This window comes from Pelophylax lessonae (assembly GCF_965119305.1).
Source record: "Pelophylax lessonae genome assembly, chromosome: 2".
NCBI lineage: Eukaryota > Metazoa > Chordata > Amphibia > Anura > Ranidae > Pelophylax > Pelophylax lessonae.
Window position 1 is genome coordinate 440,311,483 of NC_138769.1, and position 144,179 is coordinate 440,455,661.

The 144,179-nt window shown below is 43.0% G+C and overlaps 1 protein-coding gene across 1 annotated transcript; it reads right to left on the reverse strand.

The window, feature by feature from the left end:
- Window positions 1–30,378: 30,378 nt before the first annotated feature.
- SLC5A7 (solute carrier family 5 member 7) lies at window positions 30,379–97,601 on the reverse strand. Its single transcript, XM_082244732.1, has 8 exons — window positions 97,361–97,601; window positions 96,035–96,148; window positions 75,025–75,180; window positions 54,223–54,371; window positions 40,061–40,204; window positions 38,339–38,492; window positions 36,561–36,778; window positions 30,379–31,677 (listed from the first exon to the last, which is right to left on the reverse strand). The coding sequence occupies exons 1-8, from the start codon at window positions 97,536–97,538 to the stop codon at window positions 31,048–31,050; spliced, it is 1,743 nt and encodes a 580-aa protein (XP_082100858.1). The 5' UTR covers window positions 97,539–97,601; the 3' UTR covers window positions 30,379–31,047.
- Window positions 97,602–144,179: the final 46,578 nt, after the last annotated feature.

Below are 144,179 nucleotides of genomic sequence, written 5' to 3' on the forward strand. Positions count from 1 at the left end.
TCTCATTGTTTGTAGACGTTATACCTTTTGCGCAAATCAATCAATATACACATATTGGGATTTTCTTTTACCAAAAATATGTAGCAGAATGCATATTAGCCTAAATTTATGAAGAAATTAGATTTTTTAAATGTTTTTATTGGATATCTTTTATAGCATAAAGTAAAAAATATTGATTTTTTTTTAAAAAAATGTCGGTATTTTTTTGTTTATAAAAAAATAAATAAAAAATAAAAAAACGCAGAGATGCCACCAACAGAAAGCTTTAGAGCCCATTCAGACTAGCGCGACTTGTCAGGCGACTTGTCAGCCTGACAAGTCGCGCTTGGTCGCGGTCCATTGAATAGTACAGGACCCGTTCTAATAGGAGCGACACAAGTCGCTCCGACTTAGAAAAAGGGTCCTGTACTACTTTGGGGCAACCTCAGAGCGACTTGCAAAGACTTCCATTATGTGAAGTCCCTTCAAGTCGCTCCGAAGTCGTGGTGCAAGGGACTGACAAGTCACCTCCCCAAGTCGTGCAGAGTCGGATCGCCTCAGTGTGAACCGGCTCTTAGTTGTAGGAAAAAAAAATAAAAAATTTTTATTCGGGTACAGCGTTACATAAACACGCAATTGTCTGTTAAAGTAACGCAGTGCTGTATCACAAAAAATGGCCTAGTCATGAACGGGAGTAAATCTTCCAGAGGTCAAGTGGTTAAGAATCCATTCACACTGATCTGACTTGGACCGCGACTTGTCAGCCTGACAAGTCTCAATCCGTCACGCTCCCATTGAGCGGTACAGGAACGGTTCTAATAGGAGCGACTTAGAAAAAAGTTCCCGTACTACTTCTGGGGGGCCTGGAGTGACTTGCATAGACATTCATTTTATGAAGTCCGTGCAAGTCGCGCAGAAGTCGCGCTGCACTCGACTTCACAGGTCGCCCCGAAGTCGGATCCGCCGTAGTGTGAACGGGGGGTAAAGGTTTCATATATAGGGTTATCAGACCCAGAAGTAGATAAACACAGTGCAGCTTCAGATACTTTCAGGGAAATGTATTTGCTTTTTAGGCCCCATGCACACAGGGCGTTTTTGCAGCTGCTGTTAGGAGCGTCAGACGTTTTTTTTGCAGCTTAAAAACGCCCCTCCATGTTATCTTATGGCCTCATGCACACATGGGGCTTTTAGGAGCTCCAAGTGGCATAGGCGTTTTTAAGCTGCAAAAAAAAACTCAGGACCAGTGCGTTCTGCAGCTGCAGCATCAAGCTGTAAACCGTTTGACGCTGCTAAAGGCTGAATAACGTTGCTTAATGTTGCTTACACAGCGTTAAGCCACGTTATACAAACGGCGTGGGGTCCCTCCCAGAATCCATACCAGACCCTTATCCGAGCATGCAGCCCGGCAGGCCAGGAAAGGGGAGGGGACGAGCGAGCGGCCCCACCCCCCGGACCATACCAGGCCACATGCCCTCAACATAGGGGGTGTGGGTGCTTTGGGGCAGGGGGGGGCTCTGCACCCTCCCCACCCCAAAGCACCTTGTCCCCATGTTGATGAGGACAAGGGCCTCTTCCCGACAACCCTGGCCGGTGGTTGTGGGGGTCTGCGGGCAGGGGGCTTATCGGAATCTGGAAGCCCTCCTTAACAAGGGGGGCCCCCCATATCCCGGACCCCCTCTCTATGTGAATGGGTAGGGGGTACATTGTACCCCTACCCATTCACCCCATAAAAGGCAGTGTATGTAAATAACGATAGGAGACGTTTTGGAAAGTTTATTAAAAATCTTCATCCAGTCTTCTCCGCTCTGGTCTTCTCCCCTCCGCTCTTCTGGTCTTCTCCCCTCCATTCTTCTGGTCTTCTCCCGTCCGCTCTTCTGCTCTTTTGCCCTCCGCTCTTCTGCCCTCCTGGTCTTCTTCTTCCTCCGGTCCTCCCCTGACGATGTCTCCGGTGATTATGGCGGCTCCGGGTCTGCGCAGCTTGTTATATAGCCATTAGGGGCATGGCCTCCCGGTGACGTCGTCAGGAGACCCTGCCCCTTTATGTCACAGATGACGTCAGATCTACTGCATATAATATTGTTTAGAAACCTCTGTGCAGCCCTAAATAGCACGGAATTACATGTTGCATTTATTTGAATTTATGTACTAATAGACATATTTATACCTAGATCTTGTGGTCAACTGGTGTCACCTCTGAAGAAGGTCATAGATTTTACTAGTCTACTAGTCTGAAACATGTCAGGTGTTGTCCTCCATTATTGACTACAGTGTTCATTGGCCTCACAAGCCTATTGTTTTATTTGTACACTCTTTGCCTATTGATGCTAATGTGGTTGTGCTATCATGCTGTCCCCATCCAGTTCAACAGTGGGATTCAATATTGTTTTAATATCTTTTTGATACAATAAAATATACATTTGTCACTACATTGGTTTTGTCATTAGTCCAGGGAGGGTTCTACACACAAACACATTGTGTGTATATAGTGTAACTTAGGTGCGAGTGTGGCCCCAGGTGGGGTCAATGTGATGGCAAATGAGGTCAGTGATAGACCAAAGAAAGAGAAGAAAAGAGGGAAGAAAAGGACGTAATTTTTCCGTATGTTTCCACAAAGGTCCCTCAAAGCCAAACAGAGCCTTCCTTTTGAACTACAGAAGTGCTGAGAGAAGGTGTTTTTCAGGTAGAGTCAGCAAGGTACCATGTAATATTTAGTACTTAGAAACTGAAAGTAGCTTATATTGAAATAGAAAAGCATAAGCTGCACAGCATGCAGGGAATCCACACAACATGAAGAGTTTTTTCAAGTAAACTTAAACTGGATTGACAAATATAACTATTGTATTGTTAATACAATGCTGATTTAAAAAAAAAAAAGAAAATGTATGCTGTGGCCATAAAACTTAATTTTCTCCGATAGACCTTCAAAGGATTCAGTTATGTAAACCTTCGATAGCTCCTTTCTCTTACTAAGGATTCAGTTTAAACAAGTTGTTATTTAAATGTCATGTATGTGTATTCTATTAAATAAAATGGACTGAATAAATGCTGAGAATTTTTGAATAATCACTAAAGCTAGTGGGGTTAGCATGAGTGGCATCTATGCATATTTTTAATTTTATTCAAATGCCATATACTGTCTTCTTTTTCCGTAAGGGACTGATGCAAATAGTCTTTCAAAAAGTAAAAAAGTATGAATAAGCGGTAGGCAAATTTTATATTTTATATATATATATTGATACCATAACAAGTACTTAACCACTTAAGCCCTGGAAGATTTTACCCCCTTCCTGACCAGGGGGTATTTTGCGATTCGGCACTGCGAGACTTTAACAGACAATTGCGCGGTCATGCGACGCTGTACCTAAACGAATTTGACGTTCTTTTTTTCCCACAAATAGAGCTTTCTTTTAGTGGTATTTGATCATCTGTGCGATTTTTTGATCATGCGCTATAATCAAAAAAAGAGCGACAATTTTGCAAAGATAACAATATTTTTCACATTTTTTTATATGAAATTCCCCCCCAAAATTTTTTTTTTCAATTTTTGGCCAATTTGTTTTCTGCTACCTATGTTTGGTTTTTTTTAACGAGTAATGGCGGCTATCTGCGATTTTTTTTGCGAGACTGCGACATTGCGGCGGATAGATCGGACCCTTGACTGACATTTTTGACACTTTTGGGGGTACCAGTGACATTACTACAGTAATCAGTGCTATACATATGCACTGTTACTGTAAAAATGACACTGGCAGGGAAGGGGTTAACTTTATTGGAGAGGGAGGGGTTAAGTGTTTCCCTAGGGGTGTGCTTCTAACTGTACATAGCAGGACCGTTAGATCAGTGCTTTTATACAGGGAAGAATGACAGGCGGCTTGTTTACATTAGCCGCCTGCCTTTCTCCTTTCACAGCGGACGATCGTGAGTGACCGGAGGACATCGTGTCCGCTGGTCACACGTACGGAGGTGTCCGTGAACGAGCCGAGACGGGAGCGCGCCTCCGGCCGCGCGCGCTCGCCCCCGGCCGCGCGCGCTCGCCCGCTATTGGCTCCCAGGCTAGTGACGTACTGGTACGTCACTTTGCCTGGCCGGGGCTGACCGCCGCAGTATATGTACTTGCGGCGGTCGGCAACCGGTTAAAATGTATTCTTGATATTACCCACTTAGCCATCACATTACATTCTTTAAAAGATTGTTTAGTAGCGCCCAGTAGGAGAAAGCATGCCTCATTGCCCCTTGGAAAGTCCTAAATCACTCAGTCTTTGCCACATGTGCTGTCAAATCGGGAATAGAATCATGCTGTATATGGGCACACTGACTCCAAGCCTCATGGTTTGTTTACAGTCCAGTATCCAGGAGCATGTACTGTAAAATTTTGTTCAGAAAAAACAAATCTCTATTTACTACTCAAAAAACATCATCCAAAGACAGAGTTAAATAGTATTATAACTGTAGCAAGTTTTCCAGGCCTATGGCCTGATGCGGGTCTGCCATCAGAACCAGTACTCCCTCCAGCCCACGTGAGCGGTGACCCTGGGTGTGAGAACTGAAGCAGCGACAACTCCGGCATCTTTGTTTGTGGTTTTTATTGAATTTAAGGGGATGGGAGAAGGGAATGAGTGGGATACTCCTTTAGGCTCCAACTAATTACACTTGGGACTTTGCTTCTGAAAAATGCCCGTTGGTGCTTCCTTGACGCCAGCCGGCACCAGCCAATGCTCACTAACTCTGAGAACACTCTGCAGAACAATAAAAGTGCTGAATCCTTGACAGAGGCGGCTCTAGACTTTTTGAGGCCTTAGGCAAAATTAAAATATGAGGCCCCCCTTGCGCGATAAAAAAAATAAATAAGTAGGCTATATTATTAACTGTATAAATTGCATATTTTAAGGCAAACATTAATACATCTCATAACCTCGGTATTCAACGCAACCTCTATAGGGTCCAGGTATCTCCTCATGCTACCAGTAGTGACACTGACCCTAGACAAATGCAAAACTAGTGAAAAACAGTCAGAAAAGATGAGTAGGGGGAAAAATTCAGTGTCTTCCACCTGGAAAACCATTCCTGTTTTGGAGGTCAACTGTTGCCCATCTAGTGCCCCTGTTAATTTCATGAACACCAAAGCATCTGAAACTGATAAACAACCCCCTCTGCCATTTTACTGACCAGATCAATATCCCAGAAGTTTAATTGACTTGATTAATATACTCTGATTAAAAAAGTGTTCCTTTATTTTTTTTGAACAGTGTATATATCATAGTTTGCAGACGTGATAACTTTCACACAAACCAATCAATCTACACTTATTGGGATTTTTTTTTTTCAAAAACATGTAGCAGAATACATTTTGGCCCAATTTAATGAAGACATTCTATTTTTTTTCATTGGATAGGTTTTACAGCACAAAGTAACACATATTTTTAACACCAAAAGAAAAGCTCTATTAGTGTGATAAACTGTATTTGAGTATAGTGCTGCAACTGCAAGAGCTGCAATAGCCAGTTAAAGTAATGCAGTGCCGAAATAGCAAAAAATGGCCTGGTCATAAAGGGGGTAACATGTTCTGGAGCTGAAGTGGTTAAAAGAGTTAGTGAATTGTTAATTGTTTATATTAAAAACCAATAAAAAAAGGCTGCAGAGACGTTATTAATCCAGTTTGGTGTGTCCAGTATTCTTTGTATATTTGGAGTATATTCCACCTACCGTCCCCTGTTACAACACTTCTGCTTTGAACGCAAAACATGTCGTCACTTTGACACCTGCGATTCATGAAGTGTACCATATTTTTGACCAAACTGTGTGTGACCCAAGGACTCGAGAGCCATGTTTATGCAACGGTCTTATCTTCAGGATAACTTCTTCAGAAGATAAGACCGTGGCATAAACATGGCTCTCAGTCAAGTCCTTGGGTCACGGTGCCTCTTACATAGCTCCCCCATGGGTATAAAAAGAGATCTCCATAGTGAGGTACCTTCCAGTTATTTTATTCAAAGATCAGCTTCCCGTCTGCCCTAGCAAATGGGTGCGTGCGCTCCTGCAAAGCGACATATGGGCACATCATTTTGCGGGAATCTGCCAACCTGCAGTATATGTTTTGGTGGCTGGTCAGCAAGTGGTAAAAGATAGGGGGGAAAAGAGAAACCCTGTCTGATATACTTTATTTTTATATATATATTTACACACACACAGAGTTTGGTCAAAAATATGGTACACTTCATGAATCGCAGGTGTCAAAGTGACGACATGTTTTGCGTTCAAAGCAGAAGTGATGTAACAGGGGAACGTAGGTGGCATTACATATACTCCAAATATACAAAGAATACTGGACGCACCAAACTGGATTAATAACGTCTCTGCAGCCTTTTTTTATTGGTTTTTATAAAAATTAACAATTCACTAACTCTTTTAACCACTTCAGCTCCAGAACATGTTACCCCCTTTATGCAGAAGTGCAGGTAGTCTACACCATTCATCTGGGATCTGGCACCTTATTAAAGCTGTGACACTGTGACCGGCGTTTTTCCCTTGAATTGTCCGGTGAGTTGGGGGGGATTGAGAGGGGAGCACTGAGTGGATGCACTGGTCTGGATATAAAATAAATTGTGAGGAATCTGAGCACAGAGCACTTATATAAAGAAAATAACATCCCATTTGGTTGTCATAAGATAAGAAGCAATAGCATGATTCATGATGGAGCAGAAGCACTGAGCACTTTATTATTTTTTTTTAATCTAATTTTTTCAAATGCATAGGAAAGGACATTTCCCATATTAATTAATATATTTTTCATTTCAAGCCAGCCTGGAATGGTACTTATAACTTAAATATTCAAATTTCAGGAGGATGACAGGTGTCAGGACAGTACTCTGCAGCTGCAGGCGGCGGCTGGCTGCCTTTTGGATAGGACAGGCCTTCTTTTTGCAGTCAGTCACCCACTCTGAGTCCTCCAGTCCAGCTACAGTCCTTACTCCTTACCTTTTCGTCTTCTTCTTCTGGTCTGCTCTTATCTTCAAGTTCTCCTCATGGTACTACCGAAGCCGGGAGAATGCAGGGGAGGGGTTACGTGACATCACGTCGTGACGTCATCGTTATCCCGGACCATGATTCGTGGAATGCAGGAGAAAGAGGCGGAGACTCAGTGCAGCAGCAGCCAGCAGCCCAACCATAAGCACAACCAGAAGAAGCCGATGTGAGTGCGTGCACTGCGGGGCCTGGCTGGCTGGAGTGGAGAATTGCTATACAGAGAGAGAAACAGACAGTCTACTAGTGTAGCGCCGCTGCGCCGGCGCCCGGCATTTGGCAATGTTGTGGATGTCACTGTGGCATGTCGTGGAGCTTGCGGATGCGGCCGCCGCGGCCCCCGGTGACCTGGCGTGTCGCAAGGTGAAGGGGGACAACTGTTACTGTAAAAAAAGATGATGATGATCTATTCCAGGGGTACTCAAATGTAAACTTGAAAGGTCCACTTACAAATTTTCCATTCAGTCCGAGGTCCGGAAAAGTGACCGTCAAATTCCAAATACAGAACACCAATAACAAAAAAAGGCATTCCCCCAAAACGTGCCCCCATCCAATGCAGAGCGACCATTGTGCGTGCCCCCGTTAATGCAGAGTGACCATGTGTGTGCCCCTATTAATGCAGAGTGTGTCCCCATTAATGCAGAGCGACCATGTATGTGCCCCCATTAATGCAGAGCAACCAGTGTGCGTGCCCCCATTAATGCAGAGCAACCAGTGTGCGTGCCCCCATTAATGCAGAGCAACCAGTGTGCGTGCCCCCATTAATGCAGAGCAACCAGTGTGCGTGCCCCCATTAATGCAGAGCAACCAGTGTGCGTGCCCCCATTAATGCAGAGCAACCAGTGTGCGTGCCCCCATTAATGCAGAGCGACCATGTGTGTGCCCCTATTAATGCAGAGCGACCATGTGTGTGCCCCTATTAATGCAGAGCGACCAGTGTGCGTGCCCCCATTAATGCAGAGCGACCATGTGTGTGCCCCTATTAATGCAGAGCATGTCCCCATTAATGCAGAGCGACCATGTGCGTGCCCCCATTAATGCAGAGCGACCATGTGTGTGCCCCCAATAATGCAGATTGACCAGTGTGTGCCCTCAATAATGCAGAGTGACCAGTGTGTGTGCCCCAATAATGCAGTGACCAGTGTGTGCCCCAATAATGCAGTGACCAGTGTGTGCCCTCAATAATGCAGAGTGACCAGTGTGCGTGCCCCCAATAATGCAGTGACCAGTGTGTGCCCTCAATAATGCAGAGTGACCAGTGTGCGTGCCCCCAATAATGCAGTGACCAGTGTGTGCCCCCAATAATGCAGTGACCAGTGTGTGCCCCCAATAATGCAGAGTGACCAGTGTGCGTGCCCCTAATAATGCAGTGACCAGTGTGTGCCCCCAATAATGCAGAGTGACCAGTGTGTGCCCCAATAATGCAGTGACCAGTGTGTGCCCCCAATAATGCAGTGACCAGTGTGTGCCCCCAATAATGCAGAGTGACCAGTGTGTGTGCCCCCAATAATGCAGAGTGACTAGTGTGTGCCCCCAATAATGCAGTGACCAGTGTGTGCCCCCAATAATGCAGAGTGACCAGTGTGTGCCCCCAATAATGCAGTGACCAGTGTGTGCCCCCAATAATGCAGTGACCAGTGTGTGCCCTCAATAATGCAGAGTGACCAGTGTGTGCCCCAATAAAGCAGTGACCAGTGTGTGCCCCCAATAATGCAGAGTGACCAGTGTGTGCCCCCAATAATGCAGAGTGACCAGTGTGTGCCCCCAATAATGCAGTGACCAGTGTGTGCCCCCAATAATGCAGTGACCAGTGTGTGCCCCCAATATTGCAGATTGACCAGTGTGTGCCCCCAATATTGCAGATTGACCAGTGTGTGCCCCCAATAATCTGGACCGCCGAAGCGGTCTGCTTCCTTCTGTCATCAGCGGGGGGGTTAGAATGGAGAGGATCGGAGTGGCTGTGTTTAGCGCTGCATGATTACAAAAGCCGAGTACAAGTTCTTCTTACCCGACGGAGAGGATGTCCTACAAAGTCCCGCCTCCTGGACACCGGCTCCTATGATAGACGTCACCAGTGTTCTGTCTATCATAGGTAAGAGCCGGCCCAGGAGGCGGGACTTTGTAGGACATCCTCTCCGTCGCAGAGAAGAACTTGTACTCTGCTTTTTGTAATCATGCAGCGCTAAACACAGCCACTCCGATCCTCCCGATCCTCTCCATTCTGCCCCCCGCTGAGACAGAAGGAAGCAGACCGCTTCGGCGGTCCAGATTTTAATCCATGTGGGTCCGGAGTCCGTCTATTGAGGACCCTGGATCTATTCATTAAAAAAAAAAAAAATGTTTGGGAAAGATCATGCGAGGCCCCTTTAAGTGCGAGGCCTTCGGCGGCCGCCTTACCGGCCTAATTAGAGAGCCGCCTCTGATCCTTGACTTGTAGTCCAGAAGATCCAGGACTGACAACTGTAGAACCTCTGGCACTGTTGTACTGTAAAAGTTACTGAATACTTTCCTCCGCCCTGCCCGGCTTGAGGTAGTATGATATCAAATCCTGTATGGCTGTAGCTTTAACTGAAACACTCTGTACACTTCAGGGCCCAACTACAGGTGCCCCCTTTAACCTTGAACTCTTCAGGGTCCACTGACTATGTACCCCCTTTTTCAGCTAGCTGACACTGAATCCCAGAACCTCTTCCGGAGTGGTCCCCTCTAACTTCAGGCAGACCCCCCAGGGGCAATCCTCAGTACTCACGACCTGTGTAGGCTTTCCTGGGACTGAATCCCTCTCGCTCTCCGCAGGCTCTCGGCACACCGGATTCCCGCAGCTCAACTCAGCTCTCTCTCTGGACACTCCGGCGACACCCCGAGACATCCGTCTTCCTCAGACAGGAGGAGAGACAGCCGCACTCTCCTTCCTGGGACTCTGCTCCCGCCAAAGACACCGTGCCATGCACTTCCCTCCATACTTATACCCACTCCCAGAATCCTTTGCAGCCTAATCTGCCTTCTGGGGTAGTTACAAGCTGGGATGTGTTTTCTGATTGGGCTTTCCACACTGCCCTATGAGAAGCCTCTCACAGGAGCCAGTGGGGATACTTCACCCCTCAGCAGGCACATCTGGAAGCCATGACACCCTAGCTAGATAATCACAACCCTGCTGTTAGGCAGACAAGGCCCACTATACATTTACCTAGCACCTACCTGTAGGGTGCTACATAACTAAAATACCTTGTTACCTTTAGTCCCGGTTCACATATATGTGATGCGGGAACCCTGCGAATCCACTGTGGGTTCTCGCATCGCATTCAACTCGCAGGCAGTTCACACTGCCATATGCAAATCTCTGGGGGTGTCAATACAAAGTTAATGACATCCCCAGATCAGTTCGCATATCGCATTGCAAACTGTCAGTTCGGACATGAATTGGATCGCATAGGTGTAAACACACATGCGATCCGATTCTGGTGCGGACCTAAAAAAGGGTCCCGATGCGTGTTGTGTCCGAATGCAATGCAAATTCAGCCATACAATCTGTATGGCTGAATTTGCATCGCACAGACATCTCATGTGATTTGCAGAGCACTGACGCAATGACTGTCATCGCACATATGTGAACCGAGACTTACTGTAGAAACTTTTAAATACCCTAGTGTACATAACTGTATTTGATACACTTCTGAAAACATTTGTGGTTAAAGTAAAGTTGTTTGGAACTAAATTATTTAATATAATAATTTTTAATTATTTTGTCTTAATAGATTATTTGTATAATATAAAGAGAAAAGGGAATTTTGTTATCCTATCAGTAGTACTCGAAAGTGTATCTAAAGTGGCTCTGTCACCATGTTAGAAAACATAGACCGAATGCGATGCAAATTCAGCCATACAGTCTGTATGGCTGAATTTGCATCGCACAGACATCGTATGTGATTTGCAGAGCAGTGCGCTGAGAATCATATGCGATGTCTGTCATCGCAGATATGTGAACCGGCACTTTCAAAAGAAATCCCTGGGCTTTAAAACATATGTTAAAAACTTAGTGATCTGGTTTTGTCTCACCAGCATTAAACTTCCAAATCATTCAAGAGACAATATCAATGTTTGAATGAAAAGGCAAATATAAGAGCTGATTTACTAGACCAGTAGAAAATGTTCATGCAAAAATGTTGTGAATACTTAACTCACTTAAAGCGGAACTGCTCCCTACCTTCACTCCAATATTTATAATGTTTTTTTTTTTTTTTTGAGGGGGGGCGGGCAAAGAGGTACCTGATTTTGACAGGTACCTGCTCCCACTTCCAGTCAGATCACTGTGGCAATCTGAGCAGGAGTTCTGCCCCCATCCTTCCCCCAACAGGCTCTTGGGACACATCACAGGTCCCAGGAGACTGCAGGACAGTTCACGGGGTGCAGCGTGGCTCGCGTATGCACAGTGGGCAGCAGGCTGTGAAGCCACAGTCAGCTGGCCACAAATAGGATGCTGGCGCCTGCACCCGAAGGTTGGCAAAAAGCCAAGTTGGTTGAGGACATTGCTGGATCCTGGGATAGGTAAGTGTGTTTTTTATAAGTCAGCAGCTACAGTTTATAGTAATATAAGTTTTAGAGGAAGATGGGGGGCTGCTGCACACAAAGGTTTTTTTACCTTCATTCATGGAATCCATGATGGTAAAAAATCTTGAGCCTTTACAAACACTTTGAGGTCACATAAGAGCTTGTAATGCATGTCATTAAAAAAATCAACTTTAAACATAAAGGTGAATGCACTTAATAAAATACATATATGGGAACTGTTTTATCTGCCAAAGATTTGTGTTTTTGTCTGTCCAATCCTAATATTTACACAGCCCTGCCATACAGCACATCACTGTCTGGCAGAGAAGGAGACTTGATTTTCCACTGCTGAAATTAAAGCGGAGTTCCGGCCACAGAATCGTTTTTTTTTAAATACTTCCCAAAACAGTTAAAAGGTGACAATAAGGAAGCGGATGCCGGAACTCCGCTTTAAGTAACACTTACAGGTCTTCCCTTCTCTAGAATATGACTGGGTAGTAAGGCAGCTTTCACACCTGTGCTTCGCATTTTAGAGCATTTTTTCTAGCATTTTTCAAGCTTCTTTTGAGCACTTTCATTAGCATTTTTAAATTGTCTTTTTTTCCCATGCTAGGCCTTTTTATGTGGACAACAAAAAAGCAGTATGATATGTGACATCACAAGAGTGATCCTTCTCTTTCTGGTTTTGTCAAATGTTTTCCTGCATTCTCTTCAAGCTTTTCACCGTGTGGATGTTCCCTGCATTGAAAGAGGAAAAAAGCAAAGATACTGAGTCCATCCCATTATTGCAAACAGGGAACAGTGAGGCCAGTTATGTGCCATATATAATTATCTATCTGCACATGAGGAGAAATTCTTTGAATGTACATGGTTATCAGTGAAAAGTTAATTTCCTCATCTATGCAAAGCTTATAATGTTTACACTGTCACCGAGCTAATCGGTGACAGTGTCATAACCTGAAGCCCAGCATCTTCCTAGCAACCTCCACCCCATTCACCTGTTGGCAGGGATATGCTGACATTGTCTGGACATATTGGAAGACATAAATGGATGTCAGGCGACACCCTTGTCCCATTATTTACTCCCAGCTGTTGGCTCATGGAATCTCCAAGCCAGCAGCTGAATGGGACCAGGGATAACCAACGTGTTGCTATGACATGTTCAGCTGCTCAGCTGACATTGTTCTAGCTAGCAATTGGCTGAACATGCACAGAGGATAAAATGTGCACAGTATTGACACTCAAGCGTCATTGTCACTTCTGTTCATATGAGAGATTAATGTATCTGTTTCCAATGGGTACATTAATATTTTACCCCCCAGCAACAACTCTGAGTAGGAAAAAGGGAATTAATTGGAAGTGTCTATGACACTGTCAATACATCCCTCACATTTCGTATGCTATTACTTACCAGCTTACGCCCAATTTCCTTTCCTTTACAATTTCGATGAGTGTCTTAGAATACTCTGCATTTGAAGTGACAGGACATCTCCTTCTGAAACTGTATTTTAGCGGTGGAAAGGCTCATAATCATTCTGTGCTAATTTTTTTTTTTTTTAACAGATGTTGCACGTAATGTACTTGCAGTATAGGGGTATATTTTCTAAAAAATGCGTTTTTTTTTAATTTTTTTGGAGAAAATTTACAAAAGTAAAAAAATGGTCAGTGACTGACATAGCCTTACACAGACTCAGCAATGTTGAAGGGGGAATTTTTAACCCTTTGTTAGGACAGATCGTGTTCAAATCTTGTTAAGAACTGTCAACACAGTACATACAGGGTTAATTAGAGTACAGTACATACAGGGTTAATTGGGGTAAATATAAACAAACAGCACCCTCCTAAGACACTGGATAGAAAGAATGATTAACTTTAAAATTTGGTATTCAGGTGTCGATGAGTCGGGTTCATGAACATACATTTCCTCATTTATTCCTAGGGAAGATGAAGCAGAAAAATGCTTTAAAACATCTACACTCTTGAAAACATTATTCTTACTTTCAGATTATGACTTATTGCGACATTTCTAGAACGGGACGTAAAAAATCCAGGTCCTTAGCATGGGCATATCTCGCTGGAGTGCTTGCTGTCTGGCTGCTTTTGAATTCCCTCAGTTTCCTCCAATAGCATCTACTGTATATGCATCTTTGTGGTTCTTCCATTTTTGTTTAATTCGTTTGTGCCATATACCTGGTCAGAGGCTGAAGTGCTGAGAGAGCTTCCCTTGCATCGAAGTGCAGAGTGCCCCTGAAGGTAGTAACAGGGAGTGCTATGCCCAAGAAACAGGGGTTGCCAGCTGTGACAGGCTGAGGTAATGAGGAGATGTCCACTGACTGGCAGCTAATGAGCAGGGTGCACTGCTGGGCAGGAGTCCCTCAGGAGTACCAGATGAGACTTGGCAGAAGAGAGAGTCAGGAGCAGGGTTAGGAGCCAGGCCAGTAGTCATACAGGGAATATCAGCCAGAAGTAAGGCAGCAAGCAGAGACAGGAGTCAGCCGGTGCCATACACTGGTAATACGGCAGCAGCGGAGTCACAAGAGCAAGCCAGAGGTCATACACGGATCAGCAGTCAGAAGCGGAGTCACTGGAACAAGCTGAGGGTCAAAGCCAGGAATGGAGACAAGACAGGTCAAAGGCAAGCTGGGTTGGTAAGAGGAAATCCAATGATAGCAGGAACAGGAACTCAGGAATACACGGGGAGCTGAAGATCATCCAGCAACTAGTGGCTCATGTTGTTGGCTTTAAATAGGCCATTGGGCACCAGAATCTGTCACGCATTATGTGTGCCACTGACACATGAATCATGCACGTTCGTGCCCGTGTGCACATGCTCGTTGGCATTGGGGAATTTCTATATGCCAATCTGTGATTCTTCTGGGCATTAGCAGATGTGCCAGTTCTTCTGCGAGCTGTTCTCTGACAGTTTGGCTGGAAAAAAAAATTAAAATAATTAATAATCTTTTTTTTACCCTTAGGTACCTAGCAACTGGTGAATCCTTGCCTAGTCTGCACTTTGTATTCATGGTGGGAAAATATACAGCAAGCTATATTATATGAGACACTTGATCTATCATATTGGATGTGATGCACAATAAGGTTATGGCAAAGCTGACAAGGAAGGAGTGGTCATCAATAGCCAATCTTTTCTGGGAGTGCAGCAATTTTCCCAATTGTGTTGGAGCAATTGACGGGAAACACATAAGGATAGTCAAGCCAAAATCAAGTGGCAGCAAGTACTTATAAAAAATATTTTTCTTTTGTACTTTTGGCAGTTAAAATAATTGATTTTTCTATATTGGCAAAGGATCATATAGGAGCAGCTCTGGCTCCTGTATTTTTGGTCATTCTGCCTTTGAACAGATGCTTTGCAAAAATGAACTTGGCCTGCTTGAGGACTCTTCACTGCTGGGAATAAGAATTCCTGCTCTACCTCTTTTTTTTTTGTTGGGGACGAGGCCTTTGCCCTGTATGAGCACTTGCTATGGCTCTATTTTAGTCGAGGCCTTAATGTGGAGAAGGTTTTTAATTTTTGGCTCACCAGCACATGAAGAGTTGTAGAGTGTGCTTTTGAGCTCCTTTGTAATGTAAGTGGTGTTTTCTGTACACTGCAATCAACTGGAATGCAGTCATTGCAGTTAAGGCAGCATGTGTCCTGCACAATTTTGTATGCCAGCGTGATGGTTTCCTTTTTTATGACACTTTCGTGCTCACAATGGAAAGGGCTTATTGGACTGGAAGCCATGGCAGCACAAGTGGTGCACATGTCAGGGAAATTTTGGCTCCTTCTTTATGTCTCCCACAAAGTGCTCCCATGGCAGCTTGACGCCATTAAATAAATGTGAGATAAAAACTTCAGCTCTGCAGACTTGTAGTTATGCATTTTCAGCTCTATGGATATGGATAATAAAATGATGATAATAAAAGTATTTTGAACTTAAAGTGTATTTTCTTTTTGGTGCTATTACTTTTTTTTTAGATAAATTTTGTTTCTGATATCAGTACCTGACAGCTAAAAAGAGTTTACTAAGGTTACCATATGCTGAATGACAATTCTTTCTACTGGGCTCAAGTGTCTGAAAACACATATGCATGCCTATGCAAAGTTGCACAAATTATCTAGCCTGATTACTAGTGGTGGGAGAATACATGACATGGCTGGCACATGTCTGCAATATCTACAGCTGCATTGTTGCACAAAGGTTACAGGCAGGCTTACAACTAGCAAAGCATGAGGATACACATTGTTGGAGAATACCCATGGCTGGAACATGTCTGCAAAATCTACAGCTGCATTGTTGCACAAAGGTTATAGGCAGGCTTACAACTAGCAAAGCATGAGGATACACATTGTTGGAGAATACCCATGGCTGGAACATGTCTGCAAAATCTACAGCTGCATTGTTGCACAAAAGTTACATTCAGGCTTACAACTACAAAACTCCACAAGCCTGAGGATACACATTGTTAGAGAATACCCATGGCTGTCTCAGATGTCTGCAATAAATGCAGCTGCACAAGCAATACCAACTAAACATGGCTGGTGTACAGAGAGATAATTTACCTTTTTCTTGTATCTGGGAAGAACTGTTCGTGGCCCAGTCAGTAAATACTTAGGATACAATGTCTTTCTATGCCTTCTTCTCCTCCTTCTATTTATATTGGGGGTACTTTGGGTCATGAAGGCATGTGTGGCCATGCATCAGGGCAATGAAGCTCCCTTGGTCAAAGAGATGATGTGCGCTGTCCTCCATCTTACTCAGAAAAAAATGTGTTCATTGGTGGAGTTTTGCTGCTTATAGGTGGAGAGGTGCTGTTTCCCGACAAAACTATCATAATTAATGTATATCGCATGTTTGCAGGCATTTCCAATTAAGTCTATGGGGACAAAAATACTCTAATCTGGCCAGAAAGAAGCTCATGTACTTTTTGAGTGGCAGTCATTTTGCTTCAGGTGAGAAAACGTTCAGATATGAACAGAGGCCATTGAAATAAATAAAAATTTGCTTGTTCAGTGTCCTTAAGATTCAAGTTACAAAACGCTTAGGTGTGAATGAGGCCTAAAGGAAAAGCAGCACACTGATGAGTGCATCTCTCTTCTCCTATCAGCATGTTTCTTCCCCCTCTAATGGTCTTAGTGCAGTACAAGGAATTTATAGTGCTGTTCAAGAGGCTAATATCAAGTCAAAATCAGGACTTTGCACCGCTTGCATTTATAAAATACGTATAAGAAAAGGCTGCATTGATGTGTGCCTTTTATATGTGCCTGGAGTTCGGGTTTGAAAGTTGAAAACACTTTGATACTGTTATAAAGCCCAAAGACTGATAGATCCTGCCACATTCAGGAATTGTTGCTAAGTGTTGTGCATTGACTTCCACACCAAGGTAATGCAGCAGTCATCAGATGAGTGAGGAACTTGCCATTTTCAGTAAAAAAAATTGAATGCATGAACAGTCTTTGTACAACCTTAACACATAAATAATTAAACAATTTCTGAGACACAATTGAATGTAAAAAAAGTTTATTAATATCTATATTATTATACTAACACAATATTTTGTTTAATCATAAAATAAATATGTATATCTGTTGGTGACATACATAAATATAAACTTTATATTACATAGTTATATTTTAACCCATTGGCACTATTTGATACAGTACTAAAAGAATTTATATATGTATTTTATCTCTTATTTCTTATATTTCATTTCTTGAACAAACAAAAAAATATATATTTTGTAACAACAAAATGAACTGTCTGTTGACTGACAGATATGTAGTAAATTCACCTCTGCATGTACAGAAGATTTAAATCACCAAGAGGACAACATGAAAAGGTCTTTTTCTGCTTTAGAGCATACAGTACAAAAAAACAACACACTTTAATTATACATGGAACAAGTATAGTAACCACATAGAGTTCTAACAGCACGTCATTGCTCAGAAAGAGACAAAAGTACACTGAAATGTAGAATATTATATTGTTATGTGTAAAGCTTATTAATATTGCTTCCATTTAATTTGTTATTGATTTTCATAGTCAGTCGTGGTCAGTGCACCCAAAATTGATATTTTTGAAAATGTAGAATTAAACACCAAATAAACTCCAAGGGATTGCAATAGTAGGTACGGACGTATTTTCCATACCTGACCTTGGGGTGGTGCCATAAGTGGCCATTTGAGTGGGCAACACTTACGTCTTGAAAACTTTTCTAATTTTTTTTTCTTTTTAATCCCTCTTTTCCTGCAGCTACTGGACATCTTTATAGAAATAGAGAAGAACCAGCGCTGGTTCTTTTCTATTTCTATTTGTTTTCTACGTGGTGACACCTAGGAACTAGCAGCAGAGTCCGGGTGCTCCATTTCTTACACCAGCTTCCTTTACCATTTCCTCTATTTCCTAGTGGTAGCGCATAGATTCACCCCTTTCTACTGGGCATCTTTGTCTGTATGCCCATTTGCTGTCAAACACCTCTATATCTTGAAGGAAGGCGTCCAAATGGATATTTTAATTGAGGAGGGTGTGCCCAAGCATAGAAGAGGAGATTAAGGGGAGATATGATCAACTTGTATAAATATATAGGTGGTCCATATAAGGAACTTGGTGTTGAGGTATTCACTTTAAGGTCATCACAGAGGACAAGGGGGCACTCTTTACATCTGGAGAAAAAGAGATACAGAAAGGTTTCTTCACAGTAAAAGCTGTGAAAATGTGGAATAGGCTCCCTCAAGAGGGGGTTCTGGCTAGCTTGGTAGTTTGCTTTAAAAAAAGGACTGGATTCTTTCTTAAATGTACATAACATAACTGGATACTAACAGTTATAGATAAAGTTGATCCAGGGAATATCTGATTGCTTCTCAGGGGATCAGGAAGGCATTTTGCTCCCTGCTGGAGTAAATTGAATCATGCTTTACTGGGTTTTTTGCCTTTTTCTCGATCAACTGTGGGTATAGGATTGTGTATATGGGATTGTATGATTTTTTTCCCCCCTTTTATTGGTTGAACTACATGGACTTGTGTCTTTTTTGAGCCTAACTATGTACCTATGTAAGTATATGGGCCCAGTAGATGTTGCTCATTGAGTGACCTAGTGTAGCTGCAGAAGAAACTAGAAGGAACAGCTAAGAACAAGAAGAAGCCCATGGACATCTTTCATACTGTTGCTTTTGATGACTTATTTCCTTGCACTTAAACTACAAACCTGCTATTTGCTATTTTGCTAGTGAAGAAAAGAAGATGTGCCCCATCTTAGTGCTTTAGCATTCCAAGTAAATCGATTTGATTTGAATGTATGAAGTGGTGTTATCACTCTAAATAGAGCCCTGGTGTTGAAGTCTTTATCCTTGAGTTTTCAGGCTTGTATACACTTGTCCTGAACATTATAAGGGAAACCGTCTTGTCCTGTTTGGGTTTTAGTTATTTTTTTTAAATCCAATGGAATGCCACAAGTAATGAGCAATGAGAACACCCAAAACACTAAGCTGAACAGTAACAGGATCAGGAATGCATGCAGAGCGTCCCACTAAAGTTCCCAACAGATATAAGAAGGTATTGGGTAATTCAACCCACTATATTACACCTACAACTGAAATATCTCTTTTGGGTGGACATAACATGTTCTGATAATGTGGGAATGTGTATGGACAGTTATATATCTCTCTAGTTAGGTTTTCATCTATTCATCTATTTTGTATGTGATTAGCAGGATACCAATAATAATCTGAAGCACAAAAGGAGAATTCATACTGTTCACTTGAAAATACTTTTTGTGCACTGGTTTGTGCATAGCAAATATTATTTACATGCGAATGTAATTTCTATTTCGAGGAACATAAGTCCGAGTTCTCTCATATAAACCAGTCTGATTTATTTATTTTTAGCAAAAGTGTTGATATGCTTGGCTGAGAACCTGGTGCTGGTAGTTTTTATCATAGGCTTATGGCACAAAAAATTCTAGTTTTAACCTCTTCCCTTAACCATCAACTGACCTCAATCAGTTCAATTAGAAGAACACAGAACTTAGATAATGGCACAGTATATGCCTAACATTCCACAATACAATGTGGACACCTCAGGAACCTGCAATTAAAAGGCTATCCTGATACATTATTAGGTGTTGGGTCGGGTCTCTAAACACAGATTTGCAGCAAAATCAGTTTTTGCATACTTAATGTGTCTCGAGTTGACACCTAGGGCATGCTGGAGCAGAGTTCTGGCAGGAGATAGATATTTAAAGGTACCTTAAGATGCTTACTAATCTCTGGTAATGTTAGTTTTTAAAACATTTTCTCATGACAAGTTCACTCTAAAGCTGGATACACACTATCCAACATTTGTGGCTAGATTTCCTTCAGATTAAAGCCCCGTACACAGGTACCGATTGTCGGCCGTAAATATTCGGCTGCCGACCGATCGGCCGATTGTAGGCTTGTTAGTATGATGCTTCCGACAGCCGAACAGCGCATTTTTGGCCGAACAGAATCCGTCACCAGAACGGCCGATTGTTCGCCAGTCAGTACAGAATTCGGCCGACAGACAGCAGATTTGCAAGACTGGGCATGCTCAGAAAAGAAAAAACACACGGAAAGTTAACCATCACATGACATCACTTCTGCATTCGGCTGTTGGTGGCCGACAAAATTCGTGTGCAGTCTTTAACACTTTTCAGTGGACAGGACAGCACCGGACAAAAGATGGCCGATCGTTCGGCCGACATTCGGTACGTGTGTACGGGGCTTTACTTTTCTATGTAGTGCAAGGGCCTGCCAGATTGCATACAAATTGAAAGTGTTTAGGTTTGACCTCATATTATATGGTTTTGGTAAATCTAAAGGAAAAAGTCTTCAGAAAATCTTTTAGTGTGTATGGCCCATTAGTTTGTAGGGTTCAATATTGAGTTGGCCCACCCTTTGCAGCTGTATCAGCTTAAACTCTTCTGGGAAGGCTTTCCACAAGGTTTAGGAGTGTCTATGGGAATGTTTGACCATTTTTCCAGAAGCACATTTGTGAGGTCAGGCACTGATGTTGGACGACAAGGCCTGGCTCAAAGTCTCCGCTCTAATTCATCCCAAAGGTGTTCTGTCGGGTTGAGGTCAGGACTCTGTGCAGGCCAGTCAAGTTCCCCCACCCCAAACTCGCTCATCCATTTCTTGATGGACCTTGCTTTGTGCACAGGTCTAAATAATTTGGTGGAGGGGGATTATGGTGAGGGGTTGCTTTTCAAGGGTTGAGCTTGGCCCCTTAGTTCCAGTGAAGGGAACTCTTAAGACGTCAGCATACCAAGACATTTTGGACAATTTCATGCACACAACTCTGTGGGAACAGTATGGGGATGGCCCCTTCCTGTTCCAACATGACTGCACACCAGTGCACAATGCAAGGTCCATAAAGAGAAGGATTAACGAGTTTGGGGTGGAGGAACTTTACTGGCCTGCACAGATAGACAATAGAACACCTTTGGGATGAATTCAAGTGGAGACTGCAAGCCAGGCCTTCTCGTCCAACATCAGTTCCTGACCTCACAAATAGGCTTCTGGTCCACCCCAACTTGCACATTCATGTCTTTAAGGGCCATCCCCAAACTGTTCCCACAAGGTTGAGAGCATGAAGTTGTCCAAAATGTTGTGGTATGCTGGAGCCCTAAGAGTTCCCTTCACTGGAAGTAAGGGGCCAAGCCCAAGCCCTAAAAAACAGTGCCAGACCATAATCCCCCTCCAACCAAATGATTTGGACCAGTGCACTAAGCAAGGTCCATCAACTGCTGTCAATTGAAAAGCAAGGGGGATAAATGAAGGTGTGTGGAAAACAGCCAGTCCCTAGAGTCTCAGCTGATCACATTTAGTTTGCACCCTATGGCTATTATACAGCCATTTGTTTTTCAATGCCAGTCATGGATTGGAGCAGATGGGGAGGATTGGGCAATCTCCAATCCCATCTGTTTCCCATCCATCCATTAGCAGCATGTCTTTCCTTTTGTGAAGACACTAATGCCCCATACACACGTGTAGATTATCTGCAGACTTTTGTCTGCAGACTTACCAAAACCATATAATATGAGGTCAAACCTAAACACTTTCAATTTGTATGCAATCCGGCAGGCCCTTGCACTACATAGAAAAGGTAAGTCTGCAGACAAAAGTCTGCAGATAATCTGCATGTGTGTATGGGGCATAAGACACTCAGGTTGAGCAGTGTTATTTAGTGTTAGGTTCTGCAAGATACACAGGATGCCTTGTTGTTGGCCTTGCAGCTTCCGCATGCATTTGCAAATGTGTGTTAACTAAACTCCTGTTTTTAACCCATATTGTTAGACAGGTTTATTTGGTTTGTTAGCAGACTGGTGGGTAAGTACTTCAAACTAGGGACTGACTGTTTTCCACACACCTTCATTTATCCCCCTTGCTTTTCAATTGACTACATACAGGGATGGAGACACTGAGCAGTGCTCGCCAGTGTCTCACTTAAAGTCCCAAAATTGCCCATTTCTTGCATCAACTGCTTGACTGGCCTGCACAGAGTCCTGACCTCAACCCAATAAAACACATTTGGGATGAATTAGAGCGGAGACTGTGAGTCAGGCCTTCTTGTCCAACATTAGTGCCTGACCTAACAAATGCGCTTCTGGAAGAATGGTCAAACATTCCCATAGACACACTTCCAATCCTTGTGGACAGCCTTCCCAGAAGAGTTGAACCTGTTATAGCTGCAAAGGGTGGGCCAACTCAATATTGATCCCTATAGACTGAGACTGGGATACCATTAAAGATCATGTGCGCATAAAGGCATGCGTCCCAATACTTCTGGTAATCTGTGAATGTTGTTTGAGTTTCAGAATTGATCTTGATTGTGTCCCTGAGAAAATTACAAAATAAGCTGGAAACAGATTGCAAGGGATAAGTGGACGCAGGTGGGGATTTGCTCCCTGAGCCACAACTAGTAAGATATGTTGGGCTTGTGGAAGTCATTGGCGATATTTCAGCATTCAGAAATCAATAAGAGCAGTCATTGGAGTATTTGATAGTTATTTGCTTCCTGATCAAACCTGCAATCACAAAGTCTGCTAGAGGGAATTCTTCTAGCACCAACTTCCTACGTGGCTCTGAGATATCATGTTACTAGTTGTTAAGAACTGCAAAGGAAGCTGATACTTATGTTGTCCACAGAAATCTGTCCCTAACATGAAAGGGCTAGCTGGTTTTATTTGCTCCCAGGGCAAAGGTTCCTTGTTCCCCCAACCAGGTTGCTAGGTTCATATACATGTTTAAAAAAAGTTTAGCAGTCAGATAATTTCTTCATGTCCAACGGCTGACCGATATGTTTGCCTAAATGAATGCCCTAGCATTTTAAGTATGGATCTGTCACATAAGTCCACACCTTACTCCACTCTAGTGACCCAATGTGCCACTTAGCTGATGCTCAGACTGTTTCCAACTTATTGTTCCTGTTTATTCAGTGCCTCATTCAATTATCATAAGGCTCCAACTAATAGTTCACTAAATGTTGCTGCCAATACTAAAACAGTGCACGTAAACATTAATTTATTGGTGCAAATGTATTAAGGAAAGCCTACCTTTTGGTAGGTTACCAATCTAAATTAGGAAAGAGTAAACAAAGTATGAAAATAAGTTACTGTCAGTACCTCACAATATCTCCTGTCATGATCTTTGGCCAAGTCCATTGACATTATTTTCTGTAAGCATCAACAAAGGCTGACATATTCTTTCAGGTTCTAGATTTAATCCTCCTTATAAAGTGGTCTACAGCAGCCAATTCCTTCAGCTAGGACTGTAGTGTTGGGATAGGTAATGTCAGAAGCTTCCTTCTATCAGCATTATCTTGCTGTCTCCTATATTTTTATGTGGCAAACGGTACATATCCCATGTAATGCAATGTGTTACTGGGAGTCAACATGTTAGCTAAAGTTTCTATTGCTAGGACCCACACCAATAATTACCAATCAGTGCAAGCTGATTTTATACTATTATTTGCTTTTCAGCAATGTGTTGCTTTTGAATATGAAGTGTACAAAGTATGTTTTAAAATTGTTTTGTACCCAAGCAAATGGAATCTGTCATCATTCTACATACTGGACTGAGTGCATTCTTTGACCCACCTGTGCTGCATATTCATATTGTGCAGGTGACAATAGGAGCAATAATACAACATTTGTATACTCAAACTATTGAGACCTATCTTCCATTCTGGTGGCTTGATGCCCCAACAAACATATGCTGTATGAAAACTTCAAGGGCAACCCATATGTAAGATCAGGAGTCTCCAAATGTTGTAAACAAGGGGCCAGTATACTGTTCTTCTGGCTTTAGGAAGGACAGACTATGGCCAGTGGGATTAGAAAATGTCCTGGCATCAGTGGCAGCAAACTATGCTGCACAATTGGTTTTAGTGAAAGGATTAGTGCCCCATTGTTGGTATGAGTGGGAGGAATAGTGTCCCAGCATCGGTGTCAGTGAAAGGAATAGTGCCCTAAGGCCAGATAAAGGCAAGCAAAAGGCCACATCCAGCCCCCCAGACCGCAGTTTGGATACCAATATTTAACATCCAAGTGTTAGAAAAGGTCTGAAAACAAAATTGTAGATAATTGTCTTGTTTGTGGACATGTTTAGTACTATCTACAAAAATATAGCTTAGTACCCAGTCTGACATGTAAGGTATTAACAAGTTATACGGTAGCTTATGTTCTAAGAACAAAGCCCAGTCCATGATCTAGAATGACTGGTTACACTTTTTGTACTTATAAAACTGTTTTTAACAAATACCTTTTTCTAAAACACCAAGAAGGTATTCTGCTAACATCAATTAGCTCAATATGTGTTTTGTAGTGTATAACCTTGGAGGAAGCAGACCATATAGCTTGTATGTAGGCCCATATATCGTAATCTAGGCACCATTCCTACCTGATTCAAATACAAACTATGAGCTGGATTAACTAAAGACAAATAGACTGTGCACTTTGCAAGTGCAGTTGCTCCAGAGCTTAGTAAATTAAGCAAAGCTTGTACAAATAATACCCAATCACATGCCTGTTAAAAAAAAAAAAAAAAAAATGTTTTGCTTCCACATGATTGGCTGATGGAAGTCAACAGAGCTACATCTCATTTACTAAGCTCTGGAGCAAATTAACTTGGACAGTGCACAGTCTCTTTGTCTTTAGTAAATTCACCCCTATGTGTTCACCTTATACTCTGCCAATAGAAGAATAAAACACTGCTCGTTCATTCATTGGTCTGCTTTTGGTAATTTAGATATGTGGATTAATAAAAAAGAACATATAATAAGATGATTTGTTCATATGTTGTGGTGGAGTCATGTAACTGTATATTTCCTAGTCTTTTTTTGAAACACAGCTAGGCTAACATGAGTATTATATAGGCAAACATAAATGTGCAAACATCTCCATAATCTCATAAAGCAAAATTCCCTTTTTAGGAGTTTTCAAAAGTAAAATGTGCACTGGTTTTCCTCATTTGATACATGCGCTGCCTTTACCTAAACACTTGCAGCCTTTTAGCACTATCCATGCACCATTGCCCATCTGGTGCGCCATTAAGGAGTGAACATCTGTGACATCAAATGTACAGACCCAAGGTGCGAAATAGGGAGTCCAAAAGCCTCAAATCAGTACCACAGGCACATGTCCTGTGTCATGGAGACATATGCAACAGATCACAGGCAAAGGGAAAGTACTGTACTATGGAGGCTGTCCAGCACTCACAGTGCTGAAACTGCTGGTTAGCATCGAGGTTAGTCATGGGAAGGAATCTGTTGTGGAGTAGCCAAAGTGCATTTTACTTTTGAAATTCTGCAAAATGTGGAACTTTGCTTGAAATAAAGTGCAAGTTTAACTAGTAAATTAATTTTACTAAACATTGTCATTGTATAGAAGTGTATTAAACTGTATCTCTAAACAATTATTATTTTTTTTTTTTTTTTGGATGGAGTGGGAAAGGGTTAGGCCCCCCTGTAAAGTTTATATTGCTGTCTGTGTCCCCGTTGGGGAGATTGAACCCTCTATTTGTCCTAGTGACCCTTCTCACCAAGACAGAAAGTGTGGGAAAGTTCAAAAATTGTGCGTTGTGCCCAGAAGAATTAGTGATGGGAAATCTTCCAATGGATTCCAGGGACAACTGTCTAAGAGGGAAATTTCTCCCAATTTGGTCATTTCCTATAATTTTTGGTTGTGTCTCGGGAAAAGGAAGTGAAGGGAAATTTCCCCAATGATATACAGGGCAAAAAAAAGAAAAAAAAAAAAACTATAAGAGTTTCAACCCTTCTCTACTCTATCCAAAGCTAAAAAAGAAAGTTTGGGCTATGCATACACTTTACCCACTTGCTGACTTGCCACAGAACATATACTTCAGCACGGTGGCATGTGCAGGCACAATACCATACATGTACATCATATGCCTACTTCGGGTTTAGGAGCGTGCTGCATGCCCCCCAGGGGCGGTATTCGCTATGTGATCATATGATAACAATGTCAACAAAGCTGCTATGAATGAGTTCATTTATAACAGCTGTGTCTCCTAGGCTGTGATTGACCAACAGCTATCACATGGTACCTGGGCCAATCACAGCACCCTGTACTATGTAATTAGCTGTAGCCAATCACAGATCCCCAATCTTCATTGTAACAGCAAAGTGTAAAAAAAAAAAGAAAAATCCCTGATCACCCCCTCAGAGTAGTGCAGTGTTACTTATCTATCCTGACAAAAGTATGTAAAAAAAATTGTAAAATAAAAAAGTTAAAACAAAGAAAAAAAAACTTTATTTCTTTAAACATACTGTCACCAATTAGTGTCCCTGATCACTGCTACATCAGCCATATGATGATGCTGTATTACACTGGTGATGACAGCATGTAAGAAAAAAAAATCATAAAATTTTTGACAAAATTCGATTTTATTGGATATGTTTTATAACAGAAAGTAGAAAATATATTTTTCTTGCAAAATTTTTTGTTTTCATTGCACAAAATCCAGCGGTGATCAAACACCACCAAAAGAAAGCTCTATTTGTGTGAAAAAAAAAAGTGATAACAATTTTATTTGCACACAGTCATGCATTTGCCAGTTAAAGTAGAGCAGTGCTGAATAGCAAAAAATGCCCTGATCATGAAGTGTTTAAACTTTCTGGAGCTGATGTGGTTAAAGGAAACTTTAATTGCATCATAAAGGTTTTTCATTTTTTTTAGTACTTCACTAGCCTTATTGGTTTCCTTCTGTCTATTCACATTTTACTGAAACCTATCAAGTTTTATTGAATTTTATTTGGCACTTAAAGCTGACCTCCAGGTGTCCAGTCACTTCAAATAGTGGATCAAGCTGGTCCAAACAAACTATTTTCTTCACTAAATGTTACATTGGCTCTAAGTGCTGTATGAACTGTATGTAGCTTCAGCAATATACACTACACAGTGCTGGCTTCTGGCTATGAAACATAGACTTCCCATCTCACACCTGGAACAAAAGAGTCAGTCTGAGCAGTGCTCAGACATTCTGAGGCAGCTTTATATTCTGTGAATGAATACAAAGCTTCCTCTGATTGACTGAGGTGGAGAGGCAGGTTGATAAAGTTCCAATCTCTAAATTGGCCAATCAGAAAAAGCTTTGTATTGATGTTGGGTGTGACTCCCTGTAGCTTCATAGCACTTTCTGAATGATCCTGCAGCCTCTTGGGACCTGTGACCCAACCAGGAGGTTGCGAGGAGTGAGGGGGCAACTTCTGCTTGGATCTCCTAGGCCAGTGATGGCGAACCTTGGCACCCCAGATATTTTGGAACTACATTTCCCATGATGCTCATGCACTCTTCAGTGTAGTTGAGCATCATGGAAAATGTAGTTCCAAAATATCTGGGGTGCCAAGGTTAGCCATCACTGTCGAAGGCCATATACAATACAGGCGAAGTTGCACTTTAAAGATTTCACTAAACAATGATTAACAAAAAACTCCAATTTACAAAAAAAAAAAAAAAAAAAAACACACCAGGATGTGAATCCCCCTTTTCTTTTTTCCAAAAAGAGAGAAAAATATTCTTAGCTGAGTTCAAAGTATTTTGAAAAAAAAAAAAAAAATCCTTATCCTTGTGTTAAAGCTTTGTAAATTGAGACTAATGTCTGCACATAGGGTTGTAAGGCTGGAGGTGTATATTATTACTCTTCTACAAAAAAGAAAAATACAAGCACAAAATTTTGCTGATCTAGTGTAAAGATTGAACTATGTCTCAGCTGGTGGTTTTGTAAAAAAAAAAAAGTTTAAATACCGCTGGTGGATCATTTAAACTATGCTGGTCATAAGGCGGCACTGATAACCATCAAGAAAAGTAATACTGGAAAATATAATGACACATAAAATGATGAGGAAGGAAAGTGATAGATTCCCTAGTGGCAATAAAGTAAGTGCTAGGTTGCAAGACCTGGCCTTTCAAACCACAGAGCCTTCGTGATGAACCTACACAGGGGAACTATTGCACAAAGAATGTCACACTGTGATAGGTAAGTGGGGCATACCTAGTACAAGGTGCTTTAACCAAGAAAATTCACTATATATCAACGTAGATTCTTGTTGTATTTGTCAATCTTGCAAGCAATCTTCAGACTATCGGTACCAAAAGGTACTTGCTATTGTCAGGGATTTATGGCTTTCTACACTTCTAAAGGGTCAATTTCTTCTCATAATAAGTGTAAAATAATTTGAAATAATAAAAGTATAATAACTTTTGTAGGACACTAGAATAATACAGGAATGTGTGAAAATAAAAACCTAATGTAATGTCAACAAAATCAGTAAAACATATAAAATGTGATAGTAATGAAACCATTATATTTAAAAATGCTAAAATATATAGTAAATAACATCATGTAAGTACATACAAATTGGAGCACATATTTCAACAATGTACCATATTTGCATAGTTTACAGGCTTTTATGAATCAACCCTGTGATTGTCACTAATTATTACCGAGATTTGCAGGTCATTTTCATTGGTGATTTATTTCAGATAACACTTAAATGATACACAGTGAAATTCAGGAATGCAGCTGCATAGTTCGTATATGTATGTGTGATTGAGGAACCTCCACTATACAACACATTTCAGGTCCTAGAACTCAACTGCTGCAGTAGCAGAGTTTAGTCCAGAACACAGCCGCAGCATGGTAACTTGACAGCTAAGGAATGGCGGCATATTGGGTTGTCCTTGAATGACTTGTCTTGTATGTTGGCTCCTCCTGTTAGCAAGCTCCCAGGGTTAGTGTGACAGCACTGCGCAATGCTGTAGAGCTTGTTTGGCTCCCTGGGCTGCCCCCCACGGGAATTTAAAGGAAGCTTCTACAACATAAAAGAGAAATATAGGTATTTGGCACTGGCTGCATTTAAGAATATGTTTAATTAAACATTTTTTAACTGAATAACTGTTGTACATCTACCTGTTGATTGTTTTTATTAATACCTTATTCTATGAACTTCATTACAATAACAATCTTTCTTGAATTTTTTTTTGCTTTTTTTTTGTTTTCCCATACCTTTAAATTCAAAAACTTTACTCAAAGAGTGAGATAGTAGACAAGGACTATTTGTTGCCAACATCCTTATATAAATCTACCATGTATTAAAAAACTCCAATGGGACTTTTCCATTATGGACAATATATACAAATATAATATATTTATTTTTACATCATAAAATCCTGGCTGTTAGGAGTTAGGACATATATTGGAACATCGATATGACAATTTTAATTTGGTCCCTCTCTGGGTTTATCTTGGGTAATGCTGTACTGTAAGATTGTATATTACCACAATATAATATTTTAACAGCCATGATGTGATTTTAAGTGTATTTATATTTTATGATGTAACAATAACGAGATTATATTTTTAAATATTGTCAACACATAGGAGTTTATTTACTAAAACTGGTGCAGTTGTGCATTGTAGCCAATCAGCTTCTAACTCCAGCTTGTTCAATTAGGTGTAAACCCCAGTCATGGAATTTTGAACTAAGCACATATACGGTATCTGTAGTGTTTACTTGTCTCTCTCCAAAGTTCTAAGTGTCGTTTCTCTCTGGTGCTTTGTTCCTCTGTTATGAGCATGAGTCACTTCTGACAAGTTTTCCCGACACATGAGATAACATGAGTTAAAAGTTGTGTCGGGGAGGGGGAATAAGCATGGAGCTTGTCTATTCAGAATACAGCTCTGCATGATCCTATGTTTTACTGGCTATGTGGATGGGGGTGTGTCCCTTTCCTCCAATCAGCTCTCACCCAGTGCAACTGCAGTTCTCCACCCCCTCCTCTGTACTCCTCACAAATGCAGAAGGATTTTCATCACAAATCAGTACTTTGAAGGGTTGTAGACAAGAGAAGACAACAGATAAACAAGTAAAACTTGTAGGAGGATTTTTTTCATCTCTGTGCATCGATTGCTTGGTTTCCATGCAGAGCTGCACCAGATTTTGAACTCTCCAGTTTTAGTAAATCAACACCAGTTACCTGAAAAGTCCCATTGAAGTTTTTGAATACTTGATTAATTCAGCAACTTTACGTAACTCTATGCTCTGCCCAGAGGAGGCAGGCAAACACATGGGGGTTGTTTTCCTAAAGGCAAATAGACTGTGCACTTTGCAAAGTGCAGTTGTACTCTGCAAGTGCAGTTGCTCCCGAGCTTAGTAAATGAGGTAAAGTTTCACTTTGCGAAGAATACCCAATCATGTACAAGGAAGATAAAAAATAAACATAATTTTTGCTTGCACATGATTGGATGAAAGTCAGCACAGCTTTACCTTATTTATTAAGCTGTGGAGCAACTGCACTTTGCAAAGCACACAGTCTGTTTGCCTTTAGTAAATCAAATCCATGATCTCCACAGCAGGCACCGTAAGAATTTTTGGGCTTCAGGGTGACAGAGTACAAGGATGCTTTAACAGAGCTTCTTGCAGCCACGTGGTTCATCACCCCTAACTTTCACCATACATCAAGTAACCCTAATTTTTGTGAATCATGACATGTTGAGTAGCAATTTAAATCATACATTTTGTGGACAAATGTAAATATAAAAACCTAAAAAAAAAGCTATATTAAAATATGTTAAAAAATAAGTGTGCACTTAGTATTCTTAGATAAAGCGTGTATGGGTTTGGGTATCTTTGAAAATCCCACTTGTTTGTGTTTCTTTATCCCTTTGAACATATCACTTATTGCTAGAATCTTCACAAAATAAGATCAAAGCCTACAAATACTAGGACATCACAAACACTTGGATAATGAAGGATTCACATAATATCCATCAATTTTGGAAGGACAGAGAAGACATAATACAAGTTTCTTCATTATGAGAAGATGTTATGATGCTTGTGGTGAATTGTGCAATGACAGCTTTATAAAACCATAACTCCTTAATAAATACTGCTTACCCTTTGTGTTTCAGTGTACAGTGTTCATTGCTTACTATGCAAGTGCAGCAGTATTTCTATGGCTATATCACAGGTCCTTGTTTACCATGTCGGGGGACTCTGGGCTTGAGTCCAAGTCACTGATGGCCTCCTTATTTACAAATGTTGTACCCAATGTCAGACTTTGTCTTGGCTTTACTGGAGCTAACTCAGACAAATTAATATTGTCACTCTTCACTAACGTTGTCTTGTCCATGTTCTCTTCACTGTGCTTAGCCACCACGGCATTAAGGAAATCAAATTTTGGTGACAGTGTTCCCGTTTCAAAGAGATACTTTGCAAAGTAAGAGATAGCTATGTTTGCTAGAAATGAAACCAGCATGGAGAGAGTTTTGAAAGGGAATCTTTGCATAATTAGGTTATTCTTGTCCAGGTAGCAGTTTCCATAACAGATAAGTGCCTGCAGGTGGAGATATGGCTCTCCACCACTTATTCTGAGGAATAGCCCAAACACATATCCTACAATAGACCCATAAGTGTTGGTTCCTTTGATAAAGAGAACACAAAGAAGCTGTGGGAAGATGACAATATAGACCAGGTCAGAGCTCAGGTACCAAAGTCCGTAAACTGACTTTGCCAGTAATGCCATAGCTGTAGCAGCAGCTCCAAATATAAACACAGTAATCCGCATCACCCAGACAATTTCTCTCTCTGATGCCTTTTAAAATAAAAAAAAATAAAAAATACTGTAATGCGTTATAGTTTTAAGATATTACATTTTAAAAACACTTAATATTCTTGGACATGTCTAAATGGCAGTGAAATGTAAATCACAGAACTAATAAACAATTACAATGTACAAATATTCCAAAGTAGAGATTTAGATGATAGAGTATATCAAAATGATGAGAATGCTGATGGGATCTGATCAATAACATCAATTGAAAACTTAGAACTATAAATATTTAAATCAGAGCTGTACTAAAATGCGTTTCTTTAACCAAAGGGGATCTTTAATAGTTCCTTCCTTAAATAAACATCCTGCTTCTCTTACTGCTGATAAAGTTATGCTTTTGTTGATTGACAACTAAAATTGGCCTGTTGTCTCTATTTTTACGTCACTTCACAGAAAAAAACATAGAATTGGGAAATGGGAAATATAAAACATACAATTCAGTGCATATTTTGGGGTGGTTTAGAACATAAAATGTACAGAAAGAGGCAGTATGAAATGGGCAATGTTTAGCATGGGATACAGAGTGAGCCAGTGCAGAAAAGGAATCTACAGCTAAGTGTACTGAATGAGATGGCATGGAATATAGCACGTACAACAAGGTGTATAGAAAAAGGTGATATGGAATAGGGAACATACAGCACGACATATGAATTGAGGCAGTGCGGAATAGCAGAATGCTTAGCGTGGTGTATGGAGTGAGACACTGCGGAACAGGGAAAGTATGAGGCAGTGTGGTACAGGGGACATACAGCATGGCATGCATAATGAACTTGTTGAATAGTTAATGTACAGTATGACATTTAAATAGATCTTGTGTAAAATAGAGATAATACTGCATGGCATATGAGGTAGACATGTGCAATTAGTTTAGTTACAAATTAAAATTTGGCTGAAATTTTCGTTATTCAGAGATTCGTATGTACCTGAATCTCCGCATCACAATAATATTGAATTTCAATGAATCCAAAAATATAACGAAAACAACAAATTCATTTGTATTCATTAGTTTAACCACTTCTGGACCGGAAGGATTTGCCCCCTTAATGACCAGGCCATTTTTTGTGATTCAGCACTGTGTTATTTTTATCGGACAATTGCGCAGTCATGCAAAGCTGTACCTAAATAAAATTCATGTCCTTTTTTTCTCCATAAATAGAGCTTTCTTTTGGTGGTATTTGATCACCTGTGCGATTTTTATTTTTTGTGCTATAAACCAAAAAAGAGCAACAATTCTAAAAAAAAACAATATTTTTCACTTTCTGCTATATAACATTCCCCAAAAAAAATTTAAAAATCAAATTTTCTCTATTGTTCATCGCCAGACGCAGCTGCTTATCTTCATGACTCATAGGGTTATGCTCCTCCTTCTAGGAATAGGCACTAGGTGGGAAAAGAAACAGGCCTATGGGGGCTGTCCCTGCAGGCATAACCCCTCAGACTCTGCTATCATCAAACAGTTTGTTCTGCCTAGTGTTAGGAATAGGACCTAGCTCCCTGCTGGGACTTCGGTCTTAGCTGTAACAGGGAAAGTTTGTGATTTTTTTAAACTAACTAGTTCCTGAGGAGACCAAGATCCAGAGGAACTACAAGCAACAGCTGGCTGTGGTTTCGCATTGGATAATCTAAATCCTTAAGGTCTCCCAGCATGGCCAACGAGCATGAGCAGGTTATAGTCCAGAACTAGGCCTCACTACGAAAGTGCCCCGATGGATGGGGATGAGCCTGCGAGTGGACAGTCTTGCTGGGATGCATCGACAGCACCCCCATCCCGAGTGGGAGGTGATCCGTTTCAGAGTGGCGCCCACCTGGTATAGAACATCATATTCAAGAAAATCTGCTCTGACTCCAATTCTGAGACTGGATTATCTGGGCTTGACTCTAGATTCAGCCTTGGCGAGGGTTTTTCTTCCCCCGAACAAGCTACAAAAAAGCAGGGGGTGATTCAGTTGTTGTTGGACAACAATATTTCCTCTCTACGAGTTTGCATGTAAGCCTCGGGTCTGATGGTATCGACCTTCGAGGCGGTTCCGTTTGCTCAGTTCCATACAAGGGCTTTGCAAAGGGAGATTCTTATCAAATGGAACAAGGATCCAAAGTCCTTGAATTCTGTGATTCGGTTGGGCCCCAACACAAAATCTGCTCTGTTGTGGTGGATTCAGTCTCCAGCACTGTGCCAGGGCAAGTCCTTCCTTCTGTTGTTTTGGACGGTGGTAACCACGGATGCCAGCTTGTCGGGCTGGGGTGGGGTGCTAGGGAAGCTCTGTGCCAAGGGTACCTGGACAATGGAAGAGTCAAATATTTGCTCAGAGCGATAAAGCTTTGTCATTGGATGACTTGTCTGCAAGGTTGTCCGGTTCGGATTCAATCTGACAACGTTACAGCTGTGGCTTACATCAATCACCAGGGGCGCACCAAGAGTGTCTTGGCAACCAAGGAGGTGGCCGATATTCTGGCATGGGCGGAAAGCTTTGTTCCAGCCCTCTCTGCTGTACACATTCCAGGTGTGGAAAACTGACATGCGGATTACCTACACCCGGAGGTGTTCCGCCTCCTGTGTGTTCGGTGGGGGACTCCTGAGGTCGTTCTGTTTGCCTCTTGCCTCAACAAGGTGCAGAGATTCATAGCCAGGTCTCAAGATCTTCTGGCCGACTCCACAGACGCACTGGTGGCTCCTTGGGGTCGGTATCAGCTGATTTTTGCATTTCCACCATTGAAACTCCTGCCGAGGCTTGTGTGCAGGATAGAGGTGGGAAACATTCTAGCCATTCTGGTGGCTTCAGACTGGCCTCACCGCTCTTGGTACGCACACCTGATAAGGCTGGTCGCCGATACCCCTTGGAGACTTCCTCTCAGGGAAGATCTGCTGTCTCAAGGTCCAATCTTCCATCCTGCTTTACAGTTGCTGGCTTTAATGGCATGGCTGTTGAAAGTCAGTTGTTGAGAGATAGGGGTCTTTCTGAATCTGTGATTCCTACACTATTGAAGGCTAGGAAGTCTACCATTGTATGTGGAAATTGTGCATTTCATGGTGTTAATCACTGAAGGTGCACCCTCACTTGTTTTCGATTGCTAGGGTTTTGGCCTTTTTGCAGAAAGGGGTTGAACAATTGTTGGCTTTGGGTACTATCAAAGGCCAAGTTACGGCTTTGGCTATATATTTTCAATGCCACGCATGTCCTAATCCGGACTTTTATCCAGGGAGTGCACCATGTGGCTCCCCCGAGGTGATCCCTGTTACCTCCATGGGATCTAAATCTGGTGTTATCTGTTCTTTAAAAGCCTCCTTTTGAAAACATTTGGGAGGTTTTGCTGCTTTCTTTGTTTAGAAGGTTGCCTTCTTAGTGGCGATCACTTCTGCCCACAGGGTATCTGAATTAGCGGCGTTGTCTTGCCGCTCACCTTATTTGGTGGTACACAGGGATAAGGTGGTACTTTGACCTAATCAGTCATTCCTTCCTCAGGTGGTTTCGGATTTTTATCTGAATGAAGACATTGTGTTGCCTTCACTTTGCCCTAAACCTCAACATCCTAAAGAGTATGCCTTGCATTCTTTGGATGTGGTTCGGGCGATCAGGGTTTATTTAGAGACTACTGAGTCCTTTGGAAAAACACTCTTTTTGTCCTTACTGATGGGCCTCGTAAGGGATTGGCTGCGTCTGCTGCGACCATTTCCAGATGGATTAGGCAGACTGTGGTACAGGCCTATTCACTGAGGGGTCAGGTTCCTCCTTTCCCAGTGAAGGCTCATTCTACGAGAGCGCTGAGTGCCTCTTGGGCTTTTCGCAATCAGGTGTCGGTGCTACAAGTTTGCAAGGCGGTAACTTGATAGTCTGTGCATACGTTCACAAAATTCTACAAGGTAGATGTGTTGGCATCTGCGGATGCTTCTTTTGGCCACAAGGTTTTGCAGGCTGCAGTTTAAAAGAGAACTTTGTTTAGTTTCTCTTTGAGGGTTTCATTTTTTCCGGGTGAGCTCCAGTTGTTCCTGGTTGAGCTCCATGTTACCTGGTTGGCTAAATTTAGCCTTTGGGGACTTAAGTTTTGTTTCTGCGTTGTTTCCCACCCCTCATGATTATACTGCTTTGGGACATCCCTATGAGTCATGAAGATAAGAAGCTGTGTCTGTCGATGAACGACAGAGAAAACTGGATTCTTGTAAGGACTTCCTGTAAAATCCATTTCACTGAAGTTCATCGACAGACGCAGCACCTGCCTCTCTACTTCTGAGGTATGGGTTTTTTTGTCTTCTAAACACTGCTTGCAACTAAACTGTTTGATGATAGCAGAGTCTGGGGGGTTAAGCCTGCAGGGACAGCCCTCATAGGCGTGGTTACGTTTTTTTCCTGCCTAGTGCCTATTCCTAGAAGGAGGAGCATAACCCTTTGAGTCATGAAGATAAGGAGCTGTGTCTGTTGATGATCTTCAAAGAAAAGTATTTTACGGTAAGTTCTTACAAAAATCTATTTTTTTCATCCTTTTAGGCCAATTTGTATTCTGCTACATATTTTTGGTAAAAAAAATCCCAATAAGCGTATTTCGACTGGTTTGCACAAAAGTTATTGCATCTACAAAGCATTTATATAATTTTTATTATTTATTTTTTTTTTTTACTAGTAATGGCGGCAATCTGTGATTTTTAGCAAGATTGAGCCATATGCAGGACATGCATGAGATTTGAAGGGCGCAGCTCCCCATGCAGCTCAGTGGCTAAATAACATGAAAAGCATAAGAACGGTGATGACACTCACACACCCAAAGAAGATAACTAAGAAGCCTGATAACATAACACCCTCGCTCTCACCCTCACCTTTTCCTTCCTATAAAGCTACTTGTTTAACAGGTGAGAATAAATCAAAAACACTTACATTTTGCCTAAATGAAAGTTGGTAAATATTCCTGGCAAACATTGAACTGGCTGATAGGATGGAAGAGTCAGCTGATGACATTACTGCAGCAGATATGGCACCAAGTCCAAAGAAGGAGATGTAAGGTGGACACAAATATTGAAGTACAATGGGTAGAATCATGTCTGTTTCTTCCCTGGACTCTGGATCAGGTAAGCCATATAAGGTTTGATTCCAATCTGAAAAATAGGTAGGCAAAAGTGCTGTCATCTTATTTCTGTTTTAATTGCTGGAAGTAAGTAGTGTATTGGGACCCCAGGATTACTAAATCTTAGATTAAAAACAAAATACACAAACCATATACATTTGTATGTACTACACCAATCTTCTGTCTTTATTAGCTATGCTATTTTAAACATTTTCAGCATCCAGCACACTTCTGGGTGTGTTGGATGCCTGGCCACCGCTGCGTGTAGTGTTTCCTTCCTCTGACCGCTAGATCACTACAGGATGCGGCATTGACATAGGGGTCAGAGAACAGAACCACAGAGTGCAGCAGATAACCAGGCATCTGACACCTGGAGTGTGCTGAATGCTGAAAATGGTTAAGCTAGTGTAATTTGTGAAGACAGCACAAGTAGCTGGAGTGATAAGTATTAAAGGGGAACTTCACCCAAAAGTGGAATGTCCACTTTAAGTCCTCCTCCCCCCTCCTCTACCACATTTGGCATATAATGTTTTTGGGTACGTTTACCTAGTTTTGAGAAGTACCTGCTTCCATTTCTGCTCAGATCACCTAGGTGATCCTAGTGGAAGATTTGACTCCCCTCTCTTCAACCGCAGCTCTCTGGGACATGTCTTGCTCTAGCCAATTCCTGGAAGGATGCATCCTGAAGGTGGCTGGGGAGGTGAAAATGTTTGGCAAGCCTGAGCAGAGTGTTCTTTCCTCTACAGGAAGAGTTCCACTTCTCCTGGGGCCTGGAGAAGATTACTAATGGACTTTTAGCTAGAGAGTGCTTTCCTAAGGTCCTAGTCTAAAGAAGGATCATTTATCTTACTCACAGAGAATCTACCTGTTGATGCTGGGTGGTAGACAGCTCCTGGGACATTGTAAGTAAGACCTGATTTGGGACTGTAGTGTGTGATACTCCTGGAAGGATTTTCTGCTAGGAAGTCTGTTCTCCTATTGATTGATTTTACAGTTTTTGAGTATCCTGTTACCCTAAACTCCTCTCCTTTTAAAGTTATTCAGCAATAAATACTAAAAAGACATCCTCTAGATTGAGCCTGAATTGTTGATGTTCATAGAACTGTGCTTGTGACTGGTGGATTCTTTTCTATAGTGGAAGAACTGGGTATATTCTGAGAGGCCTCTTTGGGGGTAAGCGCTACGTAAATATAGCCCAATTTCCAAAAATCAACCATTTTTATGATGTCCAACATTTTGACTACCACGACCATTTGGACCTATCTTTAAACTAAAAAGGGCTGCACCAGAAATTCTAAAGGCTGTTACTAACTCCTGATAAAGACAGCAGGCAACACAACTATGTGAACATATCAGATTCTGAAAATCTTATTGGCTGCTCGGCCACTGCTACAAAAAAAATATAGGTGTTAGTTACATTTAGTTATTTCAGTGGCTGAGTAGAGTTCTTCTTTAACTAGACTAGGTCAATGGGAAACTCAATCCTAATTCAAAACAGTCTGAGAGAGAAGAAAGTGTTGTTCTGCTTGTGCCATTGTGCAGAGTAATTCTACTATAAGCCCTGGCCCAGACATCGTTGTAATCCAGTTACCTGTGGAGGCTCCAATTGCTCCAATTAGAACTGAAGGAATTGCCATTATCAAAGCACCAAAAGCAGCTAAGAAAGAGAGTACTTGAGCATATGTTGCAGAAGAAGCAGATAAGACCCTCTGAAAATAGGCCTGCCAGGGAATTCCCCCTAGCATCTGTAAATAGAAAAAAAATGAGGGTTTATTACTATATTCAGGCAAGTTTAATAAATGTTAGAAACAGACACTGTCATTTAAACTTTTGTAGAGTTAATTTACTAGGGTGAAGATAATTTCATTGACTGGGAACTTGTGGCCTCAAACCTCAAGCTAGTGGCCTCAAGTTAGCTCATAAGTATCCTCAGTTTGTGTCGCATAATCCTTTTTTGTAGGAAGACCTTTACAATTGAACACATTCAGTACTATAATTAGGTGATAATAAACCTTTGATTTTTTTTTGTATTAAAAATAATAATAAACATGTTAAACTTACCCTGCTCTGTGATGGTCAATGGTATACTATTACACAAAGCAGCCCTGATCCTCCTTTTGTCGGATCCCCCACCAGTGCTCCTGGCTCTACCTCTTCGGCAAGTGCCCCCATAGAAAGCCACTCCCTGCCTCGAATTTCCCAGTGAGGAGTGAGAGAGCAGGAAGAGCCGCCGCTCTCTTGCATGTCGCTGGATCGAGATCAGGTAAGTATAAGGGTGGAGGGGGCTTGGGGATTCTCTGGCACAGAACCTTTTTTTTACCTTAATGCATTAAGATAAAAACCTTCCGCCTTTACAACCACTTTAAAATTTTATTTAAAAAAAGAAAAGGAAAAACTGGCTATACAGTATAGTGCTAGTCATAGCACAAAGACAATACCACGCTGCAAGAGATGTGTAAGTTTCCTAAAATTAGCATAAATTTGTAATGCAAAAAGATCAATAGGCATGCATGTGACTCGTTGCTTGTCCCTCTGGTGAATACTGACAAGCTTGTAGGTGGAGTGCAGTGTGATGCGGCAGAATAACCCACTCAGTCCCAGTGCAACAGAAGAACTTGTATTGAAATAATGCAGAAACATGTCACAAATAAACCGGTGGGAAGGCAGCCCAACCAGGAACACTCACAGTTCCAACAGAGTGTAGAGAGCAGAGTGCAGCCAAACTGTCAGCGTCTGTAGAGAGGGGAAGAATGCGGTCTGGCCATCTTTTGCCCAACAGGCAGATATCCAGAGAACTTACAAGCCCCATGCTTTCCCTTCTTATCAGGAACCTTTCCCTGCCACTAGTACTGTCCCTACCAGGAGGCCTGTCCCTACTCTACCAACTCGCAAATGTGCATCAAAACTGGGAGCCGGGGCCTTAAATAGGCTCTGCCTGACCCAAGATGGCAGCAAGAGTCACATGGGGTGGTGGCACCCAATTGGATTCTTCCCCAGTGACCCAGGAAACTCCTGACTTCCTCTCCAACTGCAGTGTCGCTTTGAAAGAGCAGTGGAGAAAGTAGACTGCACCTGCCTACAAGCTATGTGGATTAATGCATGGAGATAGGGGAATCAGCCATGACACAACAAACTGCAGCCACAACATGGGAGGTCATCATTAAAAGTAAAAAAAAAAAAAACACAGGGATTAGAACTATACTAACACTTAATTAAAACATTTGAAAGTGCACAATGCCTTTAACAGTGTCACCCAGTCTCACAGTTACAGAAGTGAGTGGAGAAAGGTTAAAAGATAAGATGTTTTGTTTACCAGAAGCATGAAACTGTCAATCCAAGACCAGACTTCTCCTCTATTAATGTTGCCCAGCCAAGGCTCCTTGTAGACTTCTTCCACAGCTGTCACTGCGATGTCTGTAACTGCGGGATGAGTCATTGCAAAAGGTACACTGATCCACTGCAATATAAAGCCATATTATTTGATATTGCACAGATCTTAAAACATTTTTAGCCATATTAAAAGTATATTACTGTTATGTTCTATGGTAAAATTGGGCTGTATTTTTTTTATGACCTTTGGACAGCTACTATATATTGTTTTAAATAAAATATTGAGCCCAACTGTACAGTAATCAAATGTCCTATAGAAAGCCAAGCATATGCAGCATGTATTCTCTCTCCCCCTATCCTAGCAATGGCTGAGCTCAGCATTGCTAGGATAGGGGGAGAGAGAGCAATCTGCACATGCATGGTTTTTGAATCAGGAAGCCCATTCATTCCTGCAATGGTGAGGGAATGTGCCCAACATCTGCCATGTCCTGAATATAAGTCAGAATATTTAAACATTGAGAGTATTTCAGCCAGGCTTTATGGGTGACAGAAAAGGCCTACAGGTGCATTAAACAATATTTTTACAATTGGCACTGTGCATTTTAAACCGCTAGGGCACCTTGTCTGCATGGGCCAGTTTATATAAAGGATGACCTTAGTCTTTAACTGCAGTGAGCATGCCTCCCAACTTTCAGAGATGGGAATGAGGGACACCTATGTAGGCATTTGACCCCCCCCCCCCCGCCACATCCCTTAACCTCTTTAAGACCGGAAGGATTTGCCCCCTTAATGACCAGGCCATTTTTTGCGATTTGGCAATGCGTTACTTTAACGGAAAATTGCGCGGTTCTCGCTGCGCTTTACCCAAATAAAATTGATGTCCTTTTTTTCCCACAAATAGAGCTTTCTTTTGGTGGTATTTGATCACCTGTGCGATTTTTACTTTTTGCGCTATAACCAAAAAAAGAGCGAAAATTCTGAAAAAAACACAATATTTTTTACTTTCTGCTATAAAACATTCCAAATAAAAAAATATTAAAAATTAAATTTGTTTATCAATTTAGGCCAATTTGTATTCTGCTACATATTTTTGTTAAAAAAAAATCCCAAAAAGCGTATTTTAACCACTTGCTGACCGCCGCAAGTACATTTACTGCGGCGGTCAGCCCCCCTTGGGCAAAGTGCCGTAGTACTACGTCGCTCGCCCAGGAGCCTGTAGGGGTGAGCTCCCTGCGTGAGTGACCGGCGGCTCTGATGTCCGCTGGCCACTCGCGATCTCCCGCTGGAGAGGAAGAAAGGCAGGCGGCTGATGTAAACAAAGCCTGTCATTCTCCCTGGTGTAACAGCAGAGATCATACGATCCTGCTATGTAGGATCGTATGTCTCTGTGGTTACATCTAAAGCCACGCCCCTCTACAGTTAGAAGCACGCCCCTAGGGACACACTTAACCCCTTGATCTCTAATAAAGTTAACCCCTTCCCTGCCAGTGTCATTTTTACAGTAACAGTGCATATGTATAGCACTGATTACTGTAGTAATGTCACTGGTACTCCCAAAAGTGTCAAAAATGTTAGTCCGATCTGTCCGCCGCAATGTCGCAGTCTCGCAAAAAAAATCGCAGATCGCCGCTATTACTAGTTAAAAAAAACAAACAAAAAAAATGACATCAATCTTTCCCTTACTTACTAAACGCAATAACTTTTGCGCAAACCAATCAAAATACGCCCATTGCGATTTTTTTTACCAAAAATAATTAGCAGAAAACATAATTGGCCTAAAATGTTAAAAAATTTTGATTTTTACATTTTTTTGGGGGGGAATTTCATATAAAAAAATGTGAAAAATATTGTTATTTTTTTCAAAATTTACACTCTTTTTTTGTTTATAGCGCAAAAAGTAAAAATCGCACAGGTGATCAAATACCACCAAAAGAAAGCTCTGTTTGTAAGAAAAAAAAGGACGTCAATTTCATTTGGGTACAGTGTCGCACGACTGTGCAATTGTCCGTTAAAATCACGCAGTGCCGAATCGCAAAATAGGGCCTGGTCTTTGAGCAGCCAAATCCTCCGGGACTTAAGTGGTTAATTGGTTTGCGCAAACCTTATAGCGTTTAAAAACTACGGGATAGATTTTTTGACTTTTTAATTATTTATTTTTTTATTAGTAATGGCGGCGATCTGCAATTTATAGCGGGACTGCGACATTGCGGTGGAAAGATCGCTAAATAATATGCAATGTTACTGTATAAATAATCCTGGCAGGGAAGGGGTTAATACTGGGGGTGATCAAAGGGGTTAAATGTATGCCTTTGTGCTTACTGACTGTGTTCAGCTTAGCTGAAATTGCTGATCTGTCCCTGCCTGTCTGAGAGAAGATCCGCCTGCTTTGTTTACAAAAGCAGGCGGGTTTTCTCCCTGTTTCCTGGACGATTGTGGGAGGAAGGCGGAGATCGCCGCCTCTCCTCCCATGGCCCGCCTCCCGCTGTGTCTAATCAGCGACATTCCGGCGTCACGCGTGCACCGCCGAAAATCACATGCACTCCAGTCACGTAGTACTATGTAACTGGACGCAACCGAGCTGCCCTGCCGCAGTAAAAAGCCGTCGGCAAGTGGTTAAAGGAGAATTGTACGAAAAAAAAAATTGGTTAAGCCCACAAGTACTTTTTTTTACCACTACTATTCCTTTTACCTTGGCTTTTAAAATTTACAAATGCAGCTATTTCGAAATTGGATGAAAGATTTAGCACTGACAACACCTTTTTGATAGATAAGTAGTGCATTTCATTTGATATACAGAACAAAATGAGGTACAAATGAGAAGGAAAGAGGGACAGAGGGACTTTGTTCCGAATGAGGGACAGTCCCTTGAAATCAGGGACAGTTGGGAGCTATGTATTGAGGTGTGTTTGACCACACTATTGTTGCTTGGAAAGAAGAAATATCACTGTTTTAGGTGCTACAGTACCATATAGATAGAAACAACATACAATATAAAACATACATTACAAACAAACAAACATACATTTGTAGTGAAGATACATCTACTATGCTTAGCAAAAGAGGAAAAGGTAAAAGCACTGCAGCATTAAAATCACTAAATGACACAGGAAAAATGAATATTGCATTTTGCTAGGAAAAGCCCATGCCTGTCATTCAGAACTTGATAAGGTCAAGAACTCAGACTGGGTTTTTGAAGCAGTCTAATAGAGGCAGAAACAAATATAAGTGACAGTGACATAAATATTTAAAAATAAAAAGTACTAGAAGAAAGCCTGATGCAAATGTCAAGGATGGCACTAAATGAAGCGTATGAAAGCAATTAAAAGCCATTTGTTCATGTAATGCTGTATACCAAATATAATAAAAAAAAAATTAAGAAAAAATCCAAGTACAAGAAATGTTAATTTGAGGTACATGAAATGTGTAACGCTAATGATATTAATCTTGTGTTTGTTGAGTTATCAGCTAGTCAGTGCAAATATCCAGATGTGAATTTTTAAATATGCCTGTGCAAAGGTATAACCAACAGCTGGTGCACTGTAATGACTTCAGCTGTAAGATCAGGGTTTTTCTCTAATTATTCCTAGGTGGAACCCGTTAAATAGGTCTACATCATTAGAAAAAAAAAAAAAAAACCAAGAACGTATACCAGCTGACCACCTTCCTCGGCTTTTGGCTTCTCTTACACATACCTGTGCTGTTTTCTCTTCTCTGTATCTTTCCTAAGCATCTGGTTACCTTCTCAAAGTTCTGGAATTCTCCTTATTAAAGGGAGACTCCACTTTAATTTAAAAATGTAATACAACTTGCATAACACAAGTGTGTAAGTGTAGCACTTACAGGTATGAATTACTTCTTATGGAGATTACAATAGTCATCCCTACTTTCATCTACTCGTCCCTCCAGAAGGACACTGCTGTCTTTGCTCAGGCACTATTTAGGGTAAGCGTGTACCTTCTGCACCGAGGTACCGTTTCGTGATGTAACACAGTTGTGTAAATTCTGATACCTATGCAGTTCCCCTACTGTAGCCTCTCGTCTTGTGACCCGATCCAATGAAAGTCTAAGGAAAGTCACTTGACTGAAGCTCAAGGAGTGCATTTTAATCATAAAAGGTAGAACTTTTTTTGCATTCCAGCCTATAGCCAGTTACATTTCAAATTTCTCTTCCTCGCCAGCATGGTAAAAACACTGTACACTGTACTACTCAAATATTTGATTCTCCTGGTCATATAATTGGCTCACTGCTATTCTTTGTCCCCAGGTTTACTCTATAAAGCCTTTTATCTTTGGTCAGATGATTTTGAAGGATTCAGGTCATTTCACTTCAATTATATTGGAAGCAAATTTTCTGGCTTCACATCCTTTCAGTTTTTTCAAATCATTTTATTGTTTTTTTTTTCAAATGATTGTTGACCTTTTGGTTATCATAACCAGCCTAATATTCCCTGGTTCATATATAAACTGTACAATATAAACACATAGTACAAAACAAACACATAAAAGCAGCTCAATAAACAGAGTGATGCTCTTTTTTTGTATTTCTGACAGCATAATAATTGTCATAGCAGCATAAATAACTGCCCTGGGGACCGGTTTCAGACAAGGCCAGATAGTGAGCAGGGCAGGGGGCAGTTAGTGACATCTGGCTTTGGGTGAAGCTGTGTTGCTCTGTGTGTAGAGGTTGGTGGAGAGCTGGCCAAGGGGCTATGGTGGACAGACTGGAAGGCTGCATCTTTGATTACCTGAACACATACATGGGAAATCTATACTGTGTGCACAATTATTAGCAAGTTGTATTTTTGAGGATTTGTTTCATTATTGAACAACTACAGTGCTCTCGGTCAATCCAAAATGTTAAAGTTATTGTAAAGGCAGAAGTTTTTTTTTTTTTTATCTTAATGCATTCTATGCATTAAGATAAAAAAACCTTCTGTGTGCCTAAGCCCCCCTAATACTTACCTGAGCCCATCTTTATCCAGCGATGTTGCAGGAGTTTCTCAGCTGCCCGGGACTCCCCTCCTCATTGGCTGAGACAGCAGCGTGATGCGATTGGCTCCGGCTGCTGTCAATTAAAGTCAGTCAGCCAATGAGGAGAGAGAGAGGGGCGGGGGTGTGTCATGGCTCTAAGTCTGAATGGAGGATCTGGGCCACTCTGTGCAAAACCACTACACAGAGCAGGTTGTAATGGATGTAATCAATGGTTATAGTGAAATGCCTTTTTCACTTATGATGCATACCATATGCCTTATGTATATATGCTACTGCTGCATTTTATGTCCTTACTCAAACATTTATTGATTACTTTTTACTAGTGTGCAGTATTTTATTTAGTCGCGCTGATGTATACACCTTATTGATTATAAAAGCTGGTTTTGGATAAGTCCTTTATTAAAGAATAAGAATATTAAAGAATAAAAATAAAAAAATAGTGTCCCCTGATGATCAGTCGCACGCACGCCCGCCTTCCCGCCCACCCGCCCGAAAAATAGAAAAAAAAAAAAAAAAAAAAGCTCTTGCTTCTAGGAACGCTTCCCGCGCTATGAGCTGTTTTGAGTTTGACAGTTCTTTTGTAGGGATCTGGCGTCACAAGCCGCCCCACAATGCACTGCTCATGTGCAGTGAACAAATTACATGACGTCAGTAATTTATTCACTGCACCTGAGCAGTGCATTGTGGGGTGGCTTGTGACGTCAGAGCCTTATAAAAGAGCTGTCAAACTCAAAACAGCTCATAGCGCAGGAAGCGTCTGTAGAAGGAGGAGCTTCTTTTTGTTTCTATTTTTCGGGCGGGCGACACTATTTTTTTATTTTTAAATAAAGGATTTATCCAAAACTGGCTTTTGTCTTTATTTTTATTGTACACTTTTTTGGTGAATGGGTAGGGGTACAATGTACCTGATATCCATTCACATGGGGGTGGGATCTGGGGGCCCCCTTGTTAAAGGAGGCTTCCAGATTTTGATAAGCCTCCCCCCCGGAGACCCCCACAACCACAGTCCAGGGTTGTGGGGAAGAGACCCCTGCCCCCATCAACATGGAGGCAAGGTGCTTTGGGGTGGGGGGGCAGGGCCCCCCCTGCCCCAAAGCACCCACCCCCCATGTTGAGGGCATGTGGCCTGGTATGGTTCAGGAGGGGGGGCGCTCACTCACCCCCACCCCCATCCTGGCCAGCCAGGCTGTGTGCTCGGATAAGGGTCTGGTATAGATTTTAGGGGGAACCCCATGCCCATTTTTTTTTTTTAATTTTGGCGTGGCATTACCCTTAAAATCCATACCAGACCCAAGGGGCCTGGTATAGATTTGGGGGAGGGGACCCCACGCCGTTTTTTTCTTTCATTTTTTTATCTGTATTGCCAGGAGCCGACAATACATTACAGCCGCGAGCAAGTTTAAATGACATTTTTTCCTTTAGAGATGTCAGTATTGCTACAGCACACTACATATATCACACAAATGCACCACTTTACAGGCACATTAAGGGGGCCCCCAGGCACGATATTTAAAGGAGTTTTTCATTTTTATTGTTTCACTTTAAGCATTATTAAAATCACTGCTTCTGTAAAACGATCGTTTAAAAAAATTATAATAATATAAAATGAATAATAATTTTGCATTGATTCATGTCCCCTAGTGCAGTACCCAGGTCCACATACACTTTTTTGGGCCAATAACTTGCATTTAAACCTTTAAATTTAGGACTTTTGATTTTTCATTTCCCCTGTTCGAGATGTTCTGGTGCGAACCGAACAGGGGGGTGTTCGGTTCATCACTATTCTGGAATATGACATCATTGGAGGTTATTGGGTTCCTGGAAGCTTCACGTTTGATTCTTATCAAATCTTTGCCAGTTAATTTGCATTTTTTTTCTCAACACTTTTTTTGCGACCATGTTACTATTTGCAACAAAATGTTTGATGTTTCTGTGATCAACCCAATATCCCTCTGAAGGACTTTTTACAATTTTTTATTATTCAGAGTCAGTTAAAATTCAGATTTTTCCTACAGCTTATCTGTAAAATCCATTTCTTGGAGTACATCACGGGACACAGAGCAGCCATATTCATTACTATCTGGGTTATACGCCACCTACAGATGAATGGACACTGGCAACCAATTAAGACAGGAAGTCCCCCTCTATATAACCCCCCCCCCTTTACAGGAAGTACCTCAGTTTTGAAGCATGCAATAAACATCCCAGACAAGAGGGGAGGGACCTGTGTGTCCTGTGATGCACTCCAAGAAATGGATTTTACAGGTAAGCTGTAGAAAAAGTCCATATTCCTTTATCGTACATCACGGGAGCAGCCATATTTATTACTATTTGGGATGTCCCAAAGCAATGCGCTTGAGGAGAGGGGGACACTATAAAAAACACCGCCATCAGGCTGCAAAAGATCTACATAGCTGCCTGCAGAACACTACGGCCAAATGCAGACTCCTCCTGGGTCCTAACATCCACTTGATAGAATCTAGTGAACGTATGTACCGAAGGCCAAGTAGCGCCTTGCAATTCTGAGCCAAAGAAGCTTGATGGTGAACTGCCCAAGAGGCACCTACTCTTCTGGTAGAGTGTGCCTTTACCAGAAAAAGTGGAACCTTCCCTTTCAAACCATATGCCTGGATAATAACCTGGTGAATCCATTGAGAACGTGTAGATTTAGTTGCTGCCTGCCCTTTTCTGGGACCTTCTGGCAGCACAAACAAAAGGTCGGTCTTACGAATCGGAGCTGACCTTTTCAAATAAATCTTGAATGCATGTACTACATCAGGAGAACGTAATAACCTTTCCTCTGCTTTTTGAGGATTTGGAAAGAAGGAAGGCAGTATAATGTCCTGATTCAAATAAAAAGCGGACACCACCTTGGGCAAAAAAACCTGTGTGTGGAATCACGCTATCTTGATGTAAAATCAAGAATGGCTCTTTACAAGAAAGAGCCGCTAATTTTGATACTCTTCTGGCTGAAGTTAGTGCAACCAAAAAGACCAACTTTCTGGTAAAAAGAACCAGAGAAATTTGCTGCATGGGCTCAAAAGGCTTTTTCTGTAAAACTGCCAACACCTCACTGGCAAAAGCATATGTAGCACCCCTTGAACGAAGGTTTGAACTAAAGAATGTGAAGAGAGGTCTCTGGAAATAAAACAATAAAGCTGATATTTGACTGAATTTTACGGAGATGCCCTTTTCTGGCCTCACACCAGGAACTCTGTATTAACCAGACTCTGTATTAATTGCCTGTAGAGACTCGTTTTCTAGTGTTTATCAGGGTAGAGACTGCAGGGCAATATATACTCTGCTCCTTCAAGATCCAGGCTTCAATAGCCCAGCCATCAAATTTAGAGACTATAAAGCAGGGTGGAATATCAGACCCTGTGAGAGCAGGTCCGGACGCAGTGGAAGAACCCAAGGCCTTGCTACTGCCAAATTTAGAATTTGTGCGTACCAAAACCTCCTGGGCCATGCTGGAGCCACCAGATTACTGATTTCCCCTCTATCTGGATCCTGCGTAGAAGACGTGGCAGCAGCTGAACAGGAGGAAAGGCATAGATCAGGGAAAACTCCTCCCAAGGAGTCACCAAGGCATCAACTCTGACTGTGAGTGGATCCCTTGTCCTGGACACAAATTTTCTCAACTTGTTGTTGAACCTGGATGCCAACAGATCTACATCCAGGACCCTCCAGTGTTGGCAGATCAATGCAAAGATCTCAGGGTGTAAGGACCATTCCCCCGGAAACATCTGCTAACGACTCAGAAAGTCTGCCTGCCAGTTTTCTGTTTCCAGAATGAAAACTGCTGACAGGCATGGAACAAATTTTCCCTCCCAGGATAGGATGAGATCCACCTCCTTCTGGGCTGACTGACTCTTGGTGTCTCCCTGATGGTTGATATAAGTCACAGCCGTAGCATTGTTGGATTGTATCCTAACAGGGTAACCCCAAAGTCTGGGCATCCAGTACTTTAATGCCTGCAAAACTGCTCAGATTTCCAGGATATTGATGAGAAGACTCCTTTCTACACAAGACCACTTTCCTTGGACAGTGGCTTCCTCCAGAGCTACTTCCCAGCTGGAGAGACTGGCATCTGTAGTCACTACCTTCCAGACTAGTGGAAGAAAGCATTTCCCTCTTTCCAAATTCCTGGCCATAAACTACCAACTTAGACTCTGACGTACCCTCAGTACCAGAGACATGCACCAATCTAAGGCCTGGATCTTTCTGCTCCAGGCTGACAGAATGTTGTTCTGTAAAGGTCTGCCATGGAATTGAGCATAGGGAACTGCTTCGAATGAGGATCCCATCTTCCCTAATAACCTCATGCAAAGAAGTACAGAAGGATACTTTTTCCTTCTTACGGACTGAACCAGATTCTTCAGGTCTACGACCTTTTTTGACGGCAAGAATACCTTTGCCTGTTCTGTGTCCACAAGGAAACCCAGATATTGCAGATGCTGGACCGGCTGTAATGCTGACTTTGCCAAGTTCAGAATCCAACTCAGACATTCTAAGAACTGAACTGTCTGGAAGACATTCTGGCTTAGAGCCGAAGCCGATTGGTCAATTAGTAATAGATTGTCTAGACATCCTACCACTGCTATTCCTTGAGACCTTAGAGCCGCCAATACTGGGGCTAGGATCTTTGTGAACACTAGTGGAGCCGTGGCCAGCCCGGAGGGCACATCCACAAACTAAAAATTATGTTTTTCTACTGCAAAGCGTAAAAACCTTTGATGGGCCTGAAAGATAGGTACAAGAAGGTATGCATCCTTGATGGCTATGGATGCTAGAAATTCTCCTCCCTGCAGAAAGGCAATGACTGAGTGAATTGACCCCATTCGGAATGTGTGAATGTTTAGAAACTGGTTCAGAGCTTTGAGATTCAGAATAGGTCTCATGTCTTCGTTTGGCTTGGGGACTATGAAAAGGTTTGAGCAAAAAAAAACCTGAATCTTTCATCCTCCGGAACTTCTGTAATCACTCTTGGAGATCTTAAATGGTCCAGAGCCAGAAATAGAGATCTTCTTTTTAGAGGATCTGCAGGTATGTTTGACTTTACAAACCGAGGATGGGGAAACACCCAAACCTCTAGTTTTTACCTCTGCGAGATAGTGGAAATAACCCAGTTGTCCTGAATTATTTCTACCCAGACCTCTGAGAACCATAGCAGCTTTCTCCCACCCGACTGAGCGGGGACGCCCCTTCACAAGGCAGATTTAGAGCAAGACTTGGTAGGTCTCTGGGCCCAGGGTTTCTTCTGCCCTTGACCTGAAGGCTTAGTTCTAGATCCAGATGGCTGGGGCTGTCGCAACTACCTGGGATTAGAAGAAATGGGAGTCTGAGTGTTGGAAACCTTAAAAGAAGGACGTTTGCTTTTCCTTTTAACTGGTAGCAACCCACTCTTTCCCCCCAAAATCTTTTTGATATATTTATCCAGATCATCACCAAATAGGCGTTCCCTCATGAAAAGGAAAGCCAGCCAGCAACTTTTTACATGGTAATTCCGCAGACCAACTTTTTAGCCATAGGATTCTGCGCATATGAACTGACAAAAGAGCAAACTGTGACATTTGCTATATGGCATCTTTAAGAGCATCTACTGCAAAACACAAAGTTCGAGGTAGATCTGCCAAGTCTTTTACAGACTCTCCTTGTGAAGGAACCATTCTGGAAACAATGTGGTCTTTTAAAAACTGACACACTCCTATAGCTGCCACTGCCAGTTGTATTGCAGACCCTACAATAGCAAAGGAAGCTTTTAGCAAAGATTACAACTTCTTATCAGCTGGATCTTTAAAAACCTGGGCATTATCCACAGGACAAATGAAGCTTTAGTTAACAGAAGATATGGCAGCATCCACAGTAGGTATACTCCATTTTCCTATGAACTTTTCCTCCATAGGATACAACAAAGAAAACCTTTTAGGAGGAACAAAAATCCTATCAGGATGATCCCAATCAGCATACATTATCTTCTCCAAGAGCGGATGTAAAGGAAAAGCCTGAGGACTTTGAGAATGGTGCAATGAGCCTAAAGAGGAAAAAGAGACATCTCTAAGGGAGGTAATTTAAATCCAGACCGGACCATTTCAGTGAGAGACTGAATTAACAATCTCTGGGATTGAGAGGCCAAGAATGACTCCTCAGATCCTGACTCCCCAGATGTGGAAACCTCAGTCATTTATAGCTACTTCCTCCACATCCTCTGCCCAATCCTGAACTAACGGGGGGGGGATCAGGTGAGGCTCAGGTGAGGGGGATCTATCCCGTTTCCTCCCTCCTTGTGATGCTTGTGATGCTCCTCCTTGTGATGCTGCAATCATGCCAGCAATTTTACCCTCAAGGCCGGCTGACGCTGAAGCCAAATCATCCTTAGTGATGTAGGCTGGGACAGAAGCACTGGATGCAGCTACTATGCCTGACAACCGTAACAAATTGGCTAGATGCCTCTGGCCATTCAGGGGAGGTAAATACAGAGGAAGCACGGCTAGAATCTTCTAATCCTGACGGTGGCACCATAGTGCCCCTTCTAGCTGTGCCCCCCCCCCACTTCTCTTTCAGGAGGACATTGCTCTAGGCAAGAAAACTTGAGGTACTAACTTTAGTGTACCCAAGGCTTCTGCCAAGCTATACAGCTTATCACACACAGCTCTGATTATCCCTAAGTAACAGAACCTGTCTGTGCCTGTAAACACACTCACCAGCTGCTGGTGCTCTGCATCCCCTCCAGCATCTGACAGAAGCTTGCGCGCTGGGAACATTTCATTAAAAGTCACGCAGTTTGCGCTTGTTACTGCACATGTGCGGCTTGCTACATGCATGATTGCATTCACGTGAACGCCAATGGTGTCATGACACTCCCCCTCCCGGCTCCGCGTGCGCGCTTGTGCCTGTAAATGGCAAATATTCACAATCTACTATCCTTCACCACAGGGACGCCACCGAGGGTGCTCTCTGACCTGGAGCCACAGAGGAGACGAATGCGCAGGTGCTTGTGTGCCTAGGCGAAAACCTGCACGCCAAACAACATGGGGTGAGAGCAGAATGTTTAAGCAAACAAGGTGTGCTTTGTCCTAGCTGATACACCTACTGCCTCCAGTGGAGACCTAAACATGGCACTCGGTATCTGCTATTTTAAAGGGGACAGTGCATAAAAATATTTTTTACAAATGTTTTTAAAGTGGACTTACCATTCCCGCCGCAGGATTCTGCTTAAAACAAGAACCCAATCTTCACCCATCACGGCGGGTTTCTGTCACTTGCTCACCATCAAGGACTGGGTCCCCCTTTTTTTGAGGGGCCACTACCTTGGACCTATAGAGCACCCTGCAGGAGCGCCTTTGGGGTTGTTTTTTTTACCAAGGGTCCGGATCCCAGAATCCAGTGCCTAAAAAAGTCACATTACAAGCAAAACCTTGTTTCTCCTTTACCGAGGCTCAGGTACCATCCTTTTGGTCTTCCACTTTTGGATGGATCTGATTGTTAATCCCCTTAGATCTTGATCAGGGTTTGTAGCATAATCTTCTTTCTTCTTCTTTGAAAAAAACATAAAAACATAAAAACATGGAGAGCTTCTCCAATCTGTGACCATCACCTTTAAGACACTTGCAAAAAAACAGAGGTACTTCCTGTATAGGAGGGGTTATATAGAGGGGGACTTCCTGTCTTAATTGGTTGCCAGTGTCCATTCACCTGTAGGTGGCGTATAACCCAGATAATAATGAATATGGCTGCTCTGTGTCTGTTGATGTATGATAAGAAATCTCTTTTTTGGCCCATTTTGCCTGAGGAAAAGAAGCTGCCTGAAAATTATGCACACCTTGATATACGGTGTTGATCTCCTTAAAAAACAAATACACATCATCTGATAGGCATTCAAATTTATACAATTTGGACAATATGCATAAAAATTATGATTTGGTCAATAAACTTGCCTAATAATTGTGCACACAGTGTAATTGATATACAATATACTGACTGGTTTGTACCTTCAGACAGAGCTTGTTTGCTCTCCCGATAACCAGCTGCAAAATTGTATGTATCCACAAAGCAAGGTTTGTGATGAGATTAATACTTGAGCCAGCATGAGTGTGTTGTGGTCTCAAAACCGTTGGTAAACAACATGATGTTTTCCAGATTTTGTTTAACTGAATGTGTTAGTATACTGTAATAGCTGGGAATTTAGATATGATTTATTGTTTCGTTCACCAATTCTCATAATAATAATAAATTGCTGCACTGCAGAGACCCAATATAATTTCGTTTTGTATTAGGCCAAAGGGATAATGCAAAGAGCAAGCATAGATTTTTTGCTAATTTCTCCATGAAAAAGAAAATGATCATCATTCAATTGCACATAGTTTTTTTACATGTTGGAAAATCTTTGCAGAGGTAATTAGCACTTCTGATGCTGTATACGAAAATGTACAAAGAAATACTATTGCAAATGATGTTCAGAATTGTCGCATCACTTGTAATGAGCCCTATTGCCATGATATTCTTTTCCCCATTCAGTTACTAGTTCAACAAACCTATACCCTGTAATTTCTCTCAGTAGCACCCATACTTTCTATAAAGATCATTGACATGTATTGTTTTTAATGGAACATTGAGTTAAACTATAGGGTGGTAGGTGGGTGGTGAGATGAGTGGCATACCATCAACCTTTTGCAATGTGGTCAAGGCACAGTCTACATACAATGTTTGTATTGGATTCTTTTTACAATGCAGATGCACACAGGTATATGAATTTCTTCAACACAGAATATTTTGTCTGGTTGCAGTAAAGAATTCAGTTGTGAGCTACAGTTTGTTGAATACAATAGAGTTGCTGGGCAGTCATAGTGTTTTTGAACCAATTTAAATGCAACATTTTTTCAAATGTTTTGTAGAGATTGCTTGTCTGTGTAAGATATAAAATGTTAAAAAAAACATGCATCACTCATTTGCTTGTATTACAGTCCAACAGTGCAACAAAACAAATTATAACACAAACAGGCCTAGATACTCTGACATTTTAAACCACTCTCTGACATCTATTTGCTGATAGGCAGTACTCAAGCTATTATTTAAAAGCATATCATAGCATAGGCATTATGAAAATACATTTGTGAAAATATTATTAAGTAATAATAAAACTATTTTACTTACCAATCCCACAAAGATGCAGAATAGTTGAACAACATCAGTATAAGCAACAGAGTATAGTCCACCAACAAGAGTATAGAAGGTGGCAATCAAGGCAGACACTACTACAGAAATGTTGATGTCAATGTCTATTATAACACTTATGGTGGCACCTAATTTGAAAGCATAGTAAAAATTAATGAATGTGTGATTTGTTAAACACAGGAAAACAAAAATTATGTTTAAAAATCTATGCTGAGAAGGAATAGGTATCATATTTATACATCCTGAAGTTAACTATAATTTAAACATGATATACTCCAGAAACAGACAAAATTGTGTGAATAAAAAAACCATGGCTTACACCCAAATACCATCAAATATTTAAGCTCTGTTATCTCAAAAACACTGCTTCTAATTTTTTGTGACTCTACAATGACTTGGTTCCAATGAAGGGTGCAAGGCCAATGTGGTGTCTGTATTTAAATTGGGACAAAAGTTATCATTTGGTAACTGCAGGCCTTTAATTTTAACATTTATAGGAGGTGAGATATTTGGGGTTTAATTGAGGACTGCATGGAAGAACTTCGGCTATAAAACAATGTTAAAAGTGATAGCCTGCAAGAATTAGTGAAAGACTGACGTGGTCAAACAGATTTACTTTTTCTTTTTCCACTAAGAAGTAAATTTGCCCATATAGCCAGTGGGCTAAACAAAACAAATAAATAAATAAAAAAACGGATTCAGCAGCTGCTAATCCAGAAAAATTCTCCAAAATGTCCCTTCGACAGAAGTTGATCAAACGATCAACTTTTAATGAGTGATTGGTTCCTGCTAAACAAGATGAATTTTGATCAGTGTATGGCCAGCTTTAGCAAAACATAGACAAGTGGGAGGCTGTAGATATATTATACTTTATTTTACTAAGGTGTTTGACAAACCTCCACAGATGGATAATGTCTATGTTAAATTCTATAGGCTGTGAAAATCTAGTCAGTAAATGGATAGAAAACTTAGAGTTGAAGTTTGATTTAACGTGAATGATTCATGTTAGAACCATTACATTTTACTGATTTACTGTATAAATGAAATGGAGTTTGGTATTGAAAATACCCTTTTGTGTTGTTCGATAACACCCAGCTATGTAGTGAATAGTGTTGAGCGAACACGGACTGTATTATTCGTGTTCGTACCGAATAATTGGATTTTTTTTACCCGAACACGGACACGGACACTTTACTGTATGTTCGGGTAAAAATCCGTGTTCGGTCGTTTTATTTCCGGGTTTTGCATGCTTTGGCGCTCTTTTCATGGCGGGCTTTCAACAGCCAATCAACAATCGTTTAACTGGTGTGCCTTAAGCCATCCCAGCCATGCCTGCAAATGTCTTAGTAGCTGTGATTGGCCGTCTGAAGCATGTGACCAAGTCTTTATAAGTTCGAGGCAGCCGCCGCAGCAGCGTCATTCTGCTGCTTAGCTAAGGGACAGAGCACACATCAATGTGCTGGCTGCTGATTAGGGAAAGATAGGCAGGAAAAAACCATTTGTGTCCGGATAGAATTGAGGGACAGGTCGGAGTGTTTAGGCAGGACGAGTTGTAGGCATTTTAGGGATAGAGTCTGCTGAATTATAGGGTCAGTGTCTTCTACAAACTACAATCGATATTGCTGTGTGGGGGGTGGGGTGAATCTGCACTCAATCCTGATCTACGATCTCTTCTCAATCCTGTTAGGGACAGAGTCTGCTGAATTTTAGGGAAACTGTGTTCTACAAACTACAATCGATATTGCTGTGTGGTGTGGGATTGGAGATAGGCAGGTGTCAGTGATCCACATCCATTTTTCTGTGTGTGAGCTGCAGTGAACACAATCTTTTTGGGCTGCAGTGAACACAATCTTTTTGGGCTGCAGTGAACACAATCTTTTTGGGGTGCAGTGAACAAAATCTTTTTGGGGTGCAGTGAACACAATCCTTTTTGGTGTGCAGTGAACACAATCTTTGTGGGGTGCAGTGAACAAAATCCTTTGTGGGGTGCAGTGAACACAATCTTTTTGGGGTGCAGTGAACAAAATCCTTTTTGGGGTGCAGTGAACAACATCCTTTTTGGGGTGCAGTGAACACAATCTTTTTGGGGTGCAGTGAACAAAATCCTTTGTGGGGTGCAGTGAACACAATCTTTTTGGGGTGCAGTGAACACAATCTTTTTGGGGTGGAGTGAACAACATCCTTTTTGGGGTGCAGTGAACAAAATCCTTTTTGGGGTGCAGTGAACAAAATCATTTTTGGGGTGCAGTGAACACAATCTTTTTGGGGTGCAGTGAACACAATCTTTGTGGGGTGCAGTGAACACAATCTTTTTGGGGTGGAGTGAACAACATCCTTTTTGGGGTGCAGTGAACAACATCCTTTTTGGGGTGCAGTGAACACAATCTTTTTGGGGTGCAGTGAACACAATCTTTGTGGGGTACAGTGAACAGAATCTTTGTGGGGTGCAGTGAACACAATCTTTGGGGGGTACAGTGAACACAATCTTTTTGGGGTGCAGTGAACACAATCTTTGTGGGGTGCAGTGAACACAATCTTTTTGGGGTGGAGTGAACAAAATCATTTTTGGGGTGCAGTGAACAACATCCTTTTTGGGGTGCAGTGATCAAAATCCTTTTTGGGGTGCAGTGAACACAATCTTTTAGGGGTGCAGTGAACAAAATCCTTTGTGGGGTGCAGTGAACAGAATCTTTGTGGGGTGCAGTGAACACAATCTTTGGGGGGGTACAGTGAACACAATCTTTTTGGGGTGCAGTGAACACAATCTTTGTGGGGTACAGTGAACAGAATCTTTGTGGGGTGCAGTGAACACAATCTTTGGGGGGTACAGTGAACACAATCTTTTTGGGGTGCAGTGAACACAATCTTTGGGGGGTACAGTGAACACAATCTTTTTGGGGTGCAGTGAACACAATCTTTGTGGGGTGCAGTGAACACAATCTTTGGGGGGGTACAGTGAACACAATCTTTTTGGGGTGCAGTGAACAACATCCTTTTAGGGTGCAGTGAACACAATCTTTGTGGGGTGCAGTGAACAACATCCTTTTAGGGTGCAGTGAACACAATCTTTGTGGGGTACAGTGAACAGAATCTTTGTGGGGTGCAGTGAACACAATCTTTGGGGGGTACAGTGAACACAATCTTTGTGAGGTGCAGTGAACACAATCTTTGTGGGGTGCAGTGAACACAATCATTGTGGGGTGCAGTGAACTCAATCTTTGTGGGGTACAGTGAACACAATCTCATACTTCTGAAGATTTGAGGGTGCTGCCTGTTCCATACTCCCCCTACTCCTCATCTAGCCTTTTAGGGGTACAAACAATAGTAATTGGGGCCTAGTGTGGTTGTGTACGTGTGATATACATACACTTTTTTTGGATCATATTTTCTATTCCGCTATTTAATCAAAAACCTTTGGGGATCAGTTAAATTGGGGGATAGTCTGTGTTGGTACGTGTGAGAGAGATCCACCTTTCCAAGTTGTTGGGGTTCATCTCATACTTCTGAAGGTTTGAGGGTGCTGCCTGTTCCATACTCCCCCTACTCCTAGCCTTTTAGGGGTACAAACAATAGTAATTGGGGCCTAGTGTGGTTGTGTACGTGTGATATACATACACTTTTTTTGGATCATATTTTCTATTCCGCTATTTAATCAAAAACCTTTGGGGATCAGTTAAATTGGGGGATAGTCTGTGTTGGTACGTGTGAGAGAGATCCACCTTTCCAAGTTGTTGGGGTTCATCTCATACTTCTGAAGGTTTGAGGGTGCTGCCTGTTCCATACCCCCCCTACTCCTCATCTAGCCTTTTAGGGGTACAAACAATAGTAATTGGGGCCTAGTGTGGTTGTGTACGTGTGATATACATACACTTTTTTTGGATCATATTTTCTATTCCGCTATTTAATCAAAAACCTTTGGGGATCAGTTAAATTGGGGGATAGTCTGTGTTGGTACGTGTGAGAGAGATCCACCTTTCCAAGTTGTTGGGGTTCATCTCATACTTCTGAAGGTTTGAGGGTGCTGCCTGTTCCATACTCCCCCTACTCCTCATCTAGCCTTTTAGGGGTACAAACAATAGTAATTGGGGCCCAGTGTGGTTGTGTACGTGTGATATACATACACTTTTTTTGGATCATATTTTCTATTCCGCTATTTAATCAAAAACCTTTGGGGATCAGTTAAATTGGGGGATAGTCTGTGTTGGTACGTGTGAGAGAGATCCACCTTTCCAAGTTGTTGGGGTTCATCTCATACTTCTGAAGGTTTGAGGGTGCTGCCTGTTCCATACTCCCCCTACTCCTCATCTAGCCTTTTAGGGGTACAAACAATAGTAATTGGGGCCCAGTGTGGTTGTGTACGTGTGATATACATACACTTTTTTTGGATCATATTTTCTATTCCGCTATTTAATCAAAAACCTTTGGGGATCAGTTAAATTGGGGGATAGTCTGTGTTGGTACGTGTGAGAGAGATCCACCTTTCCAAGTTGTTGGGGTTCATCTCATACTTCTGAAGGTTTGAGGGTGCTGCCTGTTCCATACCCCCCCTACTCCTCATCTAGCCTTTTAGGGGTACAAACAATAGTAATTGGGGCCTAGTGTGGTTGTGTACGTGTGATATACATACACTTTTTTTGGATCATATTTTCTATTCCGCTATTTAATCAAAAACCTTTGGGGATCAGTTAAATTGGGGGATAGTCTGTGTTGGTACGTGTGAGAGAGATCCACCTTTCCAAGTTGTTGGGGTTCATCTCATACTTCTGAAGGTTTGAGGGTGCTGCCTGTTCCATACCCCCCCTACTCCTCATCTAGCCTTTTAGGGGTACAAACAATAGTAATTGGGGCCTAGTGTGGTTGTGTACGTGTGATATACATACACTTTTTTTGGATCATATTTTCTATTCCGCTATTTAATCAAAAACCTTTGGGGATCAGTTAAATTGGGGGATAGTCTGTGTTGGTACGTGTGAGAGAGATCCACCTTTCCAAGTTGTTGGGGTTCATCTCATACTTCTGAAGGTTTGAGGGTGCTGCCTGTTCCATACTCCCCCTACTCCTAGCCTTTTAGGGGTACAAACAATAGTAATTGGGGCCCAGTGTGGTTGTGTACGTGTGATATACATACACTTTTTTTGGATCATATTTTCTATTCCGCTATTTAATCAAAAACCTTTGGGGATCAGTTAAATTGGGGGATAGTCTGTGTTGGTACGTGTGAGAGAGATCCACCTTTCCAAGTTGTTGGGGTTCATCTCATACTTCTGAAGGTTTGAGGGTGCTGCCTGTTCCATACCCCCCCTACTCCTCATCTAGCCTTTTAGGGGTACAAACAATAGTAATTGGGGCCTAGTGTGGTTGTGTACGTGTGATATACATACACTTTTTTTGGATCATATTTTCTATTCCGCTATTTAATCAAAAACCTTTGGGGATCAGTTAAATTGGGGGATAGTCTGTGTTGGTACGTGTGAGAGAGATCCACCTTTCCAAGTTGTTGGGGTTCATCTCATACTTCTGAAGGTTTGAGGGTGCTGCCTGTTCCATACTCCCCCTACTCCTCATCTAGCCTTTTAGGGGTACAAACAATAGTAATTGGGGCCCAGTGTGGTTGTGTACGTGTGATATACATACACTTTTTTTGGATCATATTTTCTATTCCGCTATTTAATCAAAAACCTTTGGGGATCAGTTAAATTGGGGGATAGTCTGTGTTGGTACGTGTGAGAGAGATCCACCTTTCCAAGTTGTTGGGGTTCATCTCATACTTCTGAAGGTTTGAGGGTGCTGCCTGTTCCATACTCCCCCTACTCCTAGCCTTTTAGGGGTACAAACAATAGTAATTGGGGCCTAGTGTGGTTGTGTACGTGTGATATACATACACTTTTTTTGGATCATATTTTCTATTCCGCTATTTAATCAAAAACCTTTGGGGATCAGTTAAATTGGGGGATAGTCTGTGTTGGTACGTGTGAGAGAGATCCACCTTTCCAAGTTGTTGGGGTTCATCTCATACTTCTGAAGGTTTGAGGGTGCTGCCTGTTCCATACCCCCCCTACTCCTCATCTAGCCTTTTAGGGGTACAAACAATAGTAATTGGGGCCTAGTGTGGTTGTGTACGTGTGATATACATACACTTTTTTTGGATCATATTTTCTATTCCGCTATTTAATCAAAAACCTTTGGGGATCAGTTAAATTGGGGGATAGTCTGTGTTGGTACGTGTGAGAGAGATCCACCTTTCCAAGTTGTTGGGGTTCATCTCATACTTCTGAAGGTTTGAGGGTGCTGCCTGTTCCATACTCCCCCTACTCCTCATCTAGCCTTTTAGGGGTACAAACAATAGTAATTGGGGCCCAGTGTGGTTGTGTACGTGTGATATACATACACTTTTTTTGGATCATATTTTCTATTCCGCTATTTAATCAAAAACCTTTGGGGATCAGTTAAATTGGGGGATAGTCTGTGTTGGTACGTGTGAGAGAGATCCACCTTTCCAAGTTGTTGGGGTTCATCTCATACTTCTGAAGGTTTGAGGGTGCTGCCTGTTCCATACCCCCCCTACTCCTCATCTAGCCTTTTAGGGGTACAAACAATAGTAATTGGGGCCTAGTGTGGTTGTGTACGTGTGATATACATACACTTTTTTTGGATCATATTTTCTATTCCGCTATTTAATCAAAAACCTTTGGGGATCAGTTAAATTGGGGGATAGTCTGTGTTGGTACGTGTGAGAGAGATCCACCTTTCCAAGTTTTTGGGGTTCATCTCATACTTCTGAAGATTTGAGGGTGCTGCCTGTTCCATACCCCCCCTACTCCTCATCTAGCCTTTTAGGGGTACAAACAATAGTAATTGGGGCCTAGTGTGGTTGTGTACGTGTGATATACATACACTTTTTTTGGATCATATTTTCTATTCCGCTATTTAATCAAAAACCTTTGGGGATCAGTTAAATTGGGGGATAGTCTGTGTTGGTACGTGTGAGAGAGATCCACCTTTCCAAGTTGTTGGGGTTCATCTCATACTTCTGAAGGTTTGAGGGTGCTGCCTGTTCCATACCCCCCCTACTCCTCATCTAGCCTTTTAGGGGTACAAACAATAGTAATTGGGGCCTAGTGTGGTTGTGTACGTGTGATATACATACACTTTTTTTGGATCATATTTTCTATTCCGCTATTTAATCAAAAACCTTTGGGGATCAGTTAAATTGGGGGATAGTCTGTGTTGGTACGTGTGAGAGAGATCCACCTTTCCAAGTTGTTGGGGTTCATCTCATACTTCTGAAGGTTTGAGGGTGCTGCCTGTTCCATACTCCCCCTACTCCTCATCTAGCCTTTTAGGGGTACAAACAATAGTAATTGGGGCCTAGTGTGGTTGTGTACGTGTGATATACATACACTTTTTTTGGATCATATTTTCTATTCCGCTATTTAATCAAAAACCTTTGGGGATCAGTTAAATTGGGGGATAGTCTGTGTTGGTACGTGTGAGAGAGATCCACCTTTCCAAGTTGTTGGGGTTCATCTCATACTTCTGAAGGTTTGAGGGTGCTGCCTGTTCCATACTCCCCCTACTCCTCATCTAGCCTTTTAGGGGTACAAACAATAGTAATTGGGGCCTAGTGTGGTTGTGTACGTGTGATATACATACACTTTTTTTGGATCATATTTTCTATTCCGCTATTTAATCAAAAACCTTTGGGGATCAGTTAAATTGGGGGATAGTCTGTGTTGGTACGTGTGAGAGAGATCCACCTTTCCAAGTTGTTGGGGTTCATCTCATACTTCTGAAGGTTTGAGGGTGCTGCCTGTTCCATACTCCCCCTACTCCTCATCTAGCCTTTTAGGGGTACAAACAATAGTAATTGGGGCCTAGTGTGGTTGTGTACGTGTGATATACATACACTTTTTTTGGATCATATTTTCTATTCCGCTATTTAATCAAAAACCTTTGGGGATCAGTTAAATTGGGGGATAGTCTGTGTTGGTACGTGTGAGAGAGATCCACCTTTCCAAGTTGTTGGGGTTCATCTCATACTTCTGAAGGTTTGAGGGTGCTGCCTGTTCCATACTCCCCCTACTCCTCATCTAGCCTTTTAGGGGTACAAACAATAGTAATTGGGGCCTAGTGTGGTTGTGTACGTGTGATATACATACACTTTTTTTGGATCATATTTTCTATTCCGCTATTTAATCAAAAACCTTTGGGGATCAGTTAAATTGGGGGATAGTCTGTGTTGGTACGTGTGAGAGAGATCCACCTTTCCAAGTTGTTGGGGTTCATCTCATACTTCTGAAGGTTTGAGGGTGCTGCCTGTTCCATACTCCCCCTACTCCTAGCCTTTTAGGGGTACAAACAATAGTAATTGGGGCCCAGTGTGGTTGTGTACGTGTGATATACATACACTTTTTTTGGATCATATTTTCTATTCCGCTATTTAATCAAAAACCTTTGGGGATCAGTTAAATTGGGGGATAGTCTGTGTTGGTACGTGTGAGAGAGATCCACCTTTCCAAGTTGTTGGGGTTCATCTCATACTTATGAAGGTTTGAGGGTGCTGCCTGTTCCATACCCCCCCTACTCCTCATCTAGCCTTTTAGGGGTACAAACAATAGTAATTGGGGCCTAGTGTGGTTGTGTACGTGTGATATACATACACTTTTTTTGGATCATATTTTCTATTCCGCTATTTAATCAAAAACCTTTGGGGATCAGTTAAATTGGGGGATAGTCTGTGTTGGTACGTGTGAGAGAGATCCACCTTTCCAAGTTGTTGGGGTTCATCTCATACTTCTGAAGGTTTGAGGGTGCTGCCTGTTCCATACTCCCCCTACTCCTCATCTAGCCTTTTAGGGGTACAAACAATAGTAATTGGGGCCCAGTGTGGTTGTGTACGTGTGATATACATACACTTTTTTTGGATCATATTTTCTATTCCGCTATTTAATCAAAAACCTTTGGGGATCAGTCAAATTGGGGGATAGTCTGTGTTGGTACGTGTGAGAGAGATCCACCTTTCCAAGTTGTTGGGGTTCATCTCATACTTCTGAAGGTTTGAGGGTGCTGCCTGTTCCATACTCCCCCTACTCCTAGCCTTTTAGGGGTACAAACAATAGTAATTGGGGCCTAGTGTGGTTGTGTACGTGTGATATACATACACTTTTTTTGGATCATATTTTCTATTCCGCTATTTAATCAAAAACCTTTGGGGATCAGTTAAATTGGGGGATAGTCTGTGTTGGTACGTGTGAGAGAGATCCACCTTTCCAAGTTGTTGGGGTTCATCTCATACTTCTGAAGGTTTGAGGGTGCTGCCTGTTCCATACCCCCCCTACTCCTCATCTAGCCTTTTAGGGGTACAAACAATAGTAATTGGGGCCTAGTGTGGTTGTGTACGTGTGATATACATACACTTTTTTTGGATCATATTTTCTATTCCGCTATTTAATCAAAAACCTTTGGGGATCAGTTAAATTGGGGGATAGTCTGTGTTGGTACGTGTGAGAGAGATCCACCTTTCCAAGTTTTTGGGGTTCATCTCATACTTCTGAAGATTTGAGGGTGCTGCCTGTTCCATACCCCCCCTACTCCTCATCTAGCCTTTTAGGGGTACAAACAATAGTAATTGGGGCCTAGTGTGGTTGTGTACGTGTGATATACATACACTTTTTTTGGATCATATTTTCTATTCCGCTATTTAATCAAAAACCTTTGGGGATCAGTTAAATTGGGGGATAGTCTGTGTTGGTACGTGTGAGAGAGATCCACCTTTCCAAGTTTTTGGGGTTCATCTCATACTTCTGAAGATTTGAGGGTGCTGCCTGTTCCATACTCCTCCTCCTACTGCTCAACCATCCTTTTAGGGGTACAAACAATAGTAGTTGGGGCCTAGTGTGGTGGTGTACGTGCGAGATACATACACTTTCTTTTTGATCATATTTTCTATTCCGCTATTCAATTAAAACCTTTGGGGATCAATTCAATTGCGAGATAGTCTGTGTCGGTACGTGTGAGATCCACCTTTCCAAGTTGTTGGGGTTCATCTCATACTTCTGAAGATTTGAGGGTGCTGCCTGTTCCATACTCCTGCTCCTACTGCTCAACCATCCTTTTAGGGGTACAAACAATAGTAATTGGGGCCTAGTGTGGTTGTGTACGTGCGAGATACATACACTTTTTTTGATCATATTTCCTATTCCGCTATTCAATAAAAACCTTTGAGGATCAATTGAATTGCGGGATAGTCTGTGTCGGTACGTGTGAGATCCACCTTTCCAAGTTTTTGGGGTTCATCTCATACTTCTGAAGATTTGAGGGTGCTGCCTGTTCCATACTCCTCCTCCTACTCCTCATCCATCCTTTTAGGGGTACAAACAATAGTAATTGGGGCCTAGTGTGGTTGTGTACGTGCGAGATACATACACTTTTTTTGATCATATTTCCTATTCCGCTATTCAATAAAAACCTTTGAGGATCAATTGAATTGCGGGATAGTCTGTGTCGGTACGTGTGAGATCCACCTTTCCAAGTTTTTGGGGTTCATCTCATACTTCTGAAGATTTGAGGGTGCTGTCTGTTCCATACTCCTCCTACTCCTCATCCATCCTTTTAGGGGTAGAAACAATAGTAATTGGGGCCTAGTGTGGTTTTGTACGTGCGAGATACATACACTTTTTTGGATCATATTTCCTATTCCGCTATTCAATAAAAACCTTTCTAGGGCAAGATCTTAAATTACAGAAATATGAGGAGACCGTCAAATAAGGGCCGTGGCCTGGGTCATGGTGCTGCTGGTAGAGCTCCTGTTGCAAGGAGAGGACGTGGTCGATCTGTGCCAGCTACACGCACAAGTGAAACACCTTCCTCAAGTGTGAGTAGGCGACAGAACCTGCATCAGTATTTGGTAGGGCATCAAACGCCCCTAGAAGTGATGAGGCCAGAACAAGTTGAGGCGATAGTAGATTGGTTTGCTGCTGACAGTGCCTCCAGTTCCTTCACATTGTCTCCCACCCAGTCTACTGCAGAAAGGTCAGAGTTGGCACCTGCAGCCAATGTCCAACCGTCTTTCACCTCACCCCCTTGCAAATCAGGCCAGCAGTCTGAGCCCCAAGCCATACAGCAGTCTCTTATTCTTTTTGAGGACTCTGTCAGCAGGGTTTCCCAGGGCCATCCACCTAGCCCTGCCCCAGAAGTGGAAGAGATTGAGTGCAGCGATGCCCAACCACTTATTTCTCAAGATGAGTACATGCAAGGATCATCGCAGCACGTCTCCGATGATGACGAAACGCAGGTGCCAACTGCTGCGGCGTTCAGCATTGTGGAGACCGACAAGGAGGGCAGGGGTGAAGACTGGGTGGAAGATGATGTGGAGGACGATGAGGTCCTCGACCCCACATGGAATGAACGTCATGCAGGTGACCTGAGTAGTTTGGAGGAAGAGGCGGTGGTCGCACAGAGCCACCAGCACAGCAGAAGAGGGAGCAGGGTGCAGAAGCGGAGCGGCCGTGCCCTAGACACTACGCCCGCTACTGCCCAACGCAGCAAGGGAACGAGCGCACCAAAGTCAGCTCAAAGGAGTTCTCTAGCGTGGAAGTTCTTTAGAAAATGTGCTGATGACAGGACACGAGTGGTTTGCACCCTGTGCAATCAGAGCTTGAAGCGAGGCATAAACCTTCTCAACCTGAGCACAACCTGCATGATCAGGCATCTAAGTGCAAAGCACGAGCTGCAGTGGAGTACACACCTTCAAAACCAAGAAACGTCTCTGGCTCATCCTGCTTCCTCTTCTGCTGCAGTCTCGGCCGCTCCAGCCACATCTGTAGTGATACCGGCACCTGCCACCCCGCAAACAGACGATCTGTCAGCAACACCACCACCTGGGTCACCAACAACCATCTCCACAATGTCCCGTGGAAGCGTTCAGCTTTCCATCTCCCAAACACTTGAGAGGAAGAGGAAGTACCCCCCTACCCACCCGCGATCCCTGGCCCTGAATGCCAGCATTTCAAAATTATTGGCCTTTGAAATGCTGTCATTCCGTCTGGTGGAGACGCACAGTTTTAAAAACCTTATGTCGGTGGCTGTCCCACAGTACGTCGTGCCCAGCCGCCACTACTTTTCCAGGCAAGCCATCCCTTCCCTGCACAACCAAGTGGGGGAAAATATCAGGTGTGCACTGCGCAACGCCATCTGTGCCAAGGTCCACCTAACTACGGATACGTGGACCAGTAAGCACGGTCAGGGGCGTTATATCTCCCTAACGGCACACTGGGTAAATGCAGTGGCGGATGGGCCTGAGGCGGATAGCAATTTGGCGCATGTCCTTCCACCACCGAGGATTGCAGGGCGCTTCAGTTTGCCTCCTGTTCCTAACTCCTCCTACTCCGCTTCCTCATCCTCTACCGCCTCCTCATCCGGACAGCGTAACACCTTCACCACCAACTTCAGCACGGCCAGGGGTAAACGACAGAAGGCAGTTTTACAACTTGCCTGTTTGGGGGACAAACCACACACCGCGCAGGAGTTGTGGAGGAGCATGGAACAGCAGACAAATGAGTGGTTGCTGCCAGCGAGCCTCAAGCCCGGCCTGGTGGTGTGCGATAACGGGCGAAATCTCATAGCAGCTCTGGGCCTAGCCGGTTTGACGCACATCCCTTGCCTGGCGCATGTGCTGAATTTGGTGGTGCAGAGGTTCCTTAAAAACTACCCCGATATGTCAGAGCTGCTGCAGAAAGTGCGGGCCGTTTGTGCGCACTTTCGGCGTTCTCACCCTGCTGCTGCTCGCCTGGCAGCGCTGCAGCGTAACTTCGGCCTTCCCGCTCACCGCCTCATATGTGACGTGCCCACAAGGTGGAACTCCACCTTGCACATGCTGGAAAGACTGTGCGAGCAGCAGCAGGCCATAGTGGAGTTTCAGCTGCAGCACGCACGCGTGAGTCGCTCTGCGGAACAGCACCACTTCACCACCAATAACTGGGCCTCCATGCGAGACCTGTGTGCCTTGTTGCGCTGTTTTGAGTACTCCACCAACATGGCCAGTGGCAATGACGCCGTTCTCAGCTTAACTATCCCACTTCTATGCCTCCTTGAAAAAACAATTCGGGCGATGATGGAAGAGGATGTGGCACAGGATGAGGAGGAGGAGGAGGATGAAGAGGTAACATTTCCAAGGCTTTCAGGGCAGTCATTCGCAAGGGGCTCCGAGGGTGGGTTCCTGCACACGCAAACGCCAGGGACGCAATTGTCCAGCAGGGGCACAGTTCTGGAGGATGAGGAGGATGAGGAGGAGGAGGAGCTGGAGGAGGAGATGGAACCATGTTCACAGCAGGGTGGCACCCAGGCCAGCTCATGGCCATCACTGGTGCGTGGCTGGGGGGATACAGAGGACACGGACGATACACCTCCCACAGAGGACAGCCTTTCGTCGCCTCTGGGCAGCCTGGCACACATGAGCGATTACATGCTGCAGTGTCTCCACAACGACCGCCGAGTTGCCCACATTCTAACTTGTGCTGATTACTGGGTGGCCACGCTGCTGGATCCCCGTTACAAGGACAACGTACCGTCCTTAATTCACTCACTGGAGCGCGATCGCAAGATGCGCGAGTACAAGCGCACGCTGGTAGACGCCATGCTGCTGGCATTCCCATCTGACAGCGGGGCCACAGTGGAAGCACAAGGCAGAGGAGGAGGAGGAGGAGGTCGCCAACGCAACCAGGGCACCGCCAGCACCTCAGAAGGCAGGGTTAGCATGGCCGAAATGTGGAAAAGCTTTGTCAGCACGCCACAACAAACAGCAGCACCAGCAGCTCAGATGGAACGTCTTAGCAGGAGGCAGCATTTTACCAACATGGTGGAGCAGTATGTGTGCACACGCCTACATGTAATGAATGACGGGTCTGCCCCCTTCAACTTCTGGGTCTCCAAATTGGGCACATGGCCTGAGCTTGCCCTTTACGCCTTGGAGGTGCTGGCGTGCCCTGCAGCCAGTGTATTATCTGAACGGGTATTTAGCACGGCTGGGGGCGTTATAACAGACAAGCGCAGCCGCCTGTCCAGAGACAATGTGGACAAGCTCACGTTCATTAAAATGAACCAGGCATGGATCCAACGGGACTTTTCCGTACCTTATGCAGAATAGCAATGGATACCGACCTTACCCACCCATTGTTCCATTTTTGCTCTTTCTCACTCTTTTGGGGTGTACCCTCATTTAAAATTTTTGAAAAGAAGCAGTGTTGGCTACCTCGTCCTCCTCCTCAGGGCCAGATTAATGTAGGGGCTATTGGAGCTGCAGCTCCAGGCCCCTACCTTTTATATAGGCCCCGGGTTGGCCATATTCACTGTTACCGCTCTTCTGTCACTTGTAAACACAGAAGTCTGGCTTCTATGCTCGCTTCCCCAGGCAGCACCCTCAGAACCTCCCCACACAGCGTGAAGGCCGGACAAGGAGGGACAGTTGGCGATGCATGGATGTGTTTATGGGCTTCAGAGACAGCATCCCATGTTGAATTAGGCATGCATGGCTGCACCCTTCCTCCTCTGGGTGCATGGCAAGGCACGGCCCTTAAGGCCCTTCAAAATCCTCAGCACCAAGCCCATGATGCTGTTAATCCGGCCCTGGTCCTCCTCCACCGCCGCTTCCACCTACACCGCCCATAGGTGTGCGCAGCCTATTGCATTAAGGTGTGCACCCCAAAGTTGAAATACACATGCATGTGTTTGCCAGCAGGGAGAGTAATGTATCGGGGCCATGTACCTGTAGGCAAGGAGAAATAGAGCAGAGCAGGTCCCAGGGAGATCTTTCCCATCTCCTCACTGGCAATGCTATGTGCCCTAGGTGATTAGGGTGTGCCCAGGCACACCCAGCACACCCTGTGCGCACGCCTATGTCACCGCCACATCCACCACCACCTCAACCTCCCTCCTACTCCATATGGGCCTCGTCCTTCAGAGATGAAGAAGAACATTGTTTTATTTTTCTGTTTTTTTTTGTTGTTTTAAGTTATTTCCCTATCCACATTTGTTTGCAGAGCACTTGCCATGCTCTTAATTACGTTTTGCTGCCATTTGCAGCACTCTAGCCCTTTCCTTTGGTGTTTTAGAGCCATTTTAGTGCCTTAAAGTTCGGGTCCCCATTGACTTCAATGGGGTTCGGTGTCCGGGAAAAGTTCGGTAAAAGTCCGGGACACGGACCCGGACTTTTTTTTAAAGTTCGGCCGAACCCGTCGAACACGGACATCTAGGTGTCCGCTCAACCCTAGTAGTGAATTAAAGTCCCTACAACGTTTCTCTGGATTGCAAGCTGACCTGGAAGGACTTTTTGAATGAGCAACTATGTTGCAAATGTATTTTAGTGTTAAATAATGAAAAATAATGTACCTTGGTTGGGAGAAAGTAAAACTGAGGAAATCAATGATGGAGAAGGATCTGGGTGTTCTGGATCATAGACTAAATAAAAGCATGTAATGTCAAACAGAAGTTTCTAGAGTGAGATATTTTCTTGTAATCAAAGATGTACTGGGGTTGATTTACATCATATTTGGAACGTACTGCACTATTGGCTTTTTTATGCTTATTTGCATATGTCTATTGGAGAGTAATCTGAAGGCACCCAGCTCATCCGCTTACCTTTAAGCCTGCTAGACCCCAAGACCATAAGGCCTATAGAGGTCCATAATATTTGGTAAGTGGATTCACGTGTGGGGCACAAGGGCACGTGTGGAATACATTTGTTGAGCACTCGGGAGCACACTTCTGTTTCAAGTTTTCAAAGTGGATTTTTTGGTGCTGGCAGCACTGAATTATTTTTGGACACTTTTATTTGGACACTTCTTTTTCACCTATTTGTTTTGATTGCTTTATATTGTGTGATATATCCATATATATAATAATTTTTTTGGACACTTTAAATCACTAGTTACATAAGTTAATTCAATATAGTTCACTGTTATAGCACTGTGTTTATATATTCACTTATTATTTTCACTTGTTGATGAACAGCAGCTCTAACATTTATGAAATAATATATTAAACATTTAAATAATTTTCACATATGCGCAGGGTGGACCTGTTTGGTCTATTTATATTCATGCGTTAATTATTACCACTCTTTTGACACGCCCTTTTAACCAGTTCCGTATCCAAGAGCACACATTGTGGTCGATGCCTGTACACCTTATTTTATAAATTAAGCGCTTGTGGGGAACTGTATCAAATGCCTTGGCAAAATCCAGGTACACCACATCCACTGGTCTTCCCCTATCTAGCTCACAGCTCACCTCCTCGTTGAATGTTAACAGATTGGTTTGACAAGAACGCCCTTTTGTAAACCCGTGCTGATTACTGCTGATGACGTTGTTGTCTTTGACAAACTCTTGGATATATTTCCTTATCATCCCCTCCAGAAGTTTACATACTATTGACGTCAGGCTAACCAGCCTATAATTTCCCAGGACATGCCTCTGCCCTTTTTCGAATATTGGTATCACGTTAGCTTTCCTCCAATCACCTGGTACATTTCCTGTCATAATACTGTCAGCAAAGCTCAGGAACAGTGGTCTAGATATAGTTTTACTGAGTTCTTTGTGTACTCTCGGATGTACGCCATCGGGGCCAGGTGATTTATTTGTGTTAATTTTATCCAGCCTTTCCCTAATTTCGCCCTCTGTTAGCCATAGCAACAAGTCCTGTGAAGTACTGCTAACCATACAGTCGTGGTTAGTGTACCCCTCCTTTTCCTGTGTAAAGACTGAGGAGAAAAATGCATTAAGCACAGTTGCCTTTTCAGTGTCCTCTGTGACCATCCTCCCATCATCATTAATTATGTGTGCAACATGCTCTGCCCTAGTTTTTTTGCTGTTGATATATTTAAATAATTTCTTTGGGTTCTTTTTACTATCTTCCACTATTTGTCTCTCGAAGTTGATTTTAGCCATTTTGATTTCGTATTTACATTTCTTATTTGCTTGCTTGTATTGCTGGAAAGCTGATAATGTGCCCTCTGATTTATATTTCTTGAAGGCCATTTTTTTTCCCCTAATATGTTTTTTAACATTACTGTTTAGCCAGCCAGATTTGGCTTTGTCTCTTTTAAATTTATTTCCTATAGGAATGCACTGCGAGATGCATTTGTTTCAAATGTTCTTAAAGCATTCCCATTTTTCCTTTGTGGTCAGTGTTCCCAGGGTTTGGTTCCAGTTTACCTTCTCCATCATTGAGCACAATTTGGGAAAGTTTGTCCTTCTGAATTTTAGGGTTCTTATGTTCCCCTCTTGCCTTGCTTTATTGTTATTTACACTAAATGTGATCATCCTGTGATCGCTAGAGCCCAGGTTGTCCCGGACTCCTACATCTGAGATTAGATAAGCGTTTAATAGATCCAGCACTGCATTTTCTCTAGTAGGAAAATCCACCAACTGAGACATGTATTTGTCCTGTAAGGTTTCCATGAAGAGACGGGCCTTCTGTGATTGAGTAGTCCCCTGTTCCCAGTCAATTTCGGAATAATTGAAGTCCCCTAATATGATGAATGATCCCAGCTTTGCCACTTTACCCAACAGTAATATAAATTCCAGCTCTACCTCCTCCCTTTAGCTTGGTGGTCTATAACAAACCCCCACAATTACTTTTCCCTTTACATCTTCCCTATGGAGTTCTACCCACATGGATTCTAACTCCGTAATCATCCCTTCTATAATATCACTCCTCTCTTTCACCCTTACATTATTCTTGACATAGAGATATACCTCTCCCCCTCTCCCATACCCCTTGCCTACCCTATCCTTCGGATACACAGAATACCCTTGGATATTGGCTAGCCAGTCATATGATGGGTCGAACCAAGTTTCTGTTATTCCCACATTGTCTATGTCCTCCTCATGTGCTAACATGTTAACTTCTAAAAAATGCTAAATACACAGAAAATAACTGGTTATTCATATTTTATAAGTAATAACACTGCAGATTGTTGATCCAGAGAATATCCAATTGCTTTAGGGGATCAGGAGGGGAGTTTTTTCCTGTTGGAGCAAATCGGACCACATTTATAAAGGTTTTTGTCTTCCTCCAGGTTATCTGCGACCAGCTTTTTTGGCCCATTGATTATGTTTAAAAATAAATTTGCCTGTATATATTGTTCAATGTGTTTCCTTTCACATATGCTTACAAATATATGTATTTTCACATCATTGGGACCTATCACAAAACAAGTTATGTTTTTACAATTTGTTCCAAAAATCATTCCTTTGGTTTGACTGGCTTTGCAAATAGAGATTCTTAAAGCCTCTTTAGAAAACCCCCAAATCAAGTAACCTAATATTACTGTGATTACTGTCATCATAAACAGAGAGAACATAAATAAGTACCTTACTGTTTCACGTCTAATCAAGACACAGCTGGAAATTAGACTAGATGATGTTTATTGCAACAAATTAAGCTTGGTCTGAAGGAAAAGAAATAGACCAGGCCACCCGGGGCAATAGCACTTGAATCAAATACAAGTGGCTGCTAACATAGACAAATGAGCTCAAATTAGTTTTATTTTTTTTTCCACATTAATGATTCACAGTATGGAGCAAATTGTTATAAATTTTTAGAAAAACAATTAATTTCTATTAAAAAGTCTTATTTTAGAGGCCCAGCCTTCAAGGCAGTTGAACCGGTTAAATCTCACGTTCACCCTAAGATGTAAAGGCTCTTATTTGCGTCCACTAAATTTCCATTCCTAATTTATAGCTACATGAAAGAGTTGTCATGTAATGATTATTAATGTCTCTACATGATGCCTACCTTTAATGTCACATGTGATTGAAGCTAACATGACTTGCTTTACTAAAAAAATATGATTCAGTATACAGTATAAGGTATATGTATGCTGATCTGTGTTTAAAAAAATAAATAAATATATATTTATATATAAAAATTTACAATATATATATATATATATATATATATATATATATATATATATATATATATATATAGTTAAAAAAAAAAAAAAAAACTACAATAACCACAGTACAATACAGCACTGGTGTTACATTCAATATGTAGAGGGTCATCTCCAAGAATTCTGCCTTGGGCCTTTTTTTGTCTAAAAGCAGGCATAAAAATAATGGATGTGTTTACATTGCTTGACTAAACCTCTGCAGCATGTTGCCTTTTCTCTTCATTTGAGAAAGCAGGCATTGAAGAGGTAGGTGGTACTTTCTATCTGACCTCCTTTTACAACCATCTGCTGGAATCAAAATTATTGTGTAGCATCAGTAAGCATCACTTTAGTTTTAGTTCATGGATTTAGGTTTATTTCACATTGTGCATGTAACTAGTTTTCTTTGGGAACTAGAGCTATTCCACAACACTTTGTGGAGACATCACCTATTAGAGAGAAATTACGTTTTAAGGGTATATTTGAGTTTACGATAACAGTTAAGAGTTAATTATAGGAACTGAGAAGAAATCTCCCTTTCATTTGTTCCCATTGGATGATTTAACCTCAGCTCTTGCTCTGATTAGAATTCGAAAATTTTGGATTTTCTATTTGCTTTCTGTCTTGATGACAATGGTCACCAGGACAAACAGAGGGGTTTATTTTCCCAGAAACAGAGAGCAATAAAAACTTTACAGAGGGAAATCCATAGCAAGACACGCACGCATGCACGCACACACACGAATCCATACTAATACATATAGGAATATCAATATATGGTTCTTTTCACCTGCACAATAGGATTCCAAAATTTTGGTCAAATTATTCTCACAGAAAAAAAAAAAAAAATTCAAAAGCATAGTACCTGTAAAAGAAGAGAGTAAATACTTACTATCCCTAGTGCCCATGCCACCGAGTGCTGCTCCATTCAGTTGAAATGGTTTGCCTTTGGTGGCACAGGCTATGGGAAAGGTGAAATCTCTTCTTTTACAGATAATAGGAGCTGTAATATTTGTTTTTCTTGACATGGTTACTTTAAACTATAGTATTCACAGTGTTTGTGATATACTGTAGAGACGAAGATGATCAACTTAATCTAAATATTCTTGTTAACGAATCCTAATGTTTTAATTATACACATATACATAAATTATATGTAAATGTGTATAATTTGTATTTATACACATATTTAGAAGCAGTCATATTTGCTTTTTACATTTTCAGACTATGTTTTCTACTTTACAAAAGTATAATTTTCAAAACTTGGCCATCCTAATTTGATTGTTTAAATGCTGAACAGTTTAAGGTCACAATTACACTGGGTATTTAGCTCATATGCATCCAATCCTGATGTTTTCATGTGCCGGGAGGCACATGTGCAGCATCCAGCTCTGCTGCTTGTAGCCTGTCAAAGTCTATGACAGGACTAAATATGCTGCAACTTGATGCTGTACTGAGTGGTACTTGTGTTAAGGGCCATATGTGTTCAGGGATGTATGGCTGGAACGCAGGGATTCTATATTTCAGGTATCCCTAAACAGATACGACCCTACACATGAGTACCACTTGGTACAGTGCCCAGACTTAGCATACATCATACTCATAGACTTTGACAGGTTGCAGGCAGTGGGGTTGGACACTGCATCTGTGTCTCCCAGATGCAACAAAACATTAGGATTGTAAGCACAGGTTCCAAACATTTAGAGTGCATGTAGCCTAAAAACCAAGTGTTAATTTTCCTGATTTGAAAGCTAGCATACAGTATATGCACATGTCAACCTATTTAGTAAAAACATCTACTAATATAAAGTCTTTGTTGGAGGTGTGTGGAATCTAAGTGTTATTCTTACCTAAAGCAGAGAGTATGGCAGCAGCCCAGAACATCTCTCCCATCAGTGCAGGTATGAAAAGCAAACCTCCCATTCGTTTTCCATATATCTGTTGGAAAGGATCCAGCATGGTCACATATCCTCTGGACCTCATAGGCTTTGCAAAGAACAGACCACCTAAAGAAATACATATAGCTTAGCCATTTTGGAAACAAGACTTTCTAACAACATTGTGCCTTAGTAAAAAAGTCTTATAAATTAACTACACAACTACAATTAACTACTTATATTTATGAAGACCTCAACCCTTCCCCCCCACCCCCCCCTTTTTTTTTTCTTTTTTTTTGACTTTTTGGGAAATTTTGCACTTGATTTTTTGATAATAATATCACAGCGAGAGACCCTCTCCTTTTTTTTTCTCACAAGTTTTTCCTTCACGATAATTTTTTGACTTCTTGGGAAATTTTGCACTTAATGTTTTGATAATAATGTCACAACGAGAAACCCTCTTTGGTTTTTTTTTTTTTGGTTTTTTTTCTCACAAGTTTCTCCTTAAAGATAATTTTTTGGGTAATTTTTCACTTAATGTTTTGATATTAATATCACAATGAGAGACCTCCTTACCCCCTTTTTTTTCCCTCTTTCACAAGTTTTTCCTTCACGATAATTTTATGACTTCTTGGGAAATTTTTCACAAAATGTTTTGATAATAATATCACAAGAGAGACCCTCTTGGGGACTTTTTTTTTTTCTTCCCTTTGGTTTAGGAACTATTAAGGTGCAGTAAAGCTGGTATTTGACACAGATGTATAGAGGTATAAACCTAATTTTACTTGTTATTTGTTGTTTCTTTTTTTTTTTTCTTTTTTTTAATTTCATGTATTGTCGAAAAAAATTTAATAAAAACATAAAAAAAAAAAAAGTACACCCATAAAAAAAGCAATGCATGGTACATGAATGTAGCAATCCTACTAATCAATTACTTTCTCAATTTAAATTTAGTTTAATTTATTACAAAATTCTAGAACATACTTCTATGGTGCTGTGAATAAATATTTGTGATTCCTAATTACCTTACATTTTTATTTTTTTTTATTTTGCATAATAGTCACACGTAAATGATTCAGATCATCAAACACATTTTTCTATAATACAAACATAACTCGAGTAAATACAAAATGCCATTTTTAAATAATGATTTCATTTATTTGAAAAAAGCTTTTCAAGCCTGCCTGTCCCTAATCCTAACAACTGGGTGTGCTACCCTTGGCGACAACAACTGCAATCAAGCGTTTACGATAATGCGATAATTGGCAATAAGTCTTTAACATTGCTGTGGAGGAATTTTGGCCCACTCTTCTTTGCAGAATTTTTAAAATTCAGCCACTTTGGAGGGTTTTCGAGCATGAACAACCTGTTTAAGATCATACCACAGCATCTTAATTGGATTTATGTCCGAACTTTGACTAGGCCACTCCACAACCTTCATTTTTTTTTTTTAGCCATTTAGAGATAGACTTGCTGGTGTGTTTTGGATCATTCTCCTGCTGCATAACCCAAGTGCGCTTGAGCTTGAGGTCACCAACTGCTGGCCTGGCATTTTCCTTTAGAATTTTCTGGAAGAACACAAAACTTGTGATCCCATTGATTATGGCAATTCATCAAGGTCCTGGAGCTGCAAAGTAGCCGCAGACCCTAACACTGCTACTGTCATGTTTGACTATTGGTATGATGTTCTTTTAGGAAATGCTGTGTTTGTTTTTTGCCAGATGCAACGGAATGCACACCTTCAAATGTGAGATGAGGCTTCCCGTGTTATTTTTGGTCAGCAGTGGCTTTCACCTTGGAACTCTCCCAAGGATACCATTTTTGCCCAATCTCTTTCTTATTGTTGAATCATGACACTGACCTTAACTACTTCAGTTCTGGAAGATTTACCTTCCTCCATGACCAGGCCATTTCTTGTGATACTACACTGCGTTACTTTAGCTGACATTTGTGCGATCATGCGACACTGTACCCAAATAATATTTATGTCCTTTTTCCCCACAAATAGAGCTTTCTTTTGGTGGTATTTGATCACCTCTGCATTTTTTATTTTTTGCGCTATAAACAAAAAAAGACTGACAATTTTGAAAAAAAATATATATTTTTTTTACTTTCTGCTAGAAAACATATCCAATAAGCCAATGTAAAATAATTAAATATCTTCATAAATTTAGGCCAATATGTATTTTGCTACATAGTTTTGGTTAAAAAAAAAAAAAACCCAATAAGCGTACATTGATTGGTTTGCACCAAGGTTATAGTGTCTACAAACTATGGAATATATTTATGGCATTTCTATTTACTTATATATTTTTTTACAAGTAATGGCGGTGATTGGCGACTTATAGCGGGACTTCGATATTGCCGCGGACAAATGGGACACTAAGTGACACTTTTTAGGGAACCAGTGACACTAATACTGTGATCATTGCTAAAAATATACACTGTCATTGTACTAGTGACTCTGGCTGGGAAGAGGTTAATATTAGGGGAGAAAAAAGGGTTAACTGTGTGCCTAGCTGGTGTTTCAGTGTAGTGGGGGAGGTGTTTTTACTAGTGGAAGGCATGGATCGGTGTTCCTTCTTTACAGGAACACAGGATCCATGGCTTTTGTATTGATAGAATGGCAATCTCACTTATTTACATACAGAATGATCAGTGGGTGCCAGTGGACATCAGGTCCACAGGACCCATTGGTCACAGCGGGAGCGAGCCACATTCACTAGCGCCCTGAAACCCGGAAGTGCAGGATCACGTATATATATATGTGAAAAAATGGGCCTGCTGTTGGCTGACATCACTGACGTCACAGACCCGGTTTCAGCTCTGAAAAGATCCCTATCACATGGTCCAGAAGTCTGGACCAGCAGCTACCTCAGTCTCTCAGAGAGCTGCTGAGAGTCTGAGCCAGTAGCTTCTCCCCCCTCCGCAGCCCAGCACTCCAGTGAGTGCTGGAGGGTCAGAGCAAAGAGCCTGACAGTTACCAGCCCTCTACAGGCTGAGGACCGAGAACTGAGCAATGAGCGGGGGGACAGTAGCTGTGTAAATATGATTTTACATTATTTTAAAAAGCCATACTTTTAAACAACCAAAAAGTTACATTTTTAGCATATGTTCACTCTATACTATTGAAAACAATACATTTTTTCAGTGTCTTGTAGGCAGATACAGTGGGGGGCATTCATCAGGAAAATTAGGGACAAATAAACAAATCAGGCTCATACAATTAAGAAGTGATCAGGGGCAGGTTTTTATTTTCTGACATATAATGGCTTTGTATACTCTATGAGCTAGCAAATCTTTACTTCTTGAGATCAGGTCTGCTGTAAGACCCTTCTGTGATTCCAGCTCTGTCAGTGGGGAAGGCAGGCACCTTGCTTTTCGGACTCCCAGTGATTTTAAAGCTGGATGGGCACAGACAACAAAAAATCCTTCAAGTTTGGTTTAAGATCAGTTAATTAACTTATGATCACCTTCCTCATAAAGTGCATAACATTTGCTATCAGAATTTCTTTAACCCAATATAAATGAAACAATAGTTAGATTGGAGTCCTTCATTAACCATCTGTCTTAGAAGTTTTCCTTGGTAACGGTAAAAAGTACACACATTTCTATTGTACTATAAATTAGTGAGACATTGATATTTATTTTGTTTCCTCTTAAAACAGTATGGTTTCCAAACATCTGAAAATTCTGATCATCCCTATCCTATAACAAATCTCTTTTAAAGCATTTGGTTTAACTAGGCAAGACTTGCTATTGACTGCTATTCCCTCCTTGATTGTAACATCTCAGCCAGATGATGCAACAATATGTTCTCGAACGCCATGAAATATATTTTTCACGCCTGAATTATAATTTTAGTTAGTCTTAACATTAAATGATTTAACTATTTCAGTCAATCTATTTGACAACATACAGATAGATTGTCAATTATTACAGAATTGGTTGGCACAGCTTATTGGACATTGGGGTTGATTTAGTAAAGATAAATAGGCTGTTCAATTTGCAAGGCAAGTTTCATTTTGCAAGGGAATTTGCAGCAAAGCTAAAAGTGAAGTGAAGCTGACTTCCATTATCGAAACGCGCGCAAGCAAAAATGCTATTTATTACAGTTTTTTATATTTTGTCAGGAATTTATAAACCACTTCATTATCGCATTATAGCCAAAGGACGGCTACAGCATGGCTCTGTTGTTCCAGAAGCGAGTCCATAGGCACTCATAGGGTGCACATCAGACGTGCTCTGTGATCGAGATGAGGATATACCCGCGCTTAGGAATTAATAAAGTCAAAGCAATATAAAATAACTGATGTGGACTGCTGCTGATAAATCCTTTAAATTGATAGCAGTATATGTATCAGCGCTGCTCCTCAGTATATGTGTATAAGAAAGTCCTTCGGACACAGCTTATTACAGACCGCAGTAAAGGGTCAATTACAGAGGCCCTTTACCATGTGATCACCTGTGTCCAATTACAGCTGATCACACTGTAAAAAGACATGCCGGTTATCGGCAGTACTTTCCTCACACGCTGTCACATTGTGAGGAAAGGAAAGCCGATCACTGGCAAGTGTGACAGGGGACATGTACACAGATAATGAGGGCACTGATCATCAGTGCTCAACAGTGCAGCCCCATCAGTGCCAATCAGTGCTGCCTATCAGTGTCCATCAGTGCTGCCCATCGGTACCCATCAGTGCTGCCTATCAGTGCCATCCCATCAGTGCCCATCAGTACAGCCTCATCAACGCACATTCCTGAAGGAGAAAAATTACTTATTTGCAAAATTTTATAACAAACTAAAAAAAAGTTATTTTTTTCAAATTTTTTGGTCTTTTTTTCATTTGTTTAGCAAAAAATAAAAACCCAGTGGTAATTAAATACCAGTAAAATAAAGCTTTATTTGTGTGAAAAAAATGATAAAAATTTGGTTTGGGTATAGTGTTGCATGACTGCACAGTTATCATTTTAAGTATGACAGCACTACAAGCTAAAAATGTACCTGGGCAGGAAGGGAGTGAAAGTGCCAGTATTATATACAAACTTTTATTGAAAAGAGACAGAAAATGGGATTACTAATCTTCAATCAGTTTTTTGAAATCCGGAGAAAGAGTAAATATCAACCATGGTCTCCACATGTCATGGAAGGGTCCACTGTTTTCTTTTTTGATGGCTAGAGTTTCCTCCATCTCATATATGGAAGTTACCTTGTCTACCCAGTTCTTAGTCAAGGGGACGGATTTGGAATTCCAGTATATAGGTATAAGAGATTTGGCCGCGTTGAGTAGATGTCTCGTTAGGGACCTTTTATATGACCTATATTGGACCTTTAGTATACGTTTCTACAATGAGCTACTTGATTAAGCACTACTTATCAACAGTACTCCATTACCTCCCCCTCCCCCCCTTTCCCTCTCTTTTCTATTTCCTTCTCCTTCTCTCTCTCCTTTTTACTCATCTTCTTTAATTCCTATCTTCACTTCCTTCCCTGCCCCCTAGTGGCCTTCTTTGAGACAGGTATATGTCTTTGGTCCTGTCTCATCTGATGGTGGGTATCTAATTTAGATACCTCCATCGTGCCTCATGAGCTGACTTAGATATTTAATGTTGTTGCACTTATTTTTGACTCAACACGACATGATGTTGTAATTTTTGTACCTGTTGTACAGTTATACCAAAATGTCATACTGCCATTGTTAATACTGTACATGTTTATTATAGCTGTTCAATAAAGCTTTTATTGAAAAAAAAAAAAAAAAAGAAAATGGTGGTACAGAGAGAGTTGGTAGAGTATTGAAGTGGTTAAGAAATGGCACAAAAATATACATGTCAAAATACAGTAGAATACATTCAGCAGGTACAAAAATCTGTGTCATTGAATATGCCATGAAATACAAAGACGATTAAAGTAATTCTAAAGGTTGTAATAAAAAAAAAAAGTAACAAACACATTTTCTTTTTTAAAACAAACAATGGTTTTGCACAGAGCAGCCACGATCCTCCTATTTTTGGGTCCCCCACCGGGGTCCTGGCTCCTTCCCCCTGCTGATTGACCCCAATAGCAAGCCTCTTGCTATGGGGGCACTTGAGCTGGCTTATTCACGAGCCGCGCTCCTGTGAATGGACATTATCTATTCACATACAGAGCGTGGCTCGGCCCTGCCCCCTACTCTCTCTTCATTTGCTCACTGGCTGTGATTGACAGCAGCAGGAGCCAATGGCCCCCACTGCTGTGTGAACCAACGAGGACAGAGAGACCCGGGTAAGTCACTGTTCTCATGCACATAGTTGGATCGAGGTGGGTCTCAGGTAAATATAAGAGGGGACTGGTGGGGGGGGGGAGCTGCACCCAGAAGGTTTTTTACCTTAATGCTTAGAATGATCATGGTGGGGGGGGGGTAGCGGGAGAATGGGGAAGGGGGGACAGGGAGGCAGCATATGCATATCCTTATGGGATATGCATCTAGAGATCAACTGCAGTCTAAAGATTAAATTAATAAGAACGATTTAAAAAAGAATGAGAAAATGAGAGTTTGGAGACCTGGACACCCTTAATTACAAGAGGCTTGGTTGCTTTTGGTGTCCCATTGACTAAAGTAACATCCAGAGGTTCAGGATGGTTTGACTGTCCCTGAAGTATTAGACCTCTTTAGTAGAAGGTTAAACAATCCAGATTTAAGCAGACAATGCCATTTATGTGGCATATATCAATTGTCACGTAGATCCAGAGTTTTACCATAGCAAAAAGATAGATTGGTATCTTTGGCAAAGCATCAGGCTCCTGGCTTGTCAGGCATGAGCTTTCTAGGTATAATGAGTTGCAGGCAGACTACATCAGACAACAGTGTCTAAATCTGTGAGAGTGATTCCTACCTCTGGAGCTATTCCTGGATGTGTCTCAAAGATAGGCAACTTGAGAGGATAACTACCAGGCTCTCAGGTCAAACTAAAGGCTAGGCAGTTTTGTCTGAGGTGCAGTGGTCCTCTGCTGGATGCCGTGGATGCCCTGGTAATGTCAAGGTCTTACCTTGCCCTCCTGTGAGCAGCCACCTTGGACATGTGCAGATTGCTGCCTCTTATAAACTCTGATTGCACTTACCTGCTGCCTGGGTGATGCACAGTGGTGATGCTGCAAACCTGAATATATCTATCACCTGATGGGTTGCAGTCCTTGCCCTACCGTTTGTGCTCCAAATTGCATCTCTGCTAGTAGTCTTCTGATCTCCATGTTCGAATCTCCTGGCTCTTGACCCCATATCGGAAGATGACCCCGCATCAGCAGACGATCCGGCATCAGCAGACTACCCGCTTCTGGACTCGACCCAGGCTTGGATGGCTACCGGCATCTGGACTTGACTCTGGCTTGTTCCTGCTCTCACTTCCTCACTCTTGCTGTGCGTTTATTGTTGTATACTCCAATAAACTGCTTTATTTTACCTTGTAAAACCTCGTAGGGATTAAGGAGGGCGATGTGTGGAAGACTGCGTTTAATACCAGAACCGGTCATTACAAATCTCTGGTTATGCCCTTTGGCTTGTGCAATTCGCCCGATGTCTTCCAGGAGTTCATCAATGATGTATTTCGTAATATGTTGCAGCAAAGCATAGTAGTCTATTTGGATGACATCTTGATTTACTTGGACTTTATTGAATCACACAATCTGGATGTCAGACGGGTGCTGCAACGGTTACATGAGAATGGGCTTTTCAGTAAGCTTGAGAAATGTGAATTCCACCTGTCCCAGGTTGCTACATCATTTCTTTAGAAGGGTTCTCCATGGACCCTCAGAAGATTTTGGCTGTTCTACAATGGCCTTGCTCCAGTGGTCTCCGTCACATTCAGCGTTTCCTTGGGTTAGCCAACTACTATCGGAAATTTATCACAAACTTTTCCTCTTTGGCCAAACCTATCTAAGATCTGATTCCCACAATTGGGCGCTTACTGCCATTCAAGCTTTCGAGGCCCTCAAGTCTGCTTTCGCTTTGGCTCCTATTCTGTCTCATCCCAATCCTGGTTTGCTTTTGTCCTAGAGGTGGATGCGTCTAGACGGGAGTAGGCGCCCTCCTGTCTCAGCGTCCGACACCTGATAGACCCTTACTTCCTTGTGAATTCCACTCGAAGAAGCTGTCTCCAGCTGAATGCAATTATGAGATTGGAGACAGAGAGTTCTTGACCATTATCCTGATATTGAAAACACTTGCTCAAAAGTTCTGTGTTTCCAGTTCTCTTTCTCACCGATCACAAGAATCTGATGTATCTCTCTGGGAGCCAAGAGGCTCACACCCTGTCAGGCCAGATGGGCCTTATTCTTGTCTTGTTTTAACTATGTGATCTGCTATTTGCCCAGTTCTAAGAATGTTAAGGCTGGTGCCTTGTCTCGCCAGTATTCTGAGATGTCCAGGGAGGACTCTGTACCAACACTGGTCATACCTTTAGATCATGGGTGTCCAACCTTTTGGCTTCTCTGGGCCACATTGAGTGTAGAGAAATTTTCTCGGGCCGCATATAAAATATATACTATTAGTTAAGGTATACAAGTAATAAAACCCTTCCCGTGCTGCAGCGCCCCCCCCGGCACTAATTTAACACAACTAGTGGATGATCCCCTCCGAGGCTGCCTCTGAGGCCGTGCCCCCGACTCGACTTCCTTCCTCCTTAGCAAAAAAAAAAAAAATTGTCAGGGGGCCGCATTGCCCTCGGTTCCGGGCCTCATGCGGCCCCCGGGCCACAGGTTGGACATGCCTGCTTTAGATCATATCCTGGCTGCCATCTGCACAAACTTAACCTCTCCTCTTGGGGAGCAGATCTTGGCTGCCCAACCTGATGCTCCCACAGAGAGACCTGCTGGCAAATGTTTTGTATCTGAGGGGTTACACATCAGACTGTTGCGTACGTACCACAATTCCAAGACTGCCAGACATCCTGGTAAGAACCAGATGTCCAGGGCTATTTCCCATCAGTTCTGGTGGCCATCTCTCCAAACTGATGTTGCTGCCTATGTGGCTGCTTGTTCGGTCTGTGCCCAGAACAAATCTCCTCTGCACTTTTCCTTGGACTCTTTCCTTTTACTGCATCGCATTCTCAATAGGTAGCGTCCCTGGTCTCACCTGGCTATGGATTTTATTGTGGAACTTCCCACATCTCAAGGATACACGGTTATCCTCATGGTTGTTGATCGGTTCTCCAAAATGTGCCACTGTGTTCCGTAAAATAGGCTGCCTACCACTCAGGCCCATTATGAGTTCCTACCCGCTCATCCCGGCTGTGGAGGATCATCTTCATACCCTCCGTTCCTCTTGGGTGCAGATTCAAGAGTCTTTACAGATCTCGGCACAGCATCAGAAGCTCCAGGCAGACCAGAGATGTTTATCTGCTCCTTTGTACCAGGTCGGGGAGAGGGTGTGGTTGTTGACCTATAATCTCAACCTCAGGGTGCCCACTCCAAAACTGGCACCCCATTTTGTTGAGCCTTTTCGCATCCTCCGTAAGGTGAATCTGGTGGACTCTCCCCTTGGTCTTCCCCCTGGCATGTGTATCTCCAATGTCTTTCATGTGTCACTTTTGAAGCCACTGTTTGCAACCGCTATACTTCTTCACTTCCTCACCCTCATCCCATTGCTGTGGGTATTCATGAGGAGTATGAGGTTAGCAGCATCTTGGATTCTCGTCTGTTCCGGGGTCAGGTTCCATACCTAGTGCACTAGAAGGGTATGGTCCTGAGGAGCGCTCCTGGATTCCCTCTGCTGATGTTCATGCTCCCGCACTTCTCTGTGCTTTCCATGCTTGCTTTTTTTAGAAACGTTTTTTTTTCTCCGCGGAGGAGGGGCTGTTGAGGAGAGGGTTCCGTCAAGGTCTTAACTTGCCCTCCTGTTGGCAGCCATCCTGGATATGTGCAGACTTATGCCTCTTATAAACTCTGATTGCATCATCACTTGCCTGCTGCCTGGGTGACGCACAGTGATGATACTACACACCTGACTATATCTATCACCTGATGGGTTGCAGTCCTTGCCCTTGCATTTCTGCTCCAAGGTGCACCTCTGCTAGCAGTCTTCTGATCTCCATGTTTCTACATGGATGACCTGGCTTGGTTGAAGACTCTCCTGGCACTCGACCCCGCATTGGCAGACGATCCGGCATCGGCGGACAACCCACTTCTGGACTCGACCCCGGATTGGATGACTACCCACTTCTGGACTTGACCCTGGCTTGTTCTTGCTCTCACTTCCTCACTCTTGCTGTGAGTTTATTGTTGTTTGCTCCAATAAACTGCTTTATTTTACCTGCATCCACCATGTGGTCTGGTTTCCCGGTACCCTAGAAGGTAATTGAGTGGGATCAGTACTTCCTGACCTATTCTATCCCTCATTTGTCTTACATGTTTTGTATGGAAGTAATTTCAATGTTCCTCATTGTTCCAGGCTGATCCAGGCAGATGTGGTTTGCCAACCTAAAGGGACCCCAGACAGCTTCTCAGAGGTTTTTACTGGATTAGGATAATTTATTCCCAAGGAATGTTTTTGCCATCCTGCTTTAAGCTGCCTTTAACAGCTTGATTATTGAAGCTCAAGTTCTGAGAGACAGGTCCTCATGGAGTCTAGGAATCCCTTGGTGTTAAGCTGGGATGTCTACTTAAAACTATTGCTAGACATGCGATGCATGCTTTAACTTGCCTCAGGACTTCCTTCCCAGGAGTTTCTTCATGGGACAAGTCCTCTCCTACAGCCAGGCCTAGGTCAGTGTTTGGCTCTCAGTAGTATCAGGGCTCTCAGTGTTGCTGCTCTTGTGACTCTGTAGGATTGGAAGTGGTTCATTCGTAGCCTTCTAATGAGGAGAGTGTTCAGACTGGTGGCCTTGTCTGGCCTGGAACCCTTAACAGGTTTTTCATAAGCCAAGGTTGTTGAGACCCAGTTGTTTGTCTTGCTTTGGATAGTTTCTATCTGTCCTTCAAAAACAGGACCTCCTTATATAGTGGGTGTGGAGTAGAGTGGGGAGTCTCGCGAACTGTATACTGTTGCTTAAATTTTTAGTTCCACCATATCTAGTTAACTCAGCAGAACATCATCCAACCACATGGTCCAAGGATCAGGTTCCATTCTTTCCTGACAGGACACACTTTACGATTGCTTCCTGAGTTTTGGCTGCAGATGGCTTCCATCTAAGCATCTATTCTCATTTTCTTTCTCTATGGTTTACCAGGAGCTTGGGGTGATTGTAGCCGTATTAGTACTCTTAACAGAAGCGGTTGTTTTCAATCCATGGTGCACTTTTTGTTTGCGCTGGCGTGTGGGTTTTCAGGGTGTGCCCCCTTGAAGGAGGGAGAGCACACTGGAGGCCTTCTCCAGGGGATTTGGATGTTGGTGCAAATGGTGAGGGTATTGTGGATACTGCCTAATTGTTTTTGAAGCCATCTTCTGGTATACAAACCCTTTGGCAGGCTCCTTGAGCTGCAGGCAGTTCACAGCTTTGCTGTTGTCATTGCATCAAGAGCATGTGGGCATTTGTTGCCTATTCCACAATGGTATTGCTTTGACCAGCCTTAGGTTAAGTACTCCCTCAATACATCCAGATCGAAAATAGCACCTTTGCAAACAACAGTCGTTTAGGTAGCCAGAACAGCTATACCTAGTTCCTTAGAAACCAATAAGGGTAGAAGGTACCAGTTTACAATCGGCTTTACAATTCAATGAGTCCACTATAGAAACACCTGTCAGTTTTTTTTGTTGTCTTTGCCTCCGTTATTGAAATTCACCCTTGCTTTTGTCCTGTTTATCAATATAATCGAAAGTAAAAGAAAATCCAAATTTTTATGTTGACATCAGACCACTAATAGAGGAGACATATTCCAATGGGGACACAAGTTCTGCTGACCTTGGTGACACACTGGGATTTCCTCACTTTGGAGGGATTTTCTCTAACTTCCTGTTTTTTCTATGGAAGTGAACGGAAGTCTCCCCAATCTCCAATGAGACAAAGATAACCTTCTCTTACTCTATCCAAACAAAAAAAAAAAAAAGAACATTTTGTTTAGTAAGTTTTGTAAGTTAGTTACACTTTAAATTTAAAAAAATATGCATTTTTACTATTTTGGATCAGTTTTCCTATGATAATAAAAAAAACAGGATATATCCATTACCGTTTATCATCAATTGTTCTGAAAAACAAGATATAACTCACCTAGATACACTTGGTGATTGCAAAGATATACCATATACAGTTTTTCCAACACACGCTAAAGTTGCAAAACTGTCAAAATCAAGTACCTGCTACCCCCCCCCCCCAAAAAGTGCCAAATGTGGCAGTGAAGGGGTGGAGGTCCGCTTTATAGTTTGTTTGGACCTTGGTATCTAAAGCCTAGTCGAATATCAGGCAGCATCGGCCGGTTCAATAGAAACCGGTTGGCATTCGGTCCGTGTGTACGGCAGACAGTCTGATAGAAGGCTGGCTTCTATCAAAGGGGCATGACCAAAAAAGGTCTACCGATTGGCTCCCGATCAGCGCTCTCAGCCAGTGGCTGAGAGCGCTGACCGGAGTGTTCTAGCAGGGGGGCTATCCTCCTGTCAAAACACAATAGCTCAGCGGGGGAGATCATTGTACTACCATCGGATTGTTAGTACAGCAGCTCCTCCTGAGCTCTTCAGTATTTTATTGTTCATCTTGCTGGGATAAATGAAAAAAAAAAAAAAACTACTACCCTGTTTCCCCAAAAATAAGACAGTGTCTTATATTAATTTTTGCTCCCAAAGATGCTCTAGGTCTTATTTTCAGGGGATGTCTTATTTTTCCATGAAGAAGAATACGGTACACATTTAATGTTGAACAAAAAAAAAGGAAAACCCGTATAGGGTACGGTAGTAGTTGTCATCACAAACCCGCAAATTACATCCTCCTGTGTCATTTTGATTGCTCCCTCTGATCCTCCTGTGTCATTTTGATTGCCCCCTCTGATCCTCCTGTGTCATTTTAAGTGATCCCACTCCCCCCCACCCCTGTGCCAGTGGACACCTTCACCAGACATCTACCCCACCCCTTTATCAGACATTTCCCCCCTACCTCAGTCACCCCAGTCACCCCTGTGTGTCCACACAATGTGCCCGACTCCTGCCCCGCGCGACTCACTGTCTAATTGTGAGTCAGCCAGACTTCGTCAGGGCAGAGCGAGCAGCAGGCAGTCTTTAGGGGTTAAATATGTTCATGTGATACGCAACCTTAGTCAGTCAGTAATATCACTGTTACTTTTAGGTTTAGCATTACAGATTTCATGATCTGCTTTACTGTTTCCCATCTTAGCTTTATTGTATACTAGGTCAGCATCATGCTAACCAGACAGGGGTGATGATACTGATTCACTTACCAATTAGGGAGCTGCCAGGTGACAAAGAAGGGTGAAATGGAATTAGGAAATACGTGTCACCTTGCTGTCTATGCAATGTGTAAATCAGTGTATATCACAAGACTGGCAGATAATTTTAACTGTATATATATTTATATATATATATATTACACTTTGCTACAATGTAAAGTAGTGAGTGTACAGCTTGTATAACAGTGTAAATTTGCTATCCCCTTAAAATAACTCAACACACAGCCATTAATGTCTAAACCAGTCGCAATAAAAGTGAGTACACCCCTAAGTGAAAATGTCCAGATTGGGCCCAATTAGCCATTTTCCTTCCCCGATGTCATAAGACTCATTAGTGTTACAAGGTCTCAGGTGTGTTAAATTTGGTGTTATCGCTCTCTCATACTTGCCACTGGAAGTTCAACATGGCACCTCATGACAAAGAACTCTGAAGATCTGAAAAAAAGACTTGTTGCCCTACATAAAGATGGCCTAGGCTATAAGAAGATTGCCAAGACCCTGAGACTGAGCTGCAGCATGGTGGCTAAGACCATACAGCGGTTTAACAGGACAGGTTCCACGCCATGGTCGACCAAAGAAGTTGAGTGCACATGCTCAGCGTCAAATCCAGAGGTTCTCTTTGGGAAATAGACGTATGAGTGCTGTCAGCATTTCTGCAGAGGTTAAAGGGGTGGGGGGTCAACCTGTCAGTGCTCAGACCATACACCGCACACTGCATCAAATTGGTTTGCATAGCTGTCGTCCCAGAAGGAAGCCTCTTCTAAAGATGATGCACAAGAAAGCCCACAAACAGTTTGCTGAAGACAAGCAAACTAAGGACATAGATTACTGGAACCATGTCCTGTGGACTGATGAGACAAAAAAAAAAAAAAAAACATATTTGGTTCAGATGGTGTCAAGCGTGTGTGGCGGCAACCAGGTGAAGAATACAAAGTGTTTCTTGCCTATAGTCAAGCAAGGTGGTGGGAGTGTCATGGTCTGGGGCTTCATGAGTGCTGCCGGCTCTGGGAGCTACAGTTCATTTAGGGACCCATGAATGCCAACATGTACTGTGACATACTGAAGCAGAGCATGATCCCTTCCCTTCGGAGACGGGGCTGCAGGGCAGTATTCTAACATGATAACGACCCCAAACACACCTCCAAGTTGACCACTGCCTTGCTAAAGAAGCTGAGGGTAAAGGTGATGGACTGGCCAAGCATGTCTCCAGACCTAAACCCTATTGAGCATTTGTGGGGCATACTCAAACAGAAGGTGGAGGAGCATAAGGTCTCTAACATCCACCAGCTCTGTGATGTGGTCGTGGAGGAGTGGAAGAGGACTCTAGTGGCAACCTGTGAAGCTCTGGTGAACTCCATGACTAAGAGGGTTAGGGCAGTGCTGAAAAATAACGGTGGCCACACATAATATTGACACCTTGGGCCTAATTTGGACATTTTCACTTTTTAACTGGGGGGTGTACTCACTTTTGTTACCAGTGGTTTAGACATTAATGGCTGTGTGTTGAGTTCTTTTGAGGGGGACAGCAAATTTACACTATTATGCAAGCTGTACACTCACTACTTTACATTGTAGCAAAGTGTCATTTCTTCAGGTTGTCACATGAAAATATATAATAAAATATTTACCAAAATGTGAGATACTGTATATATAAATATATATATATATATATATATATATATATATATATATTTACCTGGATTTTAGCTTTAATAGCCAATAGGATAGACTATGGCTTAATTTAATTTGTATTCCTATACAGTGGTTGATGGATGTAAAAATGGAGCATGAAGAGCTGAAAAAAGCGAATGCCTTTTATGCATCTGCATTTAAGATAAAAAGCCTTCTGTGTGTAGCAGCTGCCCCAGCACCCTCTAATACTTACCTGTGCCCCCTCTCTGCCAGAGATGTCCAGGAGTCCCTCGGTCATCCGCGACTCTCCCTCCTGATTGGCTGAGACACAGTAGCGGCGCCATTGGCCCCCGCTGCTGTCAATCAAAGTCAGTTAGCCAATCAGGAGAGTCGGGGGGAAGGGGCCGAACAGCAGCTTCACAGAGAAGGTAAGTATAACATGTTTGCGATTTAAAAAGAAAACCACAAGACTTTACAATCAATTTAAGCTTGTGGGAGGAGTATTCATTTTACTCTTATTGTCCTATCTGGCTGCAGGACCCCTGACCCTCTGTCTGGACAGTACTGATTGGCCCTGTGCTGATCACATGCACTATCCCAGGAAAAAAATCGCTCTAGCAATACACACAAAACTGAGCATGTGCAGCTTGTCCCCTAGCGTCTGTTCTATCAGGAGATGGTTTGGGGACAGTGAAAGAAGGGGAGTAACAGAAAAGACAGGATCAAACAGTCCTTTACACAATGCAGAGGATTAACCCCTTAGGTTCCACAGTGAGTATAACAATCATGTATTACGGCATATACAGACTGTCTTTACTGGTGTAGGTTTAGTAACACTTTAAGTAAAGGTGACGGCTGTAGCCAAAGACTTCAGATATAATGGTTACACTATCTAAGCTAGACCTATGCCTCATAACATTCTAAATCCTAAACTCCACCCTTACTGCTGATAAGTTTTGCAAAATACAATAACCGCTTACAGTGTAGTATTTAATGGAGACCATTCAGTTCACTGTAGTTTTAGTGATCACCATTCTTATCTGCAAAGAGTAAAATAAATCTCGATTGCATTGAGTTACTGCACTCTGCAATTCATCTGTGAACATTTGTCTCCCTACAACTTCCTACCCTTCTTTTTCTTGGTCTTTTCTACAGCAACAGTTCAGTTGCAGAACACAGTGATGATTGAAATAGTATATAAATGATGAACAACACATTTGTTATGCCAATAAAGTTGTGCCACATGAGAACAGATGACTTCTCTGTGCCTCAGACTTTATAACAAGGATGGATTAAGGCAGAATTGGGCAGAAAGGTAGCAGCTATGCTCCCCCCAACCCTTTGATTGACACTGATAGGGATTGCAATAGACACAGAGAACCCACCCCATGTGCATTGTATGAAATAGTATGGCCTGAAAGTTTATCCTCCTTTGTAAAATCAAGACAGGCGCATAGCTTTGACCAATTGTGCTATTTCCTGGTTTATTGGGGTGCATTAAAACTTGTAACTTTATGTCTTGTGGATGATCCTACTCTGGTTTTGAAGTTTAATTCTGTAGTAAAGAAAGGAAATAATGTATTTTGCAAGCCCGCTAGAATCTCACACTCCAATACTTAGGCTGCTTGCTGGTGATTTCAGTGTGGAAGAACTCACGTTTCATAATAAAAATGAATGGTTAACAGTATTTCTACAAGCTATTTGGTGATTTATCATACAAATACTTTTTCAATGTGTTGTTATTTATAATGTAACATATTCTTTTTAGACACAAAAATGTTGGATACTCAATATTTTTCAAAACCACTTCCAATCCACAGATAGATACAAAACCCTACTGGGTCTGGGGCCCTATAATAACCCCCATAGTAATCACAGACTACACCCACCCTTCTCCCAAATCAGACTGCTCATCTATTTACAGATGTCGGCCCTCCCTTCCCTAAACATGGGAAGAGTTTGTGAGGTTGCCAAATCAAAACAGACCTCTATTGATAAGGTCCATATCCATGATCAAGAGTAAACTCACATCTACTAAATATCCACTTATGCCATACTACCTACCTAAACATACACTTATTCAATAGAATAAGTTCTATCCTTGGTAGAGACCAAGGAGGCAAATTCCAACTATCGTTCCCCTCAACTACCCCCCCCCCACCCCCCTCCCCTTTTCCCTTTTTTTTTTGTTTGTTTGTTTTTTCTCTCATTCTTCCTTTCTCTTCCTTCCCCCTCTTTCTTTACCTCTCTACTCGCTCTCTTACCCTTTCCCCTCTACCCTTCTCGTACTCTCCTCCCCTACCCTTAAACAGTTCCAATTACAAAAATGCAAAAAAAAAACACAGGTATCATATCTCTTCATACTAACGTTGTACTACATTGATATACACCACATGGAACCTCTAAAATATGATCCACAAAGACAGCTAACCAATTCGATATGCTTGCCCGATTTTCTGAATGAGCGGGATACCCCGTGAACATAGTCTTCCAGATACATACTTTCTAACATGTACAACACCGGGAGCTAATGTTAGTATATACCCTGAACCATAAACTCGAGATTTCTTCTGGTAATCTGGACTGATGATTTCTTGTATAACAGTATATCTACCCTGTATGATACTTGCCAAGATTGAAACAGTATTGAAATGTATTCTTTGTAATGAACAGATCTATTGAGCTAAAGTTAATATTCTGTATTGCTCCTTATTAAGTTACAATAAAAAAATATTATGGTAAAAAATATATATATATATATATATTCTTAAAAACAGCATTAAATGCTTTGATTCTAGAAAACCTCAATTAGAGTATTTGAAATAAGTTGAACAGAAAGATTGCGTATATCATGTTTTAGCACTTTATTACAGATAGTTGTATACCAACTAACAAAATGGTTAGAGACTTTGTCATTAAAAGAAGATAAAAAAACTGCCATTGGCACAAAATCTACACACCTACCTGCAGCGGCCTCTAAAATTGTTGTGTTACAGACAAATCCCCGCCAGTTCTAAAAGGCAAAGCTCCAACATTTCTGGGTAGTCTTTGAGCTGATGAGTCCCCCACATCCCTTCTGCCCCATCACTATAATAGGCAGCCTTACTGGCCAATAGAAATGTGCGAGAGGCAGAAGGGGCAAGTTTTGGTGCTGAGATATTTGGCTGTGATAATGAGTGTTTGGAAAGCTGCTGCAGGCATGTGTAAGCACATTTATGTGACTGCACTTTAAAATTGCCATAATTTTTGCTTCATTTTCAAGATAGATTCTCTTTACATAATCCCCAAATTAGATTTATCCATCTATATGTAATTCCAGGATTGCAGTCATAACAAGGCATTTCTTGATGAGTGCCTGGTTTTGTATAATAAAAGAGGACTACACAAAAACATATCAATGACATTTTTTTTTCTTTTCTAGTGACTAGTAGAGGTTCAAAGTATATTTCTACTTTTGCAGCAAAATTGGGAAAAGACCTACATTATTATTTTTATTATTTCTTACATGTTCCCATTCACATAGCATAACCTTAAGATATTTCAAAAATGCTGCTTAATTTTTCACTGGATGAAAAATCCTACCTAGGCTTTTCCCTTCTAGTAATGTTAAGGGGGGGGGGGGGGCTAGGAAGCTATGTCTACCTTAATTAACCCTGTCTGTACTGTGCTTGCAGATGTTCATGATTAGGGCTGAGCTCAGTGTTTGATCCAAACATAAGTTACATTTATGGTGTTTGGTGGAGATGAACATGACAGTTTCTGGCTGTCAATGGCTGCTAAGGAACAAGAAGGTACTTGCACCTGCTTTATATTTACCAACCAATGACGTCACCCAGCCCGTTCACTCAAATGGCTGGGAATCCCTGGCCACATAAGCAAATGAGCGGGGATTGGAGGGGGTTACATCATTGCCTAAATATGGCAATGACGATATCCATCAGTATCCCCGCCCTTTCCTTTATATAGCTGATGACAACTTGGGGGGATGTAATTTCGCTAGTGGTACTACTGAGATCAGTTGTAAGCACTGGGTCATCGTTTTTTTCCGGTAATTCTGCAGTAGGCACCGTGATTGATGCTGGACTTACAACAAGGGGCTTTTTTATAAATAAAAGACTTGCCAAACAATTGGGTTTCTTTATTTGCAGGTTGATTTTCGTTTTGTGAATGAGTAGGAGGACTATGTAAAGGGGGCTTCCAGGTCCTGATAAGCCCCCTGGGCGCAGACTTTCCCACAAACCAGAGTTGTGGGGAAGAGGCCCTTGTTTTCATCAACATGGCACCCCCCCACATGTTGGAGGCGTGTTGAGGGTTTGTGGGCTGCCATGGTTTAGGAAAGGGAAGGGAGCAGCCAGGGTCTGGCATTTTTAGAAGGACCTCCCACATTTTTGTTTGCATGTGGTACCCCCTTAAAATCCATACCTGTCTCAAAAGCTTTTCTTACTGTAGGACATGCTAAAGCAAAAATTACATTTAGAAAGAAAAAACAGCATACAGATCCCCTTCAAAGGCCCTCCCAAAATAAATAGCAAACACGTGGATGGGTCTGTGGCAAAAAAAATCAAACATGTTTTTTTCTTTGTAAATGTCAGTGCTGCTGCAGCTCTTTCTGCGCATCACCTTTGCAACCTTTCATAGGCAGGATTAGGGCACTCCCCAGGCATATCTTTTAAAGGAATTGGGCATTTTTAATGTTTCACTTTAGGCATTTAAAAAAACACTGCTCATGGCATATTGTATTTTTTTTTTACATTTTTGTAAAGTGGTACATGTTCCCCAGGGCAGTGTCCACCTTCATGCTATTTTCGGACACACACTTGCCTATTAAGCCAATTAAATTGGCAATTTTAATTTGATGCTGTGATTCCCATTGATTTCAGAGGGGTTTGGGTTCAACATCCAAACCTTTATGAAGTTCACTAGACCAGATTAAACTGAACCCAGGGCAGTTCAGGTCATTCACATTAATGATCGGTTGTATATTAGATGTGCATACTGTCTATCCTAACAAAATGTCAAAGATGTTAGGGCTTGAATGATGCATTTTATGTTAATGCATGTCTAAACAAATCTGTCCGTAAAATATATCCCATAATTTCACATTACAAGTTAGTCTGAACACTAACAGTGGTCTCTAGAGTATAAACCTGTTCCAAAAAAACAACTAGAAAGGTAAAAAAAAAAAAAATGTTTTAAATTATTTTTAGGTCTGCTGTGTGAATGGGAACACATAACACACATATAATAGAGTTTTTTCAGATTTGACTGCAAAGGTGTAAATACAGTCTAGCACAAGGACTGAAGGGGAAGAGCATGCTCAAGCTGCTTGGAGTAGTCATTAGACTCCCTGTATTTCAAGTAACATATGAAAATGTTTTCTTTCTCTCCAGGCTTTTGAAGGGTATTTAATGCAGTGTAATGACAGCATACAAGGTTTTCTACGTCAAATAATGGAGCACATTCTGGTTTAATTGGAATATTAATGATTTAATATGGACAGTAGGAAATGGGTGGAGTCCGCAGGATATTATTACTATATGCCTAGGCAGCATTATCTTTACATATGGTGCCGCATGCTTCATCACAGGGTAGTGTGCCCATTCTCTATGGCATAGTTACACACTTGTATTGTGGCTGCATTTATGTCTCCTGCTTTTCAACCAATATAAGCCAATTGTCAAAGTCCATCTTAAATAATTGTTTATTAAACATTCAGCTTCCCATGGAATGGCACTGCATTATCTTTCATATAACATATCAGAGCTGAAATACTGCGGGACACCGCCTTAAATGTTTAAAGTGATTATTTAAATGCAATGTCTTAGGGGAACATCGATTAGATATGTCTCCTTATTAAATTATCCATGCATTAACCTTCCCATCTGCCTGGTATTTGTATTCCTGAGCTTTTATCTAATTTGAGGATAACTACTGCAAGTTTTGACTGAAACAAATATCAATACATGTAATTTGATTGCGACTTACCTACAATGAGACTGAGGGAATAGCCAATTGGTGCTTGAGCCCAAGCCAACCCATAGCCGGACACATACACGGCTTCTGCTGTTCCATTGATATAGCCGCCACCAACCCATGTTGCTAATTAAAGAGATTAGATATAACAATTTGAATCAAACATCATTAAACATTATCATGCACTCATCTGAAATGTGATAGCATAAATATTAACAATTACAACTTTTTTTTTTAAAGGAAATCTTTTCTTATTTGGATGTTTAGGACTAGTATTTATGCAACATGATAACATATAGCTGATCATTAAATACAGTCATACATTTCTAAAAAGAGCAATACTTTAACATCGCTAACTTAAAAGCAACAGGTATGTATTATATTTTAATAGATTACTTGCACTGTAACTATATAACTAGCTGTTAAAACTTAAGCCAATCCTAACACTGGCACAACAAACTTGGTCCCAGTTAGCTTATCTGTAATTATGTCACTGTTGTCACTTGAGAAAATATTCGGAGGATATTCATTTACTAACGATAATGGACAAAAGATATTTTAAATGGCTGTAAAGGCAAACATAGTACCACAAACTAATACAGAAACCCGCAATGATTAACATCATTCCATGGAGACACATATAGGCACAGTAACATACTAAAACACAAATGGAGAATTTACTGAAACTGAAGCCCTCAGAATCTGGTGCAGCTGTGCATGGTAACCAATCAGCTTCTAACTTCAACTTTTTCAATTAAGCTTTGACAATAAAACCAGGGAGCTGATTGGTTTCTATGCAGAGCTGCACTAGATTTCCTTTTAGTAAATCCCCCCAAAGGCACACACAAGGATTTAAAATGCAACACACTGACACACACAGACAATGCATACAGTGACAAAAAAATCATACACACACAATATATATATATATATATATATATATATATATATATATATATATATATATATATATATTATTATTTTTCTATTTTGAATCGTCTGTTTGGTATATAAAAATATGTTTTTACTCAGTAGTCATCGTATCCTTATGATGCATACTCCAATTTTAGGAAGCCATTTATTTTGTTTTTACACTAGCATAGCACTCCAGTGTTCCCTTCAACAAACCAACCAATTAATACAGTATTTCTATTTTTTTATATGTCTTTAAATGATGTCTCCATTAAACAAAATAAAAAAGTCTCTATTGTAAATTGTGACTTTAATAATTAGACAAAAAATATGTATTTCTAAAAGCCACATTTAGTAAATACCTCACCTGACAGTGAGTAATGTACAGAACATGTAACAAGTTTAAGCCAAGGAATGTTTCCTTACCAGTCATAGTAAAAGCACCAACGAGCAATCCAATGTCTCTGCCACCCACAAAAATTCCTTCTCTAGCATCTCCATCCCCACGAGAGTTCTTCGTTTTCCAGGCAGCCCAAATCCCAACAAACAGAATAGCCAAATAAAACAAGATTATAGCAATTAGCCCCTCCACGTGGAACGCCATCTTCTTCCAGTGCCTTGTCTGGCTATTTCATTAATAACTCTGAGAAGGTGCAGTGCATTCGTCCTCCATACATGTAGAACTGTAAATAAAAAAAAGCACAGATATTATGCACTTAAAAGAAATCTGTTCCTTTCTTTGCTTTTCTGAAATGTCACTTATGAATATCAACAAGTCAGTCACCTGTAGCCGGAGACCTGTAGACAAATGCCCTGCTTGACTGATATGATTTTCCTCTATCATTCATTCACAGATAAAAGAAAACCAATCCCCTTTAATTGTGTGTATCAGCAGGGACCGATATTTTAACTGTGGTTTGCATATCACTTTCTTCAAATGAATAGGACAAGATGTTTTATGTATTTATAGTTCCATAGAAATACATACGTGTAACTATACAATTATTCTCTTTCCACTCAGTACTAATTTATCTCTGTCTATTCCTTTGAAGAAGGATTTTGTTTTACCAAAGACTAGAATTTACAAGGATCATTTTGTATTATCAATTTCTAACGTTATAAGAATAATTCAAAATCTAGACATATATAACATGTCAATAGCATCATAATTATCATCCTGGAATAGCTAACTATTTTGCTTTAGTGTTTAGATTGTTTTATATGCAAACTATTAAAGTTTAATCTATCATTTTAATTTAAAGATGACAGAAATGTAGAGAAAAACAGTAGATAATGTATTGGCAGAGTACTTACATCACACATAGGTTATCTCGTACAGTTGGTTAAAGGGCTCTTGAAAGCAGCATCATCCACCTGCAGCCTCAGAGTCACAGGCTGTGCTATTTCCCTGCTCTCCTTCTCATTGTACACACCCTGCTTTACATGCAAGCGCACAATCCCCCTGCTGCTTCTCTGCTCCACAATCCACTTCTCAGTGAAGTAAAACAAGAAATCCACCCCCTATGAGCTGCAGTCAGCTTTACTCTGTCAACTCATGCTGTCAAGGGCCCAGAGCAAAAATGCAATCCTTTCTGTTTTTATCTTATAAATTAAGAAGGTGAAAATGTACAAATGCAGCATGAAATGGTTTTAAAATCTTATGGGAATGCCTAAAGTCAGTATCCTTGTTGTGCCGATTGGGGTTTGGCATTGGAACTGTCCCGGGTGCTGTTCTCTTAAGTGGAAGTCACTTAATCAAAGCATCTAGTTAATTAAGGGGGTGGAAGCTAGAATGATGATATTCTATCTGTTTCACAGTAGAAACAGGCAAAGTCATATGACCCAGGGTATCCCATGCTTTACAAGGTTTTATATATATATATATATATATATATATATCTCTAGTTAGTTACCACTTACTGCCAAAATGTTGTATAATAGGCATGAACCGTGTCACTCCCTTTACAAAAGAGTTGTCCAAGTCTGTTTTCTTACCTGAAGAGCTTTGACATACAACTGTTCCTCCAGCAAAATGATTCTTGGTCTTGGGTATCTTCTTGACCTTCCTCAAAGTCCTTAGTTCACCTTTTGGTGAATATTAGAGAGCACTTAGATAAAGATTACCATCAGTGTTTTTGCTTACTGGACATGCTACTGATAGCTGGAACTCGCTTGCAGGGGTCTTGGTTTTATTTATTTATTTTAAAGCTGAACCTTAGTTCGTCAGAGCATCCATAATGAACGTCAGAAGGTGCTATATGGAATTGCAGTGGAATAAATTAATAGTTATGGGGTGCATATAGGACAGGGGCAGTGAAAATAAAAAACAATGTGATGAAAATAGAGAAGAACATCGTCATAAGCTTAAAATAACTCTAGCCCACCTCAGGAAATGTACGTCCACTCCTCCATGTCTTTTAATGAATCTTTTTTAGATGACGCACTGCAGAATCTCCCCACCTCTTGTGTCATTTAACTGATTGATAAGCGGACGATCTTCTCTGAATGGTTCTTCTGTGGATGCACTTTTGAGACTCAGCTGCTTTATACAAGTGACTGATTGATTGCATGCTGTAATAAAATGAACTAGAGGAAGAGATCAACACATCTTGTAGCCAGAATTGCCATGTACAAACTGGGAGATGTCACTTATTAACTTAGCAACGGAAAAGTGTTAACAAGCCTGTGCCATTAGAAAATTGTCCTATTTGGAGTCAAATTTTTTTTTTACTTTCAGTTCATCCAGGACATGTTTAATGCATTCATTTGACTATGGGTAAATGACAAATGGGACATTAGTGGATTGATGGTACATGCCAGTTTTTGATATAAAACTAGCTTAAGGCATGACTAAACTTATACAATATAGTGAAATGTAATTTCTACATAGATTTCATCAATCTATAATTTTTAATCTATGAATTTTTTGCATCAAAAATTGTACACACTAAATGTGTATAATTTCACTGCAGTTTTTATGCAGATATATTAAGAACTTTCCATGACAATATTTTATCAGCAGGTAAATATGTGTATACAAATTTGTAGCAAAGAATATTAAAAATTAGGTATTATACCAACTTACATAAACAGGCACTATAATGTAGAAATAAGAGCTTAAAAAAAAGCACTTTATTGTTTTTGAACATTTTTTTTTGTACCCTTTACATATACACTATTATATTTTAACAGCATATCTACAAATTGTGTAGTTATCTGTTATCTGTATTTCTTAATTATGTCTTGTTATTATGAATAGGCAACCATGCCAAATTTGCACTTTATAGCATAAAATAGTGCAGCGCTGTGAAAAAATTGTCCAATAATCATATGTAAAAGTCCCAAAATCCAGTGAAGATGATAGTCCCACAACCGTTGTGATAGGTAGGAGACCCTGATGTAAATCCAGTGACACCTCTCACACTCAAATCTTGCTTACCGGCTTTCTGGCAGTTCCTTAGCAACCAGATATATACAGTTTGTTTGAAGAGAAAAAAACAACGCAAAATGCATGAAAACTGCATGCAAAAAATGCATCAAAAACGTGGGTTTAAAAGTGCTAAAGAAGCTGGTAACAGCAGCAACCGCATAGATGGGAACCTAGACTTAAAGTGATTGTAAAGTCAGGATAAAAAATAACTTGTATCACCTCTGTTTTAGAAAGATCTCAAGTACTATGTGTCTGTTTTTTTTAAAATTCTAATCCTAAATACCTTAACTCACAGCACCGATGTGCAGTCACATGACATTCCTCTGCTCTGCTATCCTGATGTAAGGAATGTGGAGGGAGGGGCTGAAATAACCCCCTGACATCAGCCAGCACGTGACCACTGTGAGATACGGAATTTAGGATTAGAATTGAAAAAAAACGGACACCTACTATTTTAGATAAAAGAGGGGATGCAAGTTACTTTTTAATAATAATTGCAAGCCATAGGTAACAGCAGTAGAAGGGGAGGAGCAGGGAGGAGGTATCAGAACACAGGCATCGGAACTGACAGACAGGGATGGAGGGGGAGAGGGAGAGGCAGAGAGCAGAGAGGAGAGACAGAATGATCACAGAGGCACATAAACTGACCACGGAATCAGGATTCAGCAACCATGATTACCGTGGTCCACAGAGACAGGGGAACTCAGGAGCAGGCAGGATCAGCCAGGTATATTACATCAGTGGTCCTCAACCCTACTAACAGGCCAGATTTGCAAGATAACTGAAATACATCACAGGTGATATCATTTGATGCTCAGTGATTGCAGTACTCTAGTCTGCATCTCCCCAAGGTAATACTTAAAATCTGGCCTGTTAGTGGGCCCTGAGGACCGGAGTTGAGGACCACTGTATTACATCATACAAAGGGAAAAATTACACAGCACAAGCACTGTGCTGTTTAACATGCTTTAAAGAAACAGGGTATCAACTTTTTTTATATTAGGGTTACAAATGCTTTAAAGCACAATCTGACTTCAGTTTTTTTTTTTTGTCTGAATATGTTATACTGTGCAAAAGTTGAAATCTTGTCCTTATTAGAAGTAACTGTGTACTATCCTGTTTTTCAGGCAACTTAATAAATAAAGTAACTTTAGCACCAAAAATATACTATGTTAGTTTTTGGCCTTTGAAAATATATATCTCACACCCAAAAAATTTTCACTTTAGAAAAGTTAAAATCCAATCATTTAATTTTACCTCTAAATCTAACCCTAAATGCTAATCTCAAAGGCCCACTATCGAGAAATATTGTATTTTGGTAATTTTTTTTGTTAATGCCTGTAAGGATAGATTTCAGTATAATATTTTTTTTTTTTTTTTTTATTCACATACCTTCATTTATATTTTCTCTGCATTTACATATAGATCATACAGAAAAGTGACAGTTACAGGGTTGGCACAAACCAAATCTACTGTGTAACTGACAGGAGTAGTTAACTTTTCTTCATATGGTTTCCACGTTTTTTTACAAAATAAGATAAAAAGTTGCTGTAACTGGTTAGGAAGTGTTGGTATCTTAAAGAAAAGTGGAAACCAGTTTCAACAGGTAGCAAAACTATGTTAACCACTTCTGGACCGGAAGATTTTCCCCCTTAATGACTAGGCCACTTTTTTCAATTTGACACTGTGTGAATTTAACTGACAATTGTGCGGTCATGCAATGCTGTACCCAAACAAAATTTACGTCATTTTTTTCCCCACAAATAGAGCTTTCTTTTGGTGGTATTTGATCACCTCTGCGCTTTTATTTTTTGCGATAATAAAAATAAAAAAAAGCAAATATTTTGAGAAAAATTACATTTTCTACTTTTTCTTAAAAAAAAATATACAATATATATTAAATTTTTGTCATATATTTAGGCCAAAATGTATTAAGCTACATGTCTTTGACAAAAAAAAAATCTCGATAAGCGTATTTTTATTGGTTTGTGCAAAAGTTATAGTGTCTACAAACTATGGTGTATATTCTGGAATTTACGCAGCTTTTATTTTCTGACTGCCTATCTCATTTCTTGAAGTGCTAAAATGGCAGGGCAGTACAACCCCCCCACCCCCCAAATTACCCCTTTTTGGAAAGTAGACATCCTAAGGAATTTCCTGAGAGGCATGTTGAGCCCATTGAATATTTAATTTTTTTGTCACAGGTGTTTGAATAATGATTAAAAAAAACTTTTTACACAAAGTTGTCATTGAAATGATATATTGCTCACGCATGCCATGGTTTTATGCGTAAATACACCCCAAAATACATTCTGCTGCTCCTCTTGAGTACAGGGATACCACATGTTTGAGACCTTTTTGGGAGTCTAGCTGTGTACGGGACCCCCAAAACCAATCACCACCTTCAGAATTTCAAGGGGCGTAAATTGCTCATTGCACTTTCTCACTGCCTATCACGGTTTCGGAGGCCCTGAAATGTCAAGATAGCACAAACCCCCCCAAATGACCCCACTTTGGAAAGTAGACACCCCAAGCTATTTGCTGAGAGGCATGTTCAGACCATGGAATATTTTATATTTTGCCACAGGTTTCCGGAAAATTATTATTATTATTTTTTTTTTACACAAAGTTGTCACTAAATGATATATTGCTCACACATGCCACGGGTATATGTGAAATGACACCCCAAAATACATTTTGCTGCTTTTCCTGAGTATGGGGATACCTCATGTGTGAGACTTTTTGGCAGTCTAGCCGCATACAGGACCCCGAAAACCAATCACTGCCTTCAGGCTTTCCAAGGGCGTAAAGTGTTGATTTCGCTCCTCACTACCTATCACAGTTTCAGAGGCCATGAAATGCCAAGACAGCACAAACCCCCCAAAATGACCCCTTTTCTTTTTCTTCATTTTCCAAAATAAATGAGAGATGCAAAATAATCCCCATGCATCTTAGTAATTACCCTAGGGTGTCTACTTTTCGAAAAGGGGTCATTTGGGGGGGGGGGGGATTGTGCTATCTTGGCATTTCATGGCCTCCAAAACTGTAATAGGTAGTGAGGAGTGAAATCAACAATTTACGCCATTAGAAAACCTGAAGGTGGTGTTTGGTTTTCGGGGTTCCGTACACAGCTAGGCTCCCAAAAAGTCTCACACATGTGGTATCCCTGTACTCAGGAGAAGCAGCAGCAGAATGTATTTTGGGGTGTCATTTCAAATATATTTATGGCCTGTCTGAGAAATATATCATTTAGTGACAACTTTGTGTTAAAAAAAAAACAAAAAACAAATTGTAATTTTTCTGAAACTTAGGGCAAATAATAAAATACTCCATGGACTCAACATTAGTGTTGAGCGAACACGGACTGTATTATTCGTGTTCGTACCGAATAATTGGATTTTTTGTACCCGAACACGGACACGGACACTTTACTGTATGTTCGGGTAAAAATCCGTGTTCGGTCGTTTTATTTCCGGGTTTTGCATGCTTTGGCGCTCTTTTCATGGCGGGCTTTCAACAGCCAATCAACAATCGTTTAACTGGTGTGCCTTAAGCCATCCCAGCCATGCCTGCAAATGTCTCAGTAGCTGTGATTGGCCGTCTGAAGCATGTGACCAAGTCTTTATAAGTTCGAGGCAGCCGCAGCGGCGTCATTATGCTGCTTAGATTCAGGGACAGAGCACACATCAACGTGCTGGCTGCTGATTAGGGAAAGATAGGCAGGAAAAAACCATTTGTGTCCGGATAGAATTGAGGGACAGGTCGGAGTGTTTAGGCAGGGCGAGTTGTAGGCATTTTAGGGATAGAGTCTGCTGAATTATATAGGGTCAGTGTCTTCTACAAACTACAATCGATATTGCTGTGTGGGGGGTGGGGTGAATCTGCACTCAATCCTGATCTACGATCTCTTCTCAATCCTGTTAGGGACAGAGTCTGCTGAATTTTAGGGAAACTGTGTTCTACAAACTACAATCGATATTGCTGTGTGGGGGGTGGGGTGAATCTGCACTCAATCCTGATCTACGATCTCTTCTCAATCCTGTTAGGGACAGAGTCTGCTGAATTTTAGGGAAACTGTGTTCTACAAACTACAATCGATATTGCTGTGTGGGGGGTGGGGTGAATCTGCACTCAATCCTGATCTACGATCTCTTCTCAATCCTGTTAGGGACAGAGTCTGCTGAATTTTAGGGAAACTGTGTTCTACAAACTACAATCGATATTGCTGTGTGGTGTGGGATTGGAGATAGGCAGGTGTCAGTGATCCACATCCATTTTTCTGTGTGTGAGCTGCAGTGAACACAATCTTTTTGGGCTGCAGTGAACACAATCTTTTTGGGCTGCAGTGAACACAATCTTTTTGGGGTGCAGTGAACACAATCTTTTTGGGCTGCAGTGAACACAATCTTTTTGGGCTGCAGTGAACACAATCTTTTTGGGGTGCAGTGAACAAAATCTTTTTGGGGTGCAGTGAACACAATCCTTTTTGGTGTGCAGTGAACACAATCTTTGTGGGGTGCAGTGAACAAAATCCTTTGTGGGGTGCAGTGAACACAATCTTTTTGGGGTGCAGTGAACAAAATCCTTTTTGGGGTGCAGTGAACAACATCCTTTTTGGGGTGCAGTGAACACAATCTTTTTGGGGTGCAGTGAACAAAATCCTTTGTGGGGTGCAGTGAACACAATCTTTTTGGGGTGCAGTGAACACAATCTTTTTGGGGTGGAGTGAACAACATCCTTTTTGGGGTGCAGTGAACAAAATCCTTTTTGGGGTGCAGTGAACAAAATCATTTTTGGGGTGCAGTGAACACAATCTTTTTGGGGTGCAGTGAACACAATCTTTGTGGGGTGCAGTGAACACAATCTTTTTGGGGTGGAGTGAACAACATCCTTTTTGGGGTGCAGTGAACAACATCCTTTTTGGGGTGCAGTGAACACAATCTTTTTGGGGTGCAGTGAACACAATCTTTGTGGGGTACAGTGAACAGAATCTTTGTGGGGTGCAGTGAACACAATCTTTGGGGGGTACAGTGAACACAATCTTTGTGAGGTGCAGTGAACACAATCTTTGTGGGGTGCAGTGAACACAATCATTGTGGGGTGCAGTGAACTCAATCTTTGTGGGGTACAGTGAACACAATCTCATACTGAAGGTTTGAGGGTGCTGCCTGTTCCATACTCCCCCTACTCCTCATCTAGCCTTTTAGGGGTACAAACAATAGTAATTGGGGCCTAGTGTGGTTGTGTACGTGTGATATACATACACTTTTTTGGGATCATATTTTCTATTCCGCTATTTAATCAAAAACCTTTGGGGATCAGTTAAATTGGGGGATAGTCTGTGTTGGTACGTGTGAGAGAGATCCACCTTTCCAAGTTGTTGGGGTTCATCTCATACTTCTGAAGGTTTGAGGGTGCTGCCTGTTCCATACTCCCCCCTACTCCTAGCCTTTTAGGGGTACAAACAATAGTAATTGGGGCCTAGTGTGGTTGTGTACGTGTGATATACATACACTTTTTTGGGATCATATTTTCTATTCCGCTATTTAATCAAAAACCTCTGGGGATCAGTTAAATTGGGGGATAGTCTGTGTTGGTACGTGTGAGAGAGATCCACCTTTCCAAGTTGTTGGGGTTCATCTCATACTTCTGAAGGTTTGAGGGTGCTGCCTGTTCCATACTCCCCCTACTCCTAGCCTTTTAGGGGTACAAACAATAGTAATTGGGGCCTAGTGTGGTTGTGTACGTGTGATATACATACACTTTTTTGGGATCATATTTTCTATTCCGCTATTTAATCAAAAACCTCTGGGGATCAGTTAAATTGGGGGATAGTCTGTGTTGGTACGTGTGAGAGAGATCCACCTTTCCAAGTTGTTGGGGTTCATCTCATACTTCTGAAGGTTTGAGGGTGCTGCCTGTTCCATACTCCCCCTACTCCTAGCCTTTTAGGGGTACAAACAATAGTAATTGGGGCCTAGTGTGGTTGTGTACGTGTGATATACATACACTTTTTTGGGATCATATTTTCTATTCCGCTATTTAATCAAAAACCTCTGGGGATCAGTTAAATTGGGGGATAGTCTGTGTTGGTACGTGTGAGAGAGATCCACCTTTCCAAGTTGTTGGGGTTCATCTCATACTTCTGAAGGTTTGAGGGTGCTGCCTGTTCCATACTCCCCCTACTCCTAGCCTTTTAGGGGTACAAACAATAGTAATTGGGGCCTAGTGTGGTTGTGTACGTGTGATATACATACACTTTTTTGGGATCATATTTTCTATTCCGCTATTTAATCAAAAACCTTTGGGGATCAGTTAAATTGGGGGATAGTCTGTGTTGGTACGTGTGAGAGAGATCCACCTTTCCAAGTTGTTGGGGTTCATCTCATACTTCTGAAGGTTTGAGGGTGCTGCCTGTTCCATACTCCCCCTACTCCTAGCCTTTTAGGGGTACAAACAATAGTAATTGGGGCCTAGTGTGGTTGTGTACGTGTGATATACATACACTTTTTTGGGATCATATTTTCTATTCCGCTATTTAATCAAAAACCTCTGGGGATCAGTTAAATTGGGGGATAGTCTGTGTTGGTACGTGTGAGAGAGATCCACCTTTCCAAGTTGTTGGGGTTCATCTCATACTTCTGAAGGTTTGAGGGTGCTGCCTGTTCCATACTCCCCCCTACTCCTAGCCTTTTAGGGGTACAAACAATAGTAATTGGGGCCTAGTGTGGTTGTGTACGTGTGATATACATACACTTTTTTGGGATCATATTTTCTATTCCGCTATTTAATCAAAAACCTCTGGGGATCAGTTAAATTGGGGGATAGTCTGTGTTGGTACGTGTGAGAGAGATCCACCTTTCCAAGTTGTTGGGGTTCATCTCATACTTCTGAAGGTTTGAGGGTGCTGCCTGTTCCATACTCCCCCCTACTCCTAGCCTTTTAGGGGTACAAACAATAGTAATTGGGGCCTAGTGTGGTTGTGTACGTGTGATATACATACACTTTTTTGGGATCATATTTTCTATTCCGCTATTTAATAAAAAACCTCTGGGGATCAGTTAAATTGGGGGATAGTCTGTGTTGGTACGTGTGAGAGAGATCCACCTTTCCAAGTTGTTGGGGTTCATCTCATACTTCTGAAGGTTTGAGGGTGCTGCCTGTTCCATACTCCCCCTACTCCTAGCCTTTTAGGGGTACAAACAATAGTAATTGGGGCCTAGTGTGGTTGTGTACGTGTGATATACATACACTTTTTTGGGATCATATTTTCTATTCCGCTATTTAATCAAAAACCTTTGGGGATCAGTTAAATTGGGGGATAGTCTGTGTTGGTACGTGTGAGAGAGATCCACCTTTCCAAGTTGTTGGGGTTCATCTCATACTTCTGAAGGTTTGAGGGTGCTGCCTGTTCCATACTCCCCCTACTCCTAGCCTTTTAGGGGTACAAACAATAGTAATTGGGGCCTAGTGTGGTTGTGTACGTGTGATATACATACACTTTTTTGGGATCATATTTTCTATTCCGCTATTTAATCAAAAACCTCTGGGGATCAGTTAAATTGGGGGATAGTCTGTGTTGGTACGTGTGAGAGAGATCCACCTTTCCAAGTTGTTGGGGTTCATCTCATACTTCTGAAGGTTTGAGGGTGCTGCCTGTTCCATACTCCCCCCTACTCCTAGCCTTTTAGGGGTACAAACAATAGTAATTGGGGCCTAGTGTGGTTGTGTACGTGTGATATACATACACTTTTTTGGGATCATATTTTCTATTCCGCTATTTAATCAAAAACCTTTGGGGATCAGTTAAATTGGGGGATAGTCTGTGTTGGTACGTGTGAGAGAGATCCACCTTTCCAAGTTGTTGGGGTTCATCTCATACTTCTGAAGGTTTGAGGGTGCTGCCTGTTCCATACTCCCCCTACTCCTCATCTAGCCTTTTAGGGGTACAAACAATAGTAATTGGGGCCTAGTGTGGTTGTGTACGTGCGAGATACATACACTTTTTTTGATCATATTTCCTATTCCGCTATTCAATAAAAACCTTTGAGGATCAATTGAATTGCGGGATAGACTGTGTCGGTACGTGTGAGAGAGATCCACCTTTCCAAGTTGTTGGGGTTCATCTCATACTTCTGAAGGTTTGAGGGTGCTGCCTGTTCCATACCCCCCCTACTCCTCATCTAGCCTTTTAGGGGTACAAACAATAGTAATTGGGGCCTAGTGTGGTTGTGTACGTGCGAGATACATACACTTTTTTTGATCATATTTCCTATTCCGCTATTCAATAAAAACCTTTGAGGATCAATTGAATTGCGGGATAGTCTGTGTCGGTACGTGTGAGAGAGATCCACCTTTCCAAGTTGTTGGGGTTCATCTCATACTTCTGAAGGTTTGAGGGTGCTGCCTGTTCCATACCCCCCCTACTCCTCATCTAGCCTTTTAGGGGTACAAACAATAGTAATTGGGGCCTAGTGTGGTTGTGTACGTGCGAGATACATACACTTTTTTTGATCATATTTCCTATTCCGCTATTCAATAAAAACCTTTGGGGATCAATTAAATTGCGGGATAGTCTGTGTCGGTACGTGTGAGATCCACCTTTCCAAGTTTTTGGGGTTCATCTCATACTTCTGAAGCTTTGAGGGTGCTGCCTGTTCCATACTCCTCCTCCTCCTCATCCATCCTTTTAGGTGTACAAACAATAGTAATTGGGGCCTAGTGTGCTTCTGTACGTGTGAGATACATACACATTTTTTGATCATATTTCCTATTCCGCTATTCAATAAAAACCTTTGGGGATCAATTAAATTGCGGAATAGTCTGTGTCGGTACGTGTGAGATCCACCTTTCCAAGTTTTTGGGGTTCATCTCATACTTCTGAAGCTTTGTGGGTGCTGCCTGTTCCATACTCCTCCTCCTCCTCATCCATCCTTTTAGGTGTACAAACAATAGTAATTGGGGCCTAGTGTGTTTCTGTACGTGCGAGATACATACACTTTTTTTGATCATATTTCCTATTCCGCTATTCAATAAAAACCTTTGGGGATCAATTAAATTGCGGGATAGTCTGTGTCGGTACGTGTGAGATCCACCTTTCCAAGTTTTTGGGGTTCATCTCATACTTCTGAAGCTTTGAGGGTGCTGCCTGTTCCATACTCCTCCTCCTCCTCATCCATCCTTTTAGGTGTACAAACAATAGTAATTGGGGCCTAGTGTGCTTCTGTACGTGTGAGATACATACACATTTTTTGATCATATTTCCTATTCCGCTATTCAATAAAAACCTTTGGGGATCAATTAAATTGCGGGATAGTCTGTGTCGGTACGTGTGAGATCCACCTTTCCAAGTTTTTGGGGTTCATCTCATACTTCTGAAGCTTTGAGGGTGCTGCCTGTTCCATACTCCTCCTCCTCCTCATCCATCCTTTTAGGTGTACAAACAATAGTAATTGGGGCCTAGTGTGCTTCTGTACGTGTGAGATACATACACATTTTTTGATCATATTTCCTATTCCGCTATTCAATAAAAACCTTTGGGGATCAATTAAATTGCGGGATAGTCTGTGTCGGTACGTGTGAGATCCACCTTTCCAAGTTGTTGGGGTTCATCTCATACTTCTGAAGCTTTGAGGGTGCTGCCTGTTCCATACTCCTCCTCCTCCTCATCCATCCTTTTAGGTGTACAAACAATAGTAATTGGGGCCTAGTGTGCTTCTGTACGTGTGAGATACATACACATTTTTTGATCATATTTCCTATTCCGCTATTCAATAAAAACCTTTGGGGATCAATTAAATTGCGGAATAGTCTGTGTCGGTACGTGTGAGATCCACCTTTCCAAGTTTTTGGGGTTCATCTCATACTTCTGAAGCTTTGAGGGTGCTGCCTGTTCCATACTCCTCCTCCTCCTCATCCATCCTTTTAGGTGTACAAACAATAGTAATTGGGGCCTAGTGTGTTTCTGTACGTGTGAGATACATACACTTTTTTTGATCATATTTCCTATTCCGCTATTCAATAAAAACCTTTGGGGATCAATTGAATTGCGGGATAGTCTGTGTCGGTACGTGTGAGAGAGATCCACCTTTCCAAGTTGTTGGGGTTCATCTCATACTTCTGAAGGTTTGAGGGTGCTGCCTGTTCCATACCCCCCCTACTCCTCATCTAGCCTTTTAGGGGTACAAACAATAGTAATTGGGGCCTAGTGTGGTTGTGTACGTGCGAGATACATACACTTTTTTTGATCATATTTCCTATTCCGCTATTCAATAAAAACCTTTGAGGATCAATTGAATTGCGGGATAGTCTGTGTCGGTACGTGTGAGAGAGATCCACCTTTCCAAGTTGTTGGGGTTCATCTCATACTTCTGAAGGTTTGAGGGTGCTGCCTGTTCCATACTCCCCCTACTCCTCATCTAGCCTTTTAGGGGTACAAACAATAGTAATTGGGGCCTAGTGTGGTTGTGTACGTGCGAGATACATACACTTTTTTTGATCATATTTCCTATTCCGCTATTCAATAAAAACCTTTGAGGATCAATTGAATTGCGGGATAGTCTGTGTCGGTACGTGTGAGAGAGATCCACCTTTCCAAGTTGTTGGGGTTCATCTCATACTTCTGAAGGTTTGAGGGTGCTGCCTGTTCCATACCCCCCCTACTCCTCATCTAGCCTTTTAGGGGTACAAACAATAGTAATTGGGGCCTAGTGTGGTTGTGTACGTGCGAGATACATACACTTTTTTTGATCATATTTCCTATTCCGCTATTCAATAAAAACCTTTGGGGATCAATTAAATTGCGGGATAGTCTGTGTCGGTACGTGTGAGATCCACCTTTCCAAGTTTTTGGGGTTCATCTCATACTTCTGAAGCTTTGAGGGTGCTGCCTGTTCCATACTCCTCCTCCTCCTCATCCATCCTTTTAGGTGTACAAACAATAGTAATTGGGGCCTAGTGTGCTTCTGTACGTGTGAGATACATACACATTTTTTGATCATATTTCCTATTCCGCTATTCAATAAAAACCTTTGGGGATCAATTAAATTGCGGGATAGTCTGTGTCGGTACGTGTGAGATCCACCTTTCCAAGTTTTTGGGGTTCATCTCATACTTCTGAAGCTTTGAGGGTGCTGCCTGTTCCATACTCCTCCTCCTCCTCATCCATCCTTTTAGGTGTACAAACAATAGTAATTGGGGCCTAGTGTGCTTCTGTACGTGTGAGATACATACACATTTTTTGATCATATTTCCTATTCCGCTATTCAATAAAAACCTTTGGGGATCAATTAAATTGCGGGATAGTCTGTGTCGGTACGTGTGAGATCCACCTTTCCAAGTTTTTGGGGTTCATCTCATACTTCTGAAGCTTTGAGGGTGCTGCCTGTTCCATACTCCTCCTCCTCCTCATCCATCCTTTTAGGTGTACAAACAATAGTAATTGGGGCCTAGTGTGCTTCTGTACGTGTGAGATACATACACATTTTTTGATCATATTTCCTATTCCGCTATTCAATAAAAACCTTTGGGGATCAATTAAATTGCGGAATAGTCTGTGTCGGTACGTGTGAGATCCACCTTTCCAAGTTTTTGGGGTTCATCTCATACTTCTGAAGCTTTGAGGGTGCTGCCTGTTCTATACTCCTCCTCCTCCTCATCCATCCTTTTAGGTGTACAAACAATAGTAATTGGGGCCTAGTGTGTTTCTGTACGTGTGAGATACATACACTTTTTTTGATCATATTTCCTATTCCGCTATTCAATAAAAACCTTTGGGGATCAATTGAATTGCGGGATAGTCTGTGTCGGTACGTGTGAGAGAGATCCACCTTTCCAAGTTGTTGGGGTTCATCTCATACTTCTGAAGGTTTGAGGGTGCTGCCTGTTCCATACCCCCCCTACTCCTCATCTAGCCTTTTAGGGGTACAAACAATAGTAATTGGGGCCTAGTGTGGTTGTGTACGTGCGAGATACATACACTTTTTTTGATCATATTTCCTATTCCGCTATTCAATAAAAACCTTTGAGGATCAATTGAATTGCGGGATAGTCTGTGTCGGTACGTGTGAGAGAGATCCACCTTTCCAAGTTGTTGGGGTTCATCTCATACTTCTGAAGGTTTGAGGGTGCTGCCTGTTCCATACTCCCCCTACTCCTCATCTAGCCTTTTAGGGGTACAAACAATAGTAATTGGGGCCTAGTGTGGTTGTGTACGTGTGATATACATACACTTTTTTTGGATCATATTTTCTATTCCGCTATTCAATAAAAACCTTTCTAGGGCAAGATCTTAAATTACAGAAATATGAGGAGACCGTCAAATAAGGGCCGTGGCCTGGGTCGTGGTGCTGCTGGTAGAGCTCCTGTTGCAAGGAGAGGACATGGTCGATCTGTGCCAGCTACACGCACAAGTGAAACACCTTCCTCAAGTGTGAGTAGGCGACAGAACCTGCATCAGTATTTGGTAGGGCATCAAACGCCCCTAGAAGTGATGAGGCCAGAACAAGTTGAGGCGATAGTAGATTGGTTTGCTGCTGACAGTGCCTCCAGTTCCTTCACATTGTCTCCCACCCAGTCTACTGCAGAAAGGTCAGAGTTGGCACCTGCAGCCAATGTCCAACCGTCTTTCACCTCACCCCCTTGCAAATCAGGCCAGCAGTCTGAGCCCCAAGCCATACAGCAGTCTCTTATTCTTTTTGAGGACTCTGTCAGCAGGGTTTCCCAGGGCCATCCACCTAGCCCTGCCCCAGAAGTGGAAGAGATTGAGTGCAGCGATGCCCAACCACTTATTCCTCAAGATGAGTACATGCAAGGATCATCGCAGCACGTCTCCGATGATGACGAAACGCAGGTGCCAACTGCTGCGGCGTTCAGCATTGTGGAGACCGACAAGGAGGGCAGGGGTGAAGACTGGGTGGAAGATGATGTGGAGGACGATGAGGTCCTCGACCCCACATGGAATGAACGTCATGCAGGTGAACTGAGTAGTTTGGAGGAAGAGGCGGTGGTCGCACAGAGCCACCAGCACAGCAGAAGAGGGAGCAGGGTGCAGAAGCGGAGCGGCCGTGCCCTAGACACTACGCCCGCTACTGCCCAACGCAGCAAGGGAACGAGCGCACCAAAGTCAGCTCAAAGGAGTTCTCTAGCGTGGAAGTTCTTTAGAAAATGTGCTGATGACAGGACACGAGTGGTTTGCACCCTGTGCAATCAGAGCTTGAAGCGAGGCATGAACCTTCTCAACCTGAGCACAACCTGCATGATCAGGCATCTAAGTGCAAAGCACGAGCTGCAGTGGAGTACACACCTTCAAAACCAAGAAACGTCTCTGGCTCATCCTGCTTCCTCTTCTGCTGCAGTCTCGGCCGCTCCAGCCACATCTGTAGTGATACCGGCACCTGCCACCCCGCAAACAGACGATCTGTCAGCAACACCACCACCTGGGTCACCAACAACCATCTCCACAATGTCCCGTGGAAGCGTTCAGCTTTCCATCTCCCAAACACTTGAGAGGAAGAGGAAGTACCCCCCTACCCACCCGCGATCCCTGGCCCTGAATGCCAGCATTTCAAAATTATTGGCCTTTGAAATGCTGTCATTCCGTCTGGTGGAGACGCACAGTTTTAAAAACCTTATGTCGGTGGCTGTCCCACAGTACGTCGTGCCCAGCCGCCACTACTTTTCCAGGCAAGCCATCCCTTCCCTGCACAACCAAGTGGGGGAAAAAATCAGGTGTGCACTGCGCAACGCCATCTGTGCCAAGGTCCACCTAACTACGGATACGTGGACCAGTAAGCACGGTCAGGGGCGTTATATCTCCCTAACGGCACACTGGGTAAATGCAGTGGCGGATGGGCCTGAGGCGGATAGCAATTTGGCGCATGTCCTTCCACCACCGAGGATTGCAGGGCGCTTCAGTTTGCCTCCTGTTCCTAACTCCTCCTACTCCGCTTCCTCATCCTCTACCGCCTCCTCATCCGGACAGCGTAACACCTTCACCACCAACTTCAGCACGGCCAGGGGTAAACGACAGCAGGCAGTTTTACAACTTGCCTGTTTGGGGGACAAACCACACACCGCGCAGGAGTTGTGGAGGAGCATGGAACAGCAGACAAATGAGTGGTTGCTGCCAGCGAGCCTCAAGCCCGGCCTGGTGGTGTGCGATAACGGGCGAAATCTCATAGCAGCTCTGGGCCTAGCCGGTTTGACGCACATCCCTTGCCTGGCGCATGTGCTGAATTTGGTGGTGCAGAGGTTCCTTAAAAACTACCCCGATATGTCAGAGCTGCTGCAGAAAGTGCGGGCCGTTTGTGCGCACTTTCGGCGTTCTCACCCTGCTGCTGCTCGCCTGGCAGCGCTGCAGCGTAACTTCGGCCTTCCCGCTCACCGCCTCATATGTGACGTGCCCACAAGGTGGAACTCCACCTTGCACATGCTGGAAAGACTGTGCGAGCAGCAGCAGGCCATAGTGGAGTTTCAGCTGCAGCACGCACGCGTGAGTCGCTCTGCGGAACAGCACCACTTCACCACCAATAACTGGGCCTCCATGCGAGACCTGTGTGCCTTGTTGCGCTGTTTTGAGTACTCCACCAACATGGCCAGTGGCAATGACGCCGTTCTCAGCTTAACTATCCCACTTCTATGCCTCCTTGAAAAAACAATTCGGGCGATGATGGAAGAGGATGTGGCACAGGATGAGGAGGAGGAGGAGGATGAAGAGGTAACATTTCCAAGGCTTTCAGGGCAGTCATTCGCAAGGGGCTCCGAGGGTGGGTTCCTGCACACGCAAACGCCAGGGACGCAATTGTCCAGCAGGGGCACAGTTCTGGAGGATGAGGAGGATGAGGAGGAGGAGGAGCTGGAGGAGGAGATGGAACCATGTTCACAGCAGGGTGGCACCCAGGCCAGCTCATGGCCATCACTGGTGCGTGGCTGGGGGGATACAGAGGACACGGACCATACACCTCCCACAGAGGACAGCCTTTCGTTGCCTCTGGGCAGCCTGGCACACATGAGCGATTACATGCTGCAGTGTCTCCACAACGACCGCCGAGTTGCCCACATTCTAACTTGTGCTGATTACTGGGTGGCCACGCTGCTGGATCCCCGTTACAAGGACAACGTACCGTCCTTAATTCACTCACTGGAGCGCGATCGCAAGATGCGCGAGTACAAGCGCACGCTGGTAGACGCCATGCTGCTGGCATTCCCATCTGACAGCGGGGCCACAGTGGAAGCACAAGGCAGAGGAGGAGGAGGAGGAGGTCGCCAACGCAACCAGGGCACCGCCAGCACCTCAGAAGGCAGGGTTAGCATGGCCGAAATGTGGAAAAGCTTTGTCAGCACGCCACAACAAACAGCAGCACCAGCAGCTCAGATGGAACGTCTTAGCAGGAGGCAGCATTTTACCAACATGGTGGAGCAGTATGTGTGCACACGCCTACATGTAGTGAATGACGGGTCTGCCCCCTTCAACTTCTGGGTCTCCAAATTGGGCACATGGCCTGAGCTTGCCCTTTACGCCTTGGAGGTGCTGGCGTGCCCTGCAGCCAGTGTATTATCTGAACGGGTATTTAGCACGGCTGGGGGCGTTATAACAGACAAGCGCAGCCGCCTGTCCAGAGACAATGTGGACAAGCTCACGTTCATTAAAATGAACCAGGCATGGATCCCACGGGACTTTTCCGTACCTTATGCAGAATAGCAATGGATACCGACCTTACCCACCCATTGTTCCATTTTTGCTCTTTCTCACTCTTTTGGGGTGTACCCTCATTTAAAATTTGTGAAAAGAAGCAGTGTTGGCTACCTCGTCCTCCTCCTCAGGGCCAGATTAATGTAGGGTCTATTGGAGCTGCAGCTCCAGGCCCCTACCTTTTATATAGGCCCCGGGTTGGCCATATTCACTGTTACCGCTCTTCTGTCACTTGTAAACACAGAAGTCTGGCTTCTATGCTCGCTTCCCCAGGCAGCACCCTCAGAACCTCCCCACACAGCGTGAAGGCCGGACAAGGAGGGACAGTTGGCGATGCATGGATGTGTTTATGGGCTTCAGAGACAGCATCCCATGTTGAATTAGGCATGCATGGCTGCACCCTTCCTCCTCTGGGTGCATGGCAAGGCACGGCCCTAAGGCCCTTCAAAATCCTCAGCACCAAGCCCATGATGCTGTTAATCCGGCCCTGGTCCTCCTCCACCGCCGCTTCCACCTACACCGCCCATAGGTGTGCGCAGCCTATTGCATTAAGGTGTGCACCCCAAAGTTGAAATACACATGCATGTGTTTGCCAGCAGGGAGAGTAATGTATCGGGGCCATGTACCTGTAGGCAAGGAGAAATAGAGCAGAGCAGGTCCCAGGGAGATCTTTCCCATCTCCTCACTGGCAATGCTATGTGCCCTAGGTGATTAGGGTGTGCCCAGGCACACCCAGCACACCCTGTGCGCACGCCTATGTCACCGCCACATCCACCACCACCTCAACCTCCCTCCTACTCCATATGGGCCTCGTCCTTCAGAGATGAAGAAGAACATTGTTTTATTTTTCTGTTTTTTTTTGTTGTTTTAAGTTATTTCCCTATCCACATTTGTTTGCAGAGCACTTGCCATGCTCTTAATTACGTTTTGCTGCCATTTGCAGCACTCTAGCCCTTTCCTTTGGTGTTTTAGAGCCATTTTAGTGCCTTAAAGTTCGGGTCCCCATTGACTTCAATGGGGTTCGGTGTCCGGGAAAAGTTCGGTAAAAGTCCGGGACACGGACCCGGACTTTTTTTTAAAGTTCGGCCGAACCCGTCGAACACGGACATCTAGGTGTCCGCTCAACCCTACTCAACATTTCTCTCATCAAATAGCTTTGAGTGTCTACTTTCCAAAAAGGGGTCATTTGGAGGATGTTTGAACTGTACTGGCATTTTATGCTCAATCTTAACCACACATCACCCACTCTTCTAACCACTTGAAGACCAAGCCTTTTCTGTGACTTTTTGTTTACATGAAAAAAAAAATTTTTTTACTAGAAAATTACTTTGAACCCCCAAACATTATATATTGTTTTAAATCAGAGGCCCTACAGAACAAAATGTTGGATGTTGCAATTTTTTTGTCACACGGTATTTGCTTACAGATTTTCCAAACGCAAGTTTTGCGAAAAAAAAACCCAAATTTAATGCATAAATACACTACATATTTCCTAATTGTTTGGTAAAATGTAAAAGATGATCTTATGCCGAGTACCTAGACACCAAACATTACATGCTTTAAAATTGCGCACGCCCATGCAGCGGCAACAAACACATTTTTAAAAGCCTTTAAAAGTCTTTACAGGTTACCACTTTAGACTTACAGAGAAGGTCTACTGCAAGAATTACTGCCCTTGACCTGGCGTTCAACGGCGATATCTCACATGCATGCTGCAATTGTGGTTTACATATGACACTAGACCGATGCTTGCGTACGCCTTTGTGCACAAGCACGGGGGGACAGGGGTGCTTGAATTTATATATATTTTTTTACTTATTTTGCTTTATTATGTTATTTTGACACCTTCCCTATCATTTTTTTTTATCATTTTTATTGTTATCACAGTGAATTTAAATATCACCTATGATTAGGGTTGAGCGAACACCTAGATGTCCGTGTTCGACGGGTTCGGCCGAACTTTAAAAAAAAGTCCGGGTCCGTGTCCCGGACTTTTACCGAACTTTTCCCGGACACCGAACCCCATTGAAGTCAATGGGGACCCGAACTTTAAGGCACTAAAATGGCTCTAAAACACCAAAGGAAAGGGCTAGAGTGCTGCAAATGGCAGCAAAACGTAATTAAGAGCATGGCAAGTGCTCTGCAAACAAATGTGGATAGGGAAATAACTTAAAACAACAAAAAAAAACAGAAAAATAAAACAATGTTCTTCTTCATCTCTGAAGGACGAGGCCCATATGGAGTAGGAGGGAGGTTGAGGTGGTGGTGGATGTGGCGGTGACATAGGCGTGCGCACAGGGTGTGCTGGGTGTGCCTGGGCACACCCTAATCACCTAGGGCACATAGCATTGCCAGTGAGGAGATGGGAAAGATCTCCCTGGGACCTGCTCTGCTCTATTTCTCCTTGCCTACAGGTACATGGCCCCGATACATTACTCTCCCTGCTGGCAAACACATGCATGTGTATTTCAACTTTGGGGTGCACACCTTAATGCAATAGGCTGCGCACACCTATGGGCGGTGTAGGTGGAAGCGGCGGTGGAGGAGGACCAGGGCCGGATTAACAGCATCATGGGCTTGGTGCTGAGGATTTTGAAGGGCCTTAAGGGCCGTGCCTTGCCATGCACCCAGAGGAGGAAGGGTGCAGCCATGCATGCCTAATTCAACATGGGATGCTGTCTCTGAAGCCCATAAACACATCCATGCATCGCCAACTGTCCCTCCTTGTCCGGCCTTCACGCTGTGTGGGGAGGTTCTGAGGGTGCTGCCTGGGGAAGCGAGCATAGAAGCCAGACTTCTGTGTTTACAAGTGACAGAAGAGCGGTAACAGTGAATATGGCCAACCCGGGGCCTATATAAAAGGTAGGGGCCTGGAGCTGCAGCTCCAATAGCCCCTACATTAATCTGGCCCTGAGGAGGAGGACGAGGTAGCCAACACTGCTTCTTTTCAAAAATTTTAAATGAGGGTACACCCCAAAAGAGTGAGAAAGAGCAAAAATGGAACAATGGGTGGGTAAGGTCGGTATCCATTGCTATTCTGCATAAGGTACGGAAAAGTCCCGTGGGATCCATGCCTGGTTCATTTTAATGAACGTGAGCTTGTCCACATTGTCTCTGGACAGGCGGCTGCGCTTGTCTGTTATAACGCCCCCAGCCGTGCTAAATACCCGTTCAGATAATACACTGGCTGCAGGGCACGCCAGCACCTCCAAGGCGTAAAGGGCAAGCTCAGGCCATGTGCCCAATTTGGAGACCCAGAAGTTGAAGGGGGCAGACCCGTCATTCACTACATGTAGGCGTGTGCACACATACTGCTCCACCATGTTGGTAAAATGCTGCCTCCTGCTAAGACGTTCCATCTGAGCTGCTGGTGCTGCTGTTTGTTGTGGCGTGCTGACAAAGCTTTTCCACATTTCGGCCATGCTAACCCTGCCTTCTGAGGTGCTGGCGGTGCCCTGGTTGCGTTGGCGACCTCCTCCTCCTCCTCCTCTGCCTTGTGCTTCCACTGTGGCCCCGCTGTCAGATGGGAATGCCAGCAGCATGGCGTCTACCAGCGTGCGCTTGTACTCGCGCATCTTGCGATCGCGCTCCAGTGAGTGAATTAAGGACGGTACGTTGTCCTTGTAACGGGGATCCAGCAGCGTGGCCACCCAGTAATCAGCACAAGTTAGAATGTGGGCAACTCGGCGGTCGTTGTGGAGACACTGCAGCATGTAATCGCTCATGTGTGCCAGGCTGCCCAGAGGCAACGAAAGGCTGTCCTCTGTGGGAGGTGTATGGTCCGTGTCCTCTGTATCCCCCCAGCCACGCACCAGTGATGGCCATGAGCTGGCCTGGGTGCCACCCTGCTGTGAACATGGTTCCATCTCCTCCTCCAGCTCCTCCTCCTCCTCATCCTCCTCATCCTCCAGAACTGTGCCCCTGCTGGACAATTGCGTCCCTGGCGTTTGCGTGTGCAGGAACCCACCCTCGGAGCCCCTTGCGAATGACTGCCCTGAAAGCCTTGGAAATGTTACCTCTTCATCCTCCTCCTCCTCCTCATCCTGTGCCACATCCTCTTCCATCATCGCCCGAATTGTTTTTTCAAGGAGGCATAGAAGTGGGATAGTTAAGCTGAGAACGGCGTCATTGCCACTGGCCATGTTGGTGGAGTACTCAAAACAGCGCAACAAGGCACACAGGTCTCGCATGGAGGCCCAGTTAAATTAAATAGCGGAATAGAAAATATGATCCAAAAAAAGTGTATGTATATCACACGTACACAACCACACTGGGCCCCAATTACTATTGTTTGTACCCCTAAAAGGCTAGATGAGGAGTAGGGGGAGTATGGAACAGGCAGCACCCTCAAACCTTCAGAAGTATGAGATGAACCCCAACAACTTGGAAAGGTGGATCTCTCTCACACGTACCGACACAGACTATCCCGCAATTCAATTGATCCTCAAAGGTTTTTATTGAATAGCGGAATAGGAAATATGATCAAAAAAAGTGTATGTATCTCGCACGTACACAACCACACTAGGCCCCAATTACTATTGTTTGTACCCCTAAAAGGCTAGATGAGGAGTAGGGGGGGTATGGAACAGGCAGCACCCTCAAACCTTCAGAAGTATGAGATGAACCCCAACAACTTGGAAAGGTGGATCTCTCTCACACGTACCGACACAGACTATCCCCCAATTTAACTGATCCCCAAAGGTTTTTGATTAAATAGCGGAATAGAAAATATGATCCCAAAAAAGTGTATGTATATCACACGTACACAACCACACTGGGCCCCAATTACTATTGTTTGTACCCCTAAAAGGCTAGATGAGGAGTAGGGGGAGTATGGAACAGGCAGCACCCTCAAACCTTCAGAAGTATGAGATGAACCCCAACAACTTGAAAAGGTGGATCTCTCTCACACGTACCAACACAGACTATCCCCCAATTTAACTGATCCCCAAAGGTTTTTGATTAAATAGCGGAATAGAAAATATGATCCAAAAAAAGTGTATGTATATCACACGTACACAACCACACTAGGCCCCAATTACTATTGTTTGTACCCCTAAAAGGCTAGATGAGGAGTAGGGGGAGTATGGAACAGGCAGCACCCTCAAACCTTCAGAAGTATGAGATGAACCCCAACAACTTGGAAAGGTGGATCTCTCTCACACGTACCGACACAGACTATCCCGCAATTCAATTGATCCTCAAAGGTTTTTATTGAATAGCGGAATATGAAATATGATCAAAAAAAGTGTATGTATCTCGCACGTACACAACCACACTAGGCCCCAATTACTATTGTTTGTACCCCTAAAAGGCTAGATGAGGAGTAGGGGGGGTATGGAACAGGCAGCACCCTCAAACCTTCAGAAGTATGAGATGAACCCCAACAACTTGGAAAGGTGGATCTCTCTCACACGTACCGACACAGACTATCCCCCAATTTAACTGATCCCCAAAGGTTTTTGATTAAATAGCGGAATAGAAAATATGATCCCAAAAAAGTGTATGTATATCACACGTACACAACCACACTGGGCCCCAATTACTATTGTTTGTACCCCTAAAAGGCTAGATGAGGAGTAGGGGGGAGTATGGAACAGGCAGCACCCTCAAACCTTCAGAAGTATGAGATGAACCCCAACAACTTGGAAAGGTGGATCTCTCTCACACGTACCAACACAGACTATCCCCCAATTTAACTGATCCCCAAAGGTTTTTGATTAAATAGCGGAATAGAAAATATGATCCAAAAAAAGTGTATGTATATCACACGTACACAACCACACTAGGCCCCAATTACTATTGTTTGTACCCCTAAAAGGCTAGGAGTAGGGGGAGTATGGAACAGGCAGCACCCTCAAACCTTCAGAAGTATGAGATGAACCCCAACAACTTGGAAAGGTGGATCTCTCTCACACGTACCAACACAGACTATCCCCCAATTTAACTGATCCCCAAAGGTTTTTGATTAAATAGCGGAATAGAAAATATGATCCCAAAAAAGTGTATGTATATCACACGTACACAACCACACTAGGCCCCAATTACTATTGTTTGTACCCCTAAAAGGCTAGGAGTAGGGGGAGTATGGAACAGGCAGCACCCTCAAACCTTCAGAAGTATGAGATGAACCCCAACAACTTGGAAAGGTGGATCTCTCTCACACGTACCAACACAGACTATCCCCCAATTTAACTGATCCCCAAAGGTTTTTGATTAAATAGCGGAATAGAAAATATGATCCCAAAAAAGTGTATGTATATCACACGTACACAACCACACTAGGCCCCAATTACTATTGTTTGTACCCCTAAAAGGCTAGGAGTAGGGGGAGTATGGAACAGGCAGCACCCTCAAACCTTCAGAAGTATGAGATGAACCCCAACAACTTGGAAAGGTGGATCTCTCTCACACGTACCAACACAGACTATCCCCCAATTTAACTGATCCCCAAAGGTTTTTGATTAAATAGCGGAATAGAAAATATGATCCCAAAAAAGTGTATGTATATCACACGTACACAACCACACTAGGCCCCAATTACTATTGTTTGTACCCCTAAAAGGCTAGGAGTAGGGGGAGTATGGAACAGGCAGCACCCTCAAACCTTCAGAAGTATGAGATGAACCCCAACAACTTGGAAAGGTGGATCTCTCTCACACGTACCAACACAGACTATCCCCCAATTTAACTGATCCCCAAAGGTTTTTGATTAAATAGCGGAATAGAAAATATGATCCCAAAAAAGTGTATGTATATCACACGTACACAACCACACTAGGCCCCAATTACTATTGTTTGTACCCCTAAAAGGCTAGGAGTAGGGGGAGTATGGAACAGGCAGCACCCTCAAACCTTCAGAAGTATGAGATGAACCCCAACAACTTGGAAAGGTGGATCTCTCTCACACGTACCAACACAGACTATCCCCCAATTTAACTGATCCCCAAAGGTTTTTGATTAAATAGCGGAATAGAAAATATGATCCCAAAAAAGTGTATGTATATCACACGTACACAACCACACTAGGCCCCAATTACTATTGTTTGTACCCCTAAAAGGCTAGGAGTAGGGGGGAGTATGGAACAGGCAGCACCCTCAAACCTTCAGAAGTATGAGATGAACCCCAACAACTTGGAAAGGTGGATCTCTCTCACACGTACCAACACAGACTATCCCCCAATTTAACTGATCCCCAAAGGTTTTTGATTAAATAGCGGAATAGAAAATATGATCCCAAAAAAGTGTATGTATATCACACGTACACAACCACACTAGGCCCCAATTACTATTGTTTGTACCCCTAAAAGGCTAGGAGTAGGGGGAGTATGGAACAGGCAGCACCCTCAAACCTTCAGAAGTATGAGATGAACCCCAACAACTTGGAAAGGTGGATCTCTCTCACACGTACCAACACAGACTATCCCCCAATTTAACTGATCCCCAAAGGTTTTTGATTAAATAGCGGAATAGAAAATATGATCCCAAAAAAGTGTATGTATATCACACGTACACAACCACACTAGGCCCCAATTACTATTGTTTGTACCCCTAAAAGGCTAGGAGTAGGGGGGAGTATGGAACAGGCAGCACCCTCAAACCTTCAGAAGTATGAGATGAACCCCAACAACTTGGAAAGGTGGATCTCTCTCACACGTACCAACACAGACTATCCCCCAATTTAACTGATCCCCAAAGGTTTTTGATTAAATAGCGGAATAGAAAATATGATCCCAAAAAAGTGTATGTATATCACACGTACACAACCACACTAGGCCCCAATTACTATTGTTTGTACCCCTAAAAGGCTAGGAGTAGGGGGAGTATGGAACAGGCAGCACCCTCAAACCTTCAGAAGTATGAGATGAACCCCAACAACTTGGAAAGGTGGATCTCTCTCACACGTACCAACACAGACTATCCCCCAATTTAACTGATCCCCAAAGGTTTTTGATTAAATAGCGGAATAGAAAATATGATCCCAAAAAAGTGTATGTATATCACACGTACACAACCACACTAGGCCCCAATTACTATTGTTTGTACCCCTAAAAGGCTAGATGAGGAGTAGGGGGAGTATGGAACAGGCAGCACCCTCAAACCTTCAGAAGTATGAGATTGTGTTCACTGTACCCCACAAAGATTGAGTTCACTGCACCCCACAATGATTGTGTTCACTGCACCCCACAAAGATTGTGTTCACTGCACCTCACAAAGATTGTGTTCACTGTACCCCCCAAAGATTGTGTTCACTGCACCCCACAAAGATTCTGTTCACTGTACCCCACAAAGATTGTGTTCACTGCACCCCAAAAAGATTGTGTTCACTGCACCCCAAAAAGGATGTTGTTCACTGCACCCCAAAAAGGATGTTGTTCACTCCACCCCAAAAAGATTGTGTTCACTGCACCCCACAAAGATTGTGTTCACTGCACCCCAAAAAGATTGTGTTCACTGCACCCCAAAAATGATTTTGTTCACTGCACCCCAAAAAGGATTTTGTTCACTGCACCCCAAAAAGGATGTTGTTCACTCCACCCCAAAAAGATTGTGTTCACTGCACCCCACAAAGGATTTTGTTCACTGCACCCCAAAAAGATTGTGTTCACTGCACCCCAAAAAGGATGTTGTTCACTGCACCCCAAAAAGGATTTTGTTCACTGCACCCCAAAAAGATTGTGTTCACTGCACCCCACAAAGGATTTTGTTCACTGCACCCCACAAAGATTGTGTTCACTGCACACCAAAAAGGATTGTGTTCACTGCACCCCAAAAAGATTTTGTTCACTGCACCCCAAAAAGATTGTGTTCACTGCAGCCCAAAAAGATTGTGTTCACTGCAGCCCAAAAAGATTGTGTTCACTGCAGCCCAAAAAGATTGTGTTCACTGCAGCTCACACACAGAAAAATGGATGTGGATCACTGACACCTGCCTATCTCCAATCCCACACCACACAGCAATATCGATTGTAGTTTGTAGAACACAGTTTCCCTAAAATTCAGCAGACTCTGTCCCTAACAGGATTGAGAAGAGATCGTAGATCAGGATTGAGTGCAGATTCACCCCACCCCCCACACAGCAATATCGATTGTAGTTTGTAGAAGACACTGACCCTATAATTCAGCAGACTCTATCCCTAAAATGCCTACAACTCGCCCTGCCTAAACACTCCGACCTGTCCCTCAATTCTATCCGGACACAAATGGTTTTTTCCTGCCTATCTTTCCCTAATCAGCAGCCAGCACGTTGATGTGTGCTCTGTCCCTGAATCTAAGCAGCATAATGACGCCGCTGCGGCTGCCTCGAACTTATAAAGACTTGGTCACATGCTTCAGACGGCCAATCACAGCTACTGAGACATTTGCAGGCATGGCTGGGATGGCTTAAGGCACACCAGTTAAACGATTGTTGATTGGCTGTTGAAAGCCCGCCATGAAAAGAGCGCCAAAGCATGCAAAACCCGGAATTAAAACGACCGAACACGGATTTTTACCCGAACATACAGTAAAGTGTCCGTGTCCGTGTTCGGGTACAAAAAATCCAATTATTCGGTACGAACACGAATAATACAGTCCGTGTTCGCTCAACACTACCTATGATAGCAATCTGTAGTGACAGGTACTCTTTTTTAAAAAAAATTGGGGTCTATTAGACTCTAGATCTCTCCTCTGCCCTTAAAGCATCTGACCACACCAAGATTGGTGTGATAAGATGCTTTCCCAATTTCCCAATGGCTCTGTTTATACCTGGCGAAACCAAAGTCATGAAATGCTCGTAGCTTCCGGTATCTTAGTCCATAGAGGTGATTAGAGCCATTCTCTTCTCCAATCAGCTCTATGGTCAGATAATGGAACCACTGGCTGCACTGTCGGGTTACCCTGTGGGAAAGGAGAGCCCGAAAAAAACCACGGAAGGCAGGGGGGGTGGGAGACCCCTCCCACTGCTTGTAAAAGCAGTATAGCGGCTAATTATGTGCTAGGATTGCTTTTACATGTAAGCTGACCGCAGGCTGTAAAAAACGATTCCAAGATGATGCCTAAATCTGCATGCATCATCCTGGTATAACAACTCAAAGTCCAGCGACATGCTAGTACATTGCTGGTCCTTGTTTGGCATATATTGTAGGTTTTTTTTTTCATGCAGCCTGTGGGCTGAATGAAAAAAGAGAACCTAACAGATTGCTTCATCCACATTGATCGATGTGGATGAAGAAATCTCTGCCAAAAAATGTGTGGTATACCCATCATTAGACCGCCCAATATCCACCCACTTTTAATGATGGGCATACATGATGAAAGCCATGTATGCCTTTATTTTTTAACCGCAGTGGTGAAATCACCTCCTACAGCGCTGCCATCATAGATTTCCATATATGCTGAGCGCAAATGCTGTTGCTGTCAGAATATATAAATCAGTTTGGCAGCTGATGGGCGTACCTGCAAGGCAAACAATGGTTAACAATAAAACAGTAAAAATAAAACATTACATTGGTATCTGAAAAGTAAAAAATAGTTACCAATAAAAAGCAGTAACAATAAAGTACAGTAAAAGTAGAAAGAGTAGAAGTAGAAGAGCAGAGTAAGAGCAGAAAATTAATTCAATGAAATGATTACTATTTTTGGCTTTTTTATTTTTTTTTTTTTTGTAATTTTTCTTGGAACTTTTTTGTAACTTTTTTTTTTACACTTTTTTTTTCTGTAACTTTAAAACATTCCAGGTTACGGTCTCTCTAAATTCGATCGCCATCGAACATCTTTCAAGATCCTGTGTAAGTGTGCCCTAGACTGTGCTGTACCCCATACTAATAACCCACTAGTGTATGGTAGCGATGAAAACATTCATGCAGAGACCAGGTTGGCCAGGACAGGAGAGACAATAATTATGGGTGTCACGCCTAAATCCGCGTTTCCTACAGACACATCATCTTCTTTGGGGATATCTTTTGTTAGAGGTACTTGGGAGGACATACGGAAAATGTCTCTCATGCAGCCGGCTCACTGCATCTGGTAAGGGAAGTTGGGGCGTGGAACCTCATGGATACAGGAGGGCTCTGATGATCTCTTCCTGGAATTGTAGGAAGGATCCACTTCATCCTGACACTTTGTATAACACAAAAGTGTTCAGCAGAGCCAATTAAAATAAATAAACAGACACTTTTTTGTACCAGCCTCTGGCCTTATGGGCAATTAAGTACGGCGCCATCATCTGGTCATTGAAGTCCACCCCTCCCATGTTAAGGTTGTATTCGTGAATGCAGAGGGGCTTCTCAACAACACCACTGTCGTGTCTGCGTGAATGGAGGACAGAACGAAAACATTCCGTGTATCCCTTTACTTCACTGCCAGCAATCAGTTTTTTTTTTCAAGCAGGCTCTCTCCCCACGACTAAGTGGGGTATCTACAAGCCATTGGGGGAAGCCCCAGCAATTAAGTCGCACAGTTCAACATGCGCCAATTTGAAATTCAAGCAAGTGACTAAAAAGTGGCACGCTTGTATAAAAGTTGTCCACGTATAAATGGTACCCCTTTTCGAATGAGGGTGACACCAAGTCCCACACAATCTTGCCGCTGCTCCCTATGTAGTCTGGACAGTTGGGGGGCTCCACAGTGCTATCTTTGCCCTCATAAACCCGGAAACTACATGTATAGCCTGTGGCCCTGTCACAGAGCTTATACATCTTGACCCCGTATCTGGCACGCTTGCTGGGGATAAACTGCTTCAAAGCAAGGTAGCCAGAAAACGTAATCTGGGACTCATCAACGCAGACAACTTGTTAGGGGATAAACAAGGCATTCAATCATTGATTGAAATGGTGCCGAATTTTGTGGAGCAGGTAATGATCAGGGTCACCCCGAGGATGACAGAGTTCATAGTCACTGAAGTGCATGAACCGTATCTCATCCTGGCCATGGAAGCAGAGAACATACGCATGTGGTGAATTGGGTCAGTGGACCAATATGACCGCAACTCACTCCTTTTAGTAATGCTCATGTTGGGGGATAGGCCCAGAAAGGTCTTAAACTCGGAAACCGTTATAGGTTTCCAGCCAAATTGTCCGGCAAATGTCAAATTAGGGTTTGTGGCGATGACTTGATTAGCATATAAATTGCTTTGGTCCACAATAGATCTGTACAGATCTTCCGTGAAAAACAGCTCGTAAAAATCAAGGGAAGTAAAATTAGCTGTTTCCACCTGAATTCCCGGGTTGAAAAGTAAATGTGGGACGGACTGCCATTGGTCAGAACCGATCACCAACACCAGGCCAAAAATCATTGGCCTGGACATGATGACTCGGTTCTGTACTGAATCAGACCATCACGGGGAGGGAGGGCGCGCTCCCACGCGCCCCCGAGCCATGTTCGCGACCGACGTAGACCTATGACGGTTCGCGCAGGAGGGGTTGCCTGCCACAGTAAATCGGCGGCAGGTGGTCCGGAACTCGTTAAAGGGGAACAACAAAAGTATGTCCCACATCTATGGGGTCTAGAATGGAGTTGTTTTTTTTTACTTTCAAAATGCAGTTTATTTAAAACAGTCAAATAGTGCAACACAGGAAAACAGAACATTGAACAGGATAACATACTTTAAACATGAAAACAGAACAATGGTGATACACATAGATACAATTGAGGTAACGGCAGATTGATATAACAGACCCCAAGGGACACATTCTGAAAAAACAAAAGGTGAGGAGCATTATCCCGACTCATAGCCCATCAAGGCGAAGTATAACAATATGCCTACGGGGTGGACCAACTGGAAGACTGCGTACCCGTGACCCGCATTGCGCAGGCACGGGCCCATCACCGGAAGGGTACAACTACGACTTACCAGCACATGCACAGGAGTTCTCCAGTCACCGGCTTCAAACCCGATCAAATTTTTTGGGGCAGCCCCTCTGGAAGGGAGAGTGGAATTGATCTCGGCCATCCACAGTCGGAGAGTGGGAGGCTGTGCTCGCATCCACAACTTTGCTATAAGCTTACGGGCATGGAAGAGCATTTCGTGCAGGAAAGTAGTCAGGAATTTGTCAGCAATGTCGTCTGGAAAGAGGCCTGGACGCACGGTTTAAGGTCCAGCTGAAGTGGGGAACCCATGTGGTCATGCAGAAATGCGACAATCTGTAGCCAAAAGGTTTGCACTACCGGGCAGGACCAGAGGATATGTATGAATGTACCTGGGTGGATATGGCAACGGGGACAGTCTGTATCTATCTTCTCCCGATATCTATGCAAACGAAGAGGGGTGAGATATGATCTGTGTATGATATACAGCTGTGTCAATCAGTCCGAGAGTTTAGGGGAAGACAGCTTGGGATTGTCCAAAATAGCATCCCAGTCTGAGTCATTTGGTTGGGGGATGTCAGAGCTCCATTTGTGCTGTAGGCCCTCCACCACCCGCTCAACGGCTCGAGAATGCAGCTCCAGATACATGCTCGAAATCAATTTAGAGGGGTCCTCGCCCATGAGGATGGTGAGGGCAGGAGTAATTGATAGGTCCGGAACCCCATCAGGAAACTGGGTCAAGAGTGCATGCCGGAGCTGTAGGTACCCGAAATACAGGTGAGGCGGGAGCGCAAACCGCGCCGACAGGGATTGAAAGGAGCATACTCTGGAACCATGCACTACCTGATGCAGGAATAATACTCCTCTCGCTGCCCACAACTCAGCTCCGGGAAGGGAGCACAGTTCAGGCAGGCAAGCGTTTCGCCTTAGGGGAGTGTAAACGTGGAACTGCGCCAAACCTAGGTGTTTACATGACAGCTCCCAGATACGCCTATGTAGGATCACCAGGGGAGGAGAGGCAACCGCCACCAACGCCGATCCTCGGCTCCGCAGTATGATTTGCAAGGGAGTGTGTGTGGCCTGACTCGGATCGGTGCACATCAGCGCACGATACCGATCGGCCTCCGATCTAAGAAAATAGTAGAAATGGGACAATTGCGCCGCTAGATAGTACATGTGGAAATCAGATACCGCTATACTGCCGCACGTGGTCGGGTTTTTGAGTGTCAGCCAGTAGAGTTTGTGATGACTCCGGCCCCATATAAAGGAATTAAGGCTAACATCGATCACCTTAAACAGTTTCAAAGGAATGAGTACAGGAGAGTGCCAAAAAACATACAAGAATTTGGGGAGTAGAATCATTTTAATTAAATTTACTCTGCCCATCACACCCAGGGGAAGTCTTGCCCACGTTTGTACACGTGGTTTCAGTAACGGGATTAGGGGTTCCACATTGTCAGCGATGTAGTCCGACGTCGTCTTAGTGACCATGATCCCCAGGTAACGAATCCGGAAGACCCTAGACAACGGGAGACGGGCAGAGTCAGCCGTAGGAGGGGAGGGGTCCAGGGGTAATATCTGCGATTTATCCCAATTAATCCGCAGACCCGAGTGTTGTCCAAAGTCATTAATGGTCTGAAGGGCTGTGCGCAAAGACGGGCCAGTATGGGTCAAGTACAACAACATGTCGTCTGCATAGAGTCCCACCGTCTCCGTCAGTGATCCCGCCCCCAAACCGAGTATACCAGGATATGCCCTAAGTGCAATAGCCAGTGCTTCCACTGCATAGGGCATAGAGCGGCGGGGACAGTGGACAGTCCTGACGTGTACTGCGGCTTAGGGGGGAATGGGTCAGAAAGCCACCCGTTAACAGCAACCCTGGCGACCAGACAGTAGTATAACAAGCGCACCCATTGGATGAAGGATGAACCAAACCCAAAGCACTGCAGACACTCCCAGAGATAGCTCCACTCTACGGAGTCGAAGGCCTTGGCGGCATCTAAAGTGACCACCGCCCTGGTCCCCATTTGCGCATGGCGTGCCTGTATGTTTAGAAAAAGGCACCTGGTTTATGGCCGTATTTTTTCAGGTCGTAAACCCCGTCTGATCGGGGTGTATGAGTGAGAGAATAATTTTGTCAAGGCGGCAGGCAAGTACCTTAGCCAATATTTTGATGTCAGTTTGCAACAGGGATATCGGATGGTAAGATTCCGGAAAACGGGGATCTTTTCCAGGTTTAGGGAGGACAATGATCGTGGCCTCACTCAAGGAGGTCAGCAGAGTCTCCATGTCAAAGGCATGAGTATAGGTCAAAAGCAGTTCAGGAGCCAACACTTAAGCATAGGTGGCAAAAAAGTCCAAGGGAAGGCCATCCGAGCCCGGTGCTTTTGCCACTGCCAAAGAGGCAATGGCATCCGCAATCTCATCTGCAGACAGGGGGGCCTCCAAATCAGCCCTTTGGGAGGTGGTCAACTGGGGAAACTCCACAGAACTTAGAAATTCCTGGATTTCAGGACCGGTCACCGAGGTTTGGGATGTATATAACGATTCATAGTAGGAGCGGAACAGCCGCGCCACCCGGCCGGGTCAGTGACTTCAGAGCGGTCCGCCTCCACTAGGGACACCACCACCGGCGGTGTAAACTCCTGATGAGCCAAGTAGGCCAGGAGCTTGTCCGCCCATTCCCCCTGTTCGAGGACCCACTGCCTGCAGAAGAAAAGTTTTTGTTTAGCCCTTTCATATCGCAGCTGATCAACCACAGGGGTCTGGGATTTAAGTTCAAAGACATGAGCCGGGGGACGGGTCCAAAGCGCAAGCCTCAGTGACTGTATTAAGGTGTTGCAGGGCCTGCTGAAGGACATTCTTAGAAGAGGATTTCAGGCTGTTAATACGCCTGCTCAGAGTGGAACGGGCATGCAGTTTAAAAGACTCCCATACATTCGCCGCCGAAGCCGACCCCCTATTTGTGGTGAAAAAGAAAGCCCACTCTTGTGGTAAGTCAGGTTGATCCACCAGTGCCCGAAGCCAGAAGGGGTGAAGACGCCACGGTCGCGGTAGAGTTGGTGGAGTTAAGTCTAGGGAGACCCAAAAGGGAGCGTGGTCGGACAGAGATCGAGGATGAAACCCAGCATTCACCAGTAAGGGGAGCAATTGTGCAGAGACAACAATAAAGTCGATGCGAGAGAACGATGAGTGGGTGGTGGGGAAGCACGAATATGCTCTAGTAGCGGGGTGGAGATGACGCCATGTGTCTGTCAGTGCAAATTCCCCAAATAACCTGTGTAGTCGGGTAGTGTCTGGGGTGTGTGCATTCGGTTGTTGATATGAGCGGTCAAGGGCCGGGCACAAATCCATATTAAAGTCCCCCAACCATACAGCGGGAACGGTGGGGTGTTGAACCATGGAGGCAACCCCTTCAGTAATTACCGCAGAGCTGTACGGGGGGGATATAGCAGGCCAGTATGAGATATGGTTTGGAGTATATAAGGACATGCAGGAAAACAAACCTACCCTGTGGGTCTGTATGTATCGTGAGAAGAGAAAAGTGAAGTGCTTTAGCCACCATAATTGAGACCCCCCGGGAATGGGATGTGTATACAGCGTGGTAAGCCCAGCCCACCCAAGGCCAGCGTAGGGACAGTGGGAGTTGACCTGTGGCATGAGTGTCTGTCAGAACCGCCATATCTGCCCTGTAGGACTTAAGGCATTGGAAAGCAGCCGACCTCTTAATTTTATCCCTTAGGCCGCGGACATTCCATGTGAGAAATCTTAAGGGGCCCATTGTGGGGACATATAGTAAGTGAAACGGATGGGCATCAGCAGGACCCTAAGGGCCCAGAATAGTGGACAGTCATAGGGGAGCATAGAACATGGAAATGCATCAACAATTACCCAGGCTGGTAGATTCCCTGCGTAAACATACAGCAATAACAGTTGAAATAGCATGAGAAAGTCAAATAACAACCCTATTCGGGGGTGATTCGGGACCCAAGCTGTAATAAATGAAAACCATAAAACGTCTCTGCAATGTGTTCTGTGAACACAGGGGGCGACTTAACGCTGGTTAGGAAGCCAGGAGTAGGAACAGAGAAAAACAAAAAAGCAAAAGTGAGCGCGCCGTACATAGCAGGTATGACAGCCACTAACTTACGCTGTCGGTCAACATAGAAAACCTGGAAAAGAAAACAGTAGGACCCAATATGCAGGGGGGGAGCAGGAATAAACAATACAAATAAATCAGCAAGGTATATGAATAGCCACCCCCGACCTGCAGAAGGTAGCACATCAGAAAATCAGGTAGCAAGAGTCAATCCACTGTTGGAAAAATGAAAAAAGTGATCATAAAGAAAGGAAATAAAAATATAGGCAGGTAAGAAAAGAAAAGAGTGGTAAAGTCAATTGTTTGTGGTGCCCACGAAATGGGAGGGGGATCAGGGTAGAGAACTGGTAGGTGGAGTGGTGGATCACGCCAGGAACCCCTCACCCCAGCAGGAGAGGGTCTCTGATGGCAGGAAGCAGCTGGTCAGTAGAAACAGGAGAGGAAAGGAGGGGGGTGCAGGGTTCCCACAGCACAGCAGGTATGCACTTACTAAACAATGAAGGTGGGGGTCCGTATCAAACCCGGTCACGGCCATTTGCTGCGTGCTGATCAATCCATGCAGATGCCAGCTCTGGATACTCATAGAATCAAGCTTTGCCATCACAGATCACGCAAAGGCGTGCTGGAAAAAACATAGCGCATTTTAGATTGTGTGTGTGGAGCCTTTTCTTAACATCTGCAAAACGGGATCTCTGCTTCTGTACTTCAATGGAAAAATCTGGAAACACCATAATGCTCACATTGTGAAATGGGATATTTCCACGCTCCCTGGTTAAACGTAGGATTTTGTCCCGATCACGGTAGTTTAGGAGTTTGGCAATAAAAATCTGCGACGGGGCACCTTCGGGGGGGGGGGGGGGCGGCGTGCAGGCATGCGGTGGGCTCGCTCAATCGCGAATGTGGCGGAAAAGGCCTCCCTGCCATAAGTAGTAGTGAGTAGATTTTCCAAAAAGGTGGGGGGGTCAGTACCCTCAGCACCCTCCGGGAGCCCCACAAACCGGAGGTTGCAACGGCGGGCCCTGTTTTCCAGATCATCTTGTTCTTGAGCAAGTTGTTGGAATTGGCGCTGAAGCGACTCAGTAGTATGCTGCAGGGGGAGAATGACATCCTCTGCCTGGCTGATTCTGGCCTCAGCGTTAGTGACTTGGTCCCTGAGCTTGGACATATCTTGTCTAATCAAAGATACATCTACCTTCACCTCCTCTATCTTGGCCGTTAATGTGGCCTGACAAGTAGAAATAGTTTCCAATACCTTTGCCAGGTCAGGGGCAGTCACAGGCGCGGGAGGCTCGGCGCCATCTTGCATGGAAGGGCCGGATCCTGTCGGCGGTGTCATCCGCTGACATCCGCAATCCCATAGACATACATTATGTCCGTATATCATCCGCAAACGGATGGGATGATATGCGGACATACGGACCGGATGATACAAGTGCCGGAGCGGATCGCAATACGGTCCGCTCCGTGTGAAAGAGGCCTTAATCACAATGAAAAAAAAAACATTAAGCATGGCTTTCTTTCAAACCTGTCACTTTGCTCCTTCTATACAGGCATAGTTTTGTCTGTCACTCCCTGGAAAGACTAGCATTATCTTAATTTTGGCATCCGCCACGATGCCACGACAAGCCTGTCAATTAAAGTTGTTTAAACGCCCAAGTAATTTGGATGAGTCTTGACCTTACAGAAGCTAACATCTCTCATCTCATTGGGGTTTTCTAAGTGTTCCCAGTATGCTTGCAGCGGGGAGGAATGTACAGGGATTCTCCACCTCAGGTTAAGAGGATCAGCTGGGGCCTTGTAGAGCATCACAAACTGTTGACTTTAAATAGAAAGTCAGGACTTGCAAAGAAAATGAGCACCATTATCTACAGTATCAGGGATGCAGGAATCTGCTGTCCTATTTGCTAAGCAGTACTTATAGACTGTGTACATACATGTTAGAATTTATCGAGGTGTCCACAGATACACTTTAAGTTGCACAGTTAGCTTTAATGTTTAATGCCCGTTGCATCCCAGCAGTCATGAATGTATATGACAAAAAAAACTGCTTAATTTTCCTCTGGCATCACAATAATAATTGTTAAAAAAAATTGCAAGCTGTAAAGACCTACCTTTCCTTGGTTTCAGTACATTATCTATTCTGGATCATAACTCCTAGTCAATAATGAAACTTTATTTTAATAAACTAAAAAATGTAAATAGGCATATTGCCATAAAATCCTTTCCTAATTATTTACAGAGGTTTATGTGCCTCCAGGAACTATTCAATCTTGCTACAGTTCAATAAACACAAGGTTGTGGTTTACAGTATTTCAGTAAATGAAAAACCTGTGGAAAAAATGTCCAGAAGGGTGGGATATACTAAATGTTTAGAACCTGAATCTTCTGTTTGTGGCAGTTGAATATACTGCATACTGTGTTTGTTGTAAAGAGGCGAGCCTGTGTCACTGTGTTTATTAGCAATTTATACCTGATGTAGCACCCTCCTAGATAGGTGCTAGGTAAAGGCATTGTTTTGCTCCATCTGCTTATTAGGGGAGCATGATCAGTAATTTTGCCTGTTACATGTGTCCATGTGTGATTTACTTGGTCTGAGGGAGTGCCCCCACTGTATCCAATAGGAGAGCCTGTTGGACTGTGGAGGAAACCCAGCCAGTGACACGCAGACTTTGTAACTGTCCCAGTGGGTTGGCACAGAAAGTCGTGCATCCTGGGATAGGTTATTAAAACCAAGGGCACATGTGACAGGGTGGTCTTTGGGTGGGATGCCAGGACCCAGGCGGAGGGTGACGGTTGGTCTCTCTTCCTGTCAGCAAGGAAGGTGGTCACAGGCAGTCGGCCCAGTGCACCAAGTGTGCGATGCTGAGCCAGGAGGTCCAGGATACTGACAGCGGAGCTGAAGGCAGAGCAACCCAGGGAAAAACAGTGTCCGTGAGTACCGAGAAGCTTGCCAGGGGTCTGCCCAGGAAGGGGACCACTCCGGTGGAGAGTCAGTGGACAAGGAGCTAGCATGCATGGGAAGTGAGAAAAGGGGTGCCAAGTCAGGACCCTGAAGAGAAATCCAGTCAGGAACCTATCTTCTAATTCACTTCAGTGGCAAGGTGAAGTAGCGGCCTTGCCGAACTCTTAACAGATAGTGTCCTCAGCAATTGTGCATAGTTCAAGTTGGAGTATCCCACTTATCCCTTCTCCCATCCAAGTTCCAAAATAAAACACAAAAACCAAATTCCCCTGGACTGTTCATTGTCTGAGCCAAGTCTTAAAGGGATAAGTTTTATGAACTTTTGCTATGGGTAACCCAGGGGAATCCACACTCCCAAGGGGACAGTGCTACATTGATTTTTGGTGAGGTAGGCATGCTGATTGCACAGGTGTTGGCTGGGTTTTTTATAGCCCCGGGGTTAGCACTCAGGGCTCCCACTTGGAGGCAGCTCCACCCGGGCAGACAGGAGGTCTGACCCAGGAGTCAGGAGGGCTCCAACCTACAAACACAAGGTCTGTGTATGGAAGTCAGAAGGGCTCCCACCTTCTCTAAGAGAGAGGCTGCAGGTGGCAGTTTGAGCGTACATGTCTTCAGGAGGCAGAGGTAGTCCGTTAAAGCACAGCACAAAGCTGATCCTAAGTGAGCTTCAAGGGAGCTTGACCAAAGGGTACTTTTGTTGGTCTGAGGAGCAGACCTAAGGCCTAGACTTGAGGCCTGAAGCAGCTGTGTGGCAAGTGAGTAAGCCAGGAGGCTGAACTAACAAGTTACAGTAATGGTGGAACCCCCTGTGAGGGGAAATTGCTGTTGTTTTTTTTAACTTTCTGTTACTTTGAATAAAAGTGGGCTGCCATGCCCTTAAAAATGCAGTCTGAACCAGCACGATTTCTTGAAATCACATGCACCATTTGAGTTTATTCACCCTGGATCTTTACAATTGGTGGAGGAATGCTATGGGCACAGATGGTGGCGGTCCAGATCCCTGCATGCCAGAAACCGTGAGTGCCAGAGACTGTTTGTGCTTTGCTGTTTGAGCGAAGAGTTGTGTGTTGTCTACCAGTCTTATAGAGACAGTACACCAACAATTTTTCTGAGGAACTGTGTATCTGGGACTGAAAAGTTGAATGTTTTTGCCTATGGCAACAAAGTCAAGGTCAATCGTGGGACCTATGGTGGAGTGATCCAGATGAGACTGGTGGGCTCAAGAGGAACGGTTACAGTCAGTGGGAGAGAAGTTCTGTGGGGAGAGTGCGGTCTACCATGGCACCAAGGGACGAATTGTCGTCTGGATGGTGGAGAACCAGTGGACAGGTGGCTGATCATTCCCAAGGAGAGGACTATAATTTCTAAAAGTCTGTGATGCATAGGAGGGCATTTGTTGTTTCACCCTGTAAATGCATGGGCAAATACACCAGGAAAAGGGCCGCAGAGGAATGGTTCCTGTAGCGACACATGCAAAGTACAAAACACGCCTCCTGGAATGGTAAGACTGTTCCTGTTTCTTGTGTTAAAGAGACTGGTTATTTGTCATATTTCGGTGAAGTGATGGCAAGTCTGGTGGGGAGATCCGCTGCCAAGAAAGACTTGCTGCTGTGTAGTACCCTGCATAATGGAGAAGCACAGTTTGATACTGAACCTGTAATAAGACTGAGGTCTGATGAGGACTTGTCTTCAGGCAGTGTGCTGTGTAGCAGGAAGACAAGGGATAAAAAGGAATATGTGTTGTTTGCTAATAGGAGTTACAATACTGCGTTAAAAAAAGGGGTTAATGCAGCCTGCTGAAACCGCAGAGTCTTATAAAGTTAATGAAGCATTGTAGGTGGCTGATGGTGAAAATGTAGTATTGCATCCAGATTAGTCAGGGGTGACCACTGAGAAATGTGTGCCATTGCCCCTAGCAACCATGACAGGCGCAACAGAAGTGTCCTTAAAAACCTCTGGGGAGCTCTTTGTGTTGGACCCAGAGGTTGCCTGGGACAATTATGGTGCTGCTCTGATAAACAAGAGGGTACTTGAACCTGGTGATAAGAATTTGTTAACTGTCAAAACTGAAATTTGTGAAAAATGCTCATGGTGATAATGGGTTAATGCAGTCTATCAATGAAAATGGAAAGGTTGACATGTTGAATGAAGCTCCATCTGCTCATGGCGGTGTGGGTGGGCAACTGCAACCTGCTATCGTTAAAAAGGTATTGCCACAGTTTCATTTAAACCAAAGTGATATGGGCAATGTGTCTCCTTGGGTAGATGGAGCAGTGCTGCGAATTGGAGCACAAATAGGGCAGACTGGTATTAGTATGGACATAAGGATACTGGCATGGTGGAAAGAAATTTCTAAAGGTAAATGTTAGGTGGACACTATGTCTGCTGTGCCAGGAGATGGGGCTGAACAGCCTAGAGACCACGGTGCATTGGCTGTTGCAGAGAATAACCCTCTCATGACCCAAGGTCTGAGTGAGTGAATGCACAGTAGAAATTTTGTCCACAATGCATACAGAGAAAAATGTGTACAGATGCAATTTCCTACAAATTAACAGTTAACTTACACCAAGCATACAGATATTGGTAACACAATATAGCAATTTACTAAGGATTCCGAATTCCTAGTTTTTTTTACCAAAATCAGTTATTATTTGTAAAAAAGGAATATCCCTAGGCAGGAAGTACATTAAAATATGTACAAAGATAAAGTTACAAAAAAGAAAATGATATACAGAATTTGACTATTGGCTATAAATTAAATGAGGAGAAAAATAGAAAAAACCCACTACTGTTGAGCATTATTGTTTTATCCTGTGTGCGGAAGAACACCGGAAATCTGTAAATGCTGTGTCTTTGAATATACAGTATTTTCCCCGGACGAATACAAAGAAAGACGAATAAATTTTCTCCTGCTATTCAATTTATTGAGATATAGATGTAGGTTGGACTGTAAGCCTTTGGGGGTGCCAGTCTCAGAAGGTAGAACCTTTATCTGCTGGGATGAAGGTTCTACCTTCTGAAAAGGCCCAACTTGTTCCCATGGCTGGGATGGGAATAGGATTTCCAACATCAAGACATCAGCTGGTTTTCCATCTGCTCTCATATACAGGGAGGTTTGGATGCTACAGTCTGGGATGACTGGCGGTCACCCATGATGCGGCTCTCTCCCTCCTCGTGAGCGTCGGCGTGACGCTGGGAGCTGACTGAGGCCACTACCGGGTACTATTCTATATCTTTATAGGCAACTTTTATTCTTTTTTTCAACGTATTCGCACTTCCCTTGGCACTTGTATCTTTAGTTATATCTTATTCTTTTTTGGAGGTATAATTGCATCACTCTTTGGTTTCCTTTGGGGTCACCATCAGTATATATTTTTATCACTTGCACTTTCTTTACTCGTTCTTAACCTTTGGCACTATTAAATTTTGGTGGTACACTATTGTTGCACCTTTCCTCACTTTATTTCAGCTCCTTGGTAATTGGGTTCTTTTGAGTAGCTACACTAATGTGTATATCTAATCACCAGTAAATTCACTTAAATATTTTAATATTACATTTGTACATGGAACTATTTAATTTCAGAACTTCCTGGTGACTACTACCTTTTCTGAATTATCTCACCATTCTATGGAGACACATTCTCTGTGAAGCTTTTCTATTATGCCCTGGTGGCCGCTGTATCGAGCTTCCTTAGTTCCCGGTATAGACGTTCCCCTTAGTGGTCTTCTTCCCACAACATCTATGAGTTGACTAAATGTTTGAACTGTAAGTATACAGGTTGGAGACACCCAGGTTAGGGATCATCATATCCCTTCCCTATTATTATATAATTATTTATATATTTTTTTCTTTTGTATGCTGCCTGTAACAAGGAGTCTTTTCTTCCTTACAGTAACATACGATGCATCCGCTCCTGAAGAAGTGGATTACATTCCATGAAACGCGTAGAGCTTGCCCATGATGCATCCTATAATTTTATATTTTTGAATTTTACCATGCTATTTGATGAATTAAGCTCCATTACAGTTTATACCCAGTCAGCCTTCCTGTATTTGATTTGGTTTGTCATCACACCATTCGTTTTATTACTGATATCTATGCCATTATGCTATTTTTATACATGTTAATGACATTATTAATTAAAATTATTTTTATCATTATGTGAGCACCGCCTTATGTAGCTCTATTTGTTTACGCATCAATCGTCTCCACACACTTCATGCAAAGTCCCAAATTCCCCCTCTCTATCCCCTTCTTAATCCTTATGTGACAACTGGCTAAAATTAACATTATTATACATTACATATGGCTCTGTATGGTTTTACCCATGTTATATATACCAGTCGTCACAATGTATTTTCCTAAACTCTCACTACCTCCCCTTCCCCCCTACTTTGCTAAAGCATTAGGGATGGAGGCACTTTGTCCTGGATGGGCATGCCTCATTTAAAGTCCCAACAATTTTAATTCTAATTGATTGATGGTCAACCAGTTCGATTTTATTTACAAGACATCAGCTCAGTTGGTCACAGCTGCCACGTTGCGTGACTGCTGTGAGTATGTTAACTTTGAGTTTGTCCCAAAGTGATTTTTGGCATACAATTTTGCATTTACAGTATATATAGCCCATAATGCATACTGTATGTTCAGAAGGAATCAGTTTAATCTCCCTGGGACTAATTGGTTGATCTTTATTAGACCCATGTCACATGGGTGGTCAAGGGACAGTAAGAACAGACGGCTGATCTGTGGTTATATCACCTCCCAGCCATCAACCTAGTCTTTGCCAGAGCAAATGTAATACATTGACTGTGAAATTCAGCAATTTAAGTTTAATAGGGCCACATGATTGTGGATTGCAGATTGCAAAAAAAAAAAAAAAACAGGCATTCAGGAAGAGACCACCAAAGAGACACACAGAGTGAGGTCTAGGAATTCTGGTCAGGAAGGGAAGATCAAAAGAAATATCATTATATAACCTCTAGGCACGATGGTTGGGTGAAAAATAAGGAACAGAGGTCAGAGATTCAGGGAGGATCCCCCTCTGGTGGACAGAGGGTGAACCTACAGTCCCGTAGGGAATATGGAAATAGGGAGAATGAAGGCCCCTCACAGCCAGTTATGGCCGAAGCAGTCCCATCACTCCAGACAGATTGTAACCCTCAGAAAATATCTCTATTGGGGAACACTTTAAATGCAATATACCCCCCTAACAACTTAGTGGAGGTCAGCCTTGAAGCACTGGGGAGTAACAATTATATCATATCAGACCCCATCGCTACATCCGCTATCTCAGGCTTAGTGCCTTTTTTAGCGAGTGGAGCTTTGGGAACCCTAAAGCCGCAGCGATGAAAACTTTCCCAAAAACGATGCCTCAAATTACAAGGAAAAGGGGAAACCAATGAGACTGGGGAGAAGGGGAGGCAAGCAACACAAAAAAAAGGGAGAAGGAAATAACTACACACTCCACAATTAGGATCTTCAATCTTTCACAGTCAGTCTTTCTGGAAACAGAACTAGACTTACTGAGAAAGGGTCTTAAGTTTGCTCCAACCCCCCACATGTTTCAACTCTTCATAGACCTTAATAGATGTGACGAGACCCTTGCTCGGTCGCTTCCGCTCTCCCGACACTCCTCTGCTTCTAGTGAGTCAGCTTGCAGATCGCAACGTCTGATGGTTCAGTCAACCAAGGCTCCGGGATCCGAACTACAGCTATGTGCCGTTCGGAATTCATTAGAACAAACACCAGGCAGGCTGCCGACTGCCCAGCATCCCTGGGGTGTACAGGTGGGTGCCTCGCAGAGGTCGGTAACACTCTGCCCTGTTGCCAGCTCTTCTGCTGGGTTGGGGTTGGCGAACAATACCCCCAGGACCTGGTTGGGGGTCTGCTGTAGAGAGGAGGGATCGCCTACCTACTCCTCCTGGTATTCCTGTGGGGCAGGTTGGGGATCTGGACCGGCCGTCCAGCATCCCTGTAGGTCTGGTGCAGAGACCGCGGTCCCATCTGTACCATTGGGGTCAGGGCTGTTGTCTCCCTGTGGTTGGGGAGAAGGATTAGTTGTCTCCTCCCCCTGTAAGGTACACTGCTGCTTGGAAGGAAAGACGACACCTTAGGCTCCCTGTAACTCCTGCTGTAGCTGGGGACCTGGGCCGACTGCCCAGCCTCCCTGTAGGGCCGGTAGAGAGACCTTGATCCCATCTCCACCTGCCATCGGTGGGTCTTCCAAGTACCACCAGTCTGTACTGTCTCTCCAACTGAAGGGTTGTGGGTCTGGATCTACCACCCAGGACTCCGGCTCTGCTTGCAGGGTAGATTGGGGTGGAATGGAGCAGAGCAGGCGTTGGTAGTCCTGCTCCAGTTCCCACTCCATTCTGACCAGTTGAATCAGGTCTGACCCCAAGTCATCCGCTTTGGGGAGACCAAGTAGGGCTTCCCTGGTGTCCTGGATTTCCCAGCGCCGAAACTCTGCTGGACATCCAAATTCCCTCTCCTCAAAGGCCATCCACAGCGGGCCACTATAGTCTTCACCTTCCGGCATATTGTCATCAGCCATCCAGTGGTCGTAGCTGGTGGCGTACCACTTTAGTGCCCAGTAAGCTTCATCCAGCCACAACTCCTTTCAAATCAGGTTCCACAGCTCCGTCACCCACTCATCCCAGGGTTGCTCTCCTAGGAAAGGTAACCGCAGGGCAACGTATACCTGCAACCGCTGTTCTTCGCTGGGAAGGTTCTCTCTCTGCCTCCACTGCACATCCTCTAAGGCCTCATACCACATTTCCTTTCAAGTGAAATCTCTCCAGTCCAGTATGGCTTCCTCTGATCCAGGCCCATCCTGTTGGACCAAGTGTTGCTGCAACCTCCAGCGAAACTCCTCCTCATATGGGGATGCTGCATCTTTAGGCGTTTTCTCCGATTGCCGTATTTCTGCCATTCTCTGCTCATGCTGCCGCTCTCGTTCTCTCTCTTGTCTCTCATCCTGCAGCTGGATGTCTCTAAAAGCATTCTGTATGGCAGTCTCTGATGGGTTAGCACCATATAATGCCAACCGCTCTCAAACTCGTTGCTGAAACAAGTCTTCAACTGACTGGGGTCCTGCATCACCATCCCTCTGATCCATCTCGGCTAGCTCACTGATCAGGGTGGCCTTGTTCTTTGTCCCACCGGTCCCTCCACGGCTCTCAAGTAAGTCTTTCAGCGTGGCTCTCCTGCATGCTGCATAGCTGGTCATTGACTGTGGTGGTTTGGAGTGTCCCAGTAACTGGAGAGCAAATCCCACCGCTGCCAACCAATGTAACGAGACCCTTGCTCGCTTGCTTCCGCTCTCCCGACACTCCTCTGCTTCTAGTGAGTCAGCTTGCAGATCGCAACGTCTGATCGTACTGTCAACCAAGGCTCCGGGATCCGAACTACAGCTATGTGCTGTTCGGAATCCATTAGAACAAACACCAGGCAGGCTGTAAGTTCAAACAGGAAGACGTTTATTGGAAGTACACAATACACTTTTATACAGAATTTGGAACATCCTGCCCCCAACAACCGCTTTCCCATTGGTCAATTGCAAAGTACATGCCGTTCTCCTTCAGGTCCTCTTTAGCCATGCAAATGAGGACTTGAAAATGAGTCAGCAGGGATTGGTCCGATAGCTTGACCAGAAGGACTGTTATGTGTAATGAGACAGAAACCCCCAGGGGACAATCAATGTACACAATAGCCAGACACAGAATAATGGTTCCATAACGAGCCCCCAATACACATTACTCTGAGTGTCAATACATCCCTTAGCAGACAACAGGTGAGTTCATTAGCACACCCGACAATAGGTGAATGGAAAGCCACCTCAGACAAAAGCAACATTGTTAGACAGTCAGTCTCCTCATTGAACTTCCTGGAATGACCATATTAGGAGTTGTACTTCCTGGTCAGAGACCTCATACTGTACAGGGAATAAAATCTTCATATTACAAGGGAGACATTATTCCTAAATATAACTGTCCCATTTGTAGTAGTCCAAACCATATTCTCAGTGTTCACCACCCTCCTGGTCACCCTGCATCCATAACAGATGCAGGGTGACTTAAACATAAGAGAGCCCCATAAGGCTGGGCATGGTGCCCCCCAACCTCTCTAAAGGAATTTGGGGTCCACAACCCCCATGCCCAAAGTGACTCCCGTCACAATAGATTTCTGAGGAATCTCCCCATCAAACTATATTATGTAATAAAGAGTAAAGACGGGAATGGAGGAGACATTTCCCCCTCCCTCCCCTGATCTCG

Coding starts and splice junctions, on each gene's coding strand:
- SLC5A7 (XM_082244732.1), bottom strand. CDS start 97,538: ATGGCGTTCCACGTGGAGGGGCTAATTGCTATAATCTTGTTTTATTTG. Junction 54,372..75,024: donor TGCCATACTCTCTGCTTTAG/GTAAGAATAACA, acceptor CTTTCAAATTAG/GTGCCACCATAAGTGTTATA. Junction 40,205..54,222: donor TCTGCATCTTTGTGGGATTG/GTAAGTAAAATA, acceptor TTTATATTGCAG/TGGATCAGTGTACCTTTTGC.